General features: G+C 58.6%; 14 protein-coding genes across 62 annotated transcripts; 6 read left to right on the plus strand and 8 right to left on the minus strand.

Annotated features, from left to right (window-relative positions):
- Window positions 1-1,058: 1,058 nt before the first annotated feature.
- On the minus strand, window positions 1,059-12,127 carry CLCF1 (cardiotrophin like cytokine factor 1). Of its 9 annotated transcripts, none has more exons than XM_036862002.1 (4): window positions 10,109-10,736; window positions 9,513-9,610; window positions 4,380-4,546; window positions 1,085-2,501 (listed from the first exon to the last, which is right to left on the minus strand). In XM_036862002.1, exons 3-4 carry the CDS (start codon window positions 4,530-4,532, stop codon window positions 2,007-2,009), a joined length of 648 nt encoding a protein of 215 aa, XP_036717897.1. In that variant the 5' UTR covers window positions 4,533-4,546; window positions 9,513-9,610; window positions 10,109-10,736; the 3' UTR covers window positions 1,085-2,006. The 9 variants fall into 9 exon arrangements, with proteins under 9 accessions (XP_036717896.1, XP_036717897.1, XP_036717901.1 ...); XM_036862006.1 differs by having other exon boundaries at window positions 10,462-10,579; XM_036862005.1 differs by lacking the exons at window positions 9,513-9,610; window positions 10,109-10,736 and adding exons at window positions 7,431-7,570; window positions 8,575-9,495.
- Window positions 12,128-22,904: 10,777 nt separating this feature from the next.
- On the plus strand, window positions 22,905-29,511 carry RAD9A (RAD9 checkpoint clamp component A). 3 transcript variants are annotated; one of them, XM_036859239.1, is made up of 11 exons: window positions 22,905-23,079; window positions 23,165-23,235; window positions 23,686-23,814; window positions 24,255-24,369; window positions 24,457-24,556; window positions 26,823-26,929; window positions 27,020-27,129; window positions 27,219-27,283; window positions 27,375-27,512; window positions 28,280-28,487; window positions 28,576-29,511. In XM_036859239.1, the coding sequence occupies exons 1-11, from the start codon at window positions 23,046-23,048 to the stop codon at window positions 28,669-28,671; spliced, it is 1,173 nt and encodes a 390-aa protein (XP_036715134.1). In that variant the 5' UTR covers window positions 22,905-23,045; the 3' UTR covers window positions 28,672-29,511. The 3 variants fall into 3 exon arrangements, with proteins under 3 accessions (XP_036715134.1, XP_036715133.1, XP_036715135.1); XM_036859238.1 differs by having other exon boundaries at window positions 26,823-27,129; XM_036859240.1 differs by lacking the exons at window positions 22,905-23,079; window positions 23,165-23,235 and having other exon boundaries at window positions 23,685-23,814; window positions 24,268-24,369; window positions 26,823-27,129.
- Window positions 29,298-32,653, minus strand: PPP1CA (protein phosphatase 1 catalytic subunit alpha). Its single transcript, XM_036859241.1, has 7 exons — window positions 32,495-32,653; window positions 31,834-31,965; window positions 31,452-31,682; window positions 30,709-30,813; window positions 30,041-30,264; window positions 29,824-29,958; window positions 29,298-29,744 (listed from the first exon to the last, which is right to left on the minus strand). Exons 1-7 carry the CDS (start codon window positions 32,547-32,549, stop codon window positions 29,634-29,636), a joined length of 993 nt encoding a protein of 330 aa, XP_036715136.1. The 5' UTR covers window positions 32,550-32,653; the 3' UTR covers window positions 29,298-29,633.
- Window positions 32,654-33,513: 860 nt separating this feature from the next.
- TBC1D10C (TBC1 domain family member 10C) lies at window positions 33,514-39,597 on the plus strand. Of its 2 annotated transcripts, none has more exons than XM_036859235.1 (10): window positions 33,514-33,644; window positions 33,877-34,055; window positions 34,804-34,903; window positions 35,129-35,236; window positions 35,324-35,430; window positions 35,634-35,748; window positions 36,441-36,506; window positions 36,632-36,821; window positions 38,384-38,538; window positions 38,838-39,597. In XM_036859235.1, the coding sequence occupies exons 2-10, from the start codon at window positions 33,904-33,906 to the stop codon at window positions 39,183-39,185; spliced, it is 1,341 nt and encodes a 446-aa protein (XP_036715130.1). In that variant the 5' UTR covers window positions 33,514-33,644; window positions 33,877-33,903; the 3' UTR covers window positions 39,186-39,597. The 2 variants fall into 2 exon arrangements, with proteins under 2 accessions (XP_036715130.1, XP_036715132.1); XM_036859237.1 differs by having other exon boundaries at window positions 33,580-33,626.
- A 5,323-nt stretch (window positions 39,598-44,920) lies between these two features.
- On the plus strand, window positions 44,921-53,571 carry CARNS1 (carnosine synthase 1). The gene is made up of 10 exons (XM_036859228.1): window positions 44,921-44,985; window positions 45,426-45,465; window positions 46,814-47,087; window positions 47,890-47,979; window positions 48,228-48,715; window positions 48,948-49,122; window positions 49,208-49,293; window positions 50,026-50,257; window positions 50,351-50,631; window positions 51,319-53,571. Exons 2-10 carry the CDS (start codon window positions 45,463-45,465, stop codon window positions 52,543-52,545), a joined length of 2,856 nt encoding a protein of 951 aa, XP_036715123.1. The 5' UTR covers window positions 44,921-44,985; window positions 45,426-45,462; the 3' UTR covers window positions 52,546-53,571.
- A 90-nt stretch (window positions 53,572-53,661) lies between these two features.
- Window positions 53,662-60,253, plus strand: RPS6KB2 (ribosomal protein S6 kinase B2). 9 transcript variants are annotated; one of them, XM_036859233.1, is made up of 15 exons: window positions 54,568-54,764; window positions 54,959-55,176; window positions 55,273-55,393; window positions 55,741-55,809; window positions 56,333-56,480; window positions 57,545-57,602; window positions 57,722-57,822; window positions 57,901-57,991; window positions 58,076-58,166; window positions 58,284-58,391; window positions 58,936-58,998; window positions 59,142-59,219; window positions 59,303-59,410; window positions 59,510-59,622; window positions 59,823-60,253. In XM_036859233.1, exons 1-15 carry the CDS (start codon window positions 54,687-54,689, stop codon window positions 60,013-60,015), a joined length of 1,638 nt encoding a protein of 545 aa, XP_036715128.1. In that variant the 5' UTR covers window positions 54,568-54,686; the 3' UTR covers window positions 60,016-60,253. The 9 variants fall into 9 exon arrangements, 6 of the variants coding, with proteins under 6 accessions (XP_036715126.1, XP_036715127.1, XP_036715125.1 ...); XM_036859234.1 differs by having other exon boundaries at window positions 54,571-54,764; window positions 55,136-55,176; XM_036859230.1 differs by lacking the exon at window positions 54,959-55,176 and having other exon boundaries at window positions 53,666-54,764; window positions 59,306-59,410.
- Window positions 60,254-60,369: 116 nt separating this feature from the next.
- Window positions 60,370-62,445, minus strand: LOC118898762 (protein tyrosine phosphatase receptor type C associated protein). The gene is made up of 2 exons (XM_036859242.1): window positions 62,399-62,445; window positions 60,370-61,205 (listed from the first exon to the last, which is right to left on the minus strand). The coding sequence occupies exons 1-2, from the start codon at window positions 62,399-62,401 to the stop codon at window positions 60,591-60,593; spliced, it is 618 nt and encodes a 205-aa protein (XP_036715137.1). The 5' UTR covers window positions 62,402-62,445; the 3' UTR covers window positions 60,370-60,590.
- Window positions 62,446-62,927: 482 nt separating this feature from the next.
- Window positions 62,928-68,550, minus strand: CORO1B (coronin 1B). 3 transcript variants are annotated; one of them, XM_036861839.1, is made up of 12 exons: window positions 68,456-68,500; window positions 67,859-68,017; window positions 67,448-67,647; window positions 66,926-67,048; window positions 66,687-66,816; window positions 66,339-66,520; window positions 66,131-66,250; window positions 65,331-65,435; window positions 65,104-65,249; window positions 64,866-64,923; window positions 63,757-64,035; window positions 62,928-63,582 (listed from the first exon to the last, which is right to left on the minus strand). In XM_036861839.1, exons 3-12 carry the CDS (start codon window positions 67,643-67,645, stop codon window positions 63,457-63,459), a joined length of 1,467 nt encoding a protein of 488 aa, XP_036717734.1. In that variant the 5' UTR covers window positions 67,646-67,647; window positions 67,859-68,017; window positions 68,456-68,500; the 3' UTR covers window positions 62,928-63,456. The 3 variants fall into 3 exon arrangements, with proteins under 3 accessions (XP_036717734.1, XP_036717736.1, XP_036717733.1); XM_036861841.1 differs by lacking the exon at window positions 68,456-68,500 and having other exon boundaries at window positions 67,859-68,025; XM_036861838.1 differs by lacking the exon at window positions 67,859-68,017 and having other exon boundaries at window positions 63,107-63,582; window positions 68,456-68,550.
- A 3,212-nt stretch (window positions 68,551-71,762) lies between these two features.
- GPR152 (G protein-coupled receptor 152) lies at window positions 71,763-74,507 on the minus strand. Its single transcript, XM_036861842.1, has one exon. It carries the CDS (start codon window positions 74,505-74,507, stop codon window positions 73,122-73,124), a length of 1,386 nt encoding a protein of 461 aa, XP_036717737.1. The 3' UTR covers window positions 71,763-73,121.
- Window positions 74,508-76,592: 2,085 nt separating this feature from the next.
- On the plus strand, window positions 76,593-79,832 carry CABP4 (calcium binding protein 4). The gene is made up of 6 exons (XM_036861843.1): window positions 76,593-76,992; window positions 77,385-77,415; window positions 77,496-77,639; window positions 78,731-78,840; window positions 79,192-79,339; window positions 79,452-79,832. The coding sequence occupies exons 1-6, from the start codon at window positions 76,636-76,638 to the stop codon at window positions 79,478-79,480; spliced, it is 819 nt and encodes a 272-aa protein (XP_036717738.1). The 5' UTR covers window positions 76,593-76,635; the 3' UTR covers window positions 79,481-79,832.
- A 2,814-nt stretch (window positions 79,833-82,646) lies between these two features.
- On the minus strand, window positions 82,647-91,050 carry TMEM134 (transmembrane protein 134). 24 transcript variants are annotated; one of them, XM_036860813.1, is made up of 8 exons: window positions 90,798-91,044; window positions 90,526-90,614; window positions 89,763-89,886; window positions 89,290-89,379; window positions 89,058-89,134; window positions 86,905-86,949; window positions 86,636-86,689; window positions 86,157-86,543 (listed from the first exon to the last, which is right to left on the minus strand). In XM_036860813.1, exons 1-8 carry the CDS (start codon window positions 90,938-90,940, stop codon window positions 86,461-86,463), a joined length of 705 nt encoding a protein of 234 aa, XP_036716708.1. In that variant the 5' UTR covers window positions 90,941-91,044; the 3' UTR covers window positions 86,157-86,460. The 24 variants fall into 24 exon arrangements, 21 of the variants coding, with proteins under 21 accessions (XP_036716721.1, XP_036716722.1, XP_036716708.1 ...); XM_036860808.1 differs by having other exon boundaries at window positions 86,905-86,998; XM_036860809.1 differs by having other exon boundaries at window positions 86,905-87,048.
- Window positions 91,051-99,213: 8,163 nt separating this feature from the next.
- On the plus strand, window positions 99,214-105,747 carry LOC118899305 (aryl hydrocarbon receptor interacting protein). 3 transcript variants are annotated; one of them, XM_036860806.1, is made up of 6 exons: window positions 99,214-99,489; window positions 102,622-102,801; window positions 104,102-104,290; window positions 104,680-104,856; window positions 104,959-105,092; window positions 105,433-105,639. In XM_036860806.1, exons 1-6 carry the CDS (start codon window positions 99,391-99,393, stop codon window positions 105,503-105,505), a joined length of 852 nt encoding a protein of 283 aa, XP_036716701.1. In that variant the 5' UTR covers window positions 99,214-99,390; the 3' UTR covers window positions 105,506-105,639. The 3 variants fall into 3 exon arrangements, with proteins under 3 accessions (XP_036716701.1, XP_036716699.1, XP_036716700.1); XM_036860804.1 differs by having other exon boundaries at window positions 99,216-99,489; window positions 104,012-104,290; window positions 104,959-105,100; window positions 105,433-105,737; XM_036860805.1 differs by having other exon boundaries at window positions 99,225-99,489; window positions 104,959-105,100; window positions 105,433-105,747.
- Window positions 105,748-106,338: 591 nt separating this feature from the next.
- PITPNM1 (phosphatidylinositol transfer protein membrane associated 1) lies at window positions 106,339-119,609 on the minus strand. Its single transcript, XM_036862291.1, has 24 exons — window positions 119,459-119,609; window positions 118,400-118,518; window positions 116,696-116,910; window positions 116,489-116,610; window positions 116,060-116,284; window positions 114,258-114,584; window positions 114,085-114,180; window positions 113,895-114,002; window positions 113,112-113,173; window positions 112,767-113,017; window positions 112,261-112,450; window positions 112,054-112,161; window positions 111,660-111,817; window positions 111,362-111,567; window positions 110,735-110,905; window positions 109,903-110,067; window positions 109,522-109,670; window positions 109,285-109,395; window positions 108,744-108,860; window positions 108,382-108,530; window positions 108,146-108,295; window positions 107,883-108,066; window positions 107,462-107,590; window positions 106,339-106,830 (listed from the first exon to the last, which is right to left on the minus strand). The coding sequence occupies exons 2-24, from the start codon at window positions 118,475-118,477 to the stop codon at window positions 106,567-106,569; spliced, it is 3,735 nt and encodes a 1,244-aa protein (XP_036718186.1). The 5' UTR covers window positions 118,478-118,518; window positions 119,459-119,609; the 3' UTR covers window positions 106,339-106,566.
- Window positions 119,610-120,812: 1,203 nt separating this feature from the next.
- Window positions 120,813-123,161, minus strand: CDK2AP2 (cyclin dependent kinase 2 associated protein 2). 3 transcript variants are annotated; one of them, XM_036862390.1, is made up of 4 exons: window positions 122,498-123,161; window positions 122,092-122,192; window positions 121,874-122,006; window positions 120,813-121,342 (listed from the first exon to the last, which is right to left on the minus strand). In XM_036862390.1, exons 1-4 carry the CDS (start codon window positions 122,577-122,579, stop codon window positions 121,275-121,277), a joined length of 384 nt encoding a protein of 127 aa, XP_036718285.1. In that variant the 5' UTR covers window positions 122,580-123,161; the 3' UTR covers window positions 120,813-121,274. The 3 variants fall into 3 exon arrangements, with proteins under 3 accessions (XP_036718285.1, XP_036718286.1, XP_036718284.1); XM_036862391.1 differs by having other exon boundaries at window positions 122,356-123,158; XM_036862389.1 differs by having other exon boundaries at window positions 122,092-123,158.
- Between the last annotated feature and the right edge of the window lie 5,945 nt (window positions 123,162-129,106).

Genomic DNA, 129,106 nt, shown 5'->3' on the forward strand with positions numbered 1-129,106 from the left:
CCTTGGACTTCTTTCCTTAGGCTCTCCGACACCAGTTAGCACGGTGCTGGGCAGGTAATTAGGTCTTTAAAATATTTGTCAACTGATTGACATCACCATCGTTTGTTACTTCCTTCGCTTAGGGCACTGTCTCCAGGAGGTCCTGGTAAAATATCCCCATATTACCTGGGAGCAATTAGCCCATTGATCTACCCAGTGGCTCTTCACTACAGCGTCCTGACACGCCAGACATCAGTCATCTGTGATTACTGATCGCGCTGCCTCAGCCAAGCATCTTACCTTCATTGTTTCTCTTATCCTTTCCAACATTCTTATAAAGGTATTGATTATTCCCATTTTACAGATGGGGAAACTGGAGAATAGAGAGCTTTAAATCATTTGTTCAAGGTCACTCAGCTCGTAGGTTATGGACCTGGGATTTGATCTTAGGTCATCCCTCAAACAGCATCTGTCCCATTTGCTTGCAGTCCAATATGAGTTTCTCTCTCCCCCTAATCGGCTGTTTTATGTTGGAGAGAAAAGTGTAGAGTCACAGCTGAGACTTGATACTTGGCCTCAGTCTGTCGCCCTCCCCGGGAGATGAAGGGTATTGAGAAGGTGAGGGTCACTGCTGAGGGAATCCGGCAGCCGGCCACAGGTGGGGGTCCTGGGGAAGCTGAGGGCTAAATGCGCGGGGCTCGGAGAGAGCACCGGAGGGCAGACAGACAGCTGTGCAGGGGGACAGACTCGTAAGACCACTAAAGTCAGCCGGAGGAGTGAGGTAGACGAGCAAAGGCTGGGAGGAGGAAGGTAAGCGACAGATATTTGGGAGAACTAGAGGAGGGGGTAGGTGGAGGGGCAGGAGCGGAGTCTGCTGTGCGTATGTCTTCCCGGTGGACACAGGGGAGAGAGCCTCTTCCCCAGCTCTTGGCATCTCCTGAGCTAACCCTTGGGCTTCCGACCCTCCACCAGCAGGTGTGGCGGGGTGGGGGGTGGGGGTGGTGGGTGGAGGCGGGAAGGCCCGGAGAGCAAGGAGGAGAGCCAGGGGGCGGGGCAAGGCCGAGCAAAGAGATGAAGTTCTGGGGCAAGCATTTTATTTGTTAATACAAGAATAGAAATTCTGCAATAAATATCATCTAATAAATAACATCTCCAAATAAATAAATATTAATACAACAAACTTAGAGTCATGAGTGGGTGGGGCTGGGGGGCAGGGCCTGGGGGAGCTGCCCCCCGCACCCCGAAATGCTACTGCAATGTAAACTTTCAGGAAGTTCTGTGGCTGTGGCTATGGCTGCCCTCCCCAGCCTGGGCAACCCACAGATACCCTGGGAAAGGGGGCGGAGAGGAGGCACCCTGGGGCTGGCAAGAAAATTCAAGGCAATGTCCTTTTGGTTGCCACCTTGTGCCACCAACTGCCTTGGGGACCCCTGGGTCCAGTCTGTCCCTGCCCCTCTGCTTTCAGTATTACCTCCAATGCAGATCCCACCTCTTCCATTTTTGATCCCATCTCTTCCTGTTTGGACTTGCCACTGTGTTTGTTTCCTGAATTGGATGTGTTGAGTTATTTGGGGGTAGGGGAGCAACACCCATCTAAGGAGAGCAGGGCAGCCAAAGGGCTTCACCCCAGAAAGGCACGTGCGATGGTGGCCCCCTCCCTGCCCTCCAGGCACGCTTCCTGGCAGTGCCACTTGAGGGGCTGGGTGGGCACTGGCAAGTGGTGGGCAGGGAACAGGAAGCTGTGAGAGCCTTGCACCAACTTGAACCATTGTGGGCTCCCTTGAGCATCACGTCCTGTGGAAATGGGATGGGGCCTATTGCACCTCTTCCCCAGACCCGTAGGACTTAGGGAAGCGGGGAGGGGATGGGCCTTATTGCATCACACCCTCCTCCCAGTCCAGGGAGGGCTAGAGGCTCATGGCTTCTGTCTCCTGGCTCAACAAGTGTTGGTGTATGCGTTTCTCCCTCCCAGAGTGGGAGCAGGGCTTGAAGGGGGAGGGGAAAGAGACGGTGGTAAAGGTCAGGGATCAGAAGCCATGGGCCTCCAGGTGCAGGGTGACCGCAGCTGCCGGAGGCTGCATCTTCTTCTTGAGCCGGTTGAAGTCCTTGGCCGAGCGCCACAGCCAGGTCTGCAGCTCCTTCAGCAGCCAGAAGTCATCCATCTTCTGGAGGAAGTCACTGTGGGCAGGGCCAGGGGTCCAGGTGGGCTCAGTCCCGGGCAGAGGCTGGGGCAGCGGGTAGCCCAGAGCTGCCATGACGCCCGCGATGCTGCCCAGCAGGCCCTGGAGGCTGGTGCAGAAGTGGGCCAGGCTGCGGCGCAGCTCGGCCGTGGCGGCCTGGCGGTTGAGACCACGCAAGTAGCACAGGAGGTGGCTGTAGGCCTCGTAGTTCTGGGTCAGCCGCAGTCTGTCGTTGAGGCTTCGCCACACCTCCAGGTTGACAGTGGCCCTGGGCAGAGTCTCCGCCCCCAGCCGAGGTGGGTTGAAGTCAGGCTCGTTGAAAGGGGGGCCCAGGTAGTTCAGCTGTGAAAAGGAGAGGGCGATGGGGAGGGAGGGGGGCGGAGAAGCCAGCTCGCCTGCCTGCCCGGAGATACCTGCCCCCAAAGCTGCTATTTCCTGTGTCCCCTGACACCGGCCCCACCTCCGCACTAGGCCTCTCTGTTTGTGGGCCTCCCCTAAGTTTCTCCAGGGATGTCATTTGCATGGAGGTGACAGCTGAAGCAATGGGGGTGATGAGATCTCCTATGGAGAAGTGCAGAAAGAGAATAACACGCAGGAGAAACTCAGGAAGGACGTGCTGATTGGCTGAGAGTACCAGCCTTGGGAGAGCGCCCACCGTGGGGGCGGGACAGAGAGGAAGAGGAGCCACAAGGACCCAGGAGGCCAGGCCGCAGAGGTGAAGGTGGACCAGGAGAGTCAGAGCCAAGGTGAGGAGTTCGAGAAGGCAGCAACGCTCAGCAGTGGGGCTGCAAAACAGAGAGCGAGGAGAATGAACCTTAGAAATGCCATTGGGTTTGGCAAGAAGGAGGTGCCTGACGACCTTGGAGAGAACCGTTCCAGTGGCCTGGAAGCCAGATTGCAGGGGGTTAAGGAGTGAGTGGGTGGAGAGGAAGTGGAGGCAGAGGCTGCAGACCACTCCTTCAACAGATTTGGCAGCCCGGGGAGAAAAAGGGTCGGGAGCTAGGGGGGTAGCAGTCAAGCACAGGTTTTCTGGACGGGAAACCAGAGAGGGAAGAGCGGGTGGAAAGGCAGAGGGGCCCGTGAGCATCTGAGCTGCCTTGGGTGGAAAGGCAGAGGGGCTCATGACCATCTGAGCTGCCTTTGCCCCTTGGCACGCATGGTCCACCAGCTGAAGGGCCGGGGACAAGGTACTCACTAAGGCCCCCAAAGAAGCACTCATAGGCGCAAGGCTGCAGAAGGAAGAAACTGAGGCCATCTCAAGAGTTGGGCAGGAGGAAGGGTATCGAAGACAGTCTAGGGAAGAGGAGAGAGCCTTGCCAACCCTCCGGGGAGAGGCCTGGGGCCCAGGGAAAGGGTGAGGGAGACGGTTCAGCTGGGAGAGAAAGGGAGAAGCGAGGGGCGAGGCCTGGGATAGGCAAGGGCCCGGGGGAGGTTCCCACGCTGACAAGCACAGAGACAAACTCATTTCCTCGGTGTATCCTGGGGCCGGAGCCAGCTCCCCCGCCACCCTCCTCCCCTTTCTTTCCCTGGCTCCAAAGTAGGGTCTGGGATGTGGAAGAGGAACACGGGAAGAGGGGCCAGTTCCCCACGGTCCTTGGAACCCTGACCCTCCTTCCTCCTCTCCTGGGCTCTCTGAGCACCTCTGGACCGCCCCCAGATCCTTATGGCACGGCTTCCATCCGCACCCTGAACCCCCTGCCACTCCTGGCCTGGGTTCCCTGCAGCCCCCTTCCCCCAAGTCCCCCCTAGGAGGCCCAGCTAGGATGGGAGAGGCAGACAGAAGGGAGGCCCATGGGTCCAGAGCAGCAGGGCCCCAGGTCTGGGGCAGAGACGAGCTGGAACACAGGCACGGGAGGTGGGGCCCCTCCATCCCCACCCAGCCCCACCCGTGCGCGAGAGACACCACAACACGGTGTAAACAGAGGAGACCTCCCCGGCCCCCAGGGGGAGGCGGGCGGCTGGGCCGGCAGCCAGCGGGGCGATGGGCCAAGGCGGGTGCGAGGCCTGCCCACATGCCTAGTCCTGGGGCCAGGGATAGGGAGGAGGGGGCACCCTCCCTAAGAGGGAAGGGCGGGAGATAGGCCAGACAGGGAGACTGCTTGGAGCCAAAGCCCCTCCCCATCACCCCATCATTCACCAGGACCCCCACCGGTTGGCCTCTCTTCCCCCACTCCCATTCTTCACCCAACGCCCAGCCCCTGAGCTGCCCTGGATACTCACATAGGTCCCGGCCAAGCTGCGGAGCTGGTGCTCCAGGTAGCGGGTGAGGTCATAGGTTTTTTGGATGGAGGGGCCAGGCCCCGGGTCCCCTGTGCGGTTGAGGGCTGGCACTGCAGGGAGGTGCCAGAGCACAGCACACAGGCACGCGAGCATCCCCCACGAGTCCCCTGTGGACGAGACGGCGAGAGGCATGAGGGTGGCCCGGCCCGGTCCAGGAAGCAGTTAGCAGCCCCGCAGGTGTCTCTCCCCACCATAGGCTGGGAGGGGGGTGAGGGTGGACCACCAGATGGGAGGTGGGGGGAGTGGAGGAGGGGAGTGTTCCTGGCCTGAGAAAGTGTGTGCATGGAGGCATGTTTGTGTCTGAGGAAGAGGACTTGGCCTGTGTGTCTACCAGGAGGTACTGGAGAGTATTTGTGTGTCAGCTAAGTCACTATGTGTGCCGACGTGTGTATGTGTGTGTGCGCACGTGCGTGCGTGCGTGTGTGTGTGTGTACATGGGGGGCCAGGCCAAGGGACTGCGGATCAGAATCAGTATTCCCGGGTTCCAGGTGTACCTCGGCCTCCTCTCCCACCCTCCGGGTCCCACTGCAGTTTAGGGGGAGCCAAGGGGTTGGGAAACAGCACGTGTCAGAGCTTCAAGCTGAGAGAAGTCGGCCCTGAGAGGGGCGCCCCAGAGGCGGCCACGAGTGGGAGTTGAGCCAGAGGCAGGACGTAGGGTCAAACCACCGGGGTCAGAGGCAAGGTGGAGCTGTGGACCACCAGGGGCGGGCTGAAGGACACGGGGCTGGCTCGGGCAGGCGGTGGTGGGTACATTCTGGGATTTGATTCCCAGGTGTGGAAAGTGTAGGATAGACTTAGATTGAAGGAGATTTAGTGTCACTCTGAGAGGCTGGCTGCAGCGTGGAGATCTGCCCCATTCTCCTCTAGGGTACTGGATGGGGAAAAGTGTGACCTGAATGAGACTTGGTGATCAGCCTGCAGCGAAGAGAGGGGGCAGGGGGAGGGAGAGGGGGAGGGAGAGGGGGAGGGGAGGGAGAGGGGGAGAGGGGTAGGGGGAGAGGGAGAGAGGGAGGGAGAGGGAGAGGGGGAGAGGGAGAGAGGGACAGGGAGAGGGGGAAGGAGAGGGGGAGAGGGAGAGGGGGAGGGAGAGGGGGAGGGGAGGGAGAGGGGGAGGGGAGGGAGAGGGGGAGGGAGAGGGGGAGGGGAGGGAGAGGGGGAGGGAGAGGGGGAGGGGAGAGAGAGAGGGAGAGAATATGATGTATCTGCTGAGGAGGGCTTGTCTGCTGACGGTGCTGGAGGGTTTGGGCCCCGCAGGATACCAGAGGCCAGGGGTCAATGCTGTGAGGACAGACTAGGCAGTTGGGAAACATGATTTTCCCAGCTTTTAGGTGAGGTCCAAGGTCAAGAGCACTAGGCCAGGATTCAGTGGGCATTGGGACTGGCAGTGGCAATGAGGGTTAGGGTAGAGTAAGGCTGTAATTGGCATTGAGCTAGGTTAGGTTTAAGGACTGGGTTCCTTTCAAAGCTTCAGGTTAGTTTATTGGGATTTGGCTGACTGAGTGTGGTTGAGGCTTGAGTTCAGCTGGGGGATGTGGTTAGGTCTGGGCAGGCAGAGGGTTGGCTGGGGCTGAGGTTTGTGAATTTGTTGATTTAGCTGTCAGATGGCGTGATGCATGGCCTGTCAGCAAGAGGAGGGCTAGTTTGGGCTTTGAGCTTGGGTAGGTGTGAGATCACGAGTGGTTTCTTTCTTCTAGTTTATATTATATACTGTCAAATTTTCTACAATGACATACGTTGCTTTGATAGAAATAAGTTGGATGGGGGTTTAACAATTTGATTGTACTTAAGATAAGTGTGGAGTTAAGAAAGGACTAAGACTAGGTAGGTTTAGACTTAGTCATAACGCTGGGTCAGGGCTTTAGAGAGGGTTACAAACGAGGAGGGGTTTAGGATTCACACTCTATGGAATGTCTCTTACAGAGCGCAGGGCTCAGGTGGGAACTTTTGCAATGGCGCAGCTGGTCAGTCCTGACTCTTTCAGATGCTTTACTGGGTGGCTTCACGGATAGAATGCAGTAGCAGGGCTGCCACTAGTCTCAGGACCCCTGCCCTCTCGGGTGGAGGGCTCTTGGTTTGAGGGTGTGTGTGTCTGTGTGAGTGTGTGTGTGCCACCCACGTGTGTTTTAGGACAGAAAGCAGGATCAGCCTCATAACTGCTCCCTGGGGAGACAGGCTCCCCTTTTCCTCTTCCCCACCTGCAGCCTGTGGCTTCCCTCCCAAATGGTCCTTTCCTCATTCTTCCTTTCCACCCCTAGCTCTTGCTGACTCTCTGAGTTCCTTCCTATTCTCCGTTCTTCACATCCCAACACAATTCCAGGCCCTTCTCCTCTGCTGCCTTCAGCCTGGCTATCTGGCTGAGTCACCTCCAGGATCCTCTGGGTACAATGTGGGGTTAGTTTCAGAGGCTGGAGACCTGCTGATGTGGGCAGCGGTCCTTGCAGCCTTGAGGTAGCTTTCAGGATTGAGTCTGGTCTCTTTCCGCAGTTAGTGGCAAGGCCGAGGGTCCCAGCTGAAGCAGCAGTGGAGAACTAGGCTCGCCTCTTTACCCCACCCTGCTCCAGGCAGCCCTGCTAGCCAGAGTTCTGGAACTGGGCTCTGCCTGGCCCACGGTGGGAGGGGGTGGGTAGGGGTGGGGGTCAGGAACCCAGCTCTGGGCCTTGTTTGCCCCCTCCCCTTCTGGGCCCTGCGGGACATCCCTAGGGAGGACTGGCTCCCTATACAGGGACAGCAGGGGGAGAAGCCTTTGGAAAAACAAGAGCGAAGTCATCTGGGCAGAAAAACGGCTCGTGAAATTAACCAGACAAGGCCGGTGTTTCCAGGAATATTTCAGTTCTGAGGTAACTGTGTCACTGAAGGCTGGGGGGGGGGCGGGGGGGGGGAAGCTGAAGGAGCTGCGGGATCGACCCATGGAGAGAGCCAGAAAGAGGGAAGGAGCCTCAGAAATCCAGAGGGAGAAGAGGCCAGGAGAGGAGCAAGGTGACAGGGCTCTACCCTCTATTAGGACAGCCTCCACTCTGGGCAAGATGTCCCATATCTTAGGCAGCAAAACTGAAAGCCGTCTGGGGCAGAGAACACCTGTGGTTTAGTCGTGAGCACCGGAACTCAGCACAGCTCGCCGCCTGCCTACGTTCCTAGGAGGGCAAGCACAGTGGGCATCCTGGAGCCCTCACATCCATCCTCCTCTCCAGGCTCATGGTGTGCAGGTGGACCGGCCACCGGGGGCTGTGTCCTGGGCCCCCTCCCCGAGTCCTGGCCCCCCGCCCAGCCCCCGCCCCAGCTCTGCTTCTGGCTGCTGCCCACTGATTGTTTACATCCCGTCTTCCCCTGTGTTTATAAATCCAGCTGAGCACGTGAGGAGCTAATGAGAGCAGCTCACGTTTCCTGCTGCGGCCCCCCCCCACCCCGCATCCTGGCCCCCGCCCGGGCCAGCCCCTAATTCCATCCAGATCCCTGGGCCCTGGGAACCGAGGCCCCCCCTCATGAACACACACACACACACACACACACACGCTCAGCCCACGCAAGCGCATGGCCACCCTGACACCGCTACACAGGCAGGCATACCCGTGTACGCGTGTGTTTAGGCAGCTGCCCCCTCAGCCTGTCTCCCCCAGTTTGACCTCACGCAATGGAGGTAGGGGGCTCAGCAGTGCAAATGCGCCAGGGTAGTCAGGGTGGGCAGGACAGGTCAGCCAGGAGACCGTGCACCTGGGATTGGTGGCTAAGAGCCATCAGCCCAACAGGTAGGAGCCAGGGAGGCATCGCAGAGCTCCAGAGGTGTTGGGCTGAATGTGGGAGCCAGAGGAGAGGCCCCACCCTCAGGCCAGACCAGGACCGGCACCCTGGTGACCTTGGAGGGGTCTGTTGAGGTGCGCTGAGGGGACGAGCGGCTTAGGGGGTGGTGGGTCCACTGTGGTGTGAGATCCAGGAAACGGCCCTGGGGGTCACCTCCCAGCCCCCCTTCTAAGGGAAGGGCCCAAAGAAACAGCCCATCTTTCCTTGTCCTCTAGGCTGGCTGCCCTCCCCTCTGTTCCTTCTCTCCCTTCCATCCTCTCCTTGGTTCCCTATCCCCCAGGCAACTGAGAATCGGCTTAGTGAGTGGGTACACGTGGGCCCAGAAGTCAGGAGACCTCACTTTGTCACCAGCCCATCAGGTGACTGGGCTTGTGTGAAGGGGTTGCACTGTGCATGCGAAATTCCAAACCACGTGACGCTCCATCTGCCGTGCTCTTCAGCAGCCCCTCCCTGCCCTTCTCGTCCAGCCTAAATGACAGAAGAAGAAACTGAGGCCCAGGGGAAGAAACAGATGGGCGGGCCAGCCTCCCAGCCTTGTGGAGTCCATTCCCACCCAGGAGTTGGGCTTTTGTTGGAGCAAGAGGGTCCGGATCGTGCTGCAAGAGGACCCTGGGTGAAGCCGGGGAGCTAGGCAGCCAGCAGAAGGCAGGCACGGGGGCAAAATGAAGGAAATAGTCCGGCCACTGTGTGGGTGTGCTTGAAAGGGTGTTGTTATCCAGCGGCTATGGGAGGGGCTCAGAGGGAGCGTGCAGGAGCCAGGGTGTGAATAGGCAGGTGGGATTGTGGGGAGGAATGTGAAGTGTCACTAACGGAGTAGCTGGTGCGGAGGGGTGGTGTGCAGAAGTGTGAACGGGCCCAGCGCAGGGCTCTGCCAGGGGGAGAGGGAGCCACTACATCAGTTGGGAGGAGAGACTTCTGGGGCTCCTGGGTGACAGTTGCTGCCACCTCTGCCTGGTGCCCGTTTCCTCCCCTGGTTGAGTGCCTGGCTCCAGGGCAGCGAGGGTGTCTGAGCCAGTGGGGGGAATGGGTCTGATCTGTCAGGGGGATGTATCCCTGTGTCCTACGGGGGCGGGGGGGCGACAGTTGTGTGCTCCTGGAGCCGGGAGGGGGTCCGTGGGGACAGTGAAAGCTCAGAGGTGTCAGCCTGTATGGGTCAGGGTCAGAGAGCGCCTGACAGAGTGGGTCCAGTGCCTCCAACCACAGCCTCTCTCCGAGGCTCGGACCGCTCCTGCCGAGCCGAGCCTCCAGCCCCCTCCCCTCCTGGCAGCCCCCTCCTACCCCAGGGGGGAGGGCCAGGCCAGGCGCAGGAGGAAACAGGGACGCGTCCTCTGGGATTGGGAGTCTGGGAAGGGCTTCTGGAGCGCAGTGTGGAGTTGCTGGGAAGGAAGGTAGGGAGAGCAGGGATGAGGGGACTCTGGCGAGGCCCGGGGACTTGGGGTTTCCCTCGAGGGGCTTGGCCCGAGAACCCGGCCGGCCCTCCCCCCTCGGCGGTGACCTCTCGCTCCCGGCCCCCTACCCGAAGCGGCGGCGCCTTCCCCCTGTGTGGCCCCGGCGCCCCCGGCCCCGCCCCCGGCCCGCTCCCGCCCGGTCTCTCCCTTCCCGGCGGCGGGGGCGGGGGCGGGGTCCGGGGCGCCGGGCTCCCGGCTCGGCCGGGCCGCTGCCCTTTCCCGCGCGTCAATTCCCTGCCCTGCCCGCCCGCCCTCCCGCGGGCCGCCGGGGCCGAGCGGCCGCTGCCTCCGCTCCCCGGCCGGTGACAGACTTTCCTGCCCGGTCCGGCCGGGCTGCGCCCGCCCCCCGCACTAATCACTCCCAGGCCACGGCGGGCCGGCCCGGGGGGCTCGCTGCCGCCTCCCGCCCCGCCGCCCGGCCCCTACCTGCCGCCGGCTCCCCCGCTGCGGGCAGCATGGTGGGCTCCGGCCGCGCGGCGCGCAGCGAGGAAGCCGCGACTCCCGCGGCCCGGCCCGGACCAGCCAGGCTTCGCTCTACCCTCCGCCCTCCTCTCTCCTCTCGCCCGCCCTCCTTCCCGCCCTCCCCTCCTGGCGGGCCGGGGAGGGAGAGCGGCGCGGCCCGAGGTGTCGGCCTCTCCTCGCCTCCCGCCGGCCCGGCCTCGGGCTCCGCGTGCCTCCCTCCCTCCCTCTCTCTTCCTCTCCCGGCCCCCTCCTCCCCGCGCGCCGCGTCTCCCTCCCGCAGCCCTGCTCCCTCCCGCCTCGGACTCGCTCTCCCCGACTTCTGCGCGGGGCTCTCTCCTCCGGGATCCCGCGACCCCGCCTCGCCGGGCTCCAGGTGGCCGCCTCCCAGGTCTGCGGGTCGCCGGGGCTCCCCGCCGAGCGGACTCAAGGAATGCCGCGTCCCCGCCCGGCCCCTCTCGAAGGCGCCCGGCCGTGCCTCCCCTGGCCCGAGCCCCGCTGGCGGGGGCAGCGCCAGGCTCCCCGGCCGGGCCCCGGCTCGGGACTCCCGGGGGGAAGGACGGGAACCGGATCTCGCGGCTCCCGGGCGGGGTGGGGGGGGGCCGGGGCCTCGGACGCCTGGCTCCTACCTGCTCGGAGGTCCATGGGGCTGGGGGCCGGGCGGGCCGGGCGCGGCTCCTCTCCCGGAGGCTGGCGGAGTGGGAGGGCGAGCCTCGGCTCCGGCGAAGCTTTAATAATCCCATCCGCCAGGCCCACTCGCAGGTTTTTTTCGCTCGGTTTCGGATTTTTTTTTTTTTTTTTGGTGTGGGACATTCTGCAAACTTTTTTTTTCTGACGTGTAAAGCTGTAACCACAAATTGTAGCGGCCCTCCCCGGGGTGGGGGGAGGAGGGGGGAGGAGGGAAGGGAGGGCTTCTGGGTCTCCTCTCCCTCCCACAACACCGAGGGGGGGTGAGGTGAGGCGAGGCTGCGGCGGTACCACCCTGGGCCTCCTGGGGGAGGGGGCGGGAGGGCATCAGTGCTTCTGCAAACTCCCAAGAGCCAGGGGAGTGAGCCGGCCGCTCCTTTTCTTCTCCCTCGGTGTCGGCCCGGGGCGCCTGCCCCCTGCCCGGCGGGGTCCCAGCTCTCACCCTACCTCTGCCTCCACGTCTCTAACCTTCCCTCCCCTCCCCCCCTCCCCCTCCCCCTGAGTAAATGCAATGACACATCCTCCCAAATGCCAGCGAGCTGGCTTCGAAGCAAGTGATGGTGTTTTTCCTGCTGCCCTTTGTCTGGGCTGACCGCCCCCCTTGCCTATTGTCCCGCCGCCTGTCCCATTTCCAAAAGCTGAGGCTAAGCGAGGCTCCGGGGCTGGGGCAGGTCACTAACCGGCTCACAATGCCCCGTGGGGGGCAGGAAGAGGGCAACACAGGCCCACTGCCCAGCGTGGAGGAGAGAAGAGGGCACTTGGCTGAGGGTTTTTCTCTCAAGTTCACAGGGTTCTTCATTCTTCTTCCCAGCCACCAGGAGAGTGCTCATGGGTGGGGGATTTGTAATTCATTAATCAGCACGAGGCACCGGACCAGTTTCAACACCAGAGGCTTCAGGGGTGACTCAGCGGGACCGCTCGAATTCAAGGCGATGGACAGACCAAGAGTCCCCACTTGTGAAATGCTTCCCCAAGAAGCCATTCGGCTTTCTCCTGCGTTTGGGGCTTGGGTTGTAGGTTTTTTCCGGTGCTGGGGTGGGGGTGGTTTGAGTGTGGAGTGCTCTCTCCCTCCGTCCTTCCCTCAGGCCTGGGTTGGGACTTGCCGGGCGGGATCCCTAGGGGACCCATAGCCTAGACCTTCCCTGGAGGGTCTCCCTTCCTCCCTGTACAGAGGGCTGCCAAGGACTGTGCAAAGGAAACAGCTCTCATCTGGGGGCCTGCAGACATCCCCACTCCGTGACTTTTCTTGGGGGACGGTCATTTGGTCTCCAAGGCTTGAGTGCTCTAGAACGGGACCGCCAATTAAATCACTTGGTAATAAGTTGCTTTTGTTGTTGTTTATTTGCTGTTTCAAGGAGGGAGAGGTGGTGGGCCAGACCTGAGAGGTGATTCCTCTCTGGAATAGCATCAGAGCCTGCGCTCACCACTCCTGCCCTGGGCCCCCGCCCCCCTGCCCCGAGAAGGAAGGGCACCGTGCCCACCCTGCCATAGCCCCTCCAGCCTGTGGGTCAGAGCAGGCAGCGTGGGCATGACCAGCGCTGGGTTCCCAGGGCAGCTCTTCCCTTTTCTGCACTTCGAGAACTGGGATGGGGGGGTTGGGGGGGTGGGGAAGAAGTTTGTTTTCAATTACCTCACTGGAGTGGGACAGACTTTGTTGTTGGGTTTGTTTTGGGGTTTTTTTTTCCGCTTTCTTTCTTTTATTTCCTAAACGAGGAGAAAATGAGCTGAGAAAGGGGAGCTGGTGGGGGGTTGGGGGCAGGAGATTTTCTGGGGCGTCAGGAGCAGCTCTGATGAAACCTGCCTTGGAGGGGCCCTTTGCAAAAGTGCTGGGTGGGGGGCCTCCCTCCCGCCCCTCCCCCAGCCAGAACGCCGTGGAGTTTGAATGACATTCTTGGCCAGTGAGCCCGAAGATCTTCTGATGCCCAGGCCAAGGTCAAGGAGGCAGATGCCCAGTGGGTGACTGGCACTGAGGCTGGCCAGGAGGTCCCCTAGCAGCCACCCTTTCAGAGGGAGGGAGCCACAGAAGGGAGGGGAGCGGGAGGGGGAGAAGGGAGCCTCTCAAGTCCTTCTCCCCTGGTGTGCAGCCTGCCCCGAGTGTCTGCACAGACAATGTGGTTTGGATTTGGCTGAGCCCCTCAGCACCTTATAAAGCACCTTGCTGAGTCAGGGAGAAAGCAGCCCCAACACGGGAGAGGAGGAGGGGCCAGGGGAGAAAGGGGAAGGAGGGAGAGGGGAGCCGAAGGAAGGGGGGTGCTGAGGGAAGAGGAGGGAGAAAAGAAGGGACGGGGCAGGAGACACAAAGAGGAGCGGACTGCAGTGGAAGGGGAGGAAAGTTTCCCATGCCCTCACCCCCGCCAGCAAATGTTCACCTCGGGAGTCGAGAGAGAAAGCCTCGGTCTGCAGGAACCAAGGGCTGCAGCTCTGAAGTGGGGACCCAGGCCAGCTGGGTGCAGGGACAACTGGCTTTCCACACAGCCCCGGGCTTGATGCCGTGACCCTACAAGCTGGGGAAGTCGTGTTCTCCCTCTGCCTCTTGTCTGGACTCGCATCCCTGCCCTCTCCCCTCACCTGGCTGGTGGGGAGGGGGGGGCAAGCCTCTCCCCTCCCCCATCTTCCCTACTGCCAAAGGGAAAATCAACTCCGTCTCCAAGCTGCCAGTGCCCCTCTGCCATGTCTGGGCAAAGGCAGCAGGCTAGGAGCTGCCAGTTGGTTTGGGGTAGGGGCTAGAATAAAGACTGTGCCTTTATTCTGCCAAATCCCAAAGGGGGCTGGGCTGAGGGAGTTGCGGGGAGAAGGGAGAAGCAGAGCAGCGAGAACCCCTCCAGGCTTTCTGTGGGGTGGTGGGCACAGGTGGCTGCCCTCTGATTTCCAGCTGGGGACCTTGGGGAAGCTCCTGCACCCCTGTGGCTCTCAGAAAGGAATGTTTGTTCGGGGCCCTGCCAGCTCTCACGATCTGGGATTGCTGCTGGGGGCAGGGCAGAGGTTAGAGGAGACACTGGCCCCCTGAGCTCCAGATCCATCTATCCCACGAAGCGTTGCACAGGTATCTCCTGAGCCCCTGCTTGGTGCCAGGTCCTGTAAAGGACAGAGAGACAAGGAAAACCCACCCCTGCCTTCAAGAATCTCACAGTCTTGTGACAAGGGACACTCATTAAACTGAGATCAGAGGATGAGGAGGGAAGGAGAGCTCTGGGAGGAGGTGGAGCTTCTGGGTGGAAATGTGGCTGGATGGCAGGAGGGGCAGCGGCAACCAATCACAGGCCGAAGCCCCACGGTGGGTCGCACTGGGCGTAGCTCACGGGGCTGCCTGCAGTGGGCAGAGGGCACAGGGCAGGACTGGGAGTCAGGATGCCAGGCTTCCAATTGGGCGGCGGGCCTGGGGACAAGCCCACCACCTCTCAGCAGAATGCGCTATGACCACCTCTGCCTCCTTTCCCACGGGATGGTGGGAGTATCAGCGAGCTGCTGAGGAGGATGCTGTTTTGATGTCCTCTCTGGCCTTCCAGACTTCAGTCCTTACCCTCCGCAGGGGGTAGAGGTCAGGCCTCAAAGCGTGTGTCTGGGTAGGGGGCAGGGCTGGCACCCAGAGACGACTGAGCTGCCCTCCAAGGGGCTGGGGGTGAGTCAGTGTTGGCTCAGGGACAGGCTAGGTTTCCACCCCTCCCTCCTGCCTCCCCTCCTCCCCCCATAACTGGCATCCCCAGGGAAGGCTCTCTATATGCCCCAAAGGCCCCATGTCCCACACAGATGCAGAACTGGCAATAAAGGGGCCCTGACCCCTCGGGTGTCTGGGGAAGCCTCTGGTCCAGTCCCCTCCTGGTAGGTGAGCAGGAGTGTGGTATTGGAGAAGCCCACAGAGATGAGTAAGGACATTCACTCGTTCATTCATTTGTTCACCAAACATTCCTTGAGTTCCAACTCTGTGCCAGGTGCCAGGGACACAGAGAGGAGGCCTAGGAGGCCCTGGGGTCGAGAGGCAGAGGCCGGCCTGTGCGCAGGCAGGAGAGGCAGTGGGCCGCCCCACAGACTCCGCCAGCCTGCTGCAACGCCTGGCATTCCTTGGTGACACGCTGCTCCTTTGCGCCTCTCAGGCTTAACTCATGACAAGCGTTGAAACGTACTGAGCTGTCACCACGAGTCAGCTTCTGTGCTAAGGCTTTATGTGAATGATTTCACTCCATTCTTACAATAACCCTAGAAAATAAGAACTGTTGTTTCCCCATTTTACACACGAGGGGACTGAGGCTTGGTAAGATGAAGTCACTTGTCTAAGGTCACACCAGGAGGTAGAACCAGGGCTGGAACTGAGGACCATTTGCCTTCAGCCCCTCGCCCTCTTAACTGCCCCCACGGCGCAGGCGCGCAGGGACTCTTGAAAGGAGAAGAGGCTGGATGCGGAGACAGCAGCACGTGCTGAGCACCCCTGGCTGTGAGGCATCTAACCTGGGGCACGCCTGGTCTCTCTCTTCAGGACACGAGCACGTTCTCTGGGACAGAGAGTCCCCATGTGCCTGGAGCAGGAGACCTGGGCTCTCCTGCCCGCGACCCGCCACACACGACTGACTGGGCCAGCCATGCCACGTGGCCCTCCTGGGTCGGTGAGAGGTGCCAGCCCAGGACCACTCCAGTCCCCTCAGCTGGAATTGTAGATTCCGCGAGCAGAGCAGTGAGTTTGAATCATGGAATGAGCACTGAGCTGGAAGGCAGACGGCTGCCTGCGCACAGAGCGTACGCAGGCAAGGCGTACAAGGCTGTACCTCCTGAGGGCCAGACCGGCCGTGTGGCCTGCAAAGCGAGCCGCTGCCAGGGACTTGCACCCCAGGAGGGGCGCCCCTCCACCGTTGCGGCGCATGCTCCAGCGTGACTGTGCAGGCGCAGGGGCCACCGAGGGCAGCAGGGGGAGGAAAGGCGGCGGGGAGTGCACTTTCCCCTTTCTTCCAGGGGCAGGAGCCCAGAGGGCCCTGCCTCACCCTGAGCTGGCTGTGATGTCAGCGGAAACCCTGGGGCCAAAGGCCTCCTCCTACCTTAGCAATAGCCCTGCGTCCCCCACCTACACCTGGCCCAGCTCAGGCCTCCCGAGATAAACGGCGCCCACAGCCCCTGCCTCCCAGCCGAGGAGAGGAACCAGGTCCTGCTGCCTGCCTCTCCCCTGCCCTACCTGGGCTCGCTCCCCATCTGCAAGGATGTCAGGGTGATGGGTGTGTGAGGAGGACAGTGGCAGGAGGGATACCCCCAGGGGCTCCACCACCACCCCCGTCGTCCGCCAGGAGCTCCCCCGCCATTCTCCGGGATGTTCCATTGCCCTGGACAACCCATGCCTCAGGCTCTGTGACTCCGGCACCCGGCAGAGGAGTGGGGTTACCTCTCCCTTATCCTGCAGGAAGATCCTTATCCTGCCCTGCTGAGTCACTGCCGGCTCCTCCCGCTCTGTCCCCTCCTTCCCACCAGCCTTCCTCCTTCAGCCTTCTCAGGCTTTCTCCAGACTGTCTGGGTTCCACAGGGGCCCCGGGGGGTGGGGCAGGGGGTCAGAGGACACACTGCACTTGGCACCTCTGGGGGGCTGTCCCAGCACCGCTGGGAGCTTGACAGCACGTGAGGGTGCAGCTCCGCCTTCACCAGCTGTGTGACCTTGGGCGAGCCACTTGACCCCTCTACACCTCAGTTTTCTCTTGCATAAGACAGGGGAGATGATAATGGTGCCTTCCTCAGAATAAAGGATGATTGAGTTAACACAAGTCAAATCTCTGGCACTTAACACGCGACAAGGTTAAATATTATTATTATCTGCCCTTCATGCCCTATCCTCCCACCTCTGCTAATGATGTGCCCCGACCCCTGCAAGCCTCCATGTCTACAAGTCTGTCTGTCTGTACCTACTCTGTTCTTTCCATTCTGCCTTCTTCCTGAGGCCTGTCCCCAGCACCCCCAGGCTGACTCCCCACACTGGGCACAGACACAGAACTCTAGAGAGTTCTGGAGTTGGGCCGCTGCTCAGCTTTCCTCCAACGACAAATGATCCTGAGCATCTGCTTCCGGCATCCCAGACAGCCTCCTCACAGGGGGTCAGTGTCTTGGAGGAGGGCCGGCCGGAGCGGGAAGGATGGACACAGGGAGGTCCACCTCGTGATCCTCAGCAGAGCACCCTGAGCACGTGTCAGTTTCAGCCGCTGACGGCTGCAAAATGAAAATTTCATTGTTAAATGAAACAGGGACTCAAGAGCTCGGACAGGTGTGAGAACGGCTGTAGTGCCGAGAAGGGAGAGGTCAGAGGTCAGGGGGATGTCAAGGGAGACTTTGAGGGTGGCTGGGGAGAAGCCGAGCAGCCAAAGTTGGGGAACCACACCTGGCCTGGAACCGGTTCCTGGGCCGGGAGGAGCTGGCACTCGGGCCTGTGGGGCTCAGTCGCCCCCCTCAAGGCTTTCTGAAGCACCTCCTGTATGTGCCCGCGGAACAGCGTGGTCCTACGGAGACCGCACCCTGCCCACCAGGGGCTGGGGGTCTGCAGGGACAGAGGGAAGATGGCTCCAGAGCCGCCCTGCTCTTAGTGGCCTCATCCCCGCCCTGCCCCCAGTTCTCTGAAGTCTCTCCTCCTCCCCGCACCCCCCCGGCACCGTAGGAAGCCCCCCTTGGCCAGGGAGGATGTCTTCTGGGCCCCTCCCTCCTTGGGCGCCTAGCCCCGTGTTGGACACCGAGCTGGGACCCTCGGGTGCCTGCTTGCCCTCCCCAGGGCAGACCAACCTGGTCTCTGTGCTGGAAGCTGGGACTGGACACGGTGTCTGTCTCCCTCTGCTGGTCCCTTAGGGGACAGCCAGGACAGGGCGCTTTCCCCAGAGCGGGTGGTCCCATGGCTCCCGAAACAGCGGATGGCGAGGGATGGGGGCACTGAGGAAAGGGCCTGGGGACTCAGGCTGGGCTCCAGGCTGTAGGAACACCGACACTGCCGCCCGGGTCCCCTCGGCCCAAAGCCGGCCTCCAACAGGGACCCCGAGGGGTGGTCTCAGGGAGGCCAGGTCGCCTCCCTGATGCTTTCCCCACGGGCCCACAGGCCACAAACAGCTTCCTTCCCTTCTAACCCATGAATGGAGCTGTCATCCACAGATTTATCTAAACCTTTTGTGAAGCTATTTATACTTCCAGCCGAGACCACATCTTGGGGTAATGAGTTCCATCGGAGTCCTCCCCTGCTGGGTGAAGCACGCTGCCTTTGATTTGTCCTAAACTTACCTCACTTGTGCTCCAAGGGGGCCCTGTAACTCCAGCATGCCAGGTTTTGGTGAACAAGCCTGAGCTTCCCCTTCCCATCAGCGGGTTTAAAAATTCCATCCCATCTCCCTCCACCTTCAGCCCTGCAGTCTGAAGGGACCTGGTCTCTGACCTGTGCCTGGAGCCTGGCAGTGTGGGCACAGCCATTACCTCATGCCAGCCTCCAGCAGCTGGTGGGGCAGAGGGCACACCGAGGGCCCAGAATCAAGGGGCGTAGAATCAAGGGGCGGCACGCAGCCCCGCCTACACCCACGCCTCTCCTTGGGGCTGACTTTTACCCCAACCCCAATTCTCTGAGTATTTTCCAGTTCGTGGCCTCCAGAACTTTCCTCTGTAATGTTTCTGTGGGGGGATTTCCCTCTCAGTTCCTAGTATGGATTCATCCTGGCTTCGTCCGTGCTGATGATGTATTTTGTCCCTGGTCCTGACCCCAGAATACCATGAGGGGGTCACGCCAGAGATGGAGGTGCTAGGACACAGCAATCACAGTAACAGCAACACTGACCGTGTGAACTAAGGGCTTTATTTATTTATTTTTTGGCTGTGTCGGGTCTTTGTTGCTGCACGTAGGCTTTCTCTAGTTGCAGCAAGCGGGGGCTACTCTTGGTTGTGGTGTGCGGGCTTCTCCTTGGGGTGGCTTCTCTTGTTACGGAGCACGGGCTCTAGAGCGCAGGCTCCGTAGTTGTGGTGCACGGTCTTAGCTGCTCCGCGGCATGTGGGCTCTTCCCGGACCAGGGCTCGAACCCGTGTCCCCTGCATTGGCAGGTGGATTCTTAACCACTGCGCCACCAGGGAAGTCCCTGGCTTCAAGTCTTGTAACCTCTCTGAACCCTATACTCTTGGGGCATCTGCCCTATGTTTATTAAACCACTGCTATGTGCCAGGCTTGTTCTGGTTGCTGGGAGAAATGCCAGTGAACAAGAAAGGCCCAGGCAGGGCTTGCCTCTGGGGGCTCGAGGCACCTGGTGTGCCACAAAGGCATGATAGGTGGGCAAGTAGAGCCCCACCAGCTCAGTGCCCCCAGCAGCTCAGAGCTCCCTTGCCCACTCGGCAACCCCAGAGTCACCAGGCAAATCCCGTCTCCCGTGTGCGCAGCCCAGCAGACTCTGCCAGAGGCTTTGGCACAGTCAGGCCCTCTGGTTTGTCTCTCTCCAGTCGAGTGGAAGCCCACGAGGGCAGGGATTTTCATCGTGTGCTTTCTTTCCTACACTTAGGAAAGCGTGTCTAACACGTGTTAAATGAACGAAATACTGAGCTCTGAGGATTCTGCGATTTCAAACGTAACCAGTTGAGTGAGAAGCGGTGGTTGAACGGAAGAAATTTCCAGACAGAAAATTAGTTTAAAAGTTTGAAATGGTAACCACCTTCATCCGTTCCATATCCACCTCTGACATTCACACACACACACTCCCACACAATCACATACTTGTGTACTTGCAGGAGACCACCTCTACTGTGGGGTATGGTGAAGACTGTAAGAATGTGGGATTTGAAAGGATCTTGAGAGAGCATCTCATCCAACCCCCTCATTTTATCAAGGAGGAAACAGGCTCAGAGAAGGGCCTCAACTTGCTTGAGGCTGTCTGTAGCAGGGCTGGAGTCACAAGGTCCTTGTTCCCCGTTGTGTGTTCTCCCTTCTGGACCTGAAAGGCCTTTTTGGCTATGCCAACTGCAAGCCTGGAGAGGCTGCTTGGCCTCCAATTGGAGAGCTCCCTTCCAGCCCCACAGCCTGGGGGAAGCAGGCCTGCCAATTCCAGCTCCTCTCCAGAGCTGTGGCTAGGTGATGGGCTCAGGGAAGCCGAAGGGCCCCCTCAGGATCACAGTACATCAAGGTGGGAAGGGACCTCAATGAGTATCTCGTGCCACCAACCACAAAGTACAGCCGCAGAGACAGGAGGGACTCGCCCAAAGTCACACAGCAAGTCAGCGCTGAAGCACAGACCAGAGACCCAGAACTCCCGAGTCCCAGCTCTAGGCTCTTTTCTCATGTCTGAACCCTTCAGAAGGGTCAGGTGATTCCCAGCTTTTAGCAGGTGTGTGTGTGCAGCGTAAGAAAGACTCATCAAAAGTCCTAAAGCGCTGGGAATTCCCTGGTGGTGCAGTGGATTAGACTCTCCGTGCGCTCCCAATGCAGGGGGCCCGGGTTCGATCCCTGGTCAGGGAACTAGATCCCACATGCACGCCGCAACTAAGAGTTCACATGCCTCAACTAAGGAGTCCGCCTGCTGCAACTAAGACCCAGCACAACCAAATAAATAAATATTTTTTTAAAAAAGAAAAGAAAGTCCTAAAGCATTTATGTCTCCCTCTCCCTCCCCCCGGGGCCTTGCTCCAAAGACCTTGAGGCCACAGGACCCTACTGGTCCCATAGGTGTCAGGGGCAGAGGCACGGGTGTGCGATTAGTCACACCTTCCCCTCCCTGCCTTCCAAGGAGTTTTGGCATCTATCTTCTGTTCCAGCTGGGCTGCTCCGGCAATGGCTGTGGGGAAGAGGTGGAGAAGCCGTGAAGGCTCTGCTGATTTTCACTGGAATAAAAAGAGAGAGGGCGAGATCCAGAGAGAAGGAGGAAAGTAAGGAAGAGAATAACGAATGCTAGGTTCCTTGGGTGGGAGGGTTTGCACATAATGTGGGGAGAAAGCTATCGTCCACGGAAGTGTTGGACTGTGGGACTGTGGGCAGAGGTTGGAAGTTTTGTTCCTTTCATCACAGCACCGTGCTACGTGCTACGAGGGAACCAGAGGCAACTCAGCTACACTTGGGTCACACACCTATTCACTGAACGCATACTTACTGATCACCTGCTGAGGGCCAGGCCCTGTGGGAGGCAGAGGGATACAGTAACAAACAAAACAGACTAGGTCCCTGCCCTCATGGGGCTGACATACTAGGGGCATTAAAGAAGTAGACACTATGAAATAATGTTGAGCTGGGATAAGTGCTGTGGATAACCCAGAGCAAGGGCTTGGCTAGACAATGCGGGTGGGTGGGGGTGGAGGGGGAAGCAGAGAAGGCCTATCTGAGGATGGGCAACTGAAGCTGAGCCCTAGGAGGAGAAGGCGCCAGCATGGGAGAAGGGGAAAGAGCATTCCAAGTGGTGGGAACAGCTTTGCAGAGATCCCAAGGTGGAAAAGGATGTGGTTGGTTCAGGGAACTGATGGGGCCAGTTCTGCTGCACAGGAAGGCCACAGACAGGTGGAGAGATGGGTGGGGCCAGCTCCTTCCTGCAGGTTTGGGGTAAGGGGTTTAGAATTTTTTGGGGGGCGGCCAGGACTCACGGCTTGCTGGATCTTAGTTCCCCCACCAGGGATTGAACCCATGCCCTCAGCAGTGAAAAGCGTGGTGTCTTAACCACCGGACTGCCAGGGAATCCCCAAGGGGTTTAGATTTGACGGCAAGTATAGTAATTGGGAACCACTGCAGGGTTTACACCAGGGAGAGGCATGACACAATTGACATTTTAGGAAGGTCACATTGATGCTGCTTGGAGAGAGGACTGGAGGAGACAGGGAACCACCCAGGGAGCTCCCACAGTCATTCGGGTGAGAGATGATGGTGGCCTGAGCCAGGACGATGGCCGTGGACATGGGAGAGGAGGACGAAGTTGCCATCTGTGTGAGAGGCAGAGCAGTCAGGGCTTGCTGGAGGCTTGTAGTATGTAGGGTGTGGGACAGCATGGGGTCAAGGATGACTCCAGGTTTACTGACCTAAATGTCTGGGTAGAGGTGGTACCATTTACACGGACCCCCCTAAAAGGCAAGAATAACCTCCCCCAGTGCTCCTGAGGGAGCAGAGCTGAGGGCAAGGAGAGGAAGAAACAAAGTGGGGTCCAGAACTGCAGGCCAGGAGCAGGAGGGCAAGGGGCCCACAGACAAACACGGCCTCCTCACTGGGGACAGTACCAGAGGGGCAAGTCCAGATGGGCACTAAAGGAACGCAGTGGTGCCCAGGGCCCTTCAAAGCACACTGGGTGCTGCAGGGAACTAGAGGTCAGGGAGCCCCTCCAGGACTTCCCTTCCAGTTCACGCAGCGGAGGACTGAGGCCCAGGACTAGGGGAAGACCTGCCCGCCGATGAAGCCCCTCCTTTGGCACAGTCCCTTGGTCGTTTTTCAAAGGGCCACATACGCATGCGTCTACCCTCAGAAAACGTTTCCAGCGCTTCCCGTTAGTGACCCTCATCATTTGGCAGCGCTCACCCCTCCTCTCACAGACTCACTTCCCTCCCAACGGGGGCAAAGCCCCATGCACCGCTGAGTCTTTACTCTCGCCTTCCCCTGCCAGCCACACCCTTCTACCCCTTTCTGTCCGGAGAATCTTCTCTTCTTCGGGATCAACGCAGGATCCTCGAAGCCAGAGCGAACAGCCACTTCCCACCCCGGGATCCTGCTGCAACGTGCTTTAATTTCTTTTTAGAGCCGGTGGTTGCTGCTTCTGTGCGTGTTCCCGGCTCGGATTGGGTGCGACGGTCTGCCTTCGACCCCGTACCCCCGACAGACGCCCAGAAAATCCGTTCTAAATTAGTGACCCAGGCGGGCTCGCCCGCACATCTCCGGATTCGCTCCCCCACACCCTTTGAGCGCACTGCGTTCGGGCGCGCAGCCGCGGTGGGCCCCGCTGACAGGCCCGGCTCACCCGGGGCGCTGAAGGGCCGAGGGAGGCCCTGGACCCCGCGAAGAGACAAGCCAGAAAGGCGCCCGGCGCTCCCGAATCACGTGACCGCCCCCCCCCGGGGCACGGACTCTGTCACGTGACGGCGTAGCCGGCGAGCGTTTTTCTCACGTGACGGAGGTGCAGGCGTGTGGCCCAATGAGGAGGCGGGGGCGGGGCTTCCGGGGGCGGTGCGCGGGAAGAGAACCCAGGGCATCCGCGGCGGCAGGGGAGACCCGGAGGGGATCAGCGATCTGGGGTCCAGGCCGGGGCCTGCCGCCTGTCACAGCCCGGCCGCGGGGAGCAGCATGAAGTGTCTGGTCACGGGGAGCAACGTGAAGGGTGAGTTGGGGCCAGACGGCGGCTGGGGGCACGTGGGACGGCCCAAGGCGCCAGCAAACCAGTGTTTCTCCTCTCCTCCCCGCAGTGCTCGGCAAGGCCGTCCACTCTCTGTCCCGTATCGGGGACGAACTCTACCTGGAGCCCCTGGAAGACGGGGTGAGGAGCCACGGTATTGGGGGGGGTGTGAGATTCCCACAGGGAGCCCTAACCTGGGCTCGAGTCTCGCCCCCATCAGATAGGATGCCGGTGGGCAGATTTGTCTGCTGAGTTAGTTTCCTCCCCTGTTGCTGGGACGTCACCTTGAGCCCTGTCATCTTCCCAGACCAGTGTGTGAATTGAGAGCATTTGCCCTCCCTGAAGTGCCTGGGGGCGGGTGGGGTCGGCGCTGAAGGCTGTGTAGGGCCCTTGCTGCAGGAGCGGTGCTGAGGGGCCCTCCGGGAAGGCTTCATGGAGAAGATACCCGCTGACTGGAAGGAGAGGGAGGGATTCAGCAGACGATGGTGGAAGTGGAGGACATTAGGGCAAGTGTGTGAGCAAAAGCCGGCCAGAGGGTTGGGCCTGACATTGCTGGTGACTGCATCCCTCTCCCTGCTTTTCCTGGCCCAGCTCTCCCTCCGGACCGTGAACTCCTCCCGCTCGGCCTATGCCTGCTTCCTCTTTGCCCCGCTCTTCTTCCAGCAGTACCAGGCGGCCACCCCTGGTCAGGACCCGCTGCGCTGTAAGATCCTGATGAAGGTGAGGCCCCTCCCTCAGCAGTGGCAGTGCACTCCCCCAGGAACCTCTACCACAGTGCGTTTGCTCTGAGGCACACAGTAGGTGCCAGCTGGGGAGAGAAATGTATGCAGGAGCAATCCAGTGCAAAATGCAGCGCAGGGGCATAGTACGGACATCCACAGGGGGTAATGGGAGATATGGAGAGGCTAATTGATTCTGCCAGGGACCTGCAGAGAGTGGTGACATTCAGTTTGGTCCTTGAAAGGTAAGCAGGTCTTTCAAGGCATTCCAGACAAGGGGAACAGCATGAACGAAGGCCTGGAAGGGTGTAAATGTCTGTGTGTGGGGGAAGTCCTTTCCCGGTGTGACAGTGCTGAGCCTGTGGTGGGCCAGAGCCTAAGGGGACGTGAGAGCTGGCTGGTGGGGGCGCAGGCCTGGGCTGATGTGTTTCCATCGCCTAGTCGTTCCTCTCAGTCTTCCGCTCGCTGGCGATGCTGGAGAAGACCGTGGAGAAATGCTGCATCTCCCTGAATGGCAGGAGCAGCCGCCTGGTAGTTCAGCTGTACTGCAAATACGGTGAGTGAGCAGCTGGCTGGCCAGGTCGTCCTTGCGGCGTGGGGTGGAGGTTGGCGAGGCCCACTGAGACCCTGTCTGCCCATCCAGGGGTGAGGAAGACTCACAACCTGTCCTTCCAGGACTGCGAGTCCCTGCAGGCTGTCTTCGACCCAGCCGTGTGCCCCCACGTGCTCCGTGCCCCAGCAAGGTGAGCACGCTCCCTGGTTGCAAGCTGAGGCCTAGGTTTCTCTCTTCCTTCTTTGGGCCTCAACGGTCAGTTTAAGAAGGCACCGCCTCCATTTGCCCTACAGGGTTTCTGTAGACCTCAAGGAGTTCATCCAACCTGGTTTGCTTTCAGGTCCTTGCCTGGCTCTTTAAGGGCAGAGGCTGGAGTGAGGAGGGGCTGGGTGCTCCCTTGTTCCATGTTCCTCACTGTCTTCTGGAGTCTGTATTCTCTACTTCAAAGGTCTGACTTGGTTTTCTGACCACTCAGACCCATTCTGACTCCTCTGTCAGAGAACAGGTCTCTGGCCTGCCCTCGAGTCTTCTCTGGCCTGAACACCTTTGAAGGTCCCTTAATTTTTGTGGCTCAGGGACTCATGACCCTTCTCTGGCTTCGTCATCCTTCTGGGATGATCCCCATTCAAGGGCAGCCTCTCTTCCTACCTGGCTGGGCTCTAGCCTTGAGGGGTCCCAGCAGGAGGCCAAGGAAGGAGGCTAGGCGGGGAAGTCATGGTCCAGGAGGGCTGCCTGAATAAGCAGCTGTAGAGATGGAGCTGTTTTGGGGAATCAGAGGGGCTGTGCAGGGCCCAGGAGACTCCAGCAGATGCAAAGGTCCCTGGTGAAGACCAGAGCAGAGAGGAGTGGCTCCCCTCCCACTCGCCCACACGCTGGGTGCCACTTGCATCCAAGTAACCCAAGGTCTTGTGTTTCTTTTCTTTTTGTAGCCGCAGGACATGGTAACTTCAAGGTCCCTTTGGGTCCTGACTTTCTGTTTTTCTGAGTTCTGTTGAAACAGCACTGCCCAGGATCCCTTTGGGTAGAGAAAGAGGGAATCAATCTGTGGTCTGTATTTTGAGGATTTTTCTTTCTCTTTCTTCTTTGAAAAGAGCAGTTGTGTTGAGATCTATCCTGATGGGGCTTTTTCCGTAAACCTACATCGTTGGAAAAACAGTCAGACTTCTTTTATCTTAGGTATTGGCCTATCCCAGCGATCTGCACTGTTCTAGGGTGTGATGGCTTAGGAGTGAATATGATTTGAACCTAGTACATTTTTAGAGGGTGTCAAATTCAGGACCAGGCAGATCCACCTCTTGACCCTAAACATGGTCCTAAAGTAAATTGCTTGAGGAAATTGGATCCCAGAGATTACAGGTGGGGAATTCTGACGTGTGTCCATATTCCATTGGAGATCAAAGAAGCCCAACTAAGAGAACTGGGGGCTGACTCACATGACAGCTTATTTCTGAAAGGGCTATTTTATCTTGAAGATTATGAGTTTGGAGGAACTGAGGTGATTGGCAGTGGAAAGAATCAGAACATATGAAATTCCTTAAAAGTTTATTGACTTAAATAGTTTTGTCTCTGTTACACATAATACAAAAAAAAAAAACCTTTAAAAAAAAAGCAATTGTTTCTCTTTTTTTAAATTTATTTTATTTATTTATTTATTTTTGGCTGCGTTGGGTCTTCGCTGCTGCGCGCGGGCTCTCTAGTTGCAGTGAGTGGAGGCTACTCTTCGTTGCAGTGTGTGGGCTTCTCATTGCGGCGGCTTCTCTTGTTGCGGAGCATGGGCTGTAGGCGCACGGGCTTCAGTAGTTGTGGCTCGTGGCCTCTAGAGCACAGGCTCAGTAGTTGTGGCTCATGGGCTTAGTTGCTCTGCGGCATGTGGGATCTTTCCAGACCAGGGCTTGAACCCATGTCCCCCGCGTTGGCAGGCGGATTCTTAACCACTGCGCCACCAGGGAAGCCCCCGTTTCTCTTTTTCTTATGGACAATTTTAAATTCATCTAAAAGCAGACGCCAGTTCCTGTCCCAAGTGTTTTGAGGCAAATTCCAGATGTTATTTCACCTGTAACTGTTTATCGGCGTGTGTCTTTACTAGACAAGGATCTGAGGGCTCTCTCTGAAGGCCGCATTTATGCAGACAGTGTGGGGATGGTCTCCCACCCGTAGGTGGCCAGGTGCCGCCTGCCCGGTTTGGTTCAGCGCAAACAGCCCGTGCTTCCTGCTGTCTTCTGCGGGCTCTGCTCTTGTCTGCCCCGTCTCTTGCAAGTGGACTTCTCCTCCCACGACAGCCTGGGAGCCTTGGACGGGGCAGGGACCATGTCCCGCTCCTGTCCTCCCTGGGGGCATGCTAGGCCTGGCCTGGTTCCGTTTGGACATTGGTGTGTGTCACCGTCCAGCCTCAGGTCCTGAGAGCGAAGCCACTGGGTGGGGCTGAGTCTTGGGGTGATGCTGTGCCCTCCTCACAGGGTCCTGGGGGAGGCTGTTCTGCCCTTCCCCCCTGCGCTGGCCGAAGTGACGCTGGGGATTGGCCGTGGCCACAGGGTCATCCTGCGTAGCTACCAGGAGGAGGCAGGTGAGGGAGCCAGACATGGCCTGGGGCAGGGGGCAGAGATGGGCTGGGATGGGGCAGGGCCCAGGTTTCCTCCTGTTGCTGTCCCCACAGACAGCACTGTCAAAGCCATGGTGACCGAGATGAGCATCGGGGGGGAGGATTTCCAGCAGCTGCAGGCCCAAGAAGGGGTGGCCATCACTTTCTGCCTCAAGGAATTCCGGGTGAGGTTGCCCCCCACGCGCTCACCGCCCGGCTACCCGCTCCTCCCTGCCCCGCCCGGGGCCTCACTGCTCTGCCTCTCCCTCCCCAGGGGCTCCTGAGCTTCGCTGACTCAGCGAACTTGTCTCTCAGCATCTACTTCGATGGCCCGGGCAGGTAATTCCCAGCCTCAGGACAGGGAGGGGAGGGCTCTGGGATGCCAGGAGCCAAAGGGCCTTGACCTTGCCTGGACCCGTCACCTGCCCAGGCCAGCCATCTTTGCCATCAAGGACTCTCTGCTAGACGGCCACTTTGTCCTGGCCACGCTCTCAGAGCCGGACCCGCACCCCCAGGACCTACGTGGCCCGGAGCTCCAGCGGCCAGCGCCTCAGCTTCAGGCTCACAGGTAAGAGCGCTGCCCACCCACTCCTCCCCCTCCCCACCTCTGTGCACCCTGGGGAGCCTGCTGCTTCCAGCGTCTGCGCCTCCCCCTCCCCCCACTTCCTGTTGGGCCCCAGCCCCTGCAGTGCTCACAGCGTCCAGCCCTGCAGGCTCAACCTTACCGGGCAGCTGTACTCAGAGACTCCCCCCACCCAGGGAAGTGTCCCCAGGGTCGGGCTGGCTTCCTTCTCTGGCTGAGGCCTCCCCTCCAAGCCTCCTCCCAGGCCAGAGGAGGGAAAGGGCTGCCGGGAAGCCGGGGGCTGCCTGGGACTGGGGAAGCCGGCGGCTGAAAGGGCAGGTGGGTTGGGGAGGTTGGGCCCAGTGTAGTTTAAGCAGAGGAAGTTTGGCCTGGCCCTCCGCCCAGCATGTCCCTGGGCCCCAGTGCTCTCCAGTTCCTGTCCCCTGGGAAGGTGCGGGCTTGGGCCCCACGTGGCCCAGCTTACAGGACTTGCTGCTCCCCTCCCCCAGCTGAGCTAAACTGGCCCCCAAGATGCCTCCCTCAGGCCTCTACCTCAACTCTGATGAAAGGATTCCAGGTCCACCCCCTCCAGGAAGCAGCTACTTAACCCCAGGCATCCTCTCCCCTCCCACCAAATCAGGAAGTAATAAAACCAAGAGGTCACCAACGGTCACAGGGCTTTTGCAGCCCCCCGCTGAGCCCTCCAAGGTGGGGCCCTGCCTCTGTTCCCCCTCTTCTCTCCCTGTCCTTGCTAACACCGTCTCTGCTTACAGCACACCCCACCTGGACGACTTTGCCCTTGACGACATTGACTCGTACATGATCGCCATGGAAACCACCGTGGGCAGCGAGGGCTCACGGACACTGCCCTCCACCTCCCTTTCACCTGGCCTCCAGCCCCCCTGTAGCCCTGGCTCCCACTCAGAGGAGGAAGATGACACCGAGCCCAGCACCGTGCCTGGGACTCCCCCACCCAAGAAGGTAGGGGCTGGCTGGAGACGGAGGCAGGGATGGGAGGCGGAGGGAGCAGCCTCCAGAGCTCACTCGGCTTCCTCTGTTTTCTCGCCAGTTCCGCTCGCTGTTCTTTGGCTCCATCCTGGCCCCTGCACACTCTCCCCAGGGCCCCAGCCCCGTGCTGGCTGAAGACAGTGAGGGGGAAGGCTGAGCCGGGAAGTCCTTGGAGGACTGGACCAGAGGAAGCCCCAGCCTCCCATCTCCCAGCGCCAACCAGGGGCGGGGCCAGCTCTCCTCCAGGGTGGGTGGTAGAGGTGGGCTGTGCTGGAGCTCAGCTGGCTGGTCCTGCCGCCTCCCCCAGGCCCTGCTCGGCTATGTGTGACTGGCCTGGGTCCTGTCGTCTCCCTTCAGCCCCCAGTCCATCATGTCTGTTCCCAGTGTTGGTGCTGCGCTGCCACCTGCTGGGAGGTCCCTCACCTCTTAATCCCACTGTGTGGCCAGGGTCAGGGGCCTGCCTTCTCTAAGCCCACCTCCCTAAGGAAAAACCACGGTGGGGCTGCTGGCCCCTACTGATTCACCTTCTCTGCCAATCAGGACCTGTCCCTCCCTCAAATCCTGGGCACACGTTGGGGATCCCCTGTAGCCGGTACACACAGTTTTGCTTGCTTTTCCAAAACTCTCTGGCCCTGGCTTGGAAATTCCAAGGGCCCCTGTGACCTGAGCATGTGGCTGGTGTTTCCCTGGCTGGGGCCCCATGCCCAGCAAGCCTCCCAAGTGGCCCTAGGCGGAAGGGTCGCCAGGCACGGCATTTGGGACAAGGGAGACAGACGCCATGGCGAGAATCCAGCTTTGACCTTTATTCGAGAGACCAGATGGGTCGCCCCAGGATCCGGCTGCCAGCCCTGAGGCCAAGCAAGGCTGGAGACCCACAATCTGGCCCTGCTCTGCCCTGAGCTGCAGCCTCAGCCCCAGGATCCTGCCTGCAGCCACTGCAGGTGCAGGTGGAAGGAGCCCTGGGGGTTTGGACGCTGCTATTGATTCATAAAAAAAAGAAAAATACACCAAGGCTCCGTGTTGCCTGTGACAGGCGGCCCTAGGGGGCCAGCACGAACCCTCACAGCACGTGATTTCTGTACAATCCACCATCTGGGGCAGAGGGCGGGCACACGGAGGCTATTTCTTGGCTTTGGCGGAGTTGCGGGGTGGGGTGATGGGCCGGCCTCCAGGGTTCAGGCCGCTGAACTGCCCATATTTCCCCTTGTTCTTGTCGGCGGGCTTGAGGATCTAAAAGAGGCAAGCTGGTCAGGCTCATGGGGCTGAGCCATGGGCCCCCCGCCCCTTCCGTCCCCATCTCCAACCCCACCTGGAAGGAGCACATGAGCGTCTCGTCCACGCTCATCATGGCGCCTGCGTTGTCAAACTCGCCACAGTAGTTAGGAGCTGAGAAGAGTGTCACCAGCTGCCGCTTGGCAAAGAACTCATAGCCATCTTCTACCACCTGGACGGGGGTGGGGGCAGTTAGTCCAGCAGGTGTTGCTGCCCGTCCCCCGCTGCCACCCAGACCAGAGCTGCCAGCCCACCTGGTGTGCCCGGCAGATGAGATCCAGGTCGTGCTTGTGCAGGAACTTGGCCACGACCTCAGCTCCGAAGGTAAAGGAGACGCCACGGTCATTCTCGCCCCAGCCCTGCACGTCCTTGTCAGGGTCAGACCACAGCAGGTCACACAGCAGGCCCTGGTCTGGCACGTCTGTGGGCCGCATGATACGCCGGATCTGCTCCATGGACTGTAGGTCCGGGGACAGGCCTGGGGGGCACCGGGGTCAGGTCACTTCCTCAAGCCTCAAAACAAGGGCCCTCCCTCCTCCAGGAAGCCTTTGCCAATCAGCCTCTGTTCCCCCAACCCTCCGCCCTCTCCTGGATTCCTGGGAGCCTAGACAGGCAGAGCTCATCGCCTTCTGCCTCTTCAAGTCCCTGTCCCTTCAAGGAGCACAGCGCTCCCTGGAGAAAGACAAGCAAACTCCACGCAAGAAGCCGAGGCCACGACATGACAGTGAGTGCAGCCTAACGCTGGGGTGCGGGGGGACTTTGTGGAAGAAGTGACATCCAAACCGGGACTCCAGGGAGAGGTGTTCCAGGTGGCTGAGAACGTGTCCTCCAGCTAACACTTCTGTGCCAAATGCCCCAGGGATGTGGCCAGGCTCGTCCTGCCCAAGCATTCCCTTGCCATGCGGCCCAGAGCCGCCCTCACCCCCGTGACAGCAGAAGATCTTTTCATCCACAATGGCAGCAATAGGCAGGCAGTTGAAGCAATCGGTGAAGGTTTTCCATAGTTTGATGTTGTAGCGTCTCTTGCCTGCCCAGAGGAAGGAGAGGGCTCACGAGAAGGCCTGTCTGCCCCACCCTCAGTGTGGGTCTCTGGGCCTTCCAGGGCACATTGTGTGTTGTTCAGACACAGCTGGGAGAAGAGAATGGAAGGCAAGAAGGGAACCCCCACCCCGCCCCGCCAACCCTCACCCCACTGCCTCGCAGGAGGAATTCTAAAGCAGCCGAGTCCACAGGAACCCCAGAGTTCCAGTTCTGGAACAACCTCAGGGTTGGCACCCATGCCCCTGCACATGAGCAGAGCCAGGCCAAGACCGGGTTTGGTCTCTCTCAGCTTCTGGCCAACAGAGCCCAGTCCAGACAGGCATCCTAAGTGCTTAAGTAACGGATGCACTGGAGGGGAGTGCCGGCAGGCAAGGCCCTGCATTAGAATGCTGGCAGCCCTTCAGTCAGCAGCCATTCACCACGTCCCTCCTGAGCACCAGGACCCATGCCAGGAGGGCAGGGAGGAGAGACGTGAACTGGCCCGGCCCTGCCTTCACGGAGCTCAGTCTAGCAGGTGTTCGTCAGACACTGCTACCCCAGCCACCAGGTCAACACGAGGGTCGCACTGAATGGCCGGGAGAGCCCTTCAGGACCCGCTCAGCCCCAGATGCTCATCCCACTCACACTCATCGTAGAAGCCGTAGATGCGGTTGATGCTGGCACACTCGTGGTTCCCACGGAGCAGGAAGAAGTTCTCGGGGTACTTGATCTTATAGGCCAGCAGCAAGCAGATGGTCTCCAAAGACTGCTTGCCCCTGTCCACGTAGTCCCCCAGAAACAGGTAGTTGCTCTCTGGAGGGAAGCCGCCGTACTCGAACAGCCGCAGAAGGTCGTAGTACTGGCCATGGATGTCGCCTGTGACCCAGAGAACCAGGTCAGCACTAGGTGCAGTCTAAACTTGAACCCAGGGCCAGGGTTGGGCTCAAGGGAGGAGAGATCCAGGGACTTTGGCTGGTGGGGGGGTACCCACTTTCAGGAAGCAAAGGGGCCTGGGCAGGGGGCTCACCGCAGATCTTGAGGGGTGCCTCCAGCTCCAGAAGAATGGGCTGGCTCAGGAAAATCTCCCGGGATTTGAGGCACAGACCACGGATCTCGTTCTCTGTCAGCTGTACATTCTTTCCAGGCCGCGAGCCCTGCACTGGGAGTGGAATGAGGCATCAGGACCCTCAGGCAAGAAGAGGGTGGGTGACATGGGTGGCCCCATAGGCACTTCTGGGGGGGCGCCTGGGCCTCCCGGGCCCCGCCTCGCCCAGGGGCAGCTGCTGCTGCTGAGCCTCCTGGGACCCCCGCCTCAAGCCTCAAGGGACGAGACCCCCAGCTACCCTCAAGACACTCGAGAGGGGACTGCTGTGCGCGGAGGCCTGCCAAAACCTCAGAACACGGGACCCCTTGCTTGGGGGGGGCTAGGCTTCTCGGATTTCTCTGTCACCCCAAGAGCCCTGGCCAACCCGTGCGCCCCCCGCCCTGCTCTGGCAAGGGGAGCAACCCCAGACCTCCCAGGCGCGCCGCGACTGGGAAGGGGGGGCACCTGCGGCCACGGGACCTCGCGGCCCGTCCCCGCCCAGTCTAAGCTGGCCCTGGGAGGGGCAAGTCCACCCGCGCGCCACTTCCGGGCCGGGCAGGGGACCAGGGCGCGGCCGGCGCCCACCTCCCCTGCCCCGGCCAACCTTCCAGCAGGCGCCCGATGATAGAGTCCAGGTTGAGCTTCTCGCTGTCGGACATGGCGGCGCCGCCGCTCTGGCCCCAGCAGCTCCGGGCCCGCTCCTGCCTCCCGCCCTCCCGCTGCCTCCTTCCGGCCTCGCGCTCCTTCCGCCCGCCCCGGCTCGCCGCCCCGCCTCCTAGGCCGCCCGCCCCGCCCCTCCCCGCCCCGCCCCTCCCCGCCCCGCCCGCTGCCCCAGCGCTCTAGCGCCTCCGCCGGACGCCGGGCGCAGGGGTCGCGGCAGCCCGGGAGGCGGGGCCTCGGCCAGGGGGCGGGACTTGGACTGACTCGTGTGTCTGGGGCGGAGCCTGCTCGGTGGGCGGGGCTTCATGGGGTGAGGTCAAGCCTAGCTCCGCCCTTGAGGAGTTACCCTCCGCTGTAAGGAGGAGGTGCGGTCGGAAGTACTGTGGAAGTTGTTTTTCTCTTTCAAGGGCTGAGCAGTCCTTCCCACTTCTGTCCTGGTCGGGAAGGTGGTGTGACCTCATTGGTTACTCATTGGGTCTCCCCAAACAGTTCAGATTAAGCCCTTGAAGTGCAGGAAAGGAAACTGAGGCTCAGAGATAGTAAGAGCCTCAAATCCACAGAGGACCTCTACCTCCTGAGTCTGGGGCCCTCGGGCGACTGGCTAGGTAGATCCAGACACCTGTTGCTGAACTCCGAGCTCATTTTGGTCCACACTGCCTGTGGTGCATGCTAAATTATTATTTTTTGTAATGTCTCATCCTTGCCTTTTGAGTAGCATAGTAATGCTACATTGTGTGCATGTTGAAAGTATTACTTTGTAAAGAGCAAACACTAAATACACCATGATACTCCTTGGACCCTGAATCGAGTGTTTTACGTGCCGGTGACCTCAAATCTGGAGGCAGCCTGCCCTCTCTACCTCTGGCAGGCCCTGGCCGCATCACACCCAGCGCAGGAACCCAAGCCTGCACCCACCCAGCCCACCGGGATGGTGGGAGGAGCCCATGGCCCAGGGCCACTGGGGCAGGCCGGAAGAGCCCGGGACAGGAAGGGGTAACTACCCCCCCCCACGCACTTAGGAGGGGCCCCCCGGCTGGTTGCCGAAGCTGTGGCTGAGGAGGAAGTGAGAGGAGGAGGTGAGGTGCAGCAAGGAGGTAAGCTGGGCTGCAGGGGATAGGGGCCTGGCCTTTCTGCCACTTCTGGGCCCATGCTCCACCCCCACCCCACAAGAGAAGAGGGGACAGAAGGGGCTTGGAGAGATACCCTGAAATCTGCTCCTTCTGACCACGCAGTCAGGTCCTGGGGCTGGGGCCTGGCTGGATAGGAGCCCAGGCCCCAGGCTGGCTAGGAGCTGCCTCTCACATTGGCTTTCCCCACATCCTGCAGCCTGTGGCATCAGGGGTCTGCAGCACTATGGCCCAGGCCCTGGGGGAGGACCTCGTGCAGCCTGGTGAGCTGCAGGATGACTCCAGCTCTTTGGGGTCTGACTCAGAGCTGAGTGGGCCCGGCCCATATCGCCAGGCTGACCGCTATGGCTTCATTGGAGGCAGCTCAGCAGAGCCAGGGTAAGTAGGGAAGGGATGGGGTGGGGCGGTGGGGTGCTGGGAATAAGGGTGGGAGCTGAGGGCTGAATTCTAGAGTGAGGTCCAACCTCGAGGGTCCTGGGAGGGTCTGGGGACTCAGCCAGTATCATCCCTTCTCGGGTTCCAGATGAAATTCTAAGGTTAGCAGGGCTGTGGGGGGTGGTCCCTGTATGTCTCTTTTACTCCCAGTCTCTGAGGGTTTCCACCCACCTCTGGGGCCAAACATTCTGCCCCTTTTAATCTGGCCCAGGAATCCCAGATCCAGATCACAGAACCCACACTTCTTCCCCCACCAATCCTCTCCATTCCCAATGCACAGACAGGAAGACAAGTCCAGAGACAGATAGGAAGGTCACACAGCAGATCAGAGACAGAATCAGACTCAAACTCACAACTCCTGGCTTCTAGTCCAGGACTCTGTCTACCCAGCTTCCCCGATGACTTGTCTGTGTCCCTATCCTGGGGGACAATCAACAAGCCCCTCCCTCAACACACACCTACACACCCCCTTCAGTCTCTCCTGCTTCCACCCACATCAGAGCCACATCCTTTCCTGTCCCCATGACAACCACTGGCAACTCCTGGGTGACAGGTCACCACCCCACCCCAGAGACTCCCAGAGATCTCCAGGGCCAGGAGTTAGGCTCACCCAGGTAGCATGAAGGGTGGCGGACGCGGGCTCTGGGTAACAGCTGCCCAGCGCCTGGATGCCTGTGCCATGTGTCCCCAGGCCAGGTCACCCTCCTGCAGACCTTATCCGCCAGCGGGAGATGAAGTGGGTGGAGATGACCTCACACTGGGAGAAAACCATGTCTCGGCGGTACAAGAAGGTGAGGGGGAGAGTGGTCCCACCCAGGCCTCCGTGGCTCAGCCCCCTTTGCCTCGGCCCATGCCCTGGCAAAATTCACCCCTCCCATGTCCCAGTACCTCCTGCCTTTTCTCCCTGCTACCCAAAGTGGCTCTTGCCTGATGACAGGTTGTGCTTGGGGCCTGACGACAGGAGCAGGGGAAGCTGGCGTGGCTGGCCTAACGGGGTCCCTTGGCCTCACCCACAGGTAAAGATGCAGTGCCGGAAAGGCATCCCCTCGGCCCTGCGGGCCCGGTGCTGGCCCCTGTTGTGCGGGGCCCATGTGTGTCAGAAGAACAGCCGTGGCACTTATCAGGTGAGGGAACTGGCAGGGATCCCACCTCCCCTCCCCTGGCCCTTCACCACTCTGGGCCTTCACATCCACCTTTTTGTCCACACACAGGAACTGGCTGAGGCCCCTGGGGACCCACAGTGGATGGAGACCATCGGCAGGGACCTGCACCGCCAGTTCCCTCTCCATGAGATGTTTGTGTCACCCCAGGGTCACGGGTATGAGGCCAGTGATGCCCAGGGACCCCCAGCCCCACAACCCCCAGGTGCTTTGGCCTAGTGCCGCCCCGCCCCGGCTTTATATCTTTGCATCTCAGAGGACCCATCAAGGCCCTCGGGGGGCTGAGGCCTGGGCAAGGGCCGCCAGAGGGTGGGGAAGGGATGCCCGGAGGACCGGCCCCTAATGGGGTCTTCTGGCACAGGCAGCAGGGGCTCCTCCAGGTACTCAAGGCCTACACCCTGTATCGGCCGGAACAGGGCTACTGCCAGGCCCAAGGCCCTGTGGCTGCCGTGCTGCTCATGTATCTGCCCCCAGAGGTGAGTGCCCTCAACCCTGCTACGGGGACCCAAGACCCTGACCCCCTAACCCCAGTGATCCATGACCCCCAACGCTGGTGACCTAGGGACCTAGTAATCCTGTGCCCTGGACCCATGACCCCTCCATCCCCAGGAACTCTGGCCTCAGGGACCTGGGATCCTTGACTCCTACCCAAACCTGTCCTAGTGAGTGACCCAGGGCCTCATGACCACCAACCTCAGCAACCTTCAAACCCAACGACCTTGACTGCAGGAACATGGAACCCTGAGCCCTGACCTTTGCCCTAATGATCTAGGAGTCTGGATGTTATTACCTTGACCTCATGACTTCTGATTCTGAACCCTGTGACCATGATCCCTGACCCCAGTGACCCCAAGAACCCAAGACTTGAACTTTGGGACCCTCCCTAGCCTTGACCAGTGAGCCCCTACCCTGTGACCCTCAAATTCAACCCCCTGAGCCCTGTGACTTCCAACTCCCTACACCCCTTGGTAGGCTTCTATCTGGGCAACGGGAAGCTTTTTGGTAAGACCTGCCCCTCCCCACCAGCCCCAGCACTGAGTCCAGGCTCCTGGCTCCAGAGTCACCCCAGATGGTGTCTGAACCCTCCCCTGCGCCCCTTTCCCCCGCCCTGCGGTCCCCTCCGTGGTGCCCTCTGCGGTGGGCACTCAAGGCCTGTGCCCGCCCCCAGGAGGCCTTCTGGTGCCTGGTACAGATCTGCGAGCTTTACCTCCCTGGCTACTACGGGCCCCATATGGTGAGAGGCTGGGATGGGGCCAGAGGGCACAGGGGGAGGGGCTGGGCGGGGGGGTGGGGAGGGGCCTGGGGACTGGGTGGGGACCTGGGGACCGGGCGTGGAGGTGCTGATGGACGTGGCCACAGGAGGCTGTACAGCTGGACGCCGAGGTGTTCACGGCCCTGCTGCGGCGGCTGCTCCCGCGTGTGCACAAGCACCTGCAGCAGGTGGGCGTCGGGCCCCTGCTCTACCTGCCCGAGTGGTTCCTGTGCCTCTTCGCCCGCTCCTTGCCCTTCCCCACGGTGCTGCGTGTCTGGGACGCTTTCCTTAGCGAGGGTGAGTGGGTGGCTGGCCAGGTGGGCAGGGGCAGGCGTGGGAACTGGGGCCGGGAGCCTCGGGTGCCTGGTGTGCAGAGGGGATGAGGGTGCCAGCTCTGCTCTGCCCCACCGCCACTGCCAGTCCTGGCCTGGGGTCTGGGTGCTGGGGTGTGCTGAGGGTGACAGCGCCCTGTGGCTCTGGGGAAACGGCCCAGCCCTTGGCCACGGATCACCAATGCAATGAATGATAGCCCTCACCCCCAGCAGTGAGACCACCACAGGGAGGGCACCATCTCCTTGGGGGAGGGCTGGAGTCGGGGGGCGCTTCCGCAAGGTAGATAGGGCAGGAGCTGCAGAGATCACAGCAGTGAGACAGCTCAGGGACTGGGCACAGTGGGGGCATGGCCGATGGAGCCCCACGGGCCCTTGGTGAGCGCTCTCGGAGGCCAGCGCTGCCCTGGAAGCCAGGGCCACTTGAATGAGTGAGACCTACATTCTGGTGGAAGCCAGGGCCACCTGAGTGAGTGAGACCTACATTCTGGTGGAGGTGGGGATGAGAGGTGACGGTACCAAATTAACAAGATATTTATAGATTGTCATAAGTTCTGTGAAGAAAATAAAACAAAGGATGTGCCAAAGTGTAGGGGGGCGGCAGGAGGAGAGTGCCGTTTAAAGGTGCTCGCGGCTGCTTTGTGGAAGAGGCAAACTTGCACGGCCAGTGTGGAGGCGGAGAGGCCAGGTTACAGACGACTGACTTGGGGGTGCAGACGTGGGAGAGGTGCCAGGCCAAGAGCGGGGCGGTTGGACCAAAAAAATGGTAGAAATCAATCAGTACCTCTATTGAGCACCTGCTGTATGCCCAGTTGGCTTCAGGCTGGCTTAGAGCTCTGGCCACGGGTGTCCAAGTCGCCATCTACATGTCCTCCCCTGCAGACTCAGACCTCGAGGGCGGGGCAGGGCAGGGTCCCCCGTTAGGGTGGCTGAGCTACCCTTGCTCTCTGCCTCAGGCTCACTTTCATAACGGTGACGCCGTTAGTAGTCGCTGCTGTCCCTTTACAAGTCACAGTTGTCACCAGACCTCACTGGTCCCCTGACTGCTGTTCTCAGCAGACCCGAGGCTACCAGGAAGGAATTCTGAGGCTCCAGGAACAGGCCCAAGGTCACACCCATGTGCGTGTGTGCGTGTTTATGTGCATGTGTGTCCTATGCTCTTGGCTTAGAGGTGAGGAGTTCTGGCTAGAATCTTTCTAGAACCAGAAGGTCACAGGTCTGAGCTGGAAAGGCCTTCACGTCACCACCCAGCCCTTCCTTGGAGGGACGAGGAACTGAGGCCCAGAATGAGAAGGCTTGGCGTGAGGCGTTCAGTAGCCCCTGGCTCCTGGCAGGCTGCTCTGCCCAGAAGTGTCCGTGGCCGCTGAGACATGCTGGCCAGTGCTCTCAGATTGCCACCCTGCTCTCAGTCATTGGCTCCCGGCAGCAGAGCTGCAGGAGGGTGGAAGGAGTCTGGCTGAGGGCAGGTTCAGGTGTAGACTGAGGAAGCCCAGGGCTGGCCCCCCAACTGAGTGAGCCCCCGGCCTGCAGGTGTGAAGGTGCTGTTCCGTGTGGGGCTGACACTGGTACGCCTGGCACTGGGCACCACTGAGCAGCGCCTGGCCTGCCCGGGGCTCCTGGAGACGCTCGGCGCCCTTCGAGCCATCCCACCCACCCAGCTGCAGGAGGAGGCCTTCATGCCCCAGGTGGGTGCCCCTTGCCCGCCCTCTGCAATGGCCCAGCCCCCCTGCACAGTTGCGGAAACTGAGTCCCAGAGGGGGAAGTCAGAGTAAGAACCGGGGCTCAGTTCTTGTCCTCTGAGCAGCAGAGAATGTGGAAACCCCAGGCCCCAAGTGGCTTTCTGTGGCTCCTTTAGTCTCTTTGTCTGTCAGCCCCTCAGCCCTCAGCCACTTCCTGCGGCTGTGTCCTGCCCGCCTCGCAGGGATCTCATCGCTTCCTGCCCTCCCCCAGGCCAGGCAGATTCAGTATCAACTGCTCCCCATAGGTGCACAGCGTGGCCCTGTCCGAACAGGACTTGCAGCGGGAGATCAAGACCCAGCTGGCCCAGCTGCCCGCGTCGGCATCTGGGCCACCCCCGAGGCCGCAGGCCCGCCTGCCTGGGGCCCAAGCCATCTTTGAGGCCCAGCAGCTGGCAGGAACCCGGGGAGCCACCAGGCCCGAGGTGCCCCGCATCGTGGTGCAGCCCCCGGAGGAGCCCAGGCCTCCACGGCGCAAGCCCCAGACCCGAGGCAAGACTTTCCATGGGCTGCTGACTCGGTCCAGGGCCCCCCGTATCGAGAGCCCCGCCAGGTCCCATCGAGGCTCCACCTCCTCTCTGGACACCCGATTCTGAAGGTCCCACTTCTGAGGGTACCAGAGACTCAGGGTCCCCCAACCCCAACTGCCTGAACGGTGGATGCCAGCCTCAAAGTAGGCACCACACTTTACAGCCGGGATGGATGCCTTAGCTTTCCCGTGGACTGTGTGAGGCTTGAGGATGAAGGAAGGTCAGAGAGTGAGGTTTTGGGGACCCAGGCCCATCATCCGCCCATGGAGCTGCCCTGGTGCCTGGGCCCCTGTAAGCATCAAGCTGGCGCTGAAGGAGGGTGAGGTTAGGGGCACGGGCTGGGCTTAGGGGACCCCAAGGCTCCTGGGGAGGCCTGGAATAAAGTCTGAGCAGAAGCCCGTATGCAGTCAGATGGAATGCCTTCCAGCCTCAACCCTGGACCAGCTGCTCCTTCCCCTCCGGCCCTCACTCCCCTCACAGCCCCGCCCCTCCTAGTCCAGCCCTGGCTCCTCAGGGCACACTGAGGCTGCCCATTGGCTGCTGGAAGGTGTTTACCAGCAACAGGAGCCAATGGTAAGCTGCAGTGCCCAGCCTCTTGGGGTCAGGTAAGGCCTCTGTACCTGGGGGAAGAGGGCTCCCCAAGTGGATGCTGGGCCCAGAAGTGGGACTCTATCCCCTCTTCTGCTCCCTCTCCCTGCTGGTTCAGGATCCCCCCCAGGGGTGTGGGCACTCTAAGCCAAGTCCGCCCGCGACCCATGGTCCTGGTCCTGTCCTCAGAGAGAGCCAGCTGAGAACAAAGGCCTAGTGTGCCTGGACAAAGGAGAAAGGGCCCGCCAGCCCTTGCCCCCTGCCTAAGCCCCAGCCGCACCCCCTGGGGACTGCCACCGTGGAAACCCCTCCCACACTTGCTAATTGCCCCCGTGGGTGCCTGAGGTGCCTGGGACAGGAGCCATCGCCAGGACAACGGGGCTGGTTCTGACGTAGGCTTATGTTCCTGCAGGGCCCATTCCCGGTGGTGCCCTGCCTCCCTGCTTCCTTGGGTGCCCTCCCCTGAAGGGGGGAGGGGGAGGGGGGGTACCCGGAGAAAGTGTCTGCAGTCCCGCTTAAATGGTGGAGTGGGTTTTTTTGGCCACGCTGCGCATCTTAGTTCCCTGACCAGGGATCCAACCCGAGCCCCCTGCAGTGGAAGCGCGGAGTCTTAACCACTGGACCGCCAGGGAAGTCGCAGTGGTGGAGTGTTTGATCCATGCTTCTCAGTGGCTGAGCTGCAGTGTTGGCACCCTCAGATCCAGTGACAGGGCCACGGCTGCAGGAACACGCTCCCTCCGCCTGTACTCTTGTGGCGCTGACTGTGTGACTGGCCAGGCCCTGGGTCCTGGGCAGACCATCCCACCCCCTGAAGGAGGGACTCACGGAGGTCCAGACCCAGAGCTGAAGTTTACCTGGGGGGAAACTAAGGCTCAGGAGGGGAGGCAACCGGGCCAAAGCTTTGCTGCCCAGGGCAGACCCAAGGTTCACCACTACCCCCGCATCAACAGCCATGAACCTGACACCCACCTCCGTCTGCCATCCTGGGGCTGCTCTCTCTCCTGCTCCCACCCACTCCCCCAGTCTCGCCCCAGCCTGGGTTCTGAGTGTGGGCCAGGGGCTGGGCTCCTGTGAGTTAAAGAGAGCTTCCTGAGCCCTCCCTCCCCCCTCCCCACTCCACTAGGGTACTTGGAGCTTAATAATAACACAGCCCCCTGCAGCTCACAGACCCCTTTCTCAGACCCCCACATCCTCTCTCTGCAGGTGGCACTGAGAGCCTCTTTAGAGAAGGGGGAGATGGGCAGGTTGAGCGCCCAGCCCAGGATCACAGTGGGGGGCAGAGCCAGCTAGACCTCGCCTTAGGCTTAGGGCGGGTGTCTCATGGACTCTCGGCTGGGAGCAGGTAGGTGGGGGAACCTGCAGGGAGTTTATGGGGTTTGCCCTGCACTCCCTGCCCTCCGTGCGCTCAGCTCTTCTGCTGGGAAGGTAGAGGAGCAGGAAAGCAGCAGCCTTGGCACCAGGGCTGCTGAGTCTGGAGGAGAGGCCACGTGGTAGGCGTTCCCCCTGGATATAGACCCTGGGGCAGGTGGTCTCCAGCACGGGCCTCTCGAGCTGGGGCTGAGTCACTGCCTTGTCTACTGTGGGAAGCATTTTCTGGGCAGTCCTTCTGCAGGTCCCATTATCAACCATCCATCTGGGAAGCCTGAGCCAAGGGGTCAGACCAAAAGAGGACCAGCTCCCTCCTTGTCGGAACGCTTTTTTACACACGCTGTTCCCACAGGGCTGCGCTAGCCCCCTATGGCTCCTGTGCACTAGTTGGGAAAAGATGCCCCTCCCCCAGGTACATGCATCCCTTGCAGGACAGAAGGGAAGTGACCACTCAGCAGGGTACCTTTGTGCAGTGAGCAACCTGCACAACCACACTCAGTGAACCTAGCAGCCCCAGCTCCCTACAAACCTGCCTGGAAAGGGGCTCAGAGAAGGCAAGGCACGCATCTGAGAGTACTCAGCCTGTGGGGACCAAAGCTGGGATGGCACCCAGCGATGTCCATCGGCCTGGGTCAGCCCAGGGGACAGGAGTGGGGAGCAAGCAAAGAAGTGGAAGGGCAAATGGACCCCCGTGTGGGGGACCATGGTCTCCATCTCGACTGCCCCCCCCCCCATAAGTCCCCCCATCCCCACACTGTCTGGAGGCCAGGCTTGGACTCCCTGCAAAGTCCCTGCATGGGAAAGGCCTTCTCACTGTCTCTGAGCCTCAGTCTCCTCCTACAGATAATAGGGTAATAACAGCTCCCACCCTAGTCCCAAGACCACTCTACCTGTCTCATTTCTATGATGGTTATTGTTTAGTCAAGCTGGGCAGTCACCCAGGGATTGCCTCTCGTCACCCCACGCCTACCTGGCTCAGCTCAGCCTCAGGTGACCTCCAGGCTCTCCTGGCACAAACAGAGCAAGACTGCCCTGCCAGCCTGCTTGCCCCAAGTCCCAGGGCCCTGGGCTGAGCTGCAGTTGCCCAACCCTGATTTCCCTCCCTGCATCCACAAGGCAAATGCCATCACAGCCGGTGCCCAGCCAGGGCAGTCTGGGAGTGGGCACAGAACCACACTGCTCTGTGTGCATGTATGCACACACTCTGGCAGAGGGAAGACCCCAGCCCTGCCTCTCACCAGCCGTGTGACCTTGGGCAAATCGCATCACTTCTCTGAGCCTCCATTGCCTCATCTGCAAAAGGCAGAGACTCATAACTGCTACCCAACAGGGTTAAGTGAGATATGGCACATAAAGCCCTCTGTACAGTGCCTGGGACAAGTCAAAAAACGTTTGCTGGCACTGCTACCTTCTGCCAGGTGCCCCCTGTCCAGCCAAGCCTGGGCTAAAGTATGCAGTATAATCCCCATTTGAGGATGAGAAAACTGAGTCCACAGATGCTACACTGCTTGTGTTAAAAACAAGACAGCAGGGACTTCCCTGGAGGTCCAGTGGGTAAGACTCTGCACTCCCAATGCAGGGGCCCGGGTTCAATCCCTGGTTGGGGAAATAGATTCCGAATGCATGCCGCAACTAAAGATCCCGCATGCCACAACTAAGGTCCAGTGCAGCCAACATAAATAAATAAATAAATAAATAAATAAATAAATAAATAAATAAATAAATAAATAAATAAATAAATTTAAAAAGAGTTAAAAAAAAAAAAAAAGCAAAAAACAAGACAGCAGGCCCAAGGTGGAGTCACTTATGCTAAGTCCCATGTCACCAAGCCGGGATAACTTGATTACAGTTTCAGCTCTCCTGGAAATTGTATCTTAAACTTTCAGTCAATCAGGGATTGCCTGACCAGCACTAGCAAGTTCATCTGCCTGATAGACCCCTGCTGTTGCCTAAAAGAAAGTGATCTTGCAATAACCAACCCACTTTTTTGCCTAAGTATAACTTCTTTGTGTCTGCTCCCTTCTGCCTATAAAAGTCTTGCATTTTACACAACTTCCTGTAGCTCCTTTCTGTCTGCTAGACGGGATGCTGCCAGGTTCATGAACTGCTGGATAAAGCCGATAAGATCTTTAAAATGTACTCTGTTGGATTTTGGTTTTTAATATTTGTTAAGTGTCAGATCTCATGCTCTTTGGTGACATCCACGCCCCAACCCTGCTCCCTCCCGTGGATCTCCCTGGAGCTCAGGCTACCCCCTCAGCAAGAGGGTGGATCTTCTTGGGTGGCCGCACCTCATTCCAGGAGCCTGAGCTGGCCACAGGGAGGAGTGGAGTGTGGATCTGGTGCTGGGGAGCCCAGAGCAGCCCTGGAAAGCTGTGTGGGGAATGTGGGCTGGGCTGGGGGGCCCCAGGTAAGTCACTTCTCATCTCTGAGTCCCTCCACTGGTAGACAGGGTGGTTCCTCACAGGCTGCTCTGTACGGTTGTAGAAAGGGGCCAAAGCAGCCACCTTTGCCTCCACAAGTGCTGTGGGGCCGTCAGTACCCTCCCCCAGCCCAGGAGGCTCTAGGGAACAGTCGGGGGTGGGGGGGTGTCTCTGGAGAGAGGGTCTGAGTTTGCGGGGGTGAGGTGGGAGAATTGCAACAATAGCCTACGTGTGCTGGGCTCAGGATGCTGTGATAATCTTCACCGCAGTCCTATGAGATGGTAACTAGACCCATTTAAGTCAGGAGTAGAGGGAGGTTCAGACCAGGAAGGGGAGGTGCCCAGGCCCCACAGCTGGATCTAGGATCGGAATCCACCTAGTGGGACAACACTTGTGAGGGTATGAATCTCTGGGTGTGTTTCTTGGGGTGCACGTGTGGCTGTGATCCAGGTCTCTTGAGGTGTGCTTTTGTGGGTGTTTGGATGGGTGCACCTGGGGGTAAGGATGTGCGTTTTGGGGAGATTGTGGGTATAACTGTGGATGTCCAGCTGACCTGGGTGTTGATGGGCAGGGCAGATCGTGTAGACAAGCCCCTTCCTTTGCTGTGCTCAGACCCACTGGAGCTCTCAGCCTGGCCACCCTCTTCCCTCTTGGCCCCCAGCAGGGCAGAGGGTGTCCCAGGGAACTGGGACTGCCCTTGTGGGGGGCGTCTTACCTAGTGGCCACTACGCTGTAGGGGCTGGGAGAGCTGAGGAGGGGACCCCGCAGATGTACAGGGACCCCTGTTCAAGAAGGCCTTTCTGGGACTGCTTGCTGCCATACAGCACAGTGCTCCTTGGCAGACAGCTGCGGCCCAGGGTGCTGGGGAGCTCAGGACTCCATCCAAGGTCAGGGCTGCGGACTGTGTGCTCCAGCCGCTCTCCTGGCCACCCCACCCCTGAGGGCAAGCCCTGGTAACAGTCTCTGCCGGCTCCAGCTTTCCCCTCCCCCTATATCCTCTTTCCATCTCTCTTCCATTATGGGTCTCTCTCTCTCTCTCTTTATTTATCCCCCTCTGTCCTCTGTCTTTTCTTTACCGCGGCCCCTAAGTCTGTGACCCTCTCTGACGATCGCTATCCGTTAGAACCTGGCCCTCTGTTCGACTTACTGTGTCTCCGAAGGTCTCCTGTCTGTCCCTCTGCCTGTCCCTCTGTCTCTCCCTGGCCCCCCGGGCGCCTTGCCTCTGGCAGGGTCGGGCCCGCCCACCCCCAGGACCCCAGGTTCAGGATGGGTGGCGGAGGTTTTGCCGGGTCCCCCGGCTGGAGGACGGTGGGGCCGGGCCAATTCGCCCCGCGCCGCCCCCCGCCTGGCACTGGGCATGCCCCGGGCGCTTCTATATAAAGCGGCGCCGCCTCGGCCGGGCGCTGTGCCGCCGCCGCCGAGTCCCGCCGGGTCCGCGCCTCCCGCCGAGCCCGGCAGAGCCCCGCCGAGCCGCTGCCAACCGCCAGGTACCCCGGCTGCTGCCCGCGCCCCGGGGAGAGCCAGGGAGGGGGCTGCGGGGCAGGGGCCGCGGGGACGGGACCTTGAGCGCCCGCGCCCCCCAGCGGGACCTGCGACACCGCCTGCACACCCCTCCCAGACGCGCGCACACACGCGCGGGGACCCGGCGCGCCCCCCGCTGGAAGGGCTGAGCGCCAGGACCCCCGGCCCTGCCCCGCACAGCTTGGGATGTGTGAGCTCGGGGTGCGGGCCCCATGGGGTCCGGGCGTCAGAAATCCCTCGATGCTTCCTGGGGGTGGGGGTGGGGGTGGGGCAGCCTTGGACACCTCCTGGCTGAGACAGGAGAGCGGCGCGGTCGCGGCCACTTCTCTGCCCCAGAGTCTTAGGGGCTGGGCTCTGCGGAAGAGAGCCGGCTGCCCTGACTCCCTCCTCTGTCTCTCTCTGTCAGTCTCTTCCATCCGTCTCTCATCCTCTCCACCTGTGAGATGGTGAGTCTCCCCTGGTCCCTCCCCACCAAAGCCCAAGCCCCTAATCAGAGGGAGGGCCCGGAGGGCAGCATCGGGCACGTAAAAGCCTAGCCCTGGGGCTGCCTGTGCACAGACCCGTGACCAGCTGCGCACACACCCCTTGACCGCCCACTCTGTGTGCCATGGGACAAGCAGCTGCTGTGTGCCAGGCACTGCCTCTCTCCCCCATCAGCTCTGGGAGGCGGGCACTCTTGGTCCCCTTTGGCATTCATTCATCCTGCAACTTATTATTACCATGCGCCCTGCCCCATTCTAAGTTTGGGAACATAGCAGTGAACCCATTCTGGGCTCTCAGGGGACTCAGCTTCTAAGAAAGGGCACCAAGCCTCAGAATTTGGCACCGGCGAACCGGGATTCCAGGCCAGGTCTGAGGCCCAGACCTCTGCCCTCCCGGCTGCCTGCAGTATGCCGTCTCTCAATGACCACGGTGATTCTCTAGGTCCAAGCCTCATCAGCACCCCGGCGGGGGGCGGGGGGGGGGAGTGACAGGGCAGGCACCAGGCACCCACAAATCCCAAAGAAACCTCACGATTTGTCCAAGGAGGCCCAGCCTGTCCCCCGGAGGACAGGCCCACCTGTGTCTGCACGTGTGTTCACAGTGAGCCTCTGAGCAGCCTCATTTGGGAGTCAGCCAGCCTCAGAGAGGGGCAGGGTGTAAGATTTCATCTAAAGTGAGCATTTCCATGACTCAGAACATCTGAAAAGAAGGGCACCAGCTTTTTCCTTACTAATGCCTGGCCCAGGACTGGGCGTATGGTAGATTCTCCAGCCTACTTGGAGATGACCGTGGACCAGATTCACCCACATATTTAGGTCTCAGCAGAACTTCACGATGGTACATGGGTCACTGAGGCCAGGGAGAAGAGAGCAGCCCAAGAGTGATTGCTTGGTTCATTCGTTCACTTATCCTTCAGTCATCAAATCTTGAGCAGCTACAGCGTGCCAGGGCTGTTTTAGGTCCCAGGGCTGCCTCGATAAACAAAACCGGCAAAAAACCTCTGCCCCTCTGAACCAAGCTGGGGCAGACCTGGACGTGGGGTGAGGGGGCAGTGGTCCAGCCAGCAGTGCATTGCTTTCTGCCTCCACCCGCTGGGGCACTGCACATACAGTTTACAAAGCACTCCCGCTTACATGTTCCTGGTGACAGGCCTTCATCCCCCAACCCAACCCAACCCAACCCAACCCATCCTCTTTTGTTCCTAGGACAGTGTCTGCCCAAGGTTAGGAGAGTGGGGGGCTTATACCCTTGGGTGACTTAATATGCCCCTTGCCCACCCTGCCCAAGACCCACCACTTCTGCCTCCCTCAGCTGTCCCTGGATCCGCTGGGTCCCGAGTGTGACTCCCCGCTGGGCTCCAAGGACCTGGAAGAAGAGGAGGGCCCATGGGGCGGGGGCTCTGGCCTGCCACCCCCAGGCTGCTTCCATGGTTCCTGGCGCCATGACGTGGCCCTGGACTGCAAGGGCTCCCCCGAGGGGGCGGAGGCCCGGGCCTGGACTGTCTACTACTACAGTCTCCTGCAGAGCTGTCTGCAGCAAGCTGGCCTTCCAGAGACCCAGGACCGCACCCAGGTGCCCCGCACAGGTGCCCGAGGGCTCCACGGAGGAGGGGGCACCCCTGGGGGGAGGGGGCACCCCTAGAGGAGGGAGGCACCCTCAGCCCAGCCTGCTTCCCATCCCTGTCAAGGTCGGCCCCTTCCCCTAGGCTCTGGCTTGGTCTGAAGCCAGGGAGACAAGGCCAGTCAACCTCCGGAAGGCAGGCATTTCAAAGGGCATCTGGCACCAGTAAAGTCAGAGATCAAGGCTTCCCTCCCACCCCCAGAAAATCCAGCCCTGGGATTTGCAATCCAAGTTCTGTGGACCCAAAGCTTCTACAGAAGTGTCTTGGGAGCTGCTGTGGAGGCAGCTAGCAGCTGGGACCCAGGACTCCTCCTCTGCTTTATCTGTTTCATGTATCAGGCAGCCACAAAAGATTTTGTGTGGACAGAGGGCTTACAGCTAGAGTGCGTGAACATCACAGACTGGGCCCCATTGTACAGACTGGGAAACTGAGGTGCAGAGACTCCTCCCCTCACCGCACAGGGACCAAGGGTCACACAGAAAGTCAGTGGCAGAGCTCAGGCTAGAACACACGTCTCCAGTCACCCAGCCTCCAGTGCCTTCTGGGCCAGCTGCAGAGGGAAGGGAGCTAGCCTCAGAGGGCAAGGTGGGCAGGCAGCTTCCCCTTCGCTCTCCAGCTTCCTCTGTCCCCTTTACTTTCCTCGTCCGATACCCGGGGAGGACCTGGGGGTCCAAGGGTGAGGGCAGGGCTATGGGGGTGGGGAAAGGTGGGCGGAAAGAGAGCAAGGGGAGCCCCTGGTGAGCTTGGCAATGTTCTCCTCCTCAAGGCTGCCCTGGAGCGGAGGTGACCTTGTGCATTCTGGGATCCCCCAGCACCTTTCTGTCTCTGCTGCTGGAGGGCGGGGTCCAGAGCCCGGGTGAGTGTGTGCCCAAGTTCCCCCACCCCCTCCTACAGAAAGGGCAGCCCTGCCCTGGCCCAGCCACATCCCAAAATACCCGCCAACCCTGGCAACTGCCTGCATTCCACCGGGCCAGCTGCCCTACTCCGAGTGGGGGTGGGTTCTGGGAGCAGCTGTCCCGACTACCCAGGGGCCCAGGCTGGAGGTGGAGGGCATGGGGGCATTAAGTCTTCCCTGGCCAGCAACCCTCCTCCTTCTGCCCACAGGAAACATGCTCCTTTGCCTGTCCCCTGCTTGGCTGACAAAGGTGCCAGCACCAGGGCAGCCGGGCGAGGCAGCCCTGCTGGTCTCCAAGGCCGTGAGCTTCCACCCGGGGGGCCTGACATTCCTGGATGATTTTGTCCCCCCTCGCCGCGCCACCTACTTCCTGGCGGGCCTGGGGCTGGGGCCTGGCTGGGGTCGAGAGGCAGCTGAGCTCGCTCGCGACCTGACCTGCCCCACAGGAGCCTCAGCCGAGCTGGCCCGGCTGCTGGAGGACCGGCTGCTGACGAGGCGACTGCTAGCTCAGCAGGGTGACGTGGTTGTACCAGCTACCTTGGCTTTCACCTACAAGCCGCCGGCACTGCTGCGGGGAGGGGATGCCAGCCCGGGACTACGGCTGGTGGAGCTGAATGGCAAAGAGGGCCAGGAGACACTGGTGAAGGAGGAAGTAGGGGCTTTTCTGCACTCCGAGGCCCTGGGTGATGCCCTGCAGGTAACGGGCTCCTGCCCCCGAGGATGTGCAGAGGCCAGCAGGAGGGGACCCGTGGAGGGTTACCGGGTCCTGCTGGGAAGCGGTCCCCAACTTTGAGCCCTACCACTGCCCCATCTCTGTGGTAATCCCCTGCCTTCTTACCTCAGTTTACTCATTAGCTCCTGTGGTATGAGCGTCCCACCCTGCAGGTCCGTGGGGTGGTGAGGAGGCCCCCTTCCCCTGCCTGTTGCAGGTAGCCGTGAAGCTCAGCGGCTGGCGCTGGAGGGGGCGGCAGGCAATGCGTCTGTACCCCCGAGCTGAGCTGGGCCCAGTGGTGGACACAGTGCTGGCACTGCTGGAGAAACTGGAGGAGGAGGAGAGTGTCCTGGTGGAGGCTGTATGCCCACCTGCCCGGCTGCCCTTCCCAGGTGAGAGCCACCTGTGCCAGCCAGAGGTGGAGCCTGGCTTGGCCTCCTGGCCGCTCTGTGCTCAGGCCTCACCGTCTTCCCCCAGGCAGCCCCCCGCCTGGCCCTGAGCTGGCTCTGCGTATCTGTGCTGTGGTCTGTCGGACACAGGGTGACAGGCCCCTGCTGAGCAAGGTGAGCATGGCTCAGGTTCAGGTCATGCCCCTGCTGCCACACCCCAGCCCAGTTCCACTGAGCTGATGAGGACCCCTGGGCAGAGAGAGGACAAAAATCTTGCGGGGCGGGGGCGGGGGTGGGGGCGGAGGATTTTGGTTGCCTCTGGGAGGACTCCTGGGTCTGACACTTTCCCTCCTCTCCAACCCTTCCTGTGCTCCTCCCACATCCGGAGCCCTACCTGGTATCCCATTCTGGGTACCAGGGGCCCAGGGCTGAAACCTCTTCCCAGGGAGCTCTTCCCCACAGAAGAGGCTGACCCAGGGTCCCTGACAAACCTCCAGGGCCTGGAGCCCTTTAGGAGGGAGGCTTAGGGACCCTCCTAGGTACACAGCTCTGGGCCAAGCTGAGAGGGAGAGACTCAACCTTGCCCTCAGGGAGCTCTAGGGCTAAGCCCACCAGGGTGGAACAGGCCCCCAGGGCTGTAGTGAGTAGGAGCAAGCATGCTTAGAGTCCTTAGGCAGCAGAGACCCCAGCTGGGCCTGGAAGCCTGGGTAGAGTCCCCCCAGGGGGACCAGACGAGCAGTGGCAGGGAAGGTGGTTTGTGCAGTGTAAGTCACATTGGAGCACAGGACTTGAATGTCCAGTGAGGGGTGTGGCCTGGATCGTGGCATAGGGGAAGGTGTGCTGGGGCCGGGGATAGTCCCGGGCGGACTCCTCCTGGACCGGCCCCCTGAGCCTCACCTTGCCCAGGTGGTGTGCAGCGTGGGCCGTGGGGACCGGCCTCTGCGGCACCAGAGCTCCTTGCCACGGACGCTGGAGGCGGCGCTGGCCCAGTGCGGCCTGGGTGAGGCCTCGCAGGTGGCAGTCGTGCGGCAGCGCGTCAAGGCGGCGGCCGAGGCCGCGCTAGCCGCCGTGCTGACCCTGGAGGCCGGCCTGAGCGCTGAGCAGCGCGGCGGGCGCCAGGTCCGCACTGACTTCCTCGGTGAGTGCGGGCCGCCCGGGACGGGGACGGGAGGAGGGGGGCCCGAGGCCCGAAGGCGGCCCGCACTCAGCCCGCGCCCCCTGCCCGGCCCAGGGGCGGACTTCGCCCTGTCAGTGGCCGGCCGCGCGCTGACCCCCGTGGCCCTGGAGCTGAACGGAGGCCTGTGTCTGGAGGCGTGCGGCGCGCTCGAAGGGCTGTGGGCCGCGCCGCGCCCGGGGCTGGCAGCCGAGGAGGCGGCGGCCGCGCCGCTGGTGGAGACGATGCTGCGGCGCTCGGCCCGCTACCTCATGGAGGGGAAGCAGCTGCTGGTGCTCGGCGCGGGCCGTGTCAGCAAGAAATTCGTGTGGGAGGCGGCGCGCGACTACGGGCTCAAGGTGGGCGGGGTGGGGCGGGGCGGGGCTCAAAGTTCCGGCCTGAGTGGTGGAGGCAGGGCCCGGGGCGGGGCCAGGGGCGGTGTTGGCCTTGGGGCGGGGCCTGCGCGGGGCGATCTAGCCGGGGGCCTAGAGCCCAAGCGTAGGGGTTCCCCGTGCAGGTTAGGAGTCTCAACTTTTTCCCGCCCCTAGCTGAATTTTGTCCCTGCTAGGAGTAAAAGGCCACTCGGGACACCAGACCAGCAGTCCCAAGCCCTAACCCTGGTGGTTTCCCTACGAACCCTGGTGGTTTCCCCACGAACCCTGGTGGTTTCCTTACGAACCCTGGTGGTTCCCTACAAACCCTGGCCAGACTGAGCCTGACAGTGGGAAAGAGTCCACCAGCCCTCTCTGCCACCCCTCCCATCTAGATGACACACCCCCTCCTGCAGCCATCTTTCCTCTGGCTAAACCTTACTCAGCTCCCAGCTTAAGCACTGCCTCCTCTAGGTTGCCTTCCCTACCCTCTTGGCTGGATTAGGTGTCCCACCTCTGTACCTTCTACTCAATCATCAACAAATATGTTTTGAGCGCGTAGCACTGGTGAAGCTGTCTCCCCCGAGGGTCAGGACCATGTTCTAGGCCCCATCCTATTGCCCAGCGCCCAGCACAAGCTGATCTCGGTGTGTTGCGGCCCTGTGGTTTCTGCAGCTGCACCTGGTGGAGTCGGACCCCAACCACTTTGCGTCCCAGCTGGTGCAGACCTTCATCCACTTCGATATAACAGAGCACCGGAGGGATGAGGAGAACGCACGGGTGCTGGCGGAGCTGGTGCGGGCACGCGGCCTGCAGCTAGACGGCTGCTTTTCCTACTGGGATGACTGCCTGGTGCTCACGGCCTTGCTCTGCCAGGAGCTGGGTCTGCCCTGCAACCCGCCAGCCGCCATGCACCTGGCTAAGCAGAAGAGCCACACCCAGCTGCACTTGTTGTGCCGCCATGGCCCACCCTGGCCCGCTCCCTCCCTCTATGCTGTGCCCTGCTGCCCACTGGAGAGCGAGGCCGACGTGGACAGTGCTGTCCGCCAGGTGCCCCTGCCAGGTGTCATGAAGCTGGAGTTTGGGGCGGGTGCAGTGGGTGTACGGCTGGTGGAGGACGCGTCGCAGTGCCATGAGCACTTTTCCCGGATCTCCCGAGACCTGCAGGGCGAGGCCGACCACCCTGGCATCGGGCTGGGCTGGGGCAATGCCATGCTGCTGATGGAGTTCATCGAGGGCACCGAACACGACGTGGATCTGGTGTTGTTTGGAGGGAGACTGGTGGCTGCCTTCGTCTCCGACAATGGCCCCACACGGCTGCCTGGCTTCACTGAGACGGCGGCCTGCATGCCCACTGGGCTGGCACCGGAGCAGGAGGCACAGCTGGTGCAGGCAGCCTTCCGCTGTTGCCTGGGCTGCGGGCTGCTGGATGGGGTCTTCAACGTGGAGCTCAAGCTGACTAGGGCTGGGCCGCGGCTCATCGAGATCAACCCCCGCATGGGTGGCTTCTACCTGCGAGACTGGATCCAGGAGCTTTATGGTGTGGACCTGCTGCTCGCTGCTGCTATGGTGGCCTGCGGCCTGCGGCCTGCCTTGCCTGCCCACCCACGCGCCCGTGGCCACCTGGTGGGTGTCATGTGCCTGGTGTCCCAGCACCTGCAGGCGCTGAGTTCCACCGCCAGCCGCGAGACCCTGCAGGCTCTTCACGACCAGGGCCTGCTGCGTCTCAATCTGCTGGAGGAGGCCCTGGTGCCTGGAGAATACGAGGAGCCCTACTGCAGTGTGGCCTGTGCTGGGTCCAGCCCGGCCGAGGCCCGTCTCCGCCTGTTGGGCCTCTGCCAGGGCCTGGGCATCGACGGGCCCCACTACCCCGTTGCCTACTTCTTGTCCCACTTCAAATAGTGCTGGGGCCAGAGGGCAGGGGCAAAGTGCTGGAGGGGACGCGGTGGTGCTCTCTGCTCCCTGGTGCTCTCCCTGCTTCTCTTCCCATGGCCCTGCCCCAACAGTTGGAGAGGTCTGGTCCCCTCCAAGGCCCCAGGTCTGTTCCAGAGTGGCAGGGCTATTTTGACACCACGGCCTCCTGGACTTGAGGGGCCACAAAAGAAGTAGCTGGTGGGCTGCTTGCCCTCCCGAAGGCCCCAGTCCAGCCCATAGCTTCCCAGGACTCTAGTCATGGAGAAGCAACAACAGCTGCACACACACGCACACACACACACACACACACACACACCCCGCCCCCAGGTTAGTGCGAGTGGGCCCAAACCCAGCCCATCCTTCCCACCCCTCCAGGTCTGTCTCTTCCTGCTGCCTACAGGAGAGAACCTGGCCTCTGGCTTTGGACAAATCCCAAGAAAACCTGAGACTAAACCCCTCGTCCTCCTACTCTCACCCCCTCATTTAACAAATTCTAGATAGTTCTGGAGCCTGCTGACAATGTTTGGCAGTGCCCCACCTGCCTCATTTGGCCTGAGCAGTAGAAGCAGGTGACCTGGGGTCAGCAGTAACCATCCCTCCTCCAGGCAGACACTATTGCCCCATTCTACAGAAAAGGAAACAGGCTCAGAGAGGAAAAGCCACTGCCTCGATGTCATACCACAGTGGATGAAGAGTCGAGGGACAAGATGCAAGGTCCAGGTTTCTGCTTTTACTAAGTTGTACCTGCCCACTCAGCTTCCAGGCCCCACTCACCTCCTATATGTGGCCCTGAGACATGTGAACACCCCTCCCGTGCACTATGCACCTTATCCACCAAGCTTTGGTGCTTTGGCCTCAGGCACACCTAACTAGCATTGGCAGAGGAGACTCTACACTCCCTTCCTCATTCAGGGGAGGCTGCTTTAAGAACTCTGCCTCTGTGCTGCACAGAAGCTGTGGACAGCTCCATAAGCGTCCCTCTCCAAATAAAGGCTTATGGGCTAGTGAAACGTGCAGAGTCTGGGATAGGTTCTTGCGACTTGGCCAACACTTCTCAAGCTCAGGTAGACAGGGGATGGGGAAGGGGGAGGGAGAGGTAGTTAGGGGATACCCATAGCGTCTAGAGCTAAGGATAAACCGCCACACTGACCAGGCCTCTGGGTTGACCTTTGGCGAGGGGCCTGCCAGCGGCACCTACACCAGGACCCAAACCCAAGGGTGGAATTACAACGAGGGCCACACCCAACCAGATAACCCTCCTCCAGCCTGGAGACCCTGAATTCTGTCCATTTGAGCTCATATCTAGCCTCCCCTGTCCAACTGGAATGCACACCCAGACAGCTTCCAAAAATCAGAACTCATCCAAGGCCTGGTCTGGCCCAGTTCACACTCCCAGAGTCCCATCCAACAAGAATCCATCCCCAAATCTAAACTCACAGACTAGGTTTGGTGTGTTCATTATTGTAGTGTCACCAAACACAAGTTCGTGTGTCTGACGCACAGCACAAGCCCATAAATAATTACGGGTGGATCAGTGAGACTCAAACCCTTTCCGGCAGGAATCTGGCAACAAAGCCCAGCAGTGAGCTGAGCACGGAGCAGTAAATGCTGACTTGCGGGTCCTCGAACGGGAGGCACGTTAGAGACCGTGATGCAGCAGCCGGCTCCCTTTCAGAGGCGAACAGAGAGATATACTCGACCCGCCTCTCGCCACCACCCAACCTGGCAGCGTAGGGCTCCAACGGGGCTGGGAATTGCATTTACACTCACACCTGCATGCACTTGGACTCTGCCCCGTCCAAAGTCAAAGTCGCCCCAGAATCAAAATGGTCGGCTTCCAGGAGGCCCTTGTCCTGTGCCGCCCCGGGGGAAGCTGTGCTGGGAAGACTGAGGGGCCCGCGGAAGAAGGTTCGGCGGGCTTTAGCACCCCTGCACTCAGGAACTACCATTCCCGAGATGCCTTGTGACGGACGCCAACTTTTCTCGCCGCCGGCTCGCGGGAGGGGCAGCCTCTTGCGTCATCGGTGCGCGAGGCCGCCGTCGCGGAGTGATGACGTAAGGCCCGGGCCGACCTGTCAGTCAGAGCGCGGCTGGGTAAGCGCCTGGGGGCCCGCGGGGCCGGCGCAGCCATGGCGGCGGTGTTTGACCTGGACCTGGAGACGGAGGAAGGCAGCGAGGGCGAGGGCGAGCCAGAGTTCAGCCCCGCGGTGAGTGGTCCGCCCGGGCGCGGCTCGATCCCGGCTCGATCCCGGCTCGATCCCATCATCCAGGCGGTGGGATGGCCCGTGCGCCCGCCGCCACCCCCCTGCCCCCAGAGTGGGCTCCTCTCCTGCAGACCCCGGTCTAAGATCCCGGCCACTATTAGGCTCTGACCCTACCTTCACCCCCACCTGTCTTGCAGGCCCCCAGCCCTTCCCCTGCAGACTCTCCCTTTCCTGCCCTCGCCTCTCCTCCCCAGTCCTGGCCCATCGCCTGCCAGCTCCCGTTCCTCACCATCTGCACGCCTGGGCCAAGCAGTCCAGCTTGCGGGGAGGGAGCCTGGCACCTCCCTTGCCTCTTACCCCTCGGTTTCTCACAGGACGTGTGTCCCCTTGCCGAGTTGAGGGCGGCTGGCCTGGAGTGAGTGAGGGTCGTGTTGGGGGAGGAGGGAATGGGCTGGGGAAGGGGACCTGAGGAGCACTGGAGCTTGCGCCCGTTAACTTCTTGTGTCCACAGGCCTGTGGGACGCTATGAGGAGGTGGAGCTGACTGAGAGCAGTGTGAACCCGGGCCCTGAGCGCATCGGGCCCCACTGCTTTGAGCTGCTGCGTGTGCTGGGCAAGGGGAACTATGGCAAGGTACCGGCCCTCCTCCTTCCTCACTGGCCTCACAGCCTCAGTCTTGCTGCACCAAAGGGTCTCAAAACAAATTAGACTTATAGAGACTTCTGTGGCGGTCCAGTGCTTCCAATGCAGGGGGCGGGGATTCGATCCCTGGTCGGGGAACTAAGATCGCACATGCCGCGCCGCCAAAAAGTTAAAAGAAAAAAAAGTTCGACTTGTAAATCCTCTTAGAATCGGACTTGAAATCTTTACCGCCCCACTCTTGGGTGGGCCTCTTGGTCCCAGTGCCAGAGCTTCAGGGTAGGGCTTTTTGAAGATAGGATATGGAGAGGGAGGTTGATCCTGTCTCCCCTGCCCTGCAGGTGTTCCAGGTGCGAAAGGTGCAGGGCACCAATGTGGGCAGAATATATGCCATGAAAGTCCTGAGGAAGGTGAGTCATTTGTTCAGCCGACAGATCCTCACCCAGTGGCTGCCATTCCCAGTGTACTCCACCGGCCTTTGGGAGACAGCAGTGAACGTGGTGGAGGAGATGGTCACTATCTTGGGCACTTAATTGTTTATTGTCAGTAGCAATTATATTGTTTTGCAGTAATTCTCAACCATGGGCAGTATTGCCTCCCAGGCAACCTCTGGCAATGTTGGCAATGTCGGTGTACATTTCTGAGTCACGAGTAGAGAGGGGCTGCCACAGGCATCCAGTGGGTCGAGCCCAGGGATTCTGCTAAAGGTCTTACAATGCAAAAGACAGCCCCCCACAGCAAAGAATTATCTGCCCCAAATGTCATGAGTGCGGAGGCGAGAAACACCGTGCTACTAGGATAAACCAGTCCCTGGAAAGGATGGTTGCTGATAGCCGAAGAATTATGGAGAAATACAATGGGGTGATAGAGAATGGCTGGAGGGACTGAGGGAGTCCTGGGGGCCCACCTTCTAACCGATCCCTGCCTCTGCAGGCCAAAATTGTGCGCAACGCCAAGGACACGGCGCACACGCGGGCTGAGCGGAACATTCTAGAGTCAGTGAAGCACCCCTTCATTGTGGAACTGGCCTATGCCTTCCAGACTGGCGGCAAACTCTACCTCATCCTGGAGTGCCTCAGTGGTATGAGTGCGGGCCCATCCGGGGTGTGGGCAAGGCCAGGGAACCAGCACAGGGAGCTCTGGGGGGAGCTGGGAGAGATGTGGTATGTAGAATGGCCAGGGGGGCCCCACCTCATCCATCCCTCTGTCCGTTTGTTCATTCATTCATTCATTCAGCAAACGTCTGTCCAGTGCCTCTTGTATCCCTCACCGGTGTTGGGGGTGGATGGGAATGGTGGGAGTTTGTATAGATATCCAGAGGGTTGTTTTGTCCATTTCCAGTAGCCCTTCATGTCCTGGTCCTCTCTCCTGTGTGCCCTGCATCCAGTCAGATCCCAATCCAGGTGGTTCATTCTCTGCAGTGTCCTCTATCCTCTCTACTCTCTTGGGTGGAGGGGAGGTGTCACAGTTGTTTCTTAACTGGCCTCGAAGCCTCCAGCTCACCCTCTTCCTAGTGTCTCCTCCACCAACTTCCAGGGTCATCGTCTCAGAGCACGGGATTGCCCCCAACACTCCTACTCAGAATTCCATGGCTCCCTGCAACTGCCCGGATCAAGCCTGGCCTCCGTGGCCTGGTGTCCCCTACTCGCCACGAAGCGATCCGGGCCTGCTTTTCCCACTGACCCCATCTGTCCCGATGAGCCCTGGGAGCTTCATTTCCTGCGCTCCATCTCTGCATCCCCTTTAAGTCTCACCGCTGCCAGGGACTTTCTCTGTCCCCTCACGTTGGGGTTAATTGTGTCCTCCTGTCTCCTCTGTGAAGTTTTTTGGGTTAGGCTCTCAGAGCCGTTGCCTCAGTCTGGCATATTGGAGCAGCTGTGTGCGTGTCTGTCTCCCCATTAGACTGAGCGTCCTGCGGGCAGTGGCTGGGTCTCTTCATCTCTGTCCCCAGCTTCACCCAGCACAGGGCCAGGCACCGAGTAGGCGTCGGTAGACGTTTGCTGAATTGAATTGAGTCCCCACGGCAGCTCTGGGAGGCAGGTAGGGCGGGAATTACGAGCCCCACTCTCCCCGAGAAGAAACCAAGGCTCGGCGAGCAGAAGAGCTTGGTCCCAGCACACAGCTGCTGACATGTTTGTGTCGCAGGCGGCGAGCTCTTCACACATCTGGAGCGAGAGGGCATCTTCCTGGAAGACACGGCCTGGTGGGTGTTACCTCCAGCCTCTCTCCTGAGGGGGTCCAGGGACCCCTCCCCGCCAGGGCCTGGCTCCACCGCCCCCCCCCACCCCCCGCCCTTGCCTTCACCCTGTCCTGTCTCTGCAGTTTCTACCTGTCAGAGATCACACTGGCCCTGGGCCATCTCCACTCCCAAGGCATCATCTACCGGGATCTCAAACCTGAGAACATCATGCTCAACAGCCAGGGTGCGCATGTGTGGGGAGGGCTGAGCCCTGTGGGGTGGCCTGGGGTCCTGACCGACCCACGCTAACATTCTTCCTCAGGTCACATCAAACTGACGGACTTTGGCCTCTGCAAGGAGTCAATTCACGAGGGTGCCGTCACCCACACCTTCTGCGGCACCATCGAGTACATGTAAGCGGCAGCCGGCTGGGCCCAGGGGTCGGGCGGACAGCCAGGCAGGGCTCGGCCTGACTGATGGTTCCACCTGGCCCCCAGGGCCCCTGAGATTCTGGTGCGCAGTGGCCACAACCGGGCGGTGGACTGGTGGAGCTTGGGGGCCCTGATGTACGACATGCTCACTGGATCGGCAAGTCCAGCCTCCTCGGGAGGGTGGGCATGGGGGCGGGAGGAGGGCCCCCTCCCGGGGCAGGGGCGGGCCCAGTGGGAGGCCCGCAAGGCTCCTCTCACCCTCTGCCTTCTCCAGCCACCCTTCACTGCAGAGAACCGGAAGAAAACCATGGACAAGATCATCAGAGGGAAGCTGGAGCTGCCCGCCTACCTCACCCCGGATGCCCGGGACCTCGTCAAGAAGGTGGGCTCCCTCCTGCCCTTGGTCCGGCCCCCGTCTCTTCTCCCAGGCCCCACGTGGGCTCCTGAGTCTCCCTCGGCCAGGGCTGCTGGAGCTCCCCTCTCCCCTTCCCCCACCTGTACGATGTGCCTTTGGGATGAGGAGCACCGGCTGCGAGGTGTGAGACGTCAGCTCTGACGCAGACCGGCTGCCGACCGTGGACAGGTCCCTAGTCCGAGTCCTCATCAGCGAGACCTGCGCCACGCACTGGCCGCTCTCCTCAAAAAGTCGGTCACTGGGGATCAAAGTGGGAGGCGAGGCACCCCACCCAGATTGTGAGTTGGATCCCCACGAATGTGCCCTGGGGTGATGCCAACAAAGGCTTTGTGGAGAAGGGGCCATGGCACCAAACCTTGGAAATCCTGAGGGTGTCAGTAGGTGGAGACCACACTCCAGGGCCCCCACCGCGAGCCACGACCCCTTTCTCACCTTTCCCCACCTCCTGGGGCCACTCGGAAACAATTGGTACCTCTGCCTGAGACCCTCACCCCCTGCCCTTGTCCTGCAGTTTCTGAAGCGGAATCCCAGCCAACGTATCGGGGGTGGCCCCGGGGACGCCGCTGATGTGCAGGTGGGTCTGGGACCATTACGAGGGGCAGGGCTGAGACCCCAAGGGTGTCTGGGTGCAGGGGGCAGGGCTCTAGGGCAGGGAGAGTCTCTGAGGGAGCCACGGAGGGTGAAATGTTGGCACGTTTGGGGGCACTCTGCCCACAGAGGCACCCCTTCTTCCGGCACGTTAATTGGGACGACCTCCTGGCCCGCCGCGTGGACCCCCCTTTCCGGCCCTCCCTGGTGAGTGGAGGTCCCACTGGCCTGCGGGCGGGTGGAGGGCCCTGTCCTGGACACCCCTGACTCTCCCCCTGGGGTGCCCACAGCAGTCGGAGGAGGACGTGAGCCAGTTTGACTCCCACTTCACGAGGCAGACGCCGGTGGACAGTCCAGACGACACGGCCCTCAGTGAGAGCGCCAACCAGGCCTTCCTGGTGAGGTCTGGGGGCCTGAGGGTTAGGGGGACACGGGCAGGGGTGTGGCCAAGGAGCGGTGGACCCTGAGCATCGCCTGGCCCCGCCTCTGCCCCCTAGGGCTTCACGTACGTGGCGCCCTCCGTCCTGGACAGCATTAAGGAGGGCTTCTCCTTCCAGCCCAAGCTGCGCTCCCCCAGGCGCCTCAACAGCAGCCCCTGGACCCCCATCAGGTACCGTGGGGTGGGGGCCCGTTCTAGCTTTGGCTCTGCCGTCAACCCCAGGGCTGCCTTGGCCGTCTCTGAACCAGCTTCAGCCTCTGTTTCTCTGTCTACCATGGGGACCTCTATGGCAGGGGCTGCCTGGGTGGGCACTTGACTGCATCCTGGCCCCGTGCCAGTAAATGCTGACTCTGCCTTGGTTTCCCCTGCAGCCCCCTGAAGTTCTCGCCTTTTGAGGGATTCCGGCCCAGCCCCGGCCCACCAGAGCCCCCGGAGCCCCCTCTACCCCCTCTCCTGCTGCCGCCGCTGCCACCACCACCACCCTCGAGCACTGCCCCCCTCCCCATCCGACCCCCCTCAGGGACCAAGAAGTCCAAGAAAGGCCGTGGGCGCCCTGGGCGCTAAGAGGGTGGGTGGAGATGAGGGCAGCGGGACCCCGGGCCAGTTCCAGAGACCTGGGGCTGTGCCTAGGGGTACAGGAGTGAGTGTGCGTGAGTGTGTCTCTGCTGGGGGCGGCCGTGCCCCTGAATCATGAACACGAAGGACTGCAGACTACGGCTGCCAGTTGAGGGGGGCTGCCCCCCTGGCCTCCCGCAGTTGAGCTGTGCCCTTGGATTATTAAAGTATTCAATCATGGCTCTGACCTGGCTTCTCCTTTGGACTTCTGGGGCAGGGGCGGGTGGGGTCGTGCCGGGAGGAATCCCTGCTAAGGGATGGGAGGGGCCGTGACAGGACCACAGAACGGAGGGGCCGGAGGGGTTTTATTTCAGATGGCTGCCCAGTGCCCCTGGGGACGGATGGCCTTCCTGGAGGGGCCAGGGATACACAGACTTGGGGACTAGAACTCGTGGCGGGGAGTGACTGTCTGAGGCTCTCCAAGCGGGGGTGTGGGTGACACGAGCCCAGGGCAGGCTGTGTCCAGCCATGGCAGCTCGGGAAGCAGAGGCGCAGTGGCTGGGATGTGGCACCAGGGCTGGCTCCTACAGTGCGGTGACGTGGAGGCCCTGGCCCCCAGCTGCCCTACTGCTGTCGTCCCAGGCCGCGCTGCCAGCGAAGGCGTGCAGGTCACTCAGCAGGGCCTCGGCGCTGCCCCTTGAGCCCACCGGCCCCTGGGAGCCGAGGCCCAGGCCCCCTTCGGCATCCTCGTCATAGGCTTCCTCGGCCGGCTCCGGGGTCTGCTGTGGGCTGGGCCCCTCTCCACGCTGCGCCCCTTCCTGGGATTCACGCTCCCCGTGGCCACCACCCAGGTCGTAGTCATCTTCTGCGTCCTGCTCGTCCTCCTGCCGCTCCAGGTCCTCCTCTGGCGACCCCAGCTCAGCCCGGAGCCAGCGGCCTGGCGGGCTGGCCCAGAGCAGGCGGCGAGTGCGGCCCCACAGCGCGGCGCCCAGGCGGGCCGGGTGGTAGTAGCCCCCCGAGTCCCGGCTCAGGCGGCGCCAGGCCAGCGCCAGGCCGGCGGCCAGCAGCAGCAGCAGCAGCAGCAGCAGGACAACAGTGACCGAGGAGCTGGAGCCCGGGCTGTCCTTGGCACCGCTGCCTGAGCCCAGGACCCCGGGCAGGGCCAGCAGTGCCCAGAGCCCTAGGACGCAGGGCAGGTCCTGTGGGGAGACAGGAAGGGGCTCACTGCCTGGGGTTGGTTGCCTCTTGGGTAAGACAGGGACAGTCAAGCAGAAAAGCCCAAGTCCTTAGTCAGTAAGGCCTCTCCTGGCTCTGTGATGTCCGCCAGCGATGCGTCCTCCTCCCTCTCGCCTCCCTCTCTCCCACTGCACCGCGTAAGCCGGCTCCTGCCTGGGGCCTGTGCACCGGCTGTTCCTTCTGTCTGGAATGCTCCATCCCCCCCGAGAGCCACAGGGCTCCCTGCTCACCCTGGCTCAAGGCACCTCAGCGCGGCCTAAGCTGGCCTGGATTACTACCCTGACATTCATCCCCGCAGCCCAGCCCTGCTTTACCCTCCTACCGGCTCCCCGACACAGGAGATAACTCTGCCTGTTTAGTATGCTTATTCTTCTATCTTCCCCCCAGGAAGACGGGGATCTTTTTGCCTTCAGCACCTAAACAATTTCTAGCGCAGAGTAGGTGCTCAAGAAATATCTGTAGAGACTCTGCCCCCGGGAGGAGGGGATGGAAGGGAAGGAAGGCACCTGCAAGACTGGTGTCGGAGCTGGCTCCTCCTGAGGCCCAGGGTGGGGGGACCGAGCCCGAGGCAACCGTGTAGCCTCCATTTGGCCAGGTCCCAGGATGGGGGTCACTGAGACCCCTCTACCTCCCTCCCAGCCACGGGGACTGCCCCAGCTGCAGCGTTTCCTGCAGCATTTCCGTTCAACTCTCCGTCCCTGGGGCCTCGGGCCTCGCAGGGCCAGGGGCTGGGGGAGGCGGGTGCAGCTGCCAGAGGAAGCCTGCGGTCGGAACAAGGCAGCTGGGGGGGTGTGCGGGGGGAGGGGTGCCGAGATGCAAGCAAGCCTTCCCCCACCCCGCACTGTCTGCCCAGGCTCCAGGGATGCGAGGAGAGGCTGTGCCGAGCCCCAGCTCCCGAGCAGAGTAGGTAAGAGTCCGCCTGGGGGTCTTGAAGGGGGGCCGGGCACGGAGTGGGGCACTGGGGGGCCACCCCCTGAATCTTGAGGGAGGCCCAGGTCTGACGTGAGGTGAGAGGAAGGCCCAGCCTCTGCCCCCTGCCCGGCTGCTCCTGCCCCCGGGCCCGCGGGGGGTCCTTCCTTAGCTCCCGGGGCCTAGACATTCCAGCCCTGACCTCCTGTGGCCCCCACCCCAAGGACCCAGCAGGCTCCACGCTCACCATCGGTCTGCTGGCCTCCCAGCGCCGGGCGCCCACCTCCAGCCCTGGCCGTGTGGAGCTAGAAATGAGCTTGCGCTCTCGACGCACCTGGGGTTTACTCGGCGCTTCCGCTTCCTGCCCACGACACCCCGCTCAGCCCTCCCTGCGACAGGACCCTCGTCGCCCCCCCCACCCCTCTCAGAACCACCTTGATCCACACCAGATCCTCACCGGCCTCTCCCCGGGCCAGGCTGGGGCTATGGGGGGCGGGGCGGGGGATGCTCACGGTCCCCCAGAACTTTCCCACATTTATTTATTTATTTATTATTATTATTTTTAAAAATAATTCTTTATTTTATTTATTTATTTTTGGCTGTGTTGGGTCTTCGTTTCTGTGCGAGGGCTTTCTCCAGTTGCGGCGAGAGGGGGCCACTCTTCATCGCAGTGCGCGGGCCTCTCACTATCACGGCCTCTCTTGTTGCGGAGCACAGGCTCCAGACACGCAGGCTCAGTAGTTGTGGCTCACGGGCCTAGTTGCTCCGCGGCACGTGGGATCTTCCCAGACCAGGGCTCGAACCCGTGTCCCCTGCATTGGCAGGCGGATTCTTAACCACTGCGCCACCAGGGAAGCCCTTTCCCACATTTATGATCCATGGGGGCGCCCTATGTCCCCAGGGGTCCAGACTTCCTTTCCCAGTCCCACCCTTGCAGCAGAAGGGCAAACCTGGCTTTTAGAAAGAGAATTTTATTTGGAATGAAAATATAGAGCCCATCCCTCCTGCTTCCTCAGGGGAGGGAGCAGGGGGGCTGGGTGGGGGTGAGGGAGATGGTCCCTCAGAGTAGAAGCTCTCCTGGGTACAGAAATCTTCCCCAGTAATAATGACCAAAGCCAGGCAGTGGCTCCAGCCTAGGCCCACAGGATGGGTCCGGGTGTGGACTGGTCCCTGAACCTGCCCCAGAAACCGTCAGCGCGGGCAGGGGCAGCCAGCCGGAGTCAGTGTGACCTGCCAGCGGAGGCTGAGTGAGAAAGGGGTGGGAGGAGGAGGTGAATGGGGAGTGGCGTCCACTGGGCCTGAGGTCTAGGCGTCTCCATTTTCCATGCGGCCGAGCTGCTCCTCCAGGCGGCAGATGCGTTCCCCCTGCTCCTTGACCAGCGCTCTCAGTGCTCGCAGCTCCTGCATCACCTCCTCCAGCTTCCCAGCCTCCTGCAGGGACATGAGCGGGGGGGCAGGGGTTTCGGAGCTGCAGCCCTCCCCAAATCTACTATCAGGCAGAGGGGTCTGAGGCCCAGAGAGGGGCAGTGAGTGGTTCAGGCAGGCACAGCAGACCTGGGCAACACCTGGGCTTCCCAACACCACCCTGAGCTGAGGGGCACCTACCCCGGCTCCGGCAAGGCTGCCGCCAGGGGCGGCAATACTGGTGAAGGCAGCAGGCGTGGAGGCCCCCGGGCGGGGGGAGCCAGGGGCCGCGGCGGGCCGGCTGTCTGATAACACGTTGCGCCGGTTGACCTTCAGGTCCCGCTGTTTGCTGGGCACGTAGGCTTCCCGCAGGGAGATGAGGATGGGGTTGGCATCCCGCCCGCTCACCCACTCCTCTGCCTCCAGGGCCGCCTCAGGCCCAGCCGTGTCGGGGTACAGATCATCCTGGAAGAGGTCCGACTGGGCGGGGGGGGAGGTCTGGGTCAGCTGGGGCCCACCTGCAGGGTCCTCTAGTCTGGACCCTGAATGGCCACCTCCTCAACACTCTCCTGGCCTCCAGGCTTGCACCCTGTCAACCCATCTTCCCATGGTCTGACCCCTAGTGACCTTTCTAAAGCTCAAATCTGTTCTTTCACTTCCCTCTGGACACCACCAACAGCTCCCTCTGAAGATTCCCCCCACCTTCCCAAGCAGGGGCCAGCTACGTGGCTTTGTGGGACGCTGGGATCCACGTCTGTGCCCTGTGGACAGTTAGTTCCTGGGGCTGGCCCCGTCAAACTCGTCCTCAGCTCTGCTCCCTGGACGTGCCTGGCACGCTACCCTGTGCCCTCAGTAAACGCTGGCTGGAGAGAAATGAAGCACGTTCAAGGCTCTCAGCTGGGGCGCAGAGGCCGAGCCACATGTGGCCGAATCCCCACCTCACGGGAGCCTCCACTGCAGCCGGACTCCCCGCTCCTCTTTCCATTCCCACCTCTGTGCCTTCGCCTGGCTTACTACCCACCCCTCATTGGAGGCCCTGCCCCAGCCATGCTGTTGGTCCTGCCTTGCCTCCTACAGGGAGACCTCCAAGGCTGCCCAGTATCTGCCTCCTGCGGCTCATGCAGAGCGAGGCCTCAGTTCACCCTGTGTCTCATCCCTGCCTGCCCCTGGCTGGGCACGCTGGCATCTATCCAGCCCACTGACTACACCCACACTCGGCCATGTCCCATTCACAAGCCTCACCTTGGTCACCCCTGTGTGGTCTGTCTGCTAGAAAGGGAGTGGGTGGGCAGGGAACCAGGTGGCCTTACCTTTCGTGGCACAGTCATGACAATGGGCTCACACTTGCGCTCATGCAGTTTGTAGAACCTGGGAAAGGGCGGGGAGGGAGGACCCATGGGTGGAACCTGCCCCCTACCAGCTCTCCCAGCTCCCTCTGCCCTCCCCTTCCAGTCCTTACCCTGGCCCCTCCCACGGGCTGACCCCTGACCCCGGGGCCCCTCTGGGCCAGTTCCTGCTCCTGAGCAGCCCCTACATCCACCTTCTTACCGGGCAATCTCGCACTTGCTGACCTCCAAGCCCCTCTTGGGCATGCTGCCCATGCCCCTCTGGGGCTCTCTGCTGGTGAACGTGTTCAGGAAGTGGATGTAGGGGGGCTCGTCTGTGATCTCGAAGTACCGGATGCTGGAGTCACCCTGCAGGGCGGGAGGGGGCAGGGGTCAGCACCCGGGCCTGCCTGACTCTTCCCTGTCCCCACCAGCCCTGCCCAGCCCTACCTTGCCGCAGACGTAGACCACGCTGGTGTCAGGGTCGTAGAAGGGCAACAGAGCCCCGTTGCTAGAGTCCAGCTCCTGCAGGGCCATGGGCTCCCCGAAGTCTTCCTGGCACATGGGGTGAGGGGCAGTCAGGCCAGGTCAGAACCTCCCCTCTCCCCTCACTGTCCTAACCCTTCACTGGGACTGGCCCCAGCGAGCCTCACAAGCCGGCTGGCACTGCCCCTACCACTGTCACCCTTTGCCCACACGGTGTAGCCCCGCCAGGCCCTCCTGGCTCCCCTCCCTCCACTCCCACGATCCCATTGTCCCCGCCTACTCCAGGCCTTCAGACTACCCCCAGGCCACCAAGCAAGTACTGAGAAAGTCCCTACCACGCGGGAGCCAGGGGTGCCGGGCAGCACTAGCTGCTGTCTCAGAGGGGCCCCTGGAGGTCACTAGACAGAAGGTTAAGCCTGTGGGACAGAGCACTTCACAGGAAAGGCTGGAAGCCTCCCTGGAGAAGGGGACTTCTGCACTGGGCCTCGAAGGACAGCCGAGTGGAAACAGACAAGCAAAGGAGGGAAGGGCCTTTCAGGGGGCAAGAACACTGTGGGCAGACACGGAGGCAGGTGGAGGCGGTGGGGGAGGCCAGAGAGCAGGGGGCAGGGAGAGGAGAGGCTGGCAGGGCTCCAGGTCCTGGGTGCCTCAGGTGCCAGGCTGAGAACCTGGGAACGACAGGCCTCTCCAGGTGACCTCCGCCCTCCTCGCCCAGGGTGGAGCCCGTCTTGAGGCTGCCCGCTAGGGCCGGCCGGGCCACTCACTGGGTCCCAGAGCGCCAGCTGCCGCTCGCTCATGCGGCTGAAGCCCGTGGTGAACACCTTGCCGTCTGCCAGGAAGATGGCCCGCATGGGCCGGGCCCCCTCGTGAGCCTTCTCCCGCTCCTGCCGGGGAGATGGAGTGGTCAGTGTGGAGCCCCAAGAGAGCCCCTCGGCCAGTCTGCGGCCATCCTCACCCTCCAGGGCCACGTACCGCCACCAGAGTTCCCCGGCGGGGGTCAATGATGCGCACGCTCTTGTCCTTGCACGCGGTGCAGAAGAGACTGCCGTTGCGGTTCCAGCTGATGTTGTAGATGAGGTCGGGGTGCAGGCTGTCCAGGCGGTACAGCTCCTCCGCCGTGCCCACGTTCCAGATGAGCACCACGTTGTCGCAGCCTGCCGGGCGGGGCGCCGTCAGCTCTGACCACCCCCCTGGGACCCGACCCGGCACTCGACCTCTGTGGGCCTCAGCCTTCCTGGGTGTCAGACGGGCCTGGGAGAGGGTGTGGGATGCTGCGGAGCTGTGTGCATCGAGGGGCAGGGCAGGGGCGGCGGTGCAGACCTGCGCTGAGCAGCACGTTGCGGGCCGTCGGGTGCCAGGTGATGATGCCCACTCGCTTGGTGTGCCCCTCTAGCGCCACCACGGGCTCTGTCAGCGGGGAGACCAGCCCGTTCTCCGGGATCTGCCACACCTGGGGAGAGGAGGGGAGGGGAGGGCAGCTGAGGCCCCTGCTTGGCCCCGCTGCCAGGAGCCTTGAGCCACATCTGCGACCCCCGCCCCATCACAGCCCCATGCCTCACCATGACCGTGCAGTCCTCCGAGCCGCTGGCGATGACTTCGTCATTGTGGGGACACCAGTCAATGTCCAGGACAGGTCCTGTGTGTCCACACACTGTCGGGTAGGCCTTGTCAATGCGGCCGGTCTGCAGGCATGAGGAGGGCAGTCAAGGGGGACCCAAGATGCCCAGGCTCCATCCCTCCCAGAACTTCAGCCCTCCCCTCTGTGGACGAGGAATGACGCGGTTGGCCTGGCCCACAGATGGCCCAGATGTGACTCTCACCCTGCCTCCTCCTGACCCACCTCTTCCTCACAGGTGTCACCAGGTGAGCAGGAGATGTTTGTTGCCTCTGACCCTGACTCCATGGCAATAAAAAACAGACTTTCTCTATCTGGGCTAACACCTCCCAGGCAGTAAATGTGGATTACGACACCTGCCCGGCAGTGTGGGGGTGGGCAAATTATGGGTTGTGAAGTGCGCAGAGAGACCTGGCAGATGCGACCAAGCTGGCTCCAGTGTCCTCCCAGCCCCGCTGGGGCCCACCTTGCTTAGCGGGAGCACCAGGAAGGCGCCTCCACCGCTGGCCTCCACAATCACTGCCAGGAACTTGGGGTTGACGGCGCAGAAGGTGCTGTCCCAGGTGACACGGGACACTCGAATGTCCTCATAGCACTGGTCATTCTTGACAGGCTGCCCGAACACATGTCGGAATTTGCTCTGCCGAACCACTTTGCGGAACATGACTGCAGGATTGAGAAGCATAGGTCAGCCTCTGCCCATCCCAACAACCCCCAAGCCTCCCAGGGCTGCACGAAGGGAGTGGGGAGGATGCAACAGGGCGCCTGGGCCTTATCACCTGCCTGGCTCTCAGTTTCCCAAGTTACAGGATAGGGTCACAGGGCAGACCTGGCTGCCTATCCCCAAGGCGGGATCTGAAGGCAGAAGTGCATTGACCTCCTGCAGAACCACTGCTGAGTCCTGAGGGGCTCTGCTGGACGCTACCCAGGGCCTCTCCCCGGCCTCTGGTATGCGTGTGGGGGAGGGGGGAGGTGCCCGAGCCAGTGCAAGCTTAGCTGCTTGGTGGGTCCTAGTCAGTTCCCAGCAGGCTCCTTCCTGCCCAGGATTTGGAAGCAGGGTGATGGGGAGGACAGACAGAGGAGGCCGGAATGATCTCCGTTGTGCGTCCGCGCTAGGTCACAGTTCTGGGTCCCACGGAATGTGCAGTGCCTGCAGGAATGTGCAGGGAGCCCCAAGCCGGTCCAGGGGGCCTGGCAGGACTGGGGGGGGGGTCGGGACGCCGCTCCCAGCCACAGAGCATCCCAGAGCGCCCTCAGAGCGGGGTCCAAGGTGAAGCAGGAGCCCAACTTCAAGGATCCCGGTCTGGCAGGGGAGACGCTGAGCGGCCAGGGGGAGTTGGGACTGAGGGTGGGGCGCCGCGGAGGGGAAGGGCTCCTCGGACTCGCGACCCCCACCCCAGCCCCCTGCGGCTCTGCCCCCGAAGTCCTGCCCAACCCCCCGCCTGCGCCCCCAGCCCCGGCCCGTCGCGCTCACCAGGGACGCCGGGAGGCTGCAGCACTGTCCTCGGGTGGCTCCGTATCCCAGTCTCTGGGAAGCAGGAAGCGGGAATCAGGAAGTGACAGAGGAGAGAGGGGCGGGGGGCCGGGGGCGGGGCGGGGGCTCAAGGGGGCGGGGCCGAGGTCACGCGCGGAGGGGCGGGGCGGGAGGCTGTGAGCTGTTGCCTGGCAGGCCGGAGCCTGAGGAGTGCGCGGGCCGGGGCCTCAGGGGGCGCGGGGGCGGGGCCTGGGCGGGGCCTGAGAGAGCTCCGCCCCACAGCTCCCTGTCCCTCTGGGGCAAAGGGGCAGGGGCAAAGGGGCAGGGGCAGGGGTCGGGATTGGGGTGGGGCCGTAGTGCGGCAGCCTGGCGGCAGACCCGGACCCCTTCCCCATCTTGCTCCTCCTGTCGGCGTCCTCAGGAGTCGCCAGGGTTGGGTGGAGCCCACCCTCCCAATCCCCCACCTCAATGCATACTTCCCGGTCGAGTCCACCTCGACTCTGAAATATAGTAAGTACTCGGACAGGCGATATAGTCACGTGCCTCAAGTTACAAAGGTATGTGCTCTTGGTACAATGTAAATAAAACAGTGGTGTTTTAGGGGGCGAGTGGAAGACCCCGCCCTCTCATTCTCCCCGGTGAACACCTTTGGGTCCTGCCTGGCCTCCTTATTAGAAAGAGAAATAGGGCCATGACCTCCAGACCCCTCAAACCTTCCTTTCTTTCCTCAACCATCTCCCACCGAGGCCTGGAGGTCTGTCCATAGATGTCTCCCTCCTCCTGGCCAGCTCCTGAGACAGGCTGGCCTCCTGGATCTACCCCATCCCCATCCCACCCTGGCAGGCTTAGGTGTCCCTGTAGGCCCGACAGGCAGAATCTGCCCCCTCTAATCTGGCATTCTGTTTGACTCCAAAGTCCTTGCTTTTCCCACTGCTCCATAACCCCTAGGACAGGCCAGTCCTTCCAGCCCAGGACCAGAATGTGGGTGGTTTGGAAGAGGAAATGCAGCCACAAAGCTTCCCTCTCTGTTGTGTCTCCCAGGCAACAGCCAGGGGTCTGTCTAAAGCCCACACCAGATCCCCTACCCTGAACCCTCTCCCTTTGCCCTTCATCACATGAATGACCCACCGTCATTGCCCCCTCCCCCACCTGTTACCTTCCTCCATCCTCTCTGCATGTGGCCCAGTGACACTGACCCTCCTTATCCCTGAAATACACCACCTCCCTTCTCACCCCAGGGCTTTGGCACATCCTGTTCCCTCCATCTGGAAGCTCTTCCCCCAGATCTTGAAAAGGCTCCATCCCTCACTTCCTCCAGGTCTCTGCTCAAATGTCACCTCCTCTGGGGGCCCTCCCTGACCATCCCCCTCACCCATCACTCTCTGGCCCTTCCTTGTTCCCCCTGTACGTTCTTAATCACTACCTTATGTTATATTGTATAATTATTTTGTGTATTTGCTTTATTTTTTATTTTTGGCTGCACTGCACAGCTTGTGGGATCTTACCAGGGATCGAACCTGTGCCCTCAGGAGTGACAGCTCAGAGTCCTAACCACTGGACCACCAGGGAATTCCCTAATTATTTGTGTATTTGCTTTTTGTCTGCCTTGTCCCGCTAGGACGTCCGCAAATTGAGGATTGCACTTTGCCTTGTTTCCCACCATATCCCCAGTTCCTAGAACAAGACCTAGCATACAGTATGTATTCAATTAATGTATACTGAATGAATAAATGAACGGCAGCCCTGAATGTGGAATTGAAAAATGTTCATATTCACAGCTCTCAATGTCTGGTGCCTATGAAGGAGAGGGAAGTGTGTCTCTCACCTGTAGAAGGGATGAATCTTCCAGAGGGCAACAGGAGCCCAGCCCCATGGAGTGTGTTAGGGGTGAGGGGAGGGGCTGTGGAATGTGGGGGGTAAGCCCTCCCTTCATCCTCTCTGGCCTTGGGTGTGCATGTTTCCTCCGATACAAAACCCTCCTCTGTGGGCCGGGAGGAGAACTCCTCTTTATCTCACAAAACCCTTCATGGCACTGCTCTTTCTCCTGGATGGCAAGTACCCATTATGAGTGGGGTTCCTTTCTGGGACCTTGGAGGTGGGGCTAGCCCACTCTCCAAGAGGTAGGGTTAGTAGCATCTTTTTTTTCTTTTGGCTGCACACCGCGTGGCATGTGGGATCTTAGTTCCCCAACCAGGGATCGAACCCACACCCCCTGCCGTGGAAGCGCGGAGTCTTAACCACTGGACCGCCAGGGAGGTCCCCCAAGAGGTGGGGTTAGGAGTATGGACCAGAGTTGAAGGCAGGTGGCTGGCACTGAGGATTTAGTCCCTGATCTGCCTGCCATGTGAAAAAGCTTCGGGATCCCTACATGGGAGAAGGAAGAGGGGCACTCTGCAAGGGGGACATCAGTCCAGACCCTGCCCTCAGGAAGTGTACAGTCCAATGGGGTGGGGAGTGTGAAAGCATTTGGAAAGTGGAGGAGGAGGCTGTGTGGTGGGGCGGGGTGGGGAGGCAATGCCTGGTGGGCAAGATGCTGCCACTTGGGCTCTGGGGGGTCAGTGCTGTCCCAGGCCTGAGTGAGACCTGGGGGTGTCCACTGGCATAATCGAATTAGTGGCTAACAATTATTAAGCACTGTGTGCCAGGCAAGGATCCGAGCACTTCACAGGGATTAACACTCTTAGAAAATGGAACCATTATTATGATCCCCATTTTACAGATGAGGAAACTGAGTCTCAAAGAGGCCAAGAGCCTTGCTGAAGATCACACAGCTGGTGAGCTGTGGAGAACCAGGATTCAAATAACCTCTGAGGGGCACTAGAGGCCATGTGCTAACCCCACCCAAAATGGAAGGCTGGCTGAAAAAGCACCTAACAAGTGCTCAATAAATATTTGCTGAATGAATGAATTCAACAAATTTGTGCCTGTCCAGAAATCTCTCCCACCAGCCTCGGTGCCCACAATTGCAGGAAATGCTATGATTATGCTGCTGGTATCAGCAACACCACCACCCAGCATGCTTCCATCCCCGGGTTTGGTTAATGATCACAACAGCCACACTTGCAAAGGGAATGTTATCACCCCATTTTACAGAGGAGAAAACTGAGGCAAAGAGAGACCTGGGAACCAGAATCCAAATCTGACTGCACCACTTCAGTCTGCCTATACAGCAAGACCCCTGGGAAGGGTAGCACGTAAAATGTCATTGTCATTTACACCTACTGGTAAGGGCATCTCTCAGCTTCTAAAGGTCACAACGCTGAGCTAATGGGAAAGTGTTGGGGGGCGGGGGGTGAAAGGGGAAAGGGTTCACGATTTTGGAACCCTGGGGATTGGGTGGGGTGAGTGCCAGTAGAGAGTGATGGGTATGAAAAGGAAGTGGCGTGGGGGGTCTGAAAATAGACCTTCAGCACTTCCTAGTTTTTCTAGCAGTGTCTGCAGCTTAAGAGGGAGGAGGGTGGCTCTGCCCTAGAGACACCGTGTGACCTCCAAGGAGCCTGTGCTATCTCTGGAGCCACTGGTCCCCAGAGTTCTCTGCTTGGACATATTCCCATCTCTGCATCTGGGCTGAGTGTATAGAAGGGGCTCAGGCTGAGGCAGGACCAGGGCACTCTGCACCTCCTCCATGGTGGGGGATGGGCAGGTGAACACTCGAACCCTTAAACGTAGCAGACCTTGAAGTCCCCTGGAGCTGCCCGAGGCACGGAGGCGGGCCCATGCTCTCTCAGGCCACCTGGGTGTCTGCAGCCCAGAGCTGGTCATGGGCACCATGATCTGCCCCGAAGTTCACAGGATCCCAGATGCTCAGGCCAGGGGGCACTTCCTCCAATCCATCCCCTGCCCCTGCAGGGACATCCTTGGATGTCCATGAAAAAAGAGCACCTGTTCACTGAGCCCCTACTGTGTGCCAGTTCCTGCCAGGCACCTTGCACACTTTCTCATTTAATCCTCACAATGCCAGATGAAACAGGAGCTCAGAGGGTGAATCAGCTTGTCCAGAGTCACCCAGCGCCGGATTTGAATCCAGGCTTGCTAGCTCTCGCCTCTGCGCCCACCACCTTGCTGAGGGAAGTCCTGCCCCAGCCCCACCGCCTGTTGGGTGCAGGGGGCTGGCAGAGAGGGCTTGGCCATGCCAGGCCAACTTGTGGGCTCCTAAGACCCTGGGGTCCTGAAGAATGGCTCCCTTCTCTGCAGGGACTTCCTCTGCGGCTCCTCGTATCCAGGTTAGTGGTTGGGACGGGAAGGAGGGCAGGGAGGGAAGGATCAGGGAGGTCAGATCAAGCCCGGAGAAGTCACCCTGCCAGTCTTTCTCCTGCAGGACGGAGGCTAAGGGGAGACTGTCAGTGGGGTCTGGGGGGCATCGGAGGGCAGAGGCCAGCAGGGCACCATCAGCTGTGGTAGCTCAGGGGACTGTTGGACCACCGTGTGTGGGCCAAGCACGGAGGAGCTTGCTGGGATCCGGGCAGGGACATGACGCTCACAACAGACTGTCTGGGACTTTTGGCTGCTTTGTGTTCACGTCGCCCAAGTCCGTCTGCCAGGCCAAGGGCCTCGCTGGGGTTTTCCACGAGGACTTCCTCCACGGCAGCCGTCGTCCTCTGACCGGCTGGTTCCTCTGTCTCCCCAGCTCTTCTGCTGCCCTGGCGGCCCTGGCTTTCCCAGACTGTCACGTGGGGCCTGCACCCGGGGCCTCCTCTTGGGGGGCGCTGCTGGGGCTTTCTCCCTCGGAGGCAGCAGGTTCGGCCGGGTTCACAGGGGCCTCTGGGGTGGAATCCGTGGAGGGGGCAGAGGAGGCTTCGTCACAGGGGCTGGGGGCTGAGCTGGCTGGGGGTCCAGGGGGCTGGGCCTCAGGGATTGCCTGTGGCTGGGCCGCAGCATCCAGCTGGCGCTGGGCCCCGTGGTTCTCCTGGGGCTGGGCCCCGGGGTTCAGCTGAGGCTGGACCAGAGAGTCTGACTGTGGCTGGGCCACGGACTCCAACAGCGGCCGGGCTGTGGGGTTCACCTGCGGCTGGGCCTCAGCCACTGGCCCTGGTAGAGTCTGATCCCCGGAGTCCGCTTGGGTCTGCGGCTCAGCTGGAGTGAAGCTGCCCGGCCGCTCCTCACAGAGAGCTGCGGCGAAGGAGGAGAGCACGGCGTGCAGCAGGGCCCGGAGGTCGGCACTGGCCAGGAGGCAGAGGAAGGGACTGAGGCAGCTGTCGAGCAGGATCAGGTAGTCAGAGTAGACCAGGGCCTCCCAGAGCAGGTAGCCGGGGTAGATGTCCCACAGGAAGGCCAGGTACAGCAGCTGCGCCAGCTGGTAGGGCAGCCTCAGGACCACATAGGCTGACAAGATGGTCTTGGCCACGCGGGCAAAGCCTCGGCAGGCCGTGGACCCGGGCTGGTGGCAGCAGGTTCTGCAGGAGGCAGCCTGGGTGAGCACGTGGCAGACGAGCAGCAGGAGGAAAGGCAGGAACCCCCCCAGGATCTCAAGCATCCGCAGCGGGAGCTCCTCACTGTCCCAGAAATCCAGGCAGATGACCAGATCGTACCACCAGACGGCGGCCTCGGGGAAGACCAGCCAGGGCGCACTGAAGAGGGTGGCCAGCACCCAGACCCCGGCACAGACCCAGAGGGGCAGGCGGGCTGGGCGGTGCCCAGGGTACCAGCGAGGGCACAGCGCAAGCAGGCAGCGGTCCAGGCTGAGGGCTGTCAGCAGGAAGAGGCCGGAGGAGTAGGACACACCCCACAGGAAGTAGTAGAAGCGGCAGGCGGCCGTCCCCAGTGGCCAGTGCCCTCCATGCTGGATCTCCAGGATCTGGAAGGCGGCTGCCGCCAGGAACAAAAAGTCAGAGAGGGCCAGGCTGAGCAGGAGCAGGGCGAGCCGCGTGCCCGCTCCCTGCCGGGCCTGCGAGCCGGCCAGCCATGCCATGAGCCCGTTGGCTGGCAGCCCCAGGAGCAGGAGGGCCACCAGGAAGACCGTGTCCCAGCCACCCTGGGGGTAGTCCTCATCGTCGAGCTCTGTGCGGGGCCCGTGGCCAGCGGCACCCAGGTGGACTTCCATAGCAGTGTCCATCTGAGGTCCCCAGTGTCCCACTGGACGTGGAGTGGGTGCCTGGTGAATCAATGAAGGCACGAATGACTGAAAAGAAGAGAGAGGATGCTGTGCATCTCCATGCAAGTCGCTGTCCCTCTCTGGGCCATCATCATCATCACCTTTGGGGTAGTTAACCTTTGCCAAGGACTTGAAACAGATGACCTCACCTAGTCCTCATACAATCCATTCTACATGTAAGGAGAGGAAGGTTCAGAGGATCAGTGACTTGCCCAAGGTCAGAGGCAGGAATGTGGGCACCAGGGCTCTAACCGTTCTGCTACACGGAGTTCTCGCTGCGCCCAAGCAAACCAGAGGCTTTCAAATATATTTCAACTAAAATATTATAGCAGGACCCCTATGTGGACTAAAACTGTGTGCTCAGGATAACGGAGGGAGAGCACTGTTAGGGCTCCAGGGAACACAGTCTAAAAACCACTTGGGAATTCTCTGGCAGTCCAGTGGTTAGGACTCCGCACTTTCACTGCCATGGGCCCCGTTTTCATCCCTGGTTGGGAAATTAAGATCCCTCAAGCTGTGTGGCGTGGCCCAAAAACCAAACCAAACCAAAACAAAAAAACCCACTTGGTCAGAGCATCACAGCCTCCTTTTAGTCGGTATCCAGGGTTCAAATGTTTAAGATTCTGACTTCCCTGGTGGTCCAGTGGTTAAGAATCCACGCTTCCACTGCAGGGGGCAACGGGTTCGATCCCTGGTCGGGGAACTAAGATCCCGCATGCCGTGTGGTGCGGCCAAAAAAAGAAAAAAGATTCCAAGAAGGAAGGGCTCAGGTCCCCTGGGCCCATGGGAATCCAAGGGTGGACAGGGAGTCTGGGGCAGAGAGTGGCCCCCACTTGTCCCCTGGGGCTACTAAATAGAAAAGGGGGCAGGGGACTCAGCCGTGTGATGAGGATGCGGGTGGCTGGGTCCCAAGAGGCTCGCTGCCCTCACCCCACCTTCCCTAGATGGGGGAGGGTGGTTCCCTCTGAGGGTGGAGAAACTAGATGTCCAGGAAAGACTGGATCCTGCCACGTGGCCCATGGCTCCAGCCACTTGATCTTTTAGCCGGCTTGTCTCCCCACCTCCAGGGCCCTTACTCAGGCAGACCCCACTCTGCAAACTCCAGCCCCTACTGGATCAGAGCCCTGGGCTCCCCTTGGGCCCGGCTGGTGAGGCCTGGCTTACCTGTAAGGTGCAGGCTGCTGGCTGGAAGGAGCAGGGCGTGCCTGCCTCCCCAGAGGTCCGGCCGTCCGCACGGCCCCACGCCGGGGCCTGATGCATGGCGCCCGGCGGCACTAAGGCGGCCGGTGTGAAACCCAAGCTGGGAGGACATCAATCATTCATGGGGCTGCTCGCCGGGAAACCCTAACCCCAGCCCAGTAAGGCCAAGTGACCAGCCAGGCCCCCCTATTCCTGACAGGGCCAGATGGCTGAAACCCCTTGCCCTAGGCTCCTCCAGCTCAGGGCAGGCTCTGGGTTCCCCCAGGGTCCACCTCCTCCGAGGTCACCCCCATGACCCTCAATCATCTGTGATTCAAGGCCTCTATGGTCTGGCCTCTCTTCCTGAATTTCACATACCCTCTGCTCTGGCCAGGATGTCGCCCACGTGGGGGCCGCGGTGGGCAACTCATCCTCTCCTTTCCCACCTCCCAGCCTTTGCCCACACTCTTCCTCCTGCTTGAGATGCCTCTCCGTGTCCTCTCTTAGCTAAATCCTGCCTATCTCATACAACTGGGCTGACTTTGACGCTTCAGCAATATTGCCTCCGTTTTATAGATGAGGCAACTGAGGCTTAGAGAAGTGAATTTGCTGGATCTCCCAGCTCATAAGCGGCAGAGCTGGCGCTCAAAGCTCACTGCAGCCAACATGTCCTGGCACGCTGTGCTGCTGAGGATGATTCCCCTGACCCATCTGGCTCTGCCTTGGCCACCCCCAGGCAGAGGGCTGGGATTAGGGCCTGGGCTGCCTGCCTCACTTACCCTAATCCCCCTCAGGGCCCGATCCCTGGCCATCAGCTCTCAGGCTGGGGGTGCATAAGCAGCTTTATGGGTCCGGAGAGGCAGGAGTGCACGCTGGTGCTGCACCTCTGAGCCCTGTCACCCCTCTCCGCATGGCCACAGAGCAGGTGAGGGGACAGCATGGCCCAGACCCGCCCCCCGGACCCCGGAAGCCCCCTGTGGGGGTCATGGCTTCCAGTAGCGGTGCTGAGGGGCTCCCCTTGACCAGGAGGAGGAGCAGCAAGAGGGCGAAGGGACTCCGAGGGTCCCGGAAGGGCACTGGCAGCTCTGGGGAGCAGACCCTCACGCAGGGCCCCAAGGCCCTGGGGAGCAGCAAGAACCCCTCCGGGACTGGAGACGGGCAGGAGGGGCCAGCCTCTCGTCGCCAGTCCCACCGGCATCGTCCTGCCCCCCAGCACGATCCTGCTCAGAGGACATACGGGCCCCTGCTCAACCGCATCTTTGGGAAGGTCAGGTGGGGCTGGGGCAGGGCTGGGGGGCCTGGGGGTGAGGTTGGGGCTCATGGGCTCAGGCTCAGCCCACCCTGCCCCTTATACTCAGGCCTCCTCCAGTTTCTGCTCCAGACTCAGGAGCCTGGGCTGAGGGGGTAGAGTTTCTGCAGTTTGGGGGTGGCCTGGGCAGTGGGCGGAGCTAGACCCCAAACCCAGAGATCTGTGGCAGCGTGGGGCCCCAGGAGCAGGAAGGGGGTCATCTCTTCTCCTGGGGCCCGCGGGACTCCAGCTGCCTTCTCCTGCCCTTGTGGGATGGGCCCTGCCCAGGCCAGCGTGGGCTGGGGCTGGAGGAGGAAAGACGGCCAGAGCCCTGGCCGGCCCCAGGGACATGCCGGACTATGCCCCTGCAGGACCGCGAGCTGGGCCCCGAGGAGCTGGATGGTGAGTGGCCCTTGCTGGCAGCGGCGGGTGGGAGGTGTCCCAGAGCCTGGCTGCCTGCGCCTGACCTCCCTCCCCTGCAGAGCTTCAGGCTGCCTTCGAGGAGTTTGACACGGACAGCGATGGCTACATCGGCTACCGGGACCTGGGCGAGTGCATGCGGACACTGGGCTACATGCCCACGGAGATGGAGCTCATCGAGGTCTCCCAGCATGTCAAGATGCGAAGTCAGTGCTTGACCACACCTGCCTGGGGGCGGGGAGGGGCGGGGAGGGGCGGGGAGGGGCGGGGAGGGGCGGGACGGCCGAGCCATCTGGCTTTGCAGCCCGGGTCCTCTCCCGGCCTCGTGGTTCAGGGGAACGAGAGGTGGTGGGAGGTGGCTGTGGGGTGAGGCCCCGGTGACGGTGGCGTGAGGGGGTGACAGTTTCCAGGACAGTTTGACACTGGCGCCGGGGCACAGGGGTCGAGGGTGACAAGGAAGGCACCGGGTGACCCAAGAGAGCCCCTTGGGGCTCAGGTCGAGGACCCCCGTCTCTGACTGAGGTAAAGTGGTCCGTGCTGGTACCAGCCACCAGGGCTGTCTCTGTCTCTCTCTCTCTGACCCTCCCGAGGCTCCTGAAGAGAGCCTCCTGAGGTTCTGTGAGGCCGAGCGTGACAGAACCCTGGCCATTCCTTGCGATTAAATGTCTGATGGGCTGCCCTTGTGTGATTATCATTAGCCGATTTGTCAAATATCAGATTCCTTTCATCCCAGGACTCCTGCATTTGCTTTTTCTTTACAGTTTCCAAAATGGGATGTGATTTACAATTGATGTGAATATTTTCGTGTCATGCTTCTTTCTTTTCCCCAAAGCTGTCAGTTGACCATTGGTGCTTTTTATGATTGACGGCATCTTAGAATCCAGGGACAACCTGGGGATGCTTCTTAGGGGTCTTTGCTGCCGCCTATGGGGTTCTGGCACTTTACAGTCATGAACCCCAGCCCCATCAGCACCCTGTCCCCGGATGAGGAGGGAGGCTCAGTAAGTCCCCCAAGGCCACACCATCAGTGGCAGAGCCAGGAGGCTTTGAACCTGGGCCTGTCTGGTTGCACAGCCTGGTCTCTTTCCCCCACACCCGGTGCTTCACTGAGAGCACCTGAGCACTTTGCCCCCATCGGAGACCCAGGCTGTAGCCCCCTACCCACCCCCCCCACCCCGCCCAGGGACGTGGACACCGGTGTCCTTCCTGGATGCAGAGCCGGGGAGGGGCTGGCCCTTGTGACGCCCCTCCTCGGACCCCAGCCCTCACCACTGTGACCCTCTGCCTGGGTCCGCAGTGGGTGGCCGCGTGGACTTCGAGGAGTTTGTGGAGATGATGGGCCCGAAGCTGAGGGAGGAGACGGCGCACATGCTGGGGATGCGGGAGCTGCGCATCGCCTTCCGCGAGGTGTGGAGCGTCCAGATGGGCGGTGGGGGGGCGGCTGGGCGGCACCCTTACTGGCCTCTCCCCACAGGAGGCCAGGGGAGACTGGGAGCCTCAGCCTCTGGAGGCCCCAAGCCCTGCAGCTGGTGGGACTAGGGCTGGGGAGGGGTCAGAGAGGGTTTGGCTCACTCCCAGCTGGGGGTCCACCCAGGGAGACCTCCTGGGGCAGGGAGCTCACGGCCTCAGCCTGGGAGGCGGAGGAGCGTGTGGACGGACGAAGGTGTGGGCGTCCAGGCACAGGATGTGGCAAGGTGGAGGCGGGTACAGGCAGAGGCAGCTTTGGGTAGGAAGGGCTGAGCCCTGCTGGAATACCAGTTTGACAGGGACAGGGATGGGCGAATCACGGTGGCAGAGCTGCGACAGGCAGCACCGGTTCTGCTGGGGGAGCCACTGGTGGGTCCTGAGCTGGACGAGATGCTCCGAGAAGTGGACCTCAATGGGGACGGCACCGTAGACTTCGATGGTGAGTCTCCTACCGAGACAAATGCCCATCCCTCCGGCTCCCAGGCTGAGCTCAGTGCCTCCTGGCGTGGCTGACCTGGACTGGCCCAAGCCCCGCCCCTTCTCCCCCACAGAGTTTGTGATGATGCTTTCTACCCACTGAGGCTGCAGGAGGGAGACTGCTGCCCCTCTGGCCCCAGACGCCAGCAAGGTTCACGCTGCACACCCGCCCTACAAGGCCCCAGGATGAAAGAAACCCAGCAGCCCCAGCCTTCTGCTCCTGATAACCTCTGGCTGGAGAGTTGGCTTGTGATGTCACCTGCCCACCCTCATCCTCACCTCCCTTCCACCCGAGCTGCCTGGAGGAAACCTGCCCTCAACCGCCCATCATTCCCCGGTGTGAGCAAGATTTGAATCTCTCCAGCCCCTTGGGAGGTAGGGAGCTCCCCGGCACCGGCAGCATTCAAAGACGGGGCAGTGTAGGGGTTAGTTCTGGTAACATGGTGAATTGAGAAGGTGGCTGGACACACCTCCCACTCTTTATATGTGGAAATGTTTTGGGTTTTGTTTTTATTTAAAGCTGAATGTGAAAGAGAGGGATGACCCCGGGTACCAAAGACAAAGAGAACCCAAAGCTGGGTGGTGGGAAGGAGCAGATGCCATGGGGGCTTCAGAGGTGGAGAGGTTCAGGAGCCGGGGCTCTGACACCCAGGAGGGACAAAAGACCTGTAAGAGGCTGGGGAGCAGGACATGACGTCAGTACAATCCAGCGTCTCAACGGGCTACCCTGTTCTTGAAAAGGCGACCAAAATATACCTCCACCCACCAGCCTGAGAAAGTGACGAGGTACAGATGTTCAGGACCTTGAGTGGAAAAAGTTACCCCAGTGAACCTGCAACTCAGGTCTGCATGTCAAGCAGGAGTGCAGTCTATCTCTGTGGTGTGCAAAGCAGAAGAAATAGGAAAAAACTGCGGAGAAAGGCACTCTTTCAACCCAGGGCACATAGGACTTAAAAAAACCCCAAACAACCCCGTCACTTCTGAAGATGAACTCATGACAAAAAATTACAAATCACATAAGGAAACAAATCACCACGAGGGAGACCAGGCAGATGCAGTAAACAGAAGAGTCAGCACCCAAAGTGTAAATCATAAAACAATGTAAAAGAGGCCATTAGGGAAACGCAAAAACAAACAAACAAACAGAAAAAACTGAGGTGAAAGAAAGGAGACCGTTATCAGTAACAGGATGGTACGAAAACAGAACAGAAAGATTTAAAAAAAATAACCCAAAAGAACTTCTAAAACTAGAGGATATAGCCATTGGAATGAAAAAAAATCAAGGGGTAAAGTAAACAGCATATCGGACACAATTTAACAAAAGATTAATGAACTGGAAGCTATATATGAGAAATCACCCATAAGGTAGCACTGAGGAATGAAAGACAGAAAATATTAAAGAGTAGTTAAAAGTCATTAGGAGTCTCAGAAGAAGAAAATGTAGAGAACAGGCATGAGGCAATATTTAAAGAGATGATGATTGAAAAACTTCCATAAAGACTTCCACAAAGAGGGACTTCCCTGGTGGCACAGTGGTTAAGAATCTGCCTGCCAATGTAGGGGACACGGGTTCGATCCCTGGTCCGGGAAGATCCCACATGCTGTGGAGCAACTAAGCCCGTGCACCACAACTACTGAGCCTGCGCTCTAGAGCCTGCATGCCGCAACTACTGAGCCTGCGTGCCGCAACTACTGAAGCCCCCACGCCTAGAGCCCGTGCCCGCAACAAGAGAAGCCACCATGATGAGAAGCCCGCGAACCACAACAAAGAATAGCCCCCACTCTCCGCAACTAGAGAAAGCCCGCGTGCAGCAACAAAGACCCAACACAGCCCAAAATAAATAAATAAATAAAAAGAATTCCACAAAGGCAAGAGTCCAGATTGAAGGAGCACATTGGAGCCAGAGAAGGATATATAAAAGTAAATGTATAGGGACTTCCCTGGTGGTGCAGTGGTTAAGAATCCGCCTGCCGATGCGGGGGACATGGGTTCGATCCCTGGTCCAGGAAGATCCCACACGCCACAGAGCAGCTAAGCCCGTGCGCCACAACTACTGAAGCCTGCGTGCCTAGAGCCCGTGCTTCGCAACAAGAGAAGTCACTGCAATGAGAAGCCCGCGCACCGCAACGAAGAGCAGCCCCCGCTCACCGCAGCTAGAGAAAGCCCGCGCGCAGCAACAAAGACCAACGCAGCCAAAAATAAATAAATAAATAAATTAATTTTTTTAAAAAAGTAAATGTATACCTAGATGCATGCCAGTGAAACTGCAGAATACAAAAGGAAAATCTTGTAAACAGCTCGAGAGAGAAATCAGATTACTTACCAAGGATTAGCAATTAGACTCTCCAAAGACTTTTTTCATTGACAACAACAGATGCAAGAGGAAAATGGAATAAATTGTTCAACGTGCAGAGGAAAAATAATGCCAACTGAGAAGCCTGTACTTAGCTCATCTTATTCAAGAATGAAGATGAAATATAAACTTTTTTCAGTAAACAAAGGCTGAAAGTGTTTCCCACCCACAAACTCCTGTTGAAGGTATGGCTTCAGTGGGAAGGAAATTGAAGGCAGAGTATGTACTAAATAATAGGAGAGAAATCAGTAAACATATTGGTAGATCTAAAGAAGCATTAACCATAAAAAAATAATTTGGGGGATTTTAAAAACCAGGAGGGACTAAAAAAAATAATAGACAAAAATAAAATGGAAGATGGGAAGGGATACTCTAGACATGCTTGTTTTTCCTAGAGGAGGACAGATTCATTGATTAACTTTAGATTTTGTTAATCATGTAAGAGTAACCATTAATATAACAGAAATAGAGATAGAATGTTCCATTCTCGATAGTCAAATCAACAGAGGAGGAAAAGGGAGAAAGTGAAGAATTCCTGATTAAGCTAGCAGAAGGCTGGGAAAGAGGAAAAAAAGCAAAGAAAAACAAAGTCTACAGAAAACATTAAAACACAAGGTAGAAATAATCCTTAAAACAAAACAAAACAGTGCTTCCCTGGTGGCTCAGTGGTTAAGAATCCACCTGCCAATGCAGGGGACACAGGTTTGAGGCCTGGTCTGGGAAGCTCCCACATACCACGGAGCAACTAAGCCCGTGTGCCACAACTCCTGAGCCTGTGCTCTAGAGCCTGCGAGCCACAACTACTGAGCCCACGTGCTGCAACCACTGAAGCCCGCATGCCTAGAGCCGGTGCTCCGCAACAAGAGAAGCCACTGTAATGAGAAGCCTGCGCACCACAACGAAGAGTAGCCCCTGCTCACCGCAACTAGAGAAAAGCTCCAGCGCAGCAATGAAGACCCAACGCAGCCAAAAATAAGTAAATAAATTTATTTTAAAAATTACAATAAATATAGGCAGATTAAGTTTTTTGGTTAAAAGTCAGAGTTTCAGTCCCAGAAGAAAATATCAGTATTAGATTGGGCTCCCTGTAAGTGATGGAGACCCCAAATAACAATGCTTTAAACTGGATGGAAGTTTATTTCCCCCACAGGAAGAGTCTTAGGTGAAATCCAGCTGTATGGTCTTCAGGGACTCAGGCTCCTTCTGCTGGCTGCTCTGCCATTCCGAGGGTGTAGCCATGTTTGTTTGTTTCCCAGCTGGCAGGCTGGAGGCAGGAACAAAGAAGAAAGGGGGCAAAGAGCATGAACCACTTATACCCCATTAGGCAGGGCTCCCCACCTGGTATGCATAGTTGCAAAGGATGCTGGGAAATGCAGTCTTTATTTTGGGTGACCTTGTGCCCAGCTAGAAACTAGAGGTTCTTTTACTACAAGGGCAGAGAGCAGATTTCAAAAGGCAGATACCAGGACTTCCCTGGTGGCGCAGTGGTTAAGAATCCGCCTGCCAACGCAGGGGACACGGGTTTGAGCCCTGGTCCGGGAAGATCTCACACGCCGCGGAGCAACTAAGCCCGTGCGCCACAACTACTGAGCCTGCACTCTAGAGCCCGTGAGCCACAACTACTGAAGCCTGCCTGCGTAGAGCCTGTGCTTCGCAACAAGAGAAGCCACCGCAATGAGAAGCCTGCGCACTGCAATGAAGGGCAGCCCCCGCTCACTGCAACTAGAGAAAAGCCCGCGCACAGCAACGAAGACCCAACGCAGCCAATAAATAAATAAATAAATAATCTATGTATATTTAAAAAAAGGCAGATACCAGGCTCTTCCCCACAGCTAAGTGCACATATAAGAGACACATTCAGGACTTCCCTGGTGGCGTAGTGGTTAAGAATCCGCCTGCCAATGCAGGGGACACAGGTTCGAGCCCTGGTCCAGGAAGATCTCACATGCCACGGAGCAACTAAGCCTGTGTGCCACAACTACTGAGCCTGCGGTCTAGAGCCCACGGGCCACAACTACTGAGCCCGCGAGCCACAACTGCTGAAGCCCGCGTACCTAGAGCCTATGCTCCGCAACAAGAGAAGCCCCCGCAATGAGAAGCCCGCGCACCGCAACGAAGAGTAGCCCCCGCTCGCCGCAACTAGAGGAAGCCCGCGTGCAGCAAAACGCAGCTAAAAATAAAATATAAATTAAAAAAAAAAAAAAGAACACATTCAAAGCATAATGACAACTGAAGGGCTGAAAGTGATGGCTTGGAAAAAAAAGACTAACTAGGAGAGAATTAACCAAAAGAAAGCTAGTATAACTACAGGCATATCAGACAAAATGGGCTATGGGGCAAAGAGCATCAGGGATAAATTGAGTCACAATTCACTAAGGAAATCTAATGTTCTTAATCTGTGCTCAACTATTAATGCCTTTTCCAACTAAAAATAAATCATATTTAGAATTTGGGTATTCATCATTTCCTGAGGATGGCGTTGCTGTCAATCCAACTTGGATTACATAAATTAACCAGCAAAAATCAAGCACATTGGTCACATTAAAACTTTAAACGTTGCGATTCAGTGTTCTGTCCACATGTTCATATGGACCAAGGGTTGGCAAACTTTTTCTCTGAAGGACCAGATAGTAAAGATTTTAGGCTCTGGGGACCATATGGTTTCTGTTGCTCTGCTGTAGTAGTTTGTATGGCTGAGCAGCCAAAGTCAATACAGAGTGTGGCTGTGTTGGAAATTCGATAAATAATAATTAAACTTGACTTACTGACATCATAATTTGAATTCTATAAACTTTTTTGTGTCACAGAAGCTTATTATCCTTTGACTTTTATCCCAACCATTACTAAAATGTGAAAACCATTCTTAGCTTGGTGGCTATATTGGGCCTGTGGGGTATAGCTTGCTGACCCCTGAGATAGTCTTATAATATGGAGAATCACCACTTCTGGGATCACTTGCTGTTTGGCTAAGATTGTGAAGTGACAGAAAGTTATGAGTGTAGTAGCAACTCTATGTTAATTGCTAATTTGCCCACTTTCAATGAATGGTGTTCGTAATTTTTCTTTTTTCCATGTTTGTTCTGATTTTATCTATTGAAATGTAATTTTATGTCTGATTAATCTGATAATACAAACTGTGGGCTTATATTCTGTATCTTTGTTCTTTTATTTCACTTTTTTAGTTTTCATTTTACCTTACAAAAGTATTGGTCCATGTTGCATTAGAAATGAAAACTGGTCCTTTACCCCCAGCTAATTTGAGAATCACTCATTTAGGAGTTCCTGCATCTAACTGGTACCCCCCAAAGTGCCTTGATTGGTGGCTGAGGGTGGGAAGTCTGCGTGGGCCAGGAGATCAGGAGGGAGAGCAGGGGTCTGGGTGCTCATTCTTTCAACAAAATCACAGAAATCTAAAGGCACTGTCCTGGCCGCTGCAGATACAGTGGAGGCCAAATACCTTAATGGCACTCGCGTTTCACTGGGGGCAGCAGACTGTAAACACGAAGTACATGAACAGGGTCTCCGAGGCCCACATTCATTCGGCCAGCCCCTCAGTTGGTCAGCTGGGGACCAGGCCAGCTTGCTGAGCCCCACCCCACTCTGAGTCACAGAAGCCCTGGGTTGTGTTCCTCACTCTGCCCTCGGCCAAGCCAGTCTCTCTGGGCCTCAGTTTCTAAGGAGGGTGACCAGAAAGAACCTGTGTCAAGTGCCTGGCACATGACGTGGCGCCTTCTAAGAATCTGATACATGGTGGCTATTATGACCTCAGATTTCAGGGTTCTCAAAGATTCTGTTTCCTGGTTGTTGAGATCCTGAGATGCTTGGACCTTCCAAAATTCTGTAGTGGTCTGTTTCCAATGTTCTGTGGTTCTAAGAGTCTTTGATCACTGAGGTTTTCTGTTATACATGCCCTGCTTCCTATGTCCTTTGACCCCTACTTCTCCCAACCTCTGGGCCTGGGAAGTAGGGCAGTGGGTGGAGGAGGCTGGGCTGCTTTGTCCTGGTGGCCCACATTCGGAGCCGGCTGTGGCAGCCCAGGGCCCCAGAGCCAGGCTGGAACCAGGATACCAGCGTCCAGGCCCCAGGCCTGTGTCATCTGAGTGCCCTTGGCCAGGGCCGCCAGGGGAGGCACCAATGCTGCCTCTCTGAGTGGAGACAGGGGCAGGACTGACTCTGTCAAGGGCTGGGAGTCTTCTCCAGGCTTGCAGGGTAGAAGAGCCCCAGGCCCAGCTCTGCCCCTGACATGCTGTGTGACCTTGGGCAAGTCGTGGAGCATCAGGACTGCCATGTGTACCATGGGGAGATGGACAGTCCTAGAGCCCTTCAGCCCCAGGGTCGGTCCTTTCCTCAGCCTTTTCGGAAGGGGGCTGTGGCCAGGCTGATGGGCTGGTCAGGGCAAGTGGGAAGTAAAAAGCAATTGTGGGCTGGAATTAAGCACCCCTTTTATTAGCACAAAACACCACCAACCCAGCAGTCCCCCAAGAATAAGTTAAGGCACGGAGCAGGGAAGGGGCGACTTTCCCAGGTAGTGGCCCGAGGCCCACTGCCCCAAACTTCCGGAGCAAACTCCTGAGGGGACTGGGGCCTCGAGGGTCCCGCAGGGGCTTTTCCCTTGAGATGAGGGTACCGAAGCGGGGCGCGGGCCCCAGGAGCGCCCCCTAGGGACGCGAGGAGGCCGCGCGGGGCCTCTCGGCGCCGACGATGGATCCCGCCGTCCGCCGCCGCCCGCTCACTTCTCGAAGTAGGGCAGGTAGAAGAACTGGAAGCCCCGGTGGCCCTTGACCGCGCAGTAGATGAAGATCACGTGGTAGACTGCAGGGCGGGGTCTGTCAGCGCCGGGGCCCCGCCCAGGGCCCGCCCCCGCCCCGCCCGGCGTCCCGCCCCCGCCCGGCGCCCACTCGCACCTCCCGGGACCAGCAACAGGAAGCCGGGCACGAAGAAGATGGCGCTGGAGACACCTACGAGAGGGGAGGAGGGGCCGGGTCAGGGCAGGGAGGATCCCGGGCGGGACTGCGGGGTCACTGCCTGGGCAAGTCTCACTCTCCGAGGTAAAAGGGGCCGTTTCCTGCCGGGAGCGTGCTGAGCGCTGGGGGAGGTGGAAGGGCTTGCCGGGGACCTCCGGGCACAAGAGGGGCGTGACCGCTGCCTGCGCAGGTAGGAGGGGGGCGCTCACCTGGCGAGGGGGCCACCTCCAGTCCCACGCCGGTCAGGATCAGCACTGCACACAGGTGGAGCCACGAGGGTGAGGGCAGGAGCAGGGGCAGGAGCTGGTGGCAGGGTGGGGACCTCCGCCCGCAACCCCCAGCATGGCTTAGGCCTGAGGAATGGTGTCCCCCACCTAAGCTGAAGGTCCCCTGGGCAGAGAACCGCCAGGGGAAGTTCACCAGGCTCTGTGTTTTCAGAGCAGGGCACCTGGCAGGCCCTGGGAAATGTCTGTCCCTGCCCCCATGGCCCTTCCCTAGTGAAGCAAGCAACAAGAACCTCCAGGCTACAACCCTGGTGATCAGACAGCTCGGGAGCCTGGGGGATCAGGGAGGGCTTCTTGGAGGCAGTAGCATCTAAGCTGAGCAGGGACGGCAGCAGCAGTAGCAGTTACCTTTTAGTGACCACCTACCAGCTGCTGCCAGGCACTGGGCTAAGTGTGTTACATGCAGTGCCTTATTTAATTGTCACCTTGACTGAGACAGGTATTACCATCCCCATTTCACAGCAGAGGAAACTGAGATACAGAGAGGGGAAGTAACTTGCCCAGGACTGCATTTAGAAGGTGGAGGTGATCTGACTCCGGAGGCTTTGCTATGGGCATGGCACAGGCAGAAAGGGAGAGGAGTATTCCAGATGGAGGGAACAGCCTGGCAAAGGCCCAGAGACTGGAGGGAGCTCGGAGCTTTCTAGGAACTTCCAGTTTTTGGCGAGACAGGAGAGGCAAGAGTCCAGGCTTGAGGAGTTTGGCAGGATCTGTAGGCCCTGGGGAGGGATGTGGACTTTGGCTAAGGACAGTGGGCACTGGGGAAGCTGGGGTGGTCATAGCTGGATCACTTTTTCAGATGCAGAGAGAGTTCTGGGTCCCCAGTTAGAGGATGGGATGGTGGGGGGAGATGGGGGGCCGTACAGCACAGAGGCTTGAAGGGCCACCATGGACTGTTGTGTGGTTTGTGCCCTGCACAGAGCACTTCAAAAAGGGTACAGTGGGGGCTGAAACTCACTCCCTGTACCCTGGCTTAGGGCTGTGGGCTCTGCCCACTCAGAGGAGGCATCTTTTTCTAATTCCTGCCAAAGGCCTTTATGGGCTATGGTGGCCCACAGGCCTGGCAACGTCACTGATGTGGGTTTAAATCCCAGCTCATCTACTTCCCAGCTGTGGCTCTTCTGCAGAGTCTGTGTCCTTACTTTTGAACTGGGATAGTAATAATGCTTGCCCTGTCAGGTGCTGAGGATGAAATGAGATAAGGCAGGTGGCCAGTGCAACTCGCAGGTGCTGGGGAAGCCGCAGCTCCCTCCCCTGCACATAGACACCCAGAGCTGAAGCAAGGGTGCTGCTCAGCTTTCCAGCTAGGGGACTCTGACCCTCCTGGAGGAGGGCGGGCAGGCGCCACAGTTGGGCCCTCCCTAGGGGCTCCCCTTGATCCCAACCCTAGATCCCTTTTGGAGACCCTGACTCCTCAGCCCCACAGAATGAGGAGCGTGGGAGTCAGAAAACAGCTGGCTGTGGTTTCTGCCTGCTCTGGGCTTCAGTTTCCCTATCTTGAGTATCTTGGGGGTGGGAGAGAGGTCCTTGTCAGCTCTCAGACTCCAGACGAGGGGAAGTGACAGGTGCCCTGTGGATTGGGCTGGCAGGGCACTCCGCAGTCCTGGCCACTGGGCTGGGCATATCCCTGAGCACTGCCCCTACATACAGGTTCTGGGTTGTGGCCCTACCTCTCACTTGCTGTGTGACCTCTGTACGGAAGGAAAATAAGCCTGCCCTGCACCTGGCTCGAAGTAGACAGAGAATAAATAGTAGCTGTTACTCTCTGTTCCCTGATGGATTAAACAGGCTGAAAAAAAAAAAAAAAAAAGGAAAAGTTTGGAGCACGGAACCAGGTTCCATTTTCAACTATGTGTGATTTCTTGGCTGTGTGACCAGGAGGCTGGACCTGCCCCTCCCAAGGCCTCAGCTTCCTAACCTGTAAAATGGGGGTGGGGTCACGGCAGCCAGCTGCCTCCTCAGGATGCTGGGAGGCTCAGTGTGCCAAGGGGGGTGCGATGCAGAGCCCGAACGAAAGGAGGGTGGACCCCCCTCATGGGGGTAGGCAGGGTATGCAGGGGGCCCTCGGGGGCACTCACCCAGCCCCAGCAGGAGGAGCAGGAAGGAGGCCAGCACTACCCTGTGGTTCTTCTGGATCAAAGGGTGTTGAGTCCAGCTGGATGGCAGCAGAGCAGGAGGGGTGTGAAAGAGGCGACAGGAGGCCCACCCCCTCCCGTCACCATCCCCCGCCCAGAGAGCCAAGGGGAAATAGTCAGGGCTGCCTGTACTGGGGCAGGGGCCCGAGGTGGCAGGAGCGGGGCAGGGTCTCACCTGCAGCAGGCGTTGTAGGAGCGCTGAGTGCTGGTGCTGATGTTGCTAAAGGACCACTGGGAGCTGCGGATGGATGTTCGGCCAGAATCCCTGCAGGACAAATGGGCCCGGTGAGGGGGCAAGGGGAGGTGAGCAAGGGGACCCTTTGGGACAGGAGTCATGATGACGTCCTGGGGGATGGTGCAGAGACTGGAACTGGGTGTTCCCTGCAGGATAGGGGGCACTGAGAAGGGACAGGGTGAAGAGGAATTCAAGGGCTGGGGGTTTCTGCAAGATAAAGAGCCTGGTGGGGTGGGTGGGTGAGGCTGGCACTAGGGTAGGGTGCAGGACAGGGGACCCCGTGTAGGAGTCTCTTGTAGGACACGATGTGAGAGAGCTGAGTGAGGTGAGGTGGAGGACTGAGCAGGGGCCAGGGGACAGGAGACAGAAGCATGGGGCTAGGAGTATGGGGTGGGTCCCCACCTGGCCCTGACCTGGTGCTGGCTCCCCCTTCCGGCTCCGGAGAGGCCTGGGCTCCATCCTCATCGTTCTCCAGGTTCTGTTCCAGAACACAGGCCTCAGAAGGGTGACTGGGCTCAGGCCCTTCCTCCCTCCCCTCTGGTGGAGAGGAAGAAAGCGAGCCCACACCGCTGTTTGCCTGGACACACAGCTGTTTGACTGGCCGCTTGACAGCTGCTCCCTCTGCCCTCCGCCCTCGCCCTCCCCGTAGAACGGGTTTGATGATTCACAGAAACTGAAACCCAGGTAGGAGGTGGGTGCTGGGGGCTTTGGCAGGGAGGAGCCAGCAGGGGCTGGTTGAGGGCTCCCAGGGCCAGGAGATCTCCCAAGCTTGGGAATCAGGGTGGAGTTGTCAGGATGGTATTTCAGGGGCCCAGTGTGGAGGCCCTGGATTTGCGGTGCCAGGGAAGGGCAGGCCAATGGTTTCCAGGTTTGGGGCATAGGAATCTAGTTCAGGTTTCCAAGAAAAGGATTCCAGAGTTGGTGGAGGTCTTCTGGAAAGGGGGATTTCCAGTTTAGTGGGAGCCAAGGCATGGGCAAGGACTCATCATGTGAGCGGGGACCTCCAGCTCTGGAGGGAAGGATGGGGTGGGAACGTAGAACAGAAGAGGGGGTGCTGGTTCCCGTTGGATTATCTGGCCTGGGGCTCAGGGGACTCCTTCTGAATATGGACAAAGTCTGGTTCAGGTACAGAAGAGTTCCCCGTCCCTGCGTGCTAAGGGGAGGGAGGGTCAGTACCCAGGATCAGTGGGGACTCCAGGTTGGGATCTCCAGCTGGGGGTGAGGGACGAGCTGCCAGGTCTGGGCTCTGGGCTCTCCAGTAGTGGCTGGGGACCGAAATCCGAGCTGAGAGGGTCTGGGCAGTGATTTGGCTCAGTGGCCACCTCCGGGGGCGGCCTCCCGCTCCGGCTGAGGCCTCTAGTCAGATTCTCCCGAGTTGGGGTTCTCCAGGGTCCGGCCTGGGGTCTGCCCAGACCCAGGCGGGGGGTGAGGTGGGCCGGGCGGTTCACCTGGTAGCGCAGCCGGGACTGCTTGTCCTCGTCGGCCACCTCGAACCGGGCCCGGCGCTCGAAGTGCAGCGGCCCGAAGCGGGCGACCCCGCTGTACTCGGGCCCAGGGCCCGCGTCCTCCAGGGACAGCTCGAAAGCGTCATCGATGCTGAACTGGGGCCGGGCGGCACTCATGGCCCCGGCCCGCTCAGACGCCCTGCACCGTCGCCATCCGCGCCCGCTGATCCCACCCCCGCGCGCAAGCCCCGCCCCGTGCCGTCGTCTAGGTTGCTCGACGGTCTGGCGCCCTGGCCGAGGCCCCGCCCTTACATAACGGCCCCGCCCCCTCCCGCCTTCAGCAGGCCAGAGCTGCCGAGCGCCGAGCAGACTAGTGACCGCGCCTTCTCTCGTCCGGACCGAGCTGGGCTCGCCGCGCCGCCCAGCGGCCGCCTCGGCGAGCGACAGCGGGTGCCTCTCGGAAGCAATCCCTGGGTCTGTACAAGGGGCTTGGAGGGGCTGCTACTCGCCAACCTTTCAGGCCCGAGTTGGAGCCGTCTGCATCCCAGCCCGCTCCTCGAGTGCTGAGGAGACTCCTGGGGACCGTTTCCCCACCCTTACTCACCACGGCCCTGCACGGGAGGGGGATTGTCGCCACCGTGCAAATGTGGAAAAAGGCTCAGAGAGCTTATGTGGCTTGCATTCTCCTCCAATTCTGTCTCCACGCAGCAGGCAAAGTGGTCTTTTAAAACATCTGATCCTTTTCCTCTGTGTGTTAGTCTTAAATAAAACTTTTTTTTTTTTTATTAAAGTATGCTGTCAAGTCACTCCTCTGCATAAAACCATCCCTTGGTTTTCCACTGTGGTTAGAATAATATGTGAACTCTTGACTAAGGCCCACAAAGCTCTGGTCCCTGCCTACCTCTTCCAATCGCATCAAGTCCCTCTCTGCCCCTCTTTCATCTCACTCAGCCACACAGGCCAAGCTCGTTCCCATCTCAGGGTCTTTGCACGTGCGTGCTTTTTTCTATGCCTGGAAAGCATTTAACCTTGCTCTTTCACAGGGGGATCTTTTCATCATCGGTGTCCCTGCTCCAGTGTCACCTCTCAGAGAAGCCGTCCCTGACTATGCAATCTAAAGTCAGTTTCACATCACACAGCGCTTACCTGAAATTACCTTATTTTACACTGTCTCATTCACCACTGTGTCCACTGTGCCCAGAACAGTGTCTGGCACTAAGTAGATCCTCAGTAAGTATCTGTGGACCACATGAATGAGTGCTTTGCCCAAACCCCAAATGCTTTCAAGTGAGAACTGGGATTTGAACTCGGGTCCACCTAGCTCTAGGGGTGCTCTTCCTCCTCCACTCACCCAACCCACTCCATTTTATGACCTCGTGTACAGAGCTGAGTCAGTCCTGCTTCTCAGTTTATGACACATCATCACTATGAACAAGGCCCCTCTTGAGTAACGTTAATTTATTTTCCCTCCTTCTCTTCACCATTTTCCTCCTCCCTTTCATCAGATCCCACATCAGTGTGCTCAGCTGCCTTGAATTCTGTCTGGCCCCCTACTCCACATGGCATTGGCTCGTATGTGGATGTGTTTGCAATTTACAAACATGGTATCATGTATAAAACATTCTATTTACATTTTTACACTCAACACTGTTTGCCACCCGCATCTCGTTTTTTTTTTTAAATAATTTTTAAAATTAATTATTTAATTAATTTATGGCTGTGTTGGGTCTTCGTTTCTGTGCGAGGGCTTTCTCTAGTTGTGGCAAGCGGGGACCACTCTTCATCACGGTGCGCGGGCCTCTCACTATCGCGGCCTCTCTTGTTGCGGAGCACAGGCTCCAGACGCGCAAGCTCAGTAATTGTGGCTCACGGGCTTAGCTGCTCTGCGGCATGTGGGATCTTCCCAGACCAGGGCTCAAACCCGTGTCCCCTGCATTGGCAGGCAGATTCTCAACCACTGCGCCAGCAGAGAAGCCCCGTTTTTTGTTTGTTTGTTTGTTTGTTTGGTTGGTTTTTACATCTAATAAACTTTATTTTGGACTTCCCTGGTGATGCAGTGGTTAAGAATCCACCTGCCAATGCAGGGAACACAGGTTCGATCCCTGGCCTGGGAAGATCCCACATGCCGCGGAGCAACTAAGCCCACGAGCCACAACTACTGAGCCTGCATGCCACAACTACTGAAGCCCGTGCGCCTAGAGCCCATGCTCCGCAACAAGAGAAGCCACCGCAATGAGAAACCTGCACACCGCAATGAAGAGTAGCCCCCGCTCACCGCAAGAGAAGGTCTGCGCGCACTAACAAAGACCTAACGCAGCCAAAAATAAAATATAAATAAATAAATAAATTTATTTAAAAAATAATAAAATAAACTATTTTGGCATAATTTTAGATTTACAGAAAACATTCAAAGATAGTACGGAGAATTCTCATATATCCTTTGCCCAGTTTCCTCTACTATGCACATTTTTTATAATCATGATACGTTTGTTAAAACTAAGAAATTAACATTGGCACATTATTATTAACTAAACCAGATTCTATTTGGATTTTGCTGGTTTTCCTTCTAGTGTCCTTTGTCTCTTCCAACCTGCATCTCATTTTTGCTTCTACAGGCTACATGTGGCATACCGTGTTAAGTGTCCAGCCCTTTTATTCTCCACCACGCCCCTCAGTGATACACACTTAGCTTGGCCTCAATGCCCCTATCACATAAGTCGCTGTTATGAACATCTTCACACCGTCCCCTTATGAAGTGTGAGAAAATTCCCCTTGAAGTAGGACTCCCAGGCCATAGGGTACATGCACACTTGACTTCACAAAGTACCGTGGATGGTCTCTTGAGTGGCTGTACAAATTTGTACACCCACCACGCAGGTTCCAGTTTTCCCTAGGCACTCGGTATTCTGGCCTTGTAATGGCTGATGAATCTAAAGTTGTGCCTTGTTTTCATCTGGGGTCTCTGACGATGGGAGAATTTGAACAGCTCTTCATACACTTGTCAGTTCACGGTGGTTCCTCTTCTGCGAATTGTGTGTTCCTATCCTTTGTCCATTTTTTTTCTATTGGGTTTCTAACCTTTTTCCTGCTGCTGGGTTTTGTTGTTGCATATATCTCCTCCCTGTTTGTCTTTGTCTCCTTATTTGTCTAAGGTGCCCTTAGTTCAAGAACAATCCTCATTTTTATATAGTCTACCAGGTGTGTGCTCTTTGAGTCTTTTTTAAAAAAAATTTTTGGCTGTGTTGGGTCTTCGTTGCTGTGCGCAGGATTTCTCTAGCTGCGGCGAGCAGGGGCTACTCATCGTTGCAGTGCTGCGGGCACGCAGGCTCCAGTAGTTGTGGTGCACCAGCTTAGTCGCTCCGCGGCATGTGGGATCTTTCAAGGCCAGGGCTCGAATCCGTGTCCCCTGCATTGGCAGGTGGATTCTTAACCACTGAGCCACCAGGGAAGTCTTCTTCTTTGAGTCTTGTTTGCAGTATTTCCTCACCCTGAGATTACAAAAATAGTCTCCAACATTGTATTCCAGGGACCTGATAGTTTTACTGTCTAGGAAATTGTTGCAACAAGATAGTTCACTGACTGGAGCCAAACTTCCTGCACTGGAATTCCAGTCTTCTCACTAGCTTTGGGATCTTGGAGGGCCAGGACTAGACTGAGGGGATTGAGGCACTCCCCTGGGGTGAAAAATTTAAGGGGACACCAAAAAACTCAGTAAGCAAGATCAATAATATATATATATATATATATATATTTTGTATGGCATAAACTTTAATATCCAGTGAAAATTATGAGCTCAAAAAAATTTTTTTAACATCTTTATTGGAGTATAATTGCTTTACAGTGGTGTGTTAGTTTCTGCTGTATAACAAAGTGAATCAGCTATACATAAACATATATCCCCATATCTCCTCCCTCTTGCATCTCCCTCCCACCCTCCCTATCCCACCCCTCTAGGTGGACACAAAGCACAGAGCTGATCTCCCTGTGCTATGTGGCTGCTTCCCACTAGCTATCTGTTTTACATTTGGTAGTGTATATATGTAAATGCTACTCTCTCACTTCGTCCCAGCTTACCCTTCCCCATCCCCGTGTCCTCAAGTCCATTCTCTACATCTGCGTCTTTATTTCTGTCCTGCCCCTAGGTTCTTCAGGACCATTTTTTTGGGTTTTTTTTTTAAGATTCCTTATGTATGTGTTAGCATACGGTATTTGTTTTTCTCTTTCTGACTTACTTCACTCTGTATGACAGTCTCTAGGTCAATCCACCTCACTACAAATAACTCAATTTTGTTTCTTTTTATGGCTGAGTAATATTCCATTATATATATGTGCCACATCTTCTTTATCCATTCATCTGTCGATGGACACTTAGGTTGCTTCCATGTCCTGGCTATTGTAAAAAGAGCTGCAATGGACATTGTGGTACATGATGCTTTTTTTTTTTTTTATTAATTTATTTATTTATTTATGTATTGTTGGCTGCATTGGGTCTTCGTCGCTGCACACGGGCTTTCTCTAGTTGTGGCGAGTGGGGGCTACTCTTCGTTGTGGTGCGCGGGCTTCTCATTGTGGTGGCTTCTCTTGTTGCGGAGCACAGGCTCTAGGTGCGCGGGCTTCAGTAGTCGTGGCACGCGGGCTCAGTAGTTGCGGCACACGGACTCTAGAGCGCAGGCTCGGTAGTCGTGGCACGCGGGCTCAGTAGTTGTGGCGCACGGGCTTAGTTGCTCCGCGGCATGTGGGATCTTCCCGGACCGGGGCTCGAACCTGTGTCCCCTGCATTGGCAGGCGGATTCTTAACCACTGCTCCACCAGGGAAGCCCCACATGATGCTTTTTGAATTATGGTTTTCTCAGGGTATATGCCCAGTAGTGGGATTGCTGGGTCGTATGGTAGTTCTACTTTTAGTTTTTTAAGGAACCTCCATACTGTTCTCCATAGTGGCTGTATCAATTTACATTCCCACCAACAGTGCAAGAGGGTTCCCTTTTCTCCACACCCTCTCCAGCATTTATTGTTTGTAGATTTTTTGATGATAGCCATTCTGACCGGTGTGAGGTGATACCTCATTGTAGTTTTGATTTGCATTTCTCTAATGATTAGTGATGTTGAGCATCCTTTCATCTGTTTGTTGAATCTGTATATCTTCTTTGGAGAAATGTCTATTTAGATCTTCTGCCCATTTTTGGATTGGGTTGTTTGTTTTTTTGATATTGAGCTGCATGAGCTGCCTGTATATTTTGGAGATTAATCCTTTGTCAGTTGTTTCATTTGCAAATATTTTCTCCCATTCTGAGGGTTGTCTTTTTAATGGTTTCCTTTGCTGTGCAAAAGCTTTTAAGCTTCATTAGGTCCCATTTGTTTATTTTTGTTTTTATTTCCATTTCTCTAGGAGGTGGGTCAAAAACGATTTAAGCAAGATCAATAATATTTTAATGCATTATTTTTAAAATTTAAATTAAAAAAAATCAAATCAAATCAAAATCCATGGTGAACAAAATATCAAAATTTTAAATAAAAGCAGGATTCTGTCTTGCATGACTCACTTCACCCTGGTCCTGGCCTTGCTTTGAGCAAGTTACATAACCTCTGTGTGCCTCAGTTTCCTCAGTTGTCAGATGGAGGTGATAACAATGCTTCCCTCATAACATTAATTTAGGATTAAATGAGTTAGTACACAGTAAGGAGCATAACACAGTGCCTGGCACATGTAAGTACTAGATCAATGTTTTTTTGTTTTGTTTTGTTTTTTAAATATGCCCAGGATTGTTGAGACTGGGAACTTTTTAAATTTATTTATTTAATTAATTTATTTATTTTCGGCTGCATTGTGTCTTTGTTGTTGTGCGCAGGTTTTCTGTAGTTGTGGTGCACGGGGGCTGCTCTTTGTTGTGGTGCGTGTGCCTCTTATTGCGGTGGCTTCTCTTGTTGCAGAGCATGGGCTCTAGGTGCGCGGACTTCAGTAGTTGTGGCGTGTGGGCTCAGTAGTTGTGGCGCACGGGCTTAGTTGCTCCGCAGCATGTGGGATCTTCCCAGACCAGGGCTCAAACCTGTGTCCCCTGCATTGGCAGGTGGATTCTTAACCACTGTGCCACCAGGGAAGTCCTGGGCTGTGTTCTTATTTCCTAAATACTTTCTGATTTTTATTGCTGTTGTGAATGGAAACTTATTTTCTATATTTTGGGGTGGGTTATTGTTAGCATTAAGAGTGTTATTAACTTGGGGTAGCTTATTTTATATCCCTGTAACATTGCTGACTCTCTAATTTATTAAAATTGTCTGTAGGTTCTATTGGATTTTCTATATAGATATAATCACTCACATTTCTTTTTCTTGGTTTATTGCTTTGGCCAAGACTTCTAATACTTTGCTAAACAGCATCATTTATAGAGAGCATTCCTTACTTTGTTCCTGATGTTGAAGGGAATGTGAATACTTATTCCATCATACTTAATTGCATATGGCTTGTGTCATCCTGAGAAAGTTCCTCTTTTTCCTAACTGTGAGTTTTTATCATAAATAGTCCTCAAAGCAAACTTCATCAAATGCTTTTTCTGCATATTTTGAGATAATCATATGAGTTTTCTCCTTTAATTCACTGATGTGATGAATTACAGTAATGGATATTTCTTTCTTTCTTTTTTTTTTTGGCCGTGTGGTGTGGCATGTGGGATATTAGTTCCTGGACCAGGGATCAAATCCACGCCCCCTGCATTGGAAGTCCGGAGTCTTAACCACTGGACCACCAGGGAAGTCCAGTAATGGATGTTTCTAATGTTAAACCATTCATAATTCTTGGAATGAGCCCTACTTGATCTTGATGCTTTTTTTTTTTTGAGAAAAAAATTAAAAATTTTAATTGTGCTTAAATACACATAACATGTAAAATTTACTATCTTAAACATTTTTAAGTGCATAGTTCACAGTGCATAATATAGTATTAACTATATTTACGGGAATTCCCTGGTGGCCTAGTGGTTAGGATTCCGGGCTTTCACTGCCGTGGCCTGGGTTCAGTCCCTGGTTGGGGAACGGAGATCCTACAAGCCACGTGGTAAACCCCACCCCCCCCAAAAAAAACAAAACCAAACTATATTCACATTGTTGTACAACCAATCTCCAGGACTTTTTCATCTTGCAAAACTAAAATTCTACACCCATTAAACAACAACTCTTCATTTCCCTCCCTCTCCCCACTCACCTATCATTCAACTTTGTCTCTATAAATCTGACTACTCCAGGTACCTCATATAAATGGAATCATGTAGTATTTGTCTTTTTGTGAATGACATTCATTTAGCATATTGAGGTACTTTTATATATACTAGTGGATTTAATTAGCTGAACATTCATTTAGGATTTTTCATACCTATATTTATTAGTAAAATGGGTGTATATTTTTCTTGCCTTATGGTATAACTATCTGGTTCAGAATCAAGATTAAAATAGCCTCATAAAATATGTTGGTTGGCTTTCCCTCTTTTTCCATTTTCTGGAGCAATCTGTATAAGATACAGACTACTTGTTGCTTCAGAATTTGGCAGAAGTTGCCTGAAAAACTTCCTGTGTGGGTAAAAAAAAAAAAAAAAGCTGAAAACAAACAAAGCATGTTTCCCTTTCACCCCAGAGGTTCCACCTCTCTCAGGGGACTTTTGGGGGGGAAATGAACTAGCATAAATATCTGAAGCCCTTAGCACGTGGGACAAAGGGGACAGACAATAATTCTTCACAGTTATGAGGATGGAATGAAGACAGTGCACAGGTCCCAAGACATTCCCTTTATTCAGTTACCTAAACCTCGAAAGTGGGAGCAGAAAACTCTTACAGCTATTCTTCACAGCTGGTTTCCAGAGGCGGAGAGAAATGTTGTACTACCCCCGAAGTGCCTCACTTCTATCATTCCTATATTTCCTAATACTCACTGGGCAACTACTATGTGCCAGACACCGCGGAGGATTCCATGGTGACACACCCAGCCAGGACCCCACAAGGGACTCTCAGTCTCTTGGGGAGTTTACGGTTCCCACAGGAACACAGAAACCCTCCATCCTCTCTTTCTTACTCCTAGTTTTACTTATTTATTTATTTATATTTAAAGATTAAAATCCAGGATGCAAAAGTCACGACTATGGTGCTAGGTATGCTAAAAGAAAAAAACCCAGAAAGGAATACACAAAAATAGTAGTTTTAGGGGGTGGCGTTACCGACGGACGCCCAGCCCCCGCTCCATCCTAGTTCTGTAACGCTGTTATACGGCTCCTACAACTTAAAATAGAGTGGCACACGGCCACTTGGGAGGGCCCAGTCTATATCAGTTCAATGACACAATTGCTAGGGACGCCCCCGCCCCGCCCGGCCGACTCTGGCCCCGCCTCTCTCACCTCCCCTAGACAGTCTCAGGCCCCGCCCCTGGTCAGACCCGCGCGCTCAGCCGCAGCGCAGAGAACCAATCACTGTCCGTTTCCACGTTCAGGCCCTTTACGACGTCTGCCCTTAGCCAAAATGGCGCCAGCTCGGAAGTTGCCGAAGTTGACGAAGCAGGTCCGGAAGCTGCCGAGCGAGTCCGGAAGTTGCCGAAAGAGAGCAGCGGGGAAGGAGGATGGCGGATATCATCGCAAGACTCCGGGAGGACGGGATCCAAAAGCGTGTGATAAAGGAGGGCCGAGGAGAGCTCCCTGACTTTCAGGATGGAACCAAGGTTCGTGTTTATCCCCTTCCCTTAACCGTCCGTGGCGCGGTGCGCATGCGAGGCGGGAGGAGGCCGTAGGCGAGAGATTGCGCATGCCCAGATAGCAGTGGTCGGTGACCCTACCTCTCACATGCCGAGCTCGACGCTGATTGGTCTGGATTTAAGTAGAGGGTGAATTCGGATGCGTCTGCCCCGCCCCCTGGCTTGGCCGTGTGGCCAAGTTGGTTGGGGAGGCCGTCAGTCATTATAAACAGGTTGCGGGAGGTGGGAGGGTTGACCCTATTGCTTGCACAGACCCAGCGCTGGAGAAGACCCTAAACCGGAAACCTGGGCTCTGGGAGGGGTCCCTGGTTTGCAAGGTTCAAAATCTATAGACGGAAGGGCCTTCTGAAAACACAGACCAGCTCCCATTTCTTAGATGGGAAAATTGAGGCCCTGGGATGCACCAACCGAGAGAACAAACAGGCCCAGAACCTGTTGAGGCCCTGGGATGCACCACCCTAAGAGGTTGGGTCTGCCAGACCAGAATCCTTTTGGCAGCTTTCCGAGTGCTCTTCGTGGCATTGCTCGGGACAGATAAGGGCTGGGAAATAAAGAGCCTCCTATCTTCCTCCTTTGCACATCCAGGCCCCCACCTCCAGCCTCTCCGGCCCCTTCCCCCAAACAATGTACATCTCCAGGCTTACCTGCTTCTGCTCATGCAGTTCCCTCCTCCTGGAGGGCCTTTCCCTGTTGCCACTTGCCTGTAGAGCAAGGAGCCTCCTGGGGGCAGCCCCCGTGCCCAGCAGAGCAGTCACATAGGACACGCATCTTGAGCGAATGAGTAAAGATCCTGGCCCCCAAAATAACTGAAGTGACATACCTTGTTGATGACTACAACAGTTTAACATTTAAAACATACTGGGGCCACCAAAAGTAAGAGCTACTGTGCTGAGATCCAGCAGGTAAAGATCCTAGCGTCGCTCAGTGTGAGTGCTTTGAGGCAGAGCTGCATAGCCCTAGTGATCAGTGATACCAAGAGGGATCCTTTCCCAGATGAGAGAAGGGACGTGGATGTGGGTGGATTCCCCCATGGGCTGGGGGGTTGGTGGCCTTGAAGAAGGTCCTGGCAAGGGAGATCCTGGATGGAACAGACACCAGCTGGAGAGAACACTGTAAAAATAGTGAAGATCTGTGAACAATGACCCTGAAGGAACAGGTACAGGTAGATTAAAAAACCAATCACCGGCATTGATTGAGGGCTCACATGAGCACCGTGCTAAGCTTCACAAATTTATTTTCTTTCATTCTCACAAGAGGGATAGGTACTATTGTTGACCCCATCTTACTGATGTGGAAACAGAGCTCAGAGGAGTGGCTAGGGGTGGTGGTAAAGAGTGTGGGTTCCTCTAACCATATCCTGTGGAGGGTTCAGTCTTTAGACCTCTTCTCTCTTCACTCGCCCTGAGATGATCTCATCCAGGCTCATCTCTTTTTTTTTTTTTTTTATTTAAAATATTTGTCTCACAAATGACTTTTATTTATTTATTTATTGGCTGCGTTGGGTCTTCGTTTCTGTGCGAGGGCTTTCTCTAGTTGCGGCAAGCGGGGGCCACTCTTCATCGCGGTGCGCGGGCCGCTTCACTGTCGCGGCCTCTCTTGTTGCGGAGCACAGGCTCCAGACGCGCAGGTTCAGTAGTTGTGGCTCACGGGCCTAGTTGCTCCGCGGCATGTGGGATCTTCCCAGACCAGGGCTCGAACCCGTGTCCCCTGCATTGGCAGGCAGATTCTCAACCACTGCGCCACCAGAGAAGCCCAGGCTCATCTCTTTTAAAAAACTCTCCATGCCTGGGCCACTCCCAAATGTCTATCTCTAGCCTTCCCTCTCCTTTAAAGTTGATATCCGGTTCCCTACTCACCATCTCCACCTGGATGTCTGGTTGGCACCTCAAACTTCACCTGCTCCCCCCAAGCCTTCCCATCTAAGTTAAGGGCACCTCCAGACTTTTGGTTGCTCAGGCCCAAACCCCCCCAGTCTCCATGGCTCCTCCTGTTCTCTCACTTCCCACAGAAGATCCTCAGAATACACCAGGGATCTGACCACTGCTCACCACTTCTGCCACTACCACCCTGGTCCAGGCCGCCATCGTCTCTCTCCTGCGTTATTGCAATAACCACCTTCCTGCTTCTGTCCTCCCCCCGCTCCAGCCTGTTCTCCCAGCAGCAGCAGAACCCATGTCAGATCATGTCCCTCCTCTGCTTGGAGCCACCCAGTGGCTCCCAACTCAGAGTGAAAAAACAAACTCCTCGCCACTGCCTGCAGGCGCTGTGGGGTCCATCCTTGCTGACCTGGTGACCCCGTGATGCACAACTCCTCGCCCTTGTTCACTCTGCTTCTGCTACACTGGCTTCCCGTTTTGTGAGCACACCACACGCTGTCCCTCTGCAAAGCTTTTGCACCTGCTATTCTCTTGACCTAGAGTTCCCACCCCTTCCTACCCCAGCATCTGCCTGGCTTGCTTCTCCCTTCAGATCTCTGGGTTTTTTTTTTTGGCCACACAGCACAGCTTGTGGGATCTTAGTTCCCCGACCAGGGATTGAACCCGGGTCCTGGCAGTGAAAGCACTGAGTCCTAACTACTGGACCGCCAGGGAACTTCCTCAGATCTCTGCTTAAATGTTGTCCTCGCAGAGACTCCTGCCACCTAAACTCACCCTGCCTTACCCTGCTGCATTTTGTTTTCTGATCCACAGCACTAGCTCGACCTCACACAGCACATTTTGAGGCCCATCTCTTTCCTCTAGAAGTTCCATGTGAGCTCCACGGGGGCAGGGACTTTTGTCTGTTTTGTTCACTGCTGGGCCTAGCACAGAGCTCAGGCATGTAGTAGGTGCTCAGTAAATATTTGTTGAAAGAATGATTAGTGCCAGGCTGCTTGGGCTCCTGTCCCAGCCCGTCCACCCACTAGCCATGTGATTTGGACCCCTTCCCTCTCGGTGACAGCATCCTCACCTGGGTGGTGCGGTAAAGCCAGGTGTAAGGTTGGGCGGTGACGCCTGGGAGAGCCCTGTCCCTTGTGCCATCTGCAGGCTGCGAGCTGGGCTTGTCCTTGGGGGATGGGGGAAGGCTGTGCCCTTGTCTGATCCCATTTGCGGCCCGCAGGCCACGTTCCACTACCGGACTCTGCGCAGTGACGAGGAGGGCACCGTGCTGGACGATAGCCGGGTGCGCGGCAAGCCCATGGAGCTCATCATCGGCAAGAAGTTCAAGCTGCCCGTGTGGGAGACCATTGTGTGCACCATGCGGGAGGGCGAGATTGCCCAGTTCTGCTGCGACGTCAAGGTACCCGATGCCCCGTGCCTGCCTGCATCTGTCTGGCCGCGCCCAATGGCTAGGCCACCACCGACTCCCTCCAGGGCACCACACCACCAGGACACTGGCATCCTGGCCCCTATTCCACTTTTTCCTCTCCCTTAGCCGGACTGCAGCCAGGGACTGGCTCTCAAATGCAATGACCCACACAACTCCTTGCTTCAAACCCCTCTGGCTCCTGGTCACTGTCGAGCTAAAGTGTAAGCCATAGATGCTCACATGGCCCTGCAGGGTCTCCCTCCCACTCACCTCCCTGTGTTTCCATCCCTTTCTTGGCCAAGATCCTCCCTCCCACTGCAAACTGAATTCCTGGGTCACCACCCCCAGGAAGCCTTCCCTGACTACTGGTGGTTGACTTGAACCCCTTCTCTAGGTTCTCCAGCCCCTCATGCTCTGCATGGCCAGGATCTGGTCCTCTGTCTGCATGTAAGCTACTTCAGGGCAGGGATTGGGCCTGTTTACCTTCAAAATGCGCATAGTGGGCCAGCCCAGAGCCAAGACTCAGAACATATCTGCTGGCTGGATGAATGTTAGCCAAGCAGTCTGCCCTGTGCAGGGTCAGTGAGAGGAGCTGGTTAGACTGAGGGGAGGGTGGTCTGGCTCCCCCCATCCCAGCAGATGTTCCTAGTAAAAGGTCAAAAGCTAGGTCCCCAGGAATTCCCTGGCGCTCCAGAGGTTAGGACTCAGCACTTTCACTGCTGTGGCCCCGGGTTCAATCCCTGGTCGGGGAACTAAAATCCCACAAGCCTAGTGGCCAAAAAAAAAAAAAAGAAAAGCTAGGTCCTCTATGCCTGAGGGTCTCCCCTGAGGGTTTTGAGGTTGCTGCCCTAAACCCACTTTGGAGATAGGCCCTGAAAGGGGTGGAGATGGGGCAGGACAGAAGAGACGCTGGGAACAGAATGTGGAGGGAGCCCAGCTTGTGGGCTGCAAGCCTGGGAGGAGGAGGAAGAGGTAAGAATTCCACTGGGCTTGTAAGGACAGGGGAGACCGGTTGACAGCGGGAGTGTGTGTTTGTGTGGAGGTTGGCGGGGGTAGGTGCTTGGCTTGGTTTGGTGGCCAGGAAGTGTGGCAGGAGCTGAGGCCCGCACCGGGCTGGAGGGCTGGGAGGCTGGAGGAGTCCCGAGGGAAATGCCCTCCTGTGTTTCTCCTGAACCAGTTCCTGCCCTTCTCTGGGCCTCAGTGTCCTTTCTCAGATGGTGATGGGGCAGGGGGCTGGGCCTCTTGGGCCGGTGACCAGCCAGCCCATTGGTGCCCACTCACCCTCCGGCAGCATGTGGTCCTGTATCCGTTGGTGGCCAAGAGTCTACGCAACATTGCAGCTGGCAAAGACCCCCTGGAGGGCCAGCGGCACTGCTGCGGCATCGCCCAGATGCACGAGCACAATTCCCTGGGCCACGCCGATCTGGACGCCCTGCAGCAGAACCCCCAGCCTCTCGTCTTCGACATCGAGATGCTTAAGGTGAGGGGCCACCAAGCCCCAGGCACCTCGCCAAACTCCCACTGCCCAGCTTCCGAGTGGCTGCTGGTCCCACCTGCCTGCCCAGAGTTGGTGGGCTCACTGACTGTTGGTTGGGCTTGGGGTGGGGCAGGTACAAGGACACCTTTGTGGAACCCCTGGCAGTGCCCTCCCCCTCCTTCAGGTCTCTGCAAGGGCAGAGATTTTCACCATCTTGTTCACTGCTCTATTTCTAGAACCCCGCACAGTGCTGGGCACGTAGGAGATGCTACATAAACGTTTGTTGAATGATCAGTGAATGAACAAGTGATTCTGTTTCCGGTATCCAACGTCCCAGGCCCGGCCAGCACAGAGGCTGGCCCTGGGCCCTGACTTGGCCTACACCCCGGCAGGTGGAGAACCCTGGCACGTACCAGCAGGACCCATGGGCGATGACGGATGAGGAGAAGGCAAAGGCAGTGCCGGTCATACACCAGGAGGGCAACCGGTTGTACCGCGAGGGCCGCGTGAAGGAGGCTGCCGCCAAGTACTACGACGCCATCGCCTGCCTCAAGAACCTTCAGATGAAGGTGCCGCCTGGAGGCTGCAGTGGGTGGGTGGAGGGGGTGAGGTGGGGCCAGGGGGCCCAGGTTTCAGCATCGTTTGCCCTCTCCCTCCCCCCATGCCCCCAGGAACAGCCTGGGTCCCCTGACTGGATCCAGCTGGATCAGCAAATCACACCACTGCTGCTCAACTACTGTCAGTGCAAGCTGGCGGCCCAGGAGTATTACGAAGTGCTGGACCACTGCTCCTCCATCCTCAATAAGTATGACGGTGAGGACCGGGCACTGGGCCGCCAGGGTGGGCCAGCGGGCGGTCAGTAGAGCAGCCTCCTCCGTAACCACTGGGCACCGGGGCACGAAACTGAGCCTTTAATATCACCCCCATTCTGAAGTCCCGTGGGAACCCAACCAAATATCGTCCACCCAGGCAGGGCCATGGGCCCTGTTGTGCCAGTGAGATATGAATGGAGGTTCGGGGTGGGGTTGGCATCCTCATGGGCTCCGTCCCATGATGGGCCCCTGGTGCCAGAAGTCAAGCCAGGGAGCTGGCTGGTCCCCCCTTCATGCCCTTGTGCGCCTGCTGCCCACTGGCACCCCCTGCAGACAACGTCAAGGCCTACTTCAAGCGGGGCAAGGCGCACGCGGCAGTGTGGAATGCCCAGGAGGCCCAGGCTGACTTTGCCAAGGTGCTGGAGCTGGACCCCGCCCTGGCGCCCGTCGTGAGCCGCGAGCTGCGGGCCCTCGAGGCAAGAATCCGGCAGAAGGACGAGGAAGACAAGGCCCGCTTCCGGGGCATCTTCTCCCACTGACAGGGCCCTGCTGGCCCGGCCACCCTGCCCAGCTCACTGCTGCTGCTGCTCCCAGCCCACCCGCCCCCGCTGTATCATGCTTCTCTGTATATAAAGGCCTTATTTATCTCTCTCTCTCTCTCTGGGCCTGCCGAGCTGATCCATTGGGAGAGCTGGGGTCATCACCCCTCATTTCCTGGTCCTTGGGTGGTTTGGGGAGGCAAAGAATTGGGGTTCTAATCCCAGCTCCCCATTCACCAACTCTGAGATCTCTTTGGGCCTCAGTGTCCCTGACAGAGAAGTCAGGGTGGTCTCTGTCACAAAGGAAGTGTTTCTTGCTGGCCAGGGCTAAGGTGCCTGGGAGCTTTCAGTCTTAAGGGGGAGACGAAGCAAGTGCAAGCCAGGAGGCCTAGTGTCCGGGTGAGGTGGGCTCCCAGTGCAGCCCTCTCCCCTCCGATCCCATGGCCTCAGCTAATGCAGGCAGAGGTTCCAGTGAGAAGCCAAGTGTGGGCCCCTGGGAACTGAAAGGCCAGCCCAGGTGGTGAGGGGAGGGCGGGGGTGGGCCGACTCTCCAGGCCCCAATCCTGGCCCTGGCCTCTGACCCGTTGCGTGACCCTGGGCACATCCTGGCCCCTCTTTGCCCTTCAGCATCTCTCTTGAACTGGCAACTGTGGGCTGGGCTGCCCTGTGATGCCAAGCAGGTGGGCAATCAGGTGGGATGCAGGTGGTGTTTATTTTCATGGATTTACACACACTGGAAAAGCCTCTGGGCCCTTGCTGCTCCCTCCTCCCACCCCCAGGGCTGGGTCCCCCAACGTGAAAGGGAACTAACACCGAGGGGCAAACAGAGGTGCAGGATGTGGGGCTGGGGGCCCAGCCTTCCACATGTGGCCACTTGGGCCTCTCAAGTGTGTGAGTAAATAACCCAAGTCCAGCCACAGTTTGGGCCTCACTCTTCGCTGTCTAGCTTGAGGCTGATGCTTCGGGCCTTGCCTCGCGCCAGGGTGGTGGGCGGCGTCCCTGGGCCCTCCCGCTCTGCCTGGCTGGGACCCCTCGAGCGAAGCAGCTGGCTCTGTTTTCGGAGGAAGTCCACAGGGGCAGCCCCGCCATAGCTGCTCTTGGCCAGGGCGGCCCTCGAGGGTCCCACGGGAGCATGAGGGTGGGAGCTGGCCTCCAGTTGGCCCAAGTGGGCCACATACCCATCTGACAGGAACTGCGGGCAGAGGTGGGCAGGGATGAGGGGATGGCTGGTCTCAGGCCCACACGCTGCCCTCACCTGTCCTCCCCAGGGTCCTGGGCAGTGCTGGCTGCATTATAGGCCTGGCACAGCCTGACCAACACCAGGCTGAGCCAGGGCACCTTTACTGCTGGCTCTGCCCCTCTCTGGACCTCATCTTGAGTTTCCTCATCTGTAGAATGGGATTTTGGAAGGAAATAACAGCAGCTAACGTTTAGCCAGCACTTGCTTTGTGCCCAGCCGCGTGCATGCTGATAGGCAGTAAATCACGTGCTCTTCATGAGAGCTGTTGAGGTCTGGTCCATCTTATCATTTCCATTTTGCAGACGAGAAACTGAGGCTCAGAAAGGTCAAGGCCTATGCCCAGAACCGTGCCAAAGTGGAACAGTACTCAAGGTCTTGAGCGTATTATCAATCCTGGCCTGCCCGGCACCTGCAAGCTGCTTGTGACCCCCGTCCTAGGAGGAGCCCAGGTTCCCTGATGCCAGCCATCCCTCTCACAGCCGCCCGCCCTAGGTGCTTCCTAACACACGGCTGGTCCTTCCGGCCCAGACCCAGGCTCCCACTCCCCAGCTGGCTCGCAGTCCCCACCTTCATCCGTCCTCACCTGGCACTGCGCCTGGAGCTTCCGCACGGCACGGCCCACGATGTAGGTCTGGCCCGGGGGTAGGCCCAGCGCCGCATATACGGCCACGTCTTTGGGGGACCCGTAGCCGGCCACGATGTTCAGTTCCACCTGTGGCCAGAGAGGCCAATCAGCAGCCCCGGGGGGCGGAGTCATGAGGCAGTGGGTGGGGTCTGGTGGGCATCCAGTTCAGAATGTTTCGGGTCGAGGCCATATGGTCTACCTCACCAGGTCCGGCTGGGGTCGGGACCGGCCGTATCTCTCTAGTTAGCCCCAAGGACAAGGGGCCCCTGGGACCACGAGGGCCTTGGCGGTGTTAGGTTTCGGGGGCCGATGGGGGTGAGACCAGATGGGCCTCCTCCCGGGGCGACGGCGGGGAAGGGACCCTCCCCAGTCGCCGCACCTCCTGCACCAGGCTCTGCAGAAACACCGCCTTCTGGCGCAGCGGGTCGTGGGTGAGGCCATCGCAGAAGGAGACTACGCCGTGGGGGAAGTTGTGCTGTGACAGCCAGGCCACCACGCGGTGCTTCTGCATGTCGGGCCGGCCCGTTACGTACACGATCAGGTAGCCCGCGTCCTGCCAGTGCCTGCAGGGGGTGGCGGCGGTCAGCTCCACGCGCCGGGGTGGAGACCAGTCACCACGGCGAGCGGGGCGGCCGCTCCTACCTGACCACGTCCACGGCACCGGCGCGCACCTTGGGGTCGCTGCCCATGATGGAGACGCTGGCGGTGAAGGAGCCGTCGATGCTGAACACCACGGCCTCGGTGTTGCGGGCCACGACCGTCAGGCAGCACTCAGCGTATGTGTGGTCGCCCCTACGGCCCAAGGGCTGCTTGAGCGACATAGGGGCGGGGCCCAGAGGAGCCCCGCCCCGCAGAGGCCCGGCCCGCCCCGCGCTCACCTGACCACCATGCGCACCGGGTAAACGCCGATACCCAGCGAACGCTCCACGGGCACCGGGAAGGTGAGGCGGCCCGAGCTGTTGGTGACCTCGGTGCCAAAGTGAATCCACTTGCCTGACAGCGGCTGCGTCATGATGTAGATGTCCACCTAGCAGGGAGAGGGGGCGAGAGGGTCCCCCTGACGCTGAGCGGAGGAGGGCCGAGGCGGGCCTGTCGTCGGGGTTGGACGGGGTTGGGGGCTCAACCTGGTGGGACCGGGAGCTATCCGTGGGACAGGAGGCAGCACCCGGACCTCCCGCTTGGGGCGAGGTCGGCCCGAGGGCGGCCGGTCTACCCGGGACTGAGGCCTCTGTGTCCTGACCTTCTCTCCGGTGAGCGTGACCACGTCCAAGGGCCCGTACATGAAGCGCCCGTTCAGCACCTGGGGGCGGCCCTCGCACACCACCGTGTCGCTCGCCCGGTGGTTGGAAGTGACGTTCTGGCGGGAGGAGACGGCGTGAGCCCGCAGCAAAGACGTGACAGGGATGCGGGAGGTGCTGGTGAGGGGGACCCGCGCCCAGACTGGGGTGCTCGGCCTGGAGGAAGCGGGGCCGCTGCGAGAGAGGGGCGAGGCCCGAGGGGTGGGCGCTTTTGCTGACCCCGATCTGAGGTCATGAGGGCCTCTGTGTGGAGGGCGGTTCCGAGGGGGCGGAGGCATGACAGGATGGGGTGCAGAGGATGAGGAGGTGGGGGGATGGTTAGGGGAGGAAACCAGTGGTACCCAGGGGCGGGGCCGAGGCATGAGGAGGTGGGGCCAGGACCACAGCGGGCGGGATTGGACCCCGGAAGGTCTTGAGGGGCGGGGATCCTGGGGAGAGTAGGCAGGGCCTCGCTCTTGAGGGCTCGAGGGGCAGGGCACGTACCCGGATCTTGACTTGGGTGCGTTTGCGCTGCCACTTCTCCCTGGGGAAGGCCGGGCTGTAGATGGACGGCTCCTCGCACTCGGTCAGCTGTGGCCGCTCCTTCTCGATCACCTGCAAAGAATCGGACCCAGCAAGGCCACGTGAAGGGGGGAAGGGTGCCTGGGGCTGCCCCTCCCCCAGCCCACGGCTCCCCATCATTGTCCGGTTCCCTCTCCCACCCCGCGTCCCTGGGCCCACCTGGCGCAGGATGAAGGCCACCACATCCGCCGACTCCCAGTAGCTGGCGTGGAAGAGGTGGGGCAGCGAGACGGTGGGGAAGGCGGTGAGCGCCTCAGGGCAGTACAGCGAGTAGTCAATCCGCTTGGTCCCCCACCAGCGCTCCAGGACTGTACGGCCACGGTGGGCAGTGAGTCAGGGGTGGCCTCCCACCCCATGCCCACCCGTCTGGCCCCTAATGCTCTTTCCTCCCTCTTTTCTGCCAACCCTGCTGAGTCTGGAGTTGGGTGCTAGGGCACCCTCATTCCAGAGCAAATGCTGGGGGCAAGGATGTTTCAGCTGGGCTTTGAAGGTGGAATAAGTATTCCCTCCCCAGGCTGGGTAGCTGGCTGGCTGACTTACTCTTAACCACCTCACTGGTGGTGCTGGGGGCAGCTGGCTGGGCTGGCAGATCATTGCCTAGCTCACTGCCCTTCCAGAAGGCACCGCTGGCAGAGGTGGGTGTTGAGGGCACCAACATCTCCAGCTCCTCCAGAAAGAGGCCTGAGTGGGTCTGCAGAGTGTCAGCTGTGGGTGGAGGGGCAACCTCAGTGGCGGGCTGGGCCAGGCCGCCCTCCTGTCTTCCCACCCATTTCCAGGACAGCCCGGCCCCCATCCCTCCACCATCTCCCCTGCCAGCCCTCCCTGGTCGGGTCTTGGCTGAGGCTGAACTGCCCCACATCTGGGTGGAGGTGAAGGGTGGGGGCATCCTCTCCTGTTAGCTCACCCCAACAGCCAGCTGCATTCCTGCCAGCATGACTGCCGCCACCAGCGGGACCCAGGCCCACTTGTCTCATGGGGCCAAATAGCTACTCACTTGCATGCATGTGAGTACACACCCCAAACCAATACACGAACACAAGTGCATGCAGAGACACAATGCATCCCTACACACAGACACAGCAGCCCCTCTCCCCCCCGGTGGTGGGCAGCTGCTCTCAGTGTCACCACCTCCTCCCTTCAGCCCAGTTGTCACCACTGCCCCCGACTTCTGGGCAGAGAATGTTAGAGGGTCTTGGGGATCCAGACTGCCCAAGGGGCCAGGGGAGGGCTCCCTGGTCTTGGGAGTGGTGACATGAGAGAGTACCAATGATGTGGGAACTACCTCATGTCTTCTTGGGTGAGGGGGGCCCACACCCATCCCTCACTGTTGGTGCCCTCCTCTTTCTCCCCTTTGTTTTGGTTGGCGGCATACCCAGCAGCAGGGATGAGCCGTCTCCCAGGGGGAACTTCTGGTAGCGCGGCACAGCCAGTGGGGCGATGGCCTGGAACTTGGGGGCCAGCAGGGGCTCAAGGCGGGAGGCGCAGGGGTCGGCCGCGTGGAAGAGGTTGTAGATCTGCTCACAGGCTGGCCGCATCTGGGCCACTGGTACCCAGAAGATAAAGGGGGGAGGGGATTCAGCTGGGCATACTGGGAGGTAGGGGTTGTGGGAAGCAGCACCCTGACATGCTGTGTGACCCTGAACCAGCACTTCCCAGACTCTACTCCCTGGGAGGTCACCAGGGTCCTGCTTAAAAGTGAGACAGGTCTCTCGGCTAAAAAGAGATCAGAGCCTTCGATTTGCTGATGTTCAAGATGAAGTGTTCCCCATGCCTGTTGGACCCCTTCTCATGAAGAGCACCTGTGGGTATGAGTTCCTCATGGTGCACTTTGGGACACTTGGCCTTGGCAAGTCCCTTCTTTCTGGGCCTCAGGTTTCCCCTCTCTAGCCAAGCCATTTATTTGTACAGTGGGGAATGGTATAAACACCCCCGTTTCAGGTGAAACAAAGAGGAGATGGGGGAGGGGCAGGTGAAGCCCACCCCGACCCTGAGGGCTCACCCTCCAACGTGGGCATCACGGTTTTCCGCAGAGCCAGCACCAGGCCCAGAGGGGAGCCAAAGAGGAAGAAGCCGGAGACCTTGAAGTCAAGGCAGGTGGCAGTGGTGAGACCATCAGGAGCCTCAGAGGCGGCAGCGGGTGGGCAGCAGGCTGTGCTTGCCCGCCTGGGCTCCCCAGAGGAGGTGGCTGGGGGCGCCGTCTGCAGGCTGGGGGAGGGGGAGGGGGAGGGGTGCTCAGTGCTGCTGCTTCCGCAGCCCAGCACAAGCCCAGTTTGGGGTTGATGAGGCAGGAACGTCACCTGTTTTGAGAGCCCTCGGGCTCAGGACTGGCCATGTCGCTGTAGGTGTGCTGGGCAGGCAGCACTGAGGGCTCTGGGCTGGCCCGGCCCAGTCCCTCCACCCCATCTGCCAGGGGATCCCGCACTGGGCCAACCTCCGGGGAGAGCAGCTCATTGTTCTAGACGGAATAGGGGACAGAAACAGCCTTAGGATTGGAGACAGTCGATTTCTACTTATTTGGAAGTGAGGAAAGAGGCTTGGGGGTTGGGCAGGGACTTAAACAAAGAGTAGAGCCCCAGAGGAGGTGGAATGAGGCAGCAGGGGGCAGGCCGGAGAGAGGGCATATTCCAGGGGCAGAGAACGAGAGCCGGGGAGACACGTGCCTCCTGGGGAGGCGGGTCCAGCCACACTGACCACGCTTCCTCGGCGGCTGCTGCTTCGGCTCCCAGAGCCCGCGCTGGCACTGTGGCAGAGAGCGTCGAAGCCCAGGATTCCACCGACGCCGTCCCCAATCAGCACCACCTGGGTGGGAGGGCAGCGCCATCAGGAGGGGCTGCAGCAGAGGCAGGAGGATGGGGGGCTCCGGCGGCAAGTTCCCCGGGGACATCCCTAACTCCTGACCTGCCCACAGAAGCCGACACCCTCAGACGAGCGCAGGAAGGCGGCATAGGCCTGGTTAGTGCGGGCAATGACCGTGGCCACAGCGCCCTGGTATCGGGAGGATGAGGTGGCCAGCAGCGGCAGGGCAGCCAGTGGGATGTGGTCCTGGGAGCGGGACAGGCTGTCACCGTCATGGCTGTAGGGGCTCAGGCTGTAGGAGGAGGGGGTGTAATGGATGGGTGGGGGGCCTCCAGGCCCTCCACTGCCCCCTCTAAGTCCCCTTGACCTGTTGGCAAGTCCTAGCACTGGAGGGCCTTTGTGGGGACCATCAGTATCCCAGAGGCCTTGTGATGGAGCCATTGACTAGAAACTGAAGTCCAGCTGGGTAGGTGACTAGCCCAGGTGTTTGGCTTCCTGGCCTCCTCCCCCTCCCCCCATGGGGCCTCTCTGGTCCCAGGAGCCCCCAAGTGGCTGTCCACACCTTGGGGACCCTGTGTGTCCCCCTCCCTCCCACCCCTGACCAGTACTTGGAAACAAGGGCATAGGCAGCGGCGCAGATGGGTGGGCAGGGCACCAGGCGCAGCGCCACGTGGCCCAGGGCCTCGGGGAAGTGGACGCGGGTGATGGCCTCGAAGGCCAGGCTCAGCGTCTGCACATCCGCCTGCTTGGAGTTGGTGTCTCCAGGGCCTGAGTCTAGGATGTTGCCGCTGTGCAGGATGAGGAAGAGGGCGTGGACTGCGCATGTCTCCGCCCCCAGTTCCCCTGCTCCATCCAGGCCCTGCGGGGCACAGGGGGGGTGCCAGGGATGTCAGAGCAGTGGCCTGGCCGGTGGGTGGGCAGAACTGAGACGCGGGGTGGCCGACCATACTCACTTCTGGGTCCCTGGGTGCTCGGGCCCCGTCCCCGATATCTTTGGTGGACTCGGTTCCAGGGTCTGCAGGATGGGGAAAGCCAGTGAAGGAGACTGAGGGGTCTGTGGGGATCCCCTCATCTGGTACTTCTGGTACCGCTGCTCTGCTGTCTGCCTGAGCACCCGCCCACCCCCACCCCCATCTTCCTCTGACCTTCTCCTCTCACCCGACTCTCCCAGGTCATTTCATGTTTCTGCGTCTTTGCACATGGCCAGTCCTGCTGCTGACAGGCATGCTTCTCCGCACAAGGCCTGTTTGCCTGGAAAATTCCTTCTAATCCTGCCCTGTCCAATATGGTAGCCACTAGTCACATGTGCCTATTTCAACTGAAATGAATTAAAATACAATACAAAATTCAGTTCCTCAGTCCCACTCGCCACATTTCAAGTACTTGCTAGCCACATGTGGCTACTGGCTAGAACATTTCCATCATCTCGGAAAGTTCTTTTGGACAGAGCTCGTCCAATCCTTCAAAATCCAGCTTAGACAGCACCTCCCACATGAAGCCTTCCTGGACTCCAAATGAATTCCTCCATTCTTTGTGCTGTGTCTGAACCCTGAATACACGCCACACATCCATCCATCCACCCATTATCTGCTCGTTATTCGTCTGTGTATTTAATGAGCACCCTTTCTGGACTGACATTCCTCTTAGGACCCCATTAAACTTAGGAACAAGTTGTTCTCCAAGTCCCCACCGCAAACGGAGTGCTGCTGGCTGGCAGCTGGGTGCGGGATCTTTACCTGGCGCCCCTTCTGCCTCCATGGGGCAGGCAAAGGCGTCGATGAAGTCATTGGAGTTCCACTTGGTCATTTCCTTGGGGAAAACCTCGTCACTGTCCGAGAAACCTTCTGAAGGGACCAGGGGCTGCGTCATGGGCTGGCGGGCGCTGCTCAGGGACCCCCCCTCCCCCAACAGGTCTGGGGTGCTGACCGTGGGCATCAAAGAACTCCTCCTCAGAGCTGTTCTCAGAGTCTCGGGCGATGTTCTGCATGCGCCACTCGGACAAAGTCTGGGGAGACACGCCCCCTGCAGGGCCACATCGGCCTCAGCCTGGGAGTCCAGCCTGAGGGCCGCCCCCTCCTGTCCCCGCTCCTCAGCCTCACCTCCATGCTGCGACGAGTAGGAGGAACGGGAGGATGAGGACCACTGCTTGCCGAAGCTGGCATCGGGCGAGGCATCGGGGCCTGGGGGTGCCTCGGGCCCGTCGGGGGTGCCAGCACGGCTAGCCCCAGCCCGGGCCTCAGTGCTTGGCTTCCCGGGAGGCTGGGCCTCGGGCCCCTCACTGCCTGAGTTGCACTTGGCCATGCGCTGTGCCAGCATGCGGGCGGTCTCTTCCTCCAGTGCCCGGATGTCAGCCATGCTCAGCTCTGTCCACTCGTCCTGCCAGCACCAGGCCTGGCGGTGGGCCCGCAGCATCACCCGACGCAGACCTGTAGGCGCCCAGGCATCAAAGCCATGCCCTCCCCATCCACACGCCCCAGCCCCGAGTTCCCCTGCCACTGCAGCCACATGTCCAGCCCATGAGTTCAGGTAATGGCTCCCCTGGGCACACCACCCACCCAGGGCCACAAAGTAGGGCACGGTGAGCACGGTCCGGGAGACGGGAGTGGAAACTGGTGCATTTGTCTTCCTGCCCCACCTCCCTCCCTGCCCACTGCCTCTTTTGTCCCTCTGGACACCCCAACTCTGAGCGCTGAGCCCACCCCAACACCCTGGGAAGCTGGGAGCAATGTTTGTTTTTGCTTCTTTCAGCTGGCTTCCTGCTGACTTCTTCAGAGGAGTTAACAATTAAGGCGTTGATAGTTAATGAAATTGTTGATGGTTAATGAAGGTGTTAAGAGTTAATGGAAGTGTTGGCACTTAATGAAGCAAAACATGATACCGGTTCTGGGATAGTCTCATCCTAAGCATAGGGATAAAGTTAGAGACTTCAATATCTAGGAAATAAAATCATAATGATTGAATTATTGTTATAAACTTCTGGAAGGAAATACATCAGAATCTTAATAGTGGTGATATGTGGGTGAGTTTCATTTTTTTAATTTGTGCTTTTTGGCATTTTTCCAAATTTAAGATAAGGTGCCTGTATTACTCTCTGAGCTAAATTTCCTCATCTGTAAAATGGGAATAATAATTGTCCTTACCTTGAGGGGTGTTGGGGGTGTTAAAGGAGATCTTGCATGGGAAGTGATTAGCAGAGAACTGGGCAAGTAGTGATCAATATTAGCTTTTTACTATCTGGCCCAACCTCTTCCTCATTTACAGAAGGGAAAATTAAGGCGCAAAGATGGGAAGTAGCTCCCTGGAGGAGAGGTTCCATGAGGGTCCGTGGTGGAATGGAACCCAGGTCCCTGGACACCCCCATCCTTCTACCTGCAGGTAGTCGACCCTCAGACCTGGGAGGTGGGGCAGGGCTGAGCCACAGGAACTGTGGGGTTAGTTTTAGGGGGGGCGTGAGACAGGGCCTCCTGGATACCAGGGACAAAGGATGGGACTCGGAGAGGACGACAGAGTCGCAGCTTTGGCCTGCACTCCTTAGCGTGTTGCAGGTTAGAGCTGGTGACCCTCCTGAGAGTCTCTAAGTCTCGCTTGACCCACAGAACACTGGAGAGTCTTAGAATTTTAATGGATGAGAAGCAGCATCTCTGAATGTCAGAACTGACACAGACTTCAGAGATCACGTTGTCAGCTTCTTGCCCTCCTGACACTCACCCGGACCTCAAGGCTAGGCTCCCCCAACCCCCAGCTAGGCTGTGCTGCTCCCCTCTGCCTCAGTGCCCACCACATCAAATGGAAATGACGGCTTTATGTTTCTGTGTCCCCAGCAGACTGGGAGCATCCCTGGCTCAAACGCGCGGCCTGGTGCACGCTGAGTAAATAGAACCTCCCGAGGCTGGGCGCTCACCGACATCGTGGATGAACTGCTCAATCTTGGCCTGCATGCCCCAGTAGCGGAACTCAACCTTGCACAGCTTATAGGCGCACATGAGGGGCCCCGTCTGGGCTGCTGTGCGTGCCCAGTCGTCAGCCAGCGGTCCTCGGCCTGTCTTGGCCGAGCGGTACAGCCGGGGGTCCTCTTCCGCTTTGTACTCGCCTGGGGCCACTGCGTCCCGCACGATGTCGATGGTATCTGGGGGGGTTCCGGCAGCACTGAGCAACACCAGCCCCCTCCGGCCCCGGCCACTCCTCCCCCACCTCGGGACTGGGAGGGCAGCTTTCCATGCACAGGAAGCCTAGACCGGGAGAGAGCCTGGGACTTGTCAGAGGCCACCTGTGGAGGTGGCAGGTGTCCTGAGAGGGGCTCCACGGTCCCCCCGCTGGCTCCAGGCCTCACCCAGGATGCGCTGTCTCCGCTCAGCCCCACTCAGGTTGAAGACATTCGGCTGCTGCCCCCCATCAGGCAGGTAATAGGTCTCTATTTCAATGGAGAATTTCTCCACAAAGGGGCAGGTGTACCTGGGCAGAGGGTGGGGGTGAGGGTCACGGCTGTGCCCACCAGGGCTGTTCCCCTCCTGGCCCCAGACCTGCCCCACCCACTCACCGGGTGCGGGTGTAGGGATAGGCATTCCAAGACTCCTCCTCCACCTGCAGGGCAGCCTTGGGCAGCAGTGCCCGGAACCAGCCTGGGATGTGGGAGCCCACGTGGTATACCTTGTGTGTGTACTGCCCACTGCCACCGGGCCCATCCGTGTAGGGCCGGTTGGCCAGGATCTCCACGCCACTGCCCTCACCACTTGACTCTTCTCGGCTCTTTTTCTGCAGCCCAGGGCAAGAGTAGAACGGGCAGCTCAGCCCCAGATCAGCTCCTGGGATGGGATCCCCAGCTAGGCCTGGTCCCCTGCGCAGCTCTGAGGCCCTCGTCCCAGCCGTTCTAACTCTCTGAAACCCGACCCTGGTCCCCTGTAGCTCCTGGGGTCAGGATTACAGCCGCTGTCCAGTCCCCTATGGGGTTCTGCAAGCCAGGACTCATCCAGTCATTCAAGTATTTGTCGTCTGCTCTATTCCAGGCATTGTTTGGGCTTATATTAATTGGGATCTGCTGATGTACAGAACAAAGACCCCTGCCTGCCCCTGTGCAACTTACGTTCCAGTGGAGGGAGACAGATAACAGACAGAAAACAAAAAAAAGCAAATTAGAAGGTGCTAAGTGCTGTGGTAAAAAGAAAGCACAGAATAGGGTAAGGGGGATAGGGCTGGGGGTTGCAATTTTGATAGGATGGTCACGGAAGGCCTCATTGAGAAGATAACATGACCTTGATCTGAAGATGACCTGGGGGAAGGGAGGGTGCTGGGCGGGTGTGAGGTGGGGGCACTATTCGAGGCAGAGGGAAAGCCAGTGTAAGCTCCTGAGGTGGGCGCATGCTGCTTGTGCTGCCGGCAAGGGGCCAGGGTGGGTGGGCTGGAAGAATCAAGGAGAGTAAAAGGCGCCCCCACCTTTCTAGGACCCCAACACCAGCTCCTGCCACACCCCTCATAGTTGGAGAGCACTCAGATCCCGTCCTTACATAGCTCTGGAGTTTGAACTTGGCCCACTTAACCCTCTGAGGCCAGATCCCAGCCCCCTTGCCTGCTCAGACTCTGGTCCCACATTTCTGGGGAGCACATCTGGAACGGGCACCAACCCTCTCCCCTCCCTGAGAGCCTGCTCTGGCTCATTCTTCCCGACGTCCAGGACCAGACCTCTACCCCCTTCCTCTTAGCCCAGACCTCAGCATCTGGGGTCCCTGCCTGCTCCTCTCTATGACAGGTTTGGGGCCTGGTCCTCAGCCCATCTCCCTGACCGCCTGGGGCTGCCAAGGTCCTTCACCCTCCGGGAACGCCTCCCAGTCTTTCCCTACCACCTGGGACCGCTCCTCGCTTTCTGCCTCCCGCTCTTTTGCATCCTCATGCGCTCCTTTGCTTACCCCCAAAGGATTACACATTCTAAGTAGGATTAAAGGAGGTCAGATGGGGGCTGAGCGCATAGGAGGGGCTGGGCACTTGGGGTGGGGAGGCACCGCTAGGCCCTTCTGCCACTCTTCCCGCAGACTTTAACCACCATCACCCCTCCCCCACATCCGACCGGGGAAGCTCTCTCTCCTCCTCTGGCCTGAGCCCTTCCAAGCCCCAGAGCGGGACTGGAGGGGGATTGAGCTGGGCCCGGCCCCTGGTCCCAGGTGCGGCCTGCGCGCTCCTCCGGATACCCAACATGAAGAATACCTCCCCCCACCCCGCGCCCTGGTCGCCTACTTCCCACCGCCCTCACCTGGATCATGTAGAGCTGGGCCACCTGGTACTCGTCCAGGCTCATGGGCAGCACAATGTGGTACTCCTTGATGAGCATCCTGAAGGCGCTCGGCCGGCGGTGCGCGGCCTCCGCTCCCGCTGGCGCAGGACACCGCGCGGCCGTCAGTGCGGGGCGGCGGCGCGCGGCCCCGAGCCCTGCGCGAGGGCCGAGGGGCTCGGGCCCGGCGACCCCATGCCCGGGCTCGCCGCAGGGGAGGCAGAGGCGAGCCCAGCTCTGCAGCCAGCGCCGCGGGGGGCCGGGAGCCTCGGCGAGGCTGAGCGCTGACCTCTTTTCCGCGCAGCCCCCGCCCCCCTCCCGCCCATCGCCACGGCAACCGCGCGCTGACGCTGGCCCCCCGGAGCCGCGGGCTCAGGCCGGCGGGCTGGCGGGCCAGCCTTGCCTCTTCGGCCGCGTCCGCGTCCAAGCCCCTCGGAACGGCATCCCTCGGGGACCCGCCCCCAGGAACCCCCGGGCCCCTCCTTCCGGGCCCGCCTTCCACAACCGGCCCCTCGGGGCCCGCCCCCTGCATCCCTTTCCCCGAGTCGGTCCCGTGTCCCCCACTCTTGGACGTCCACTTAGAACCTTGTCCCTCGGGGTGTCTCTACGCGGAGCAGCCCCGTGCACCCCTCCTCTCAGCATCTCTGTCAGTGTTCCCCCCCACCCCGAACCTATCTTCAAAGACCAGATAACTAACACCTCCGCCCCCTAGACCTGCCTTCCCCACCCTGGCCGGCAGCCCAGTCCCCAACTCTCGCCTTCCCAGCATCCCTTCTGGACCCCCGGCACTTGTCTACGCAGCCGCCCCATCATCCTTCCCGAGGGTTGACCCCTCTTCGGGCTGAGGCAGAAGCATCCCACGGGCCGCCGCCCTGAGAGACCCCCCTCCGTCCACCTGCGCCCCGGTTTCGCTGCAGCCCCTACCCACACCTCGCACCCACTGAGCAGGCGAGAGGCCCCCGTTGTCTCCACTTCCCTCTGCTCCCCGGCGTCCCCGTCCCCCGCCGTGCTCTTGGCCCGCCCGCCAACGTCCCGGCTCACCTCTAGTTTAGGGCGGGCGCCCCTCACCCGGTACGGGCGGGGGCGGACGGGCGGCGGGTCAGAGCCCCCAGCGCCCCGAGCCCCGGCCTCGGATTCCAGCGGTGGCCGGACCCTCTGGAGGCGAAGCGCGGGCCCATGGCCCCGACCTTCCTCCAGGTCTGCCCGCCGGTGCCCCTGCTGTCCCTCCCCGTCGCCCGCCGCGTCACTGCGGCCGCCCCGCCCCCTTCCTGGGCCCGGCGGCCCTCCCCCCACCCGGGCCGGGTCCGGGCAGCCCCGCCCGCGGCGGAGGAGGGCGGCCCCATTCTTCCTTCCCCTAGGCGGCGGGGGAAGAAGAAGCCCTTCTCCAAAGGCTGGCGCTTCTTAGTCCCGCTGTATTCTTTGGGATCCCCAAAGCACTCTGGGTTCCCACCTCCACCCTGGCCCAGCCCTCCTGTGTGCTATGGAAATATGACAGAGTCCCATCCCCAACTTTCCAGGCCCTTGGATCCTGGGGCCCAGGGTGGGGTAAATGCCTAGCCGTCCAAAGTGCAGCCAGAAGCTGGTCTCTGACTTGCCTCTACCTAGCTGGTGGGGTTCCAGTGCCCCAGACCTCTAGGGTCATTCAGCCACACACACAGGCAGAGGCCTGCAGTCACTCCAAATCTTTGCGCTAGTCCCTGAATGGGGCCCCATGGCTTTTCCCACCTATATCTTCTGGGCCCACAAGTCTGGTCAACGGCCACCAGATCCTGCGCGAAGGCTGAGACAGCCTAGGGCTGGGCTCGTGGGACCGCACCCCGTCAGCTACAAGGCACTGGGACAGCGTATGGCAGCACCGAGCTGGGTCTCACCCATGTTGGAAACCAGTTCTCTCTCCTTGACTGTTTCTCAGGTCCCGTGGGGAGGGAAGCAGCAATGCTCCCTTTCTTTCCTCTCTGAGGACTCAGAGATGGGGTGTATTCAGAGCCTCCAGGGCTGATTCCGAGCTTAGGACGTTAGGGCATTAAGGCATGTGAGGGTGTGGCTTAAGTGAACTGGCATTTCCACCAGCGAGGCACTGCTAGTCCAGAGAAAGAACCCTCTAGGCTCAGGCTGGAGACAGTGCCCTCCAGCTGTGGAGGCAGCCAAGGCCCTGCGCTGCCCCCTGGTGGCATCACGTGAAGGAGGGCAGGGCGCTCAGCTACTGGAGCTCAACCCTTTCCACTACTTACAGCTGGAAGGCTGAGGGCCAGAGAAGGGCAGGGTTCCACCCAAGGTCAATGGACAGTGGAGGCAAGGCAAAGCCAGGCTCCGTGGGCCTCTCTCCCACCCACTGCACCCCACCTTCTGCCCATCCAGGCTTAGCAAAAGCACCAGACTCAGAAAAACTACGAGCTGAGAGAACAACTCCAAATTATCTTTTATTTATACAAAAAGGGCATATTTAGCAAAAGACACACTGAGAAAAGAGTCGCCATGGCCCAGGAGACAGGGCAGGGAGGCGACAGGCCTTCTGAGGCCCTGCTGGGGAGAAGGGGTCTGGGAAAAGTGGTGAGAAGTCCTGGGTAAGTGCTGAGTGGTGGGGGCCACAGAAAGGAGGAAGTTCCAGTCGGATCAACACTGTTGGCAGGTCATGGATGGGATTCACAGTGACCTCGCTGCTAACTCTTTTGGGGGTTTCCAGTTAGTGCTGCCGACTGGAGTGAGAGCCGCCCACTGGTTCCTGGAGGGCACCCACCAAAGGACACAGGACAGGAAGCCCAGGATGGGAAGTGCAACTCGGGGTGAAGACCAGGGAGAAGCAGGTGCTCTGCAGTGGCCAGGAAAGGTCCAGATGCTGAGGCGGAGTCGAGTCCTGTTACGTGCGGGCGTTCCGCTCTGTCTCTGCCAGGCACTCTCTGACTAGGGCCCGGGCATGGATGATGCCTGGGGTGTGGATGCGGAAGTAACATACAGGATCTCAGCGACCCTCCACAGTCCCAAGTTCACCCGCCAGTGGAAAACACCCTCCCTCTCCACCCCCTTTCCTTTCAGTAAAAGGAACTACAATCTAATGAGGGGCTGGATGAGATTAGAGGTTTAGAGGTTAATCCTCAGATTTGCCCTGTTGAAATACAAACTCCCTGGTCCTTCCCTGGAAATTAACTCAATGTCAATTCAATTTAAAACGCCTCTCTGGGGGACTTCCCTCGTGGTCCAGTGGTTAAGACTCCACGCTCCGATTGCAGGGGGCATGGGTTCGATCTCTGGTCGGGGAACTAAAAGATCCCGCATGCTGTATGGTGTGGCCAAGAAAACACAAAAAACAAACCAAAAAACCCCGCCTCTCTGGATAGTGATCCTGGCCCTAGTCTAGGCTTGGCTCAGGTGGCCTCCAGATGTCTTCCCTTCCCTACCTAGAGAAGGATTGTCCAGTGTTTGTCTCCGGGCAGGGGTGGTGGGCCTGGCCTCACTTACCTCTCTTCAGGCGCTCCATGGCGCTCTTGCTACCAGCATAGGTGGGCCGGATCTCTTTGCCCATCTCCTCTATGACCGACAGCAGGTCGGTGTAAGTACTCTGGGAGCCCTGGGCGCCAGGTGGTTTCATTGCCTATGTCAAGAGAACAGGGCAGTGAGCTCAGGCCAAGAAGGGGCTCCCAGTCCCCATCCATAGGCAATCCCTCGGCTCCACTCACCTGCACATAGCCCATGGAGGGCGGTCCAAAGTCGTTAAACAGTGGTCTGAAAGGGGCAGCGGCTCCTGGCACCGAGCCCGACGGCGATGGGACACTTCCGGCTGCAACATGCGCCAGTAAGAGGTCAGCGCGGGGCAGGGACGCCTCGCCCCGACGTTCCAAGCCCTGGACCAGATTCGCCCGATTCCCTCCAAAGGGCTTCATTCCAGGCTGCTAAACTTCAGGACAAACCCCTCCCCCTGCGCTTCACCAACAAGCCCTTACGTGACCACGCCCACTTCACAGGCCAGCGAACTGAGGCTCAGCGAGGGTAGGCGGCAGGCCCAGTATTGCAGAACTCAGGCCGTCTTCTCTTCGAGACCTCGACCGCCCGGGCAGGCAAGCAGGGGTGGAGCTGGATCCTCACCTGTAGGGACCGGGGTGCCGGGCCCAGGGGTGCTGGAGCCGGGGGTGCTGCTGGGGGCGGGGGCGATGGGTTTGTAGGACATCCCCAACTCCTGGGTGCGGCAGACGCCGGCCGGCCGCTCCTCCCCGGTTGGCTGCCTGGCCGCTCAGCCGCGCTCTGATTGGCAAGCCGGCAGCACGCCCCTGGTAAATAGAGCTCAGGCCGGAAGGGCGGGCGGGCACGAACGCTCCTTCACTCCCGATTGGCGTGCGGAGATGTCACTCGGGCCTTCTCATTGGCCGAGACCGGCCCCAACAGGCCGCAACCGCTGCTGATTGGTGTCCGCCTTCCAGACCTCGCACCTGTCTGCTTCGGATTGGGCGGTGGCCGACGCCCTCTGCAATTGGCGAGTTCGCGGCCCGGGCCGGCGCGCTCTCAATCCGATTAGTCCCAAAGCCCGAGAGGCGGGGCCTCGGAAGCCTGGACCTGGGTCTGGTACGCCGCGGTTCGCGCCGAGCCGGGCTTCCCGGCTTGGGTGCCGCCCTCGCGCCTCACTCACGTTGCTTCGTACGTCAGCTTCCCGCTGCCCGGTCCCGGTCCAGCTGGGCTGCTGTCGCCGGCGCCGCCGCCGTCGCCGCCGCGCGCGCGCGCGCGCGCCAGCCTTCCCTCAGCTCTGGGTGCCGGAGGACGCAGGGCTTTGACGTTCCCAACCCTGCGCCCCACCCCGTGCGCTTTTACGTCACCTTTCACCGGTTCAGCAACCTGTCCTCGATCGGCGCATGCGCCCTCATGAGGCCTCCGTTTGTTCCCATGGCAACGGGTCCGTCACCAACGCTGTTGATGCGCCTTTTCCTCCCAATTGCCTGGACCTCGGGTCTAGGCTGGTGTGAGGTCCAAGGGCGACCTCAAAGACTCCTCAACCTGCACCCCACCCCCCACCCCCCAAGGCCCCACGCCGGTGCCTCATAATGACAATAGCAGGAACAGCTAACCTTGAATACTTAACTGCATGCCGGGCCGTGTACCATGCGCCGTCCTGGATCATGGACTACAGCACCATCTGGAGTCAGACTGACCGTTCGAATGTCACACCACCTCAGCTAGCGATTTGCCCTTGGGCAAGTTACCTCAATAGGCCTCAGCTTCCCCGTCTGTAAAATGGGGACGCTAATAATAACTATCTCTTAGGGTTGTTATGTGGATTAAGTGAATATTCATAAAATGCTTACTGTTTCATTCTCCTCTTTCCTATCCATTTCTCCACCCAGACCCCTCACCTCAAATCTCATTCCTCACAACTCTAGACCTTAGACTGTCCTCCAAACACTAATCCTTTTTCCCAGGCTACTTCTCAAAACCTCTCTGGCCTTGTGTATCTATCATGCCCCCAGGTCGGTAGATTTTCCTCATCCCCAGGACATTTATTTATTCATTCAACCAACAAACATTTTCTGACTCCATCCTCCATCTCAGGCCTTGTGCTGGACACTGATATGGAAATGAACTGGCCGTGGCTTCTGTCCTCAAGGAGCTGCTAGTCTCAAGGAGAGGCAGACAGGGAAGCAAAGCCACACAATAGAGTAAGACAATGTGGAGACTGGGACAGGGCGCATTGGAATTTAGAGGAAGGGGCCTTCCTTGTGACATCACAGAAATTTTCCCAGAGGAGGTGGCATTCAATAGGTGAATGGACAAATAAACTGTGATGTTTCCATACAATGCACTATTATTCAGCAGTAAAAGGAAATATTTAGCCATGAAAAGACACAGGCATATTGCTAAGTGAAAGAAGCCAATCTGAAAAAGCCACATACTGTATGATTCCAATGGTACGACATCCTGGAAAAGGAAAACTTATACAGAAGGTAAACAAAGTACTGGTTGCCGGGGGCTGGTGAGGGGTAAAATTGGATAGGTGAAGCATAGGGGATTTTTTTAGGGCAGTAAAACGGTTCTGTATTATACTGTTATGGTAAATACAAGACGTTAAGCATTTGTCAAAGAGTGAGCTTCAATCACGAACATTTTTTAATGATTTAAAAAATCATTTAGGAGGTCAGGGGATCCCAGGATGGAATGCAGAATATGACAAAAGAATCAAACTGTATCACAAATGTATGAAACAGCTTCAGTGAAGGGAGTGGGGGAATAAGGTGCTAGTCTGAAAATGAGTGGTGTCTGTAAGAAAAAGGCAAAAAGCACTGCACATAGGCACTGGACTCTAGCTGATGACGTGGTTTCCCATGGGAGTATGGGTTAACAATTCGGAAACCACTACACATGTACACTGGAATCAAAAATTATGTCAGTGTAGAATGGGTGATTTCTCACTGTTGGAATGAGAAGTTACAGGTAAGTGAGGAGGAGGAGGAGGCTAGAATGAGCCATGTGGTAATGGACTGGAGTTGGAGGTATCAATAGGAACTCATGTTTAGCTTGATATAAATACAGTTGTTTACATACAGAAATATTTTAAAATTTCTATGTTCACAGGTTAGTGTACATACATATCTCATCACTCTATCAGCTGAGAGGGTCTAGAAGCAAGTTTGCACCCAGATCTTGGTTTTGAATACCATTCTCCAATAAAATGAAGCAGGGTTCCTTGGAGAAATGGCAGATTCTAGGACTGGGGCAGGAAATATACAAGATGATTCTGGAGCATCTAGTAGTGCCAGAAAGTAAGAAAATGCTAAAATGAAACAAAACCCCCCACAATAGTGGTGGTATGTCAGAGGGACATAGGAGCCAACTGAAAGAGCTCCCAATGGCCAAAGGTAGAGCAATTTGAGCAAGAAAATAAAAAAAATAGTACTGGATTATAACTTGTATAAAATAAATATCTATGAGTCCATATTGATGTAAAAATGATTGTGCAAATAAATAAATGGAGAAGAGACAAACTTCCTGGACAGAAGAATTGAAGTAATTTATGTAGAAACTCAGCCCTTAATGAGGTGAATTATAATGCTCCACCCCCCCTTAAGCGCGGGCTGTGTATAGTGACTTCCTTTCAGAGTATAGTATGTAACAGGAGAAAGAAAAATAGTCATCTTACAGTACAGAAACCTGACAAACACTACCTTAAGCCAGGTGATCAAGGTCAACATCATCAGTGATGTCATGTTGATAGCATGCACCCTTCATATGTTGGGATGAGAACCCCATTCTAATCGTGAGAAAAACATCAGAAAAATCCCAATTTAGGGACATTCTATAAAATGCCTGACTGGTCCTCCTCAAAACTGTCAAGAGGGACATCCCTGGTGGCGCAGTGGTTAAGAATCCGCCTGCCAGTGTAGGGGACACAAGTTTGAGCCCTGGTCCAGGAAGATCCCACATGCCGCGGAGCAACTAAGCCCGTGCGCCACAACTACTGAGCCTACTCTATAGAGCCTGCGAGCCACAACTACCGAGCCCGCGTGCCACAACTACTGAAGCCCACGCACCTAGAGCCCATGCTCTGCAACAAGAGAAGCCACGGCAATGAGAAGCCTGCGCACCGCATCGAAGAGTAGCCCCCACTCGCCGCAAGTAGAAAAAGCCCGTGCGCAGTAATGAAGACCTAACGCAGCCATAAATAAATAAACAAATAAACAAATAAATAAAAAATTTTTAAAAACTGTGAAGATAATTTAAAAAAACAAGGAAATTCTGTAAAACCATCATGACCAAGAGAAGCCTAAGGAGACGTGATGCCTAATGTAACATGGTGTCCTGGATGGCACTCTGGAACAGAACAAGGGAAAAAGTGATAAAATCTGCATAAAATGTGGACTTCAGTTAATGTGCCAGTATTAGTTCATCAGCAGTGACAAAGGTACCATTCTGACGTAAGATGTTAATAGTGTGTCGTGGTTAATTTTGTGTGTCAACCTGACTGAGTCATGGGGTGCCCAGACCTTCGGTCAAACATTATTCTGGGTGTGTCTGTGAGGGTGTATCTGGATGAGAGTAACAGCCATTGGATCTGTGAACTAAGTAAAGCAGACGGCTCTTCCCAATGTGGGTTGAAGATCTGAATGGAAAAAAAAAAGGCTGAGTGAGAGGGAACTTTTCCTGTCTGACCTTTGAGCGGGGTCATCAGTCTTCTGCTCTCAGACTGGAACTTACAACCTTGACTTTTCTGGTTCTCGGGCCTTCGGGCTTGGGCTGGAACTGTATCACTAGGTCTCCTGTGTCACCAGCTTGCTGAACGCAGATCTGGGGACTGCTCTGTGCCCGTAATTACCCAAGCCAATTCCTTACAATAAATATCTTCACACACACACCCACACACACACACACACGCACACACACACCCCTCCTATTGGTTCTGTTTCTCTGGAGAACCTTGACTAACACATAGGAGAAGCTCGGTGTGGGGTATTTAGGAGCTCCCTGTCCAATCTTCAAAATACTTCTGTAAACCTAGAACTACTCTAAAATAAAATAAGTGGATGTAATATCTTTTTTTTTTTTTTTTCAAATCTAGACAGTGGCCTATTTTTGTATGGCCGTCGAGCTGAGTTTTTCTATTTTTTTTTAAATTGTATTTTTTTATTATATATACTTATTTATTTATTTATTTATTTATTATTTATTTTTGGTTACATTGGGTCTTCATTTCTGTGCGAGGGCTTTCTCTAGTTGTGGCAAGCGGGGGCCACTCTTCATCGCTGTGCGCGGGCCTCTCACTATCGCGGCCTCTCTTGTTGCGGAGCACAGGCTCCAGACGCGCAGGCTCAGTAGTTGTGGCTCACGGGCCTAGTTGCTCCATGGCATGTGGGATCTTCCCAGACCAGGGCTCGAACCCGTGTCCCCTGCATTGGCAGGCAGATTCTCAACCACTGCGCCACCAGGGAAGCCCTGGATGTAATATCTTTATCTGGGTGATGGTTACCCGGGTGCATACACATGTAAAAATCCACTGAGCTGTACATTCGTACACGTTACTGAATATATATTATACTCCAACTATTTAAAGTGGACGTAAGGTTAAAATCTCAATTGACAGCTTCTCTTGGAAAACCAGAAGATCCCGTAGCTCTGGCCTGCTCCAGCTGGCAACAGTCAGTGGAGTTGGGTGGCAGGTGCCCCCTTTAGGCGGGGAAGGGGCTCTTGGCTTGCACAGTCGCTGCCTGCGTCCTGTTCCTCCCAGCCCTGGTGCCTGCTCCAGCTGTGTCCGTTTGGAACTTCTGAGCTAACAGCCTTTTTGGGGTGGGAGGGCACGTGTGAGATTTGGGGGAGCTGTGGGCACTTCTGATGCCAACAGACACACGGCAGCCAATTTAGGCCATCCCCCCGGCCATCCCCCCAACCTTCCCCCCTCCCTTGCTCCAGGCACAGGGCCTGACAAGCTGGGGCCAGTGGGAGGGTGACCTTGAGCCGGCTCTGGTCTTTCCCTGGCACCTGTCCATCACTCTCCCCAGCCCCTGCAGAGGGGACAGACCTCTCAGGCAGCAATGCCATCTGTGCCAGCCAGTGGAGGGTGGTGGGAGGGAGTGCGGGCCATGGCTCCCAGACAAGCTGCGGGGCTGGGGCAACTCCTCCTCAGCCCCAAGCCTGCCAGACTGGCAGGAGAGATCACCCAACTGAGGATTAAGCATTAATTGTGATCTGCCAGGCGAGTGGTGCTGAGGCTGCGGCAGCCAGCCCTGGCACCTCGGGGTCCAAGCTCCAGGCTGAGCAGAGTGCTGGTGGTTGCCCGTTTGCTCTGTCTCAAGGCCATCTTTTTGGCAGCAGCAATGGTGAGGACCAGGCACAGGCACGGAAAGCTCCTCCCCCTTCTTGACCTGGACGTCAAGCCCATCATCCCTCCCAGCAGGTGGGAACGGCGTCTGGTCAGGCAGTGCTTGAGGAGGCTGAGGCCTGTCCTGGGTCTACTCTGACCTGGAGGTGCCCTTTCTTGTTGGCACTGTGATTTTAGAGTCCCCAGGCCTGGGTGAAGTCCCACCTCCGCTTCATCCTAACCTGTGTGACTGTATGCCAGTTCCTCATCCTCCAGGAGCCTTCTGGTGCCAGGCAAAGGGGCCAGATCAGCCTGGGGGCAATGAGGGATCGTGGCCAATTTCTGTATAGAGTGTGACAACACGCAAATGGCATTTCAGAAAGAAAAATCTGGCAGCACGCGCTGCATGGTCTGGAGGGGACAGATGGCAGTGGAGCTGCGTGACCTCTAGCAAGTCGCTGACACCCGGCCTCTGGGGTTCCTCAATATAGCACATGGAGTTACGAAGACCGTGGCAGGGTTGGAGTGAGGAGATGTATCATTTGGTCTCCCCGGGAGGCAGACACTAAGCTGAAGTTAGGGATGCAAAAAAGAGGACGCACGGTGAAGCAGGATTGGGCAGATAGCTTCTGATTCGAGGCTGACCTGACCACACCTCGGCTAACCTGGAGGGGAGCTCGGAGCAGAGACCACCTCTGTGCTGGGGGCTGGTCAGTGGCTGGGGGCTCCCGGGAAGAGCGAGGCATCAGCCCTAAAGCTGACGCGTGCCCTGAAGAGGCCTGTCAGCTCACTCACTCCTCCCAGCCGGCCAGCAAGTTCTTTCTCGGAGGGAGCACCGAGAAGCACCCCTCTAAGAGGAAATGGGATGGAGCTTGGGAAAAGCTCTCAGGCACGTGCTCCTCTCACATCATCCTGGGTCC

This window comes from Balaenoptera musculus, chromosome 8, assembly GCF_009873245.2.
Source record: "Balaenoptera musculus isolate JJ_BM4_2016_0621 chromosome 8, mBalMus1.pri.v3, whole genome shotgun sequence".
In the NCBI taxonomy this organism is placed as follows: domain Eukaryota; kingdom Metazoa; phylum Chordata; class Mammalia; order Artiodactyla; family Balaenopteridae; genus Balaenoptera; species Balaenoptera musculus.

What these genes read in the sequence shown, in the direction of transcription:
- CLCF1 (XM_036862001.1), bottom strand. Translation starts at nt 10,954, where the DNA reads ATGTCCCACACCAAAAAAAAAAAAAAAAATCCGAAACCGAGCGAAAAA. An exon ending in CCCCATGGACCTCCGAGCAG is followed by an intron (nt 4,547 to 10,770) that starts GTAGGAGCCAGG and finishes TCTCGTCCACAG; the next exon opens with GGGACTCGTGGGGGATGCTC. An exon ending in GCAGCTTGGCCGGGACCTAT is followed by an intron (nt 2,502 to 4,379) that starts GTGAGTATCCAG and finishes TCCTTTTCACAG; the next exon opens with CTGAACTACCTGGGCCCCCC.
- RAD9A (XM_036859238.1), top strand. Translation starts at nt 23,046, where the DNA reads ATGAAGTGTCTGGTCACGGGGAGCAACGTGAAGG. An exon ending in TCAGCTGTACTGCAAATACG is followed by an intron (nt 24,370 to 24,456) that starts GTGAGTGAGCAG and finishes CTGCCCATCCAG; the next exon opens with GGGTGAGGAAGACTCACAAC. An exon ending in GTGCTCCGTGCCCCAGCAAG is followed by an intron (nt 24,557 to 26,822) that starts GTGAGCACGCTC and finishes CCCTCCTCACAG; the next exon opens with GGTCCTGGGGGAGGCTGTTC.
- PPP1CA (XM_036859241.1), bottom strand. Translation starts at nt 32,549, where the DNA reads ATGTCCGACAGCGAGAAGCTCAACCTGGACTCTATCATCGGGCGCCTG. An exon ending in CATCGGGCGCCTGCTGGAAG is followed by an intron (nt 31,966 to 32,494) that starts GTTGGCCGGGGC and finishes TTCCACTCCCAG; the next exon opens with TGCAGGGCTCGCGGCCTGGA. An exon ending in GATCTTCTGCTGTCACGGGG is followed by an intron (nt 30,265 to 30,708) that starts GTGAGGGCGGCT and finishes GGTGCCCCCCAG; the next exon opens with GCCTGTCCCCGGACCTACAG.
- TBC1D10C (XM_036859235.1), top strand. Translation starts at nt 33,904, where the DNA reads ATGGCCCAGGCCCTGGGGGAGGACCTCGTGCAGCCTGGTGAGCTGCAG. An exon ending in GCTACTACGGGCCCCATATG is followed by an intron (nt 36,507 to 36,631) that starts GTGAGAGGCTGG and finishes ACGTGGCCACAG; the next exon opens with GAGGCTGTACAGCTGGACGC. An exon ending in GGACGCTTTCCTTAGCGAGG is followed by an intron (nt 36,822 to 38,383) that starts GTGAGTGGGTGG and finishes CCCGGCCTGCAG; the next exon opens with GTGTGAAGGTGCTGTTCCGT.
- CARNS1 (XM_036859228.1), top strand. An exon ending in GGGCGGGGTCCAGAGCCCGG is followed by an intron (nt 47,980 to 48,227) that starts GTGAGTGTGTGC and finishes TTCTGCCCACAG; the next exon opens with GAAACATGCTCCTTTGCCTG. An exon ending in TGCCCGGCTGCCCTTCCCAG is followed by an intron (nt 49,123 to 49,207) that starts GTGAGAGCCACC and finishes GTCTTCCCCCAG; the next exon opens with GCAGCCCCCCGCCTGGCCCT.
- RPS6KB2 (XM_036859229.1), top strand. Translation starts at nt 54,334, where the DNA reads ATGCACTTGGACTCTGCCCCGTCCAAAGTCAAAGTCGCCCCAGAATCA. An exon ending in AGCCAGAGTTCAGCCCCGCG is followed by an intron (nt 54,765 to 55,272) that starts GTGAGTGGTCCG and finishes TTGTGTCCACAG; the next exon opens with GCCTGTGGGACGCTATGAGG. An exon ending in TGCGGCACCATCGAGTACAT is followed by an intron (nt 57,992 to 58,075) that starts GTAAGCGGCAGC and finishes CCTGGCCCCCAG; the next exon opens with GGCCCCTGAGATTCTGGTGC.
- CORO1B (XM_036861839.1), bottom strand. Translation starts at nt 67,645, where the DNA reads ATGTTCCGCAAAGTGGTTCGGCAGAGCAAATTCCGACATGTGTTCGGG. An exon ending in AGCTGGCGCTCTGGGACCCA is followed by an intron (nt 65,436 to 66,130) that starts GTGAGTGGCCCG and finishes CCCATGTGCCAG; the next exon opens with GAAGACTTCGGGGAGCCCAT. An exon ending in AGCAAGTGCGAGATTGCCCG is followed by an intron (nt 64,924 to 65,103) that starts GTAAGAAGGTGG and finishes GCCCTTTCCCAG; the next exon opens with GTTCTACAAACTGCATGAGC.
- GPR152 (XM_036861842.1), bottom strand. Translation starts at nt 74,507, where the DNA reads ATGGACACTGCTATGGAAGTCCACCTGGGTGCCGCTGGCCACGGGCCC.
- CABP4 (XM_036861843.1), top strand. Translation starts at nt 76,636, where the DNA reads ATGGCCACAGAGCAGGTGAGGGGACAGCATGGCCCAGACCCGCCCCCC. An exon ending in TCAACCGCATCTTTGGGAAG is followed by an intron (nt 76,993 to 77,384) that starts GTCAGGTGGGGC and finishes ATGCCCCTGCAG; the next exon opens with GACCGCGAGCTGGGCCCCGA. An exon ending in CCAGCATGTCAAGATGCGAA is followed by an intron (nt 77,640 to 78,730) that starts GTCAGTGCTTGA and finishes CTGGGTCCGCAG; the next exon opens with TGGGTGGCCGCGTGGACTTC.
- TMEM134 (XM_036860807.1), bottom strand. Translation starts at nt 90,940, where the DNA reads ATGACGCTTTCGAGCTGTCCCTGGAGGACGCGGGCCCTGGGCCCGAGT. An exon ending in GGAGTCCCCACTGATCCTGG is followed by an intron (nt 89,887 to 90,525) that starts GTACTGACCCTC and finishes CCTCTCCACCAG; the next exon opens with AGGGGAGGGAGGAAGGGCCT. An exon ending in CCTGTTGCTGGTCCCGGGAG is followed by an intron (nt 86,544 to 86,635) that starts GTGCGAGTGGGC and finishes CCCGCCCTGCAG; the next exon opens with TCTACCACGTGATCTTCATC.
- LOC118899305 (XM_036860804.1), top strand. Translation starts at nt 99,391, where the DNA reads ATGGCGGATATCATCGCAAGACTCCGGGAGGACGGGATCCAAAAGCGT. An exon ending in AGTTCTGCTGCGACGTCAAG is followed by an intron (nt 102,802 to 104,011) that starts GTACCCGATGCC and finishes TCTGGGCCTCAG; the next exon opens with TGTCCTTTCTCAGATGGTGA. An exon ending in TCGACATCGAGATGCTTAAG is followed by an intron (nt 104,291 to 104,679) that starts GTGAGGGGCCAC and finishes ACACCCCGGCAG; the next exon opens with GTGGAGAACCCTGGCACGTA.
- PITPNM1 (XM_036862291.1), bottom strand. Translation starts at nt 118,477, where the DNA reads ATGCTCATCAAGGAGTACCACATTGTGCTGCCCATGAGCCTGGACGAG. An exon ending in TATCCCTACACCCGCACCCG is followed by an intron (nt 116,611 to 116,695) that starts GTGAGTGGGTGG and finishes CCCTCTGCCCAG; the next exon opens with GTACACCTGCCCCTTTGTGG. An exon ending in TGGCCTTCATCCTGCGCCAG is followed by an intron (nt 109,396 to 109,521) that starts GTGGGCCCAGGG and finishes GATTCTTTGCAG; the next exon opens with GTGATCGAGAAGGAGCGGCC.
- CDK2AP2 (XM_036862389.1), bottom strand. Translation starts at nt 122,295, where the DNA reads ATGAAGCCCTTTGGAGGGAATCGGGCGAATCTGGTCCAGGGCTTGGAA. An exon ending in CCTCCATGGGCTATGTGCAG is followed by an intron (nt 122,007 to 122,091) that starts GTGAGTGGAGCC and finishes CTCTTGACATAG; the next exon opens with GCAATGAAACCACCTGGCGC. An exon ending in CATGGAGCGCCTGAAGAGAG is followed by an intron (nt 121,343 to 121,873) that starts GTAAGTGAGGCC and finishes TCCACACCCCAG; the next exon opens with GCATCATCCATGCCCGGGCC.